The 113,591-nt window shown below is 39.7% G+C and overlaps 16 protein-coding genes across 23 annotated transcripts; 10 read left to right on the top strand and 6 right to left on the bottom strand.

The window, feature by feature from the left end:
- Positions 1-686: 686 nt before the first annotated feature.
- On the top strand, positions 687-4,386 carry LOC116201098 (endoribonuclease Dicer homolog 2-like). 2 transcript variants are annotated; one of them, XM_031532206.1, is made up of 8 exons: positions 687-1,199; positions 1,473-1,933; positions 2,049-2,152; positions 2,231-2,430; positions 2,677-2,886; positions 2,986-3,390; positions 3,484-3,762; positions 3,847-4,386. In XM_031532206.1, exons 1-8 carry the CDS (start codon positions 924-926, stop codon positions 4,189-4,191), a joined length of 2,280 nt encoding a protein of 759 aa, XP_031388066.1. In that variant the 5' UTR covers positions 687-923; the 3' UTR covers positions 4,192-4,386. The 2 variants fall into 2 exon arrangements, with proteins under 2 accessions (XP_031388066.1, XP_031388074.1); XM_031532214.1 differs by having other exon boundaries at positions 2,234-2,430.
- A 10,654-nt stretch (positions 4,387-15,040) lies between these two features.
- On the top strand, positions 15,041-23,077 carry LOC116201081 (endoribonuclease Dicer homolog 2). Of its 4 annotated transcripts, none has more exons than XR_004155802.1 (23): positions 15,041-15,348; positions 15,740-15,812; positions 16,003-16,180; positions 16,281-16,394; positions 16,470-16,604; positions 16,687-16,771; positions 16,857-16,921; positions 17,077-17,217; positions 17,497-17,625; positions 17,714-17,843; positions 17,942-18,044; positions 18,140-18,335; positions 18,415-18,575; positions 18,807-19,025; positions 19,144-19,373; positions 19,504-19,766; positions 20,101-20,561; positions 20,677-20,780; positions 20,858-21,057; positions 21,326-21,535; positions 21,635-22,036; positions 22,271-22,407; positions 22,491-22,844. XR_004155802.1 is itself a non-coding variant. In XM_031532191.1 (23 exons), exons 2-23 carry the CDS (start codon positions 15,742-15,744, stop codon positions 22,833-22,835), a joined length of 4,218 nt encoding a protein of 1,405 aa, XP_031388051.1. In that variant the 5' UTR covers positions 15,047-15,348; positions 15,740-15,741; the 3' UTR covers positions 22,836-23,077. The 4 variants fall into 4 exon arrangements, 3 of the variants coding, with proteins under 3 accessions (XP_031388051.1, XP_031388034.1, XP_031388042.1); XM_031532191.1 differs by having other exon boundaries at positions 15,047-15,348; positions 20,861-21,057; positions 22,129-22,407; positions 22,491-23,077; XM_031532174.1 differs by having other exon boundaries at positions 15,048-15,348; positions 22,129-22,407; positions 22,491-23,077.
- Positions 23,078-23,620: 543 nt separating this feature from the next.
- Positions 23,621-26,155, top strand: LOC116192480 (peptide chain release factor PrfB1, chloroplastic). 2 transcript variants are annotated; one of them, XM_031521040.1, is made up of 7 exons: positions 23,621-23,867; positions 24,065-24,124; positions 24,313-24,533; positions 24,772-24,975; positions 25,106-25,321; positions 25,413-25,599; positions 25,695-26,155. In XM_031521040.1, the coding sequence occupies exons 1-7, from the start codon at positions 23,672-23,674 to the stop codon at positions 25,997-25,999; spliced, it is 1,389 nt and encodes a 462-aa protein (XP_031376900.1). In that variant the 5' UTR covers positions 23,621-23,671; the 3' UTR covers positions 26,000-26,155. The 2 variants fall into 2 exon arrangements, with proteins under 2 accessions (XP_031376900.1, XP_031376899.1); XM_031521039.1 differs by having other exon boundaries at positions 23,622-23,867; positions 24,053-24,124.
- A 91-nt stretch (positions 26,156-26,246) lies between these two features.
- On the bottom strand, positions 26,247-29,824 carry LOC116192481 (dehydrogenase/reductase SDR family member 7). Its single transcript, XM_031521041.1, has 12 exons — positions 29,623-29,824; positions 29,472-29,527; positions 29,280-29,313; positions 28,998-29,096; positions 28,764-28,912; positions 28,184-28,222; positions 27,932-28,024; positions 27,538-27,636; positions 27,350-27,445; positions 27,076-27,159; positions 26,646-26,711; positions 26,247-26,540 (listed from the first exon to the last, which is right to left on the bottom strand). The coding sequence occupies exons 1-12, from the start codon at positions 29,696-29,698 to the stop codon at positions 26,454-26,456; spliced, it is 978 nt and encodes a 325-aa protein (XP_031376901.1). The 5' UTR covers positions 29,699-29,824; the 3' UTR covers positions 26,247-26,453.
- A 141-nt stretch (positions 29,825-29,965) lies between these two features.
- LOC116192482 (ER membrane protein complex subunit 10) lies at positions 29,966-32,729 on the top strand. Its single transcript, XM_031521042.1, has 8 exons — positions 29,966-30,376; positions 30,573-30,635; positions 30,721-30,816; positions 31,123-31,170; positions 31,358-31,429; positions 31,668-31,726; positions 32,018-32,108; positions 32,205-32,729. Exons 1-8 carry the CDS (start codon positions 29,981-29,983, stop codon positions 32,349-32,351), a joined length of 972 nt encoding a protein of 323 aa, XP_031376902.1. The 5' UTR covers positions 29,966-29,980; the 3' UTR covers positions 32,352-32,729.
- Positions 32,730-34,176: 1,447 nt separating this feature from the next.
- On the bottom strand, positions 34,177-36,586 carry LOC116192479 (protein KRI1 homolog). Its single transcript, XM_031521038.1, has one exon. The coding sequence runs from the start codon at positions 36,439-36,441 to the stop codon at positions 34,381-34,383; it is 2,061 nt and encodes a 686-aa protein (XP_031376898.1). The 5' UTR covers positions 36,442-36,586; the 3' UTR covers positions 34,177-34,380.
- Positions 36,587-37,267: 681 nt separating this feature from the next.
- LOC116196956 (glutamine--fructose-6-phosphate aminotransferase [isomerizing] 2-like) lies at positions 37,268-41,510 on the bottom strand. The gene is made up of 11 exons (XM_031526956.1): positions 41,146-41,510; positions 40,743-40,915; positions 40,499-40,610; positions 40,183-40,328; positions 39,895-40,038; positions 39,003-39,363; positions 38,628-38,878; positions 38,416-38,530; positions 38,051-38,306; positions 37,799-37,967; positions 37,268-37,656 (listed from the first exon to the last, which is right to left on the bottom strand). Exons 1-11 carry the CDS (start codon positions 41,372-41,374, stop codon positions 37,573-37,575), a joined length of 2,040 nt encoding a protein of 679 aa, XP_031382816.1. The 5' UTR covers positions 41,375-41,510; the 3' UTR covers positions 37,268-37,572.
- A 2,653-nt stretch (positions 41,511-44,163) lies between these two features.
- On the bottom strand, positions 44,164-46,035 carry LOC116210740 (thioredoxin F-type, chloroplastic-like). 2 transcript variants are annotated; one of them, XM_031544779.1, is made up of 3 exons: positions 45,667-46,034; positions 44,630-44,729; positions 44,164-44,511 (listed from the first exon to the last, which is right to left on the bottom strand). In XM_031544779.1, the coding sequence occupies exons 1-3, from the start codon at positions 45,987-45,989 to the stop codon at positions 44,377-44,379; spliced, it is 558 nt and encodes a 185-aa protein (XP_031400639.1). In that variant the 5' UTR covers positions 45,990-46,034; the 3' UTR covers positions 44,164-44,376. The 2 variants fall into 2 exon arrangements, with proteins under 2 accessions (XP_031400639.1, XP_031400630.1); XM_031544770.1 differs by having other exon boundaries at positions 44,360-44,557; positions 45,667-46,035.
- Positions 46,036-47,815: 1,780 nt separating this feature from the next.
- On the top strand, positions 47,816-51,666 carry LOC116210726 (aspartic proteinase-like protein 2). Of its 2 annotated transcripts, none has more exons than XM_031544759.1 (10): positions 47,816-48,482; positions 49,136-49,265; positions 49,379-49,626; positions 49,758-49,986; positions 50,173-50,310; positions 50,390-50,463; positions 50,663-50,753; positions 50,848-50,923; positions 51,073-51,144; positions 51,244-51,593. In XM_031544759.1, the coding sequence occupies exons 1-10, from the start codon at positions 48,268-48,270 to the stop codon at positions 51,390-51,392; spliced, it is 1,422 nt and encodes a 473-aa protein (XP_031400619.1). In that variant the 5' UTR covers positions 47,816-48,267; the 3' UTR covers positions 51,393-51,593. The 2 variants fall into 2 exon arrangements, with proteins under 2 accessions (XP_031400619.1, XP_031400610.1); XM_031544750.1 differs by having other exon boundaries at positions 47,828-48,482; positions 49,758-49,982; positions 50,148-50,310; positions 51,244-51,666.
- Positions 51,667-52,029: 363 nt separating this feature from the next.
- Positions 52,030-56,899, top strand: LOC116210720 (serine carboxypeptidase 1-like). Its single transcript, XM_031544739.1, has 14 exons — positions 52,030-53,086; positions 53,206-53,342; positions 53,477-53,553; positions 53,712-53,834; positions 53,958-54,060; positions 54,141-54,175; positions 54,294-54,395; positions 54,664-54,744; positions 54,848-55,096; positions 55,194-55,259; positions 55,356-55,477; positions 55,579-55,692; positions 55,871-55,916; positions 56,054-56,899. Exons 1-14 carry the CDS (start codon positions 52,950-52,952, stop codon positions 56,135-56,137), a joined length of 1,476 nt encoding a protein of 491 aa, XP_031400599.1. The 5' UTR covers positions 52,030-52,949; the 3' UTR covers positions 56,138-56,899.
- A 10,174-nt stretch (positions 56,900-67,073) lies between these two features.
- On the top strand, positions 67,074-70,179 carry LOC116197031 (serine carboxypeptidase 1-like). The gene is made up of 14 exons (XM_031527067.1): positions 67,074-67,262; positions 67,351-67,502; positions 67,603-67,679; positions 67,855-67,977; positions 68,051-68,153; positions 68,236-68,273; positions 68,375-68,476; positions 68,595-68,675; positions 68,886-69,104; positions 69,232-69,297; positions 69,391-69,512; positions 69,613-69,726; positions 69,856-69,901; positions 70,019-70,179. The coding sequence occupies exons 1-14, from the start codon at positions 67,123-67,125 to the stop codon at positions 70,100-70,102; spliced, it is 1,467 nt and encodes a 488-aa protein (XP_031382927.1). The 5' UTR covers positions 67,074-67,122; the 3' UTR covers positions 70,103-70,179.
- A 1,016-nt stretch (positions 70,180-71,195) lies between these two features.
- Positions 71,196-74,604, top strand: LOC116215701 (serine carboxypeptidase-like 20). Its single transcript, XM_031551527.1, has 14 exons — positions 71,196-71,404; positions 71,497-71,648; positions 71,753-71,829; positions 71,953-72,075; positions 72,211-72,313; positions 72,395-72,432; positions 72,526-72,627; positions 72,782-72,862; positions 73,051-73,284; positions 73,400-73,465; positions 73,555-73,676; positions 73,814-73,927; positions 74,006-74,051; positions 74,203-74,604. The coding sequence occupies exons 1-14, from the start codon at positions 71,265-71,267 to the stop codon at positions 74,284-74,286; spliced, it is 1,482 nt and encodes a 493-aa protein (XP_031407387.1). The 5' UTR covers positions 71,196-71,264; the 3' UTR covers positions 74,287-74,604.
- Positions 74,605-74,616: 12 nt separating this feature from the next.
- Positions 74,617-77,907, bottom strand: LOC116215709 (probable protein phosphatase 2C 33). Its single transcript, XM_031551538.1, has 5 exons — positions 76,638-77,907; positions 75,987-76,376; positions 75,787-75,904; positions 75,475-75,698; positions 74,617-75,379 (listed from the first exon to the last, which is right to left on the bottom strand). Exons 1-5 carry the CDS (start codon positions 76,887-76,889, stop codon positions 74,957-74,959), a joined length of 1,407 nt encoding a protein of 468 aa, XP_031407398.1. The 5' UTR covers positions 76,890-77,907; the 3' UTR covers positions 74,617-74,956.
- A 14,404-nt stretch (positions 77,908-92,311) lies between these two features.
- Positions 92,312-95,529, bottom strand: LOC116201595 (basic leucine zipper and W2 domain-containing protein 2-like). The gene is made up of 8 exons (XM_031532881.1): positions 95,378-95,529; positions 94,633-94,656; positions 94,424-94,529; positions 94,262-94,330; positions 93,414-93,907; positions 93,061-93,322; positions 92,730-92,938; positions 92,312-92,646 (listed from the first exon to the last, which is right to left on the bottom strand). The coding sequence occupies exons 1-8, from the start codon at positions 95,380-95,382 to the stop codon at positions 92,580-92,582; spliced, it is 1,236 nt and encodes a 411-aa protein (XP_031388741.1). The 5' UTR covers positions 95,383-95,529; the 3' UTR covers positions 92,312-92,579.
- Positions 95,530-98,264: 2,735 nt separating this feature from the next.
- On the top strand, positions 98,265-101,966 carry LOC116201606 (isopentenyl-diphosphate Delta-isomerase I-like). Its single transcript, XM_031532890.1, has 6 exons — positions 98,265-98,550; positions 99,154-99,209; positions 99,518-99,609; positions 100,889-100,991; positions 101,102-101,239; positions 101,386-101,966. Exons 1-6 carry the CDS (start codon positions 98,309-98,311, stop codon positions 101,634-101,636), a joined length of 882 nt encoding a protein of 293 aa, XP_031388750.1. The 5' UTR covers positions 98,265-98,308; the 3' UTR covers positions 101,637-101,966.
- A 4,373-nt stretch (positions 101,967-106,339) lies between these two features.
- Positions 106,340-108,720, top strand: LOC116197530 (auxin efflux carrier component 2-like). Its single transcript, XM_031527702.1, has 5 exons — positions 106,340-107,471; positions 107,588-107,932; positions 108,088-108,245; positions 108,352-108,428; positions 108,546-108,720. The coding sequence occupies exons 1-5, from the start codon at positions 106,385-106,387 to the stop codon at positions 108,610-108,612; spliced, it is 1,734 nt and encodes a 577-aa protein (XP_031383562.1). The 5' UTR covers positions 106,340-106,384; the 3' UTR covers positions 108,613-108,720.
- The last annotated feature ends 4,871 nt before the right edge of the window (positions 108,721-113,591 follow it).

The following is a 113,591-nucleotide window of genomic DNA, read 5'->3' on the forward strand; positions in this document are numbered from 1 at the left end:
TTTTCTAATTATTGAAATTTTGAAAAATGTGATTTAATAATGGAAAAGAAACACGAATTTAGGTAAAAAAAGAAAAGTAAAAATAAATATATTTTTTAAAATAATTATGTTGCACATTCAGAATACCAAACGCGAATGCGTTTCTAACAATAGGATTCAAAATTTGACTAGTTATGGGGCATTATTAGGCTACCATTATCAAAAATGGTTTTTCGATGATTCAATGCACGATATGATCACTTAAATCAAATTGGGTAGTTAACACATTTCGAATTGAGATTATAGAAGTAAAAGTTTTTTGATAATCTCGGTATAAGATGTGATAACTTAATTTAAATTAATTTTCTTTAGTACGTGGATCCGACTTGAATTTGAATTAGTCGGAACTCATTGCCATTTTGAATATCGGGTGATGCATTTTAGAGATTGATCAATGAGATTTAACATGAACGGTGTGTTTGATTTCAGAGTTAAAGTAACTTTGATTTTGATTATGGAAAATGACAAAATGTTGTGTAGTGTGTTGAGTTAAAGTTAAAGTTAAAAAAAATTTTGACTTGGAAAATGTGAATTTTTATCGTGTATTAGGCTGAGTTAAAGTTAAAATTAATTTTTTTTGTGATTTTGATATTGAAAACAGACAGATCATAAATATCTTCTCTCTCTTCTTCCCTCTCTCTGCCTGCCCTTTTCTCAGGATCCCCCACACTCACTCCACAACCCATCACTGCTTCCCCTGCAAGTTCCTTCTCCTCGAAGCTTTCACTGAAGAACTCTTCGTCTCATGCGATGCGACGAAGAAATGAAAGCCAAAGGGAAGGGGAGAGAGAGAGAGAGTAGCATGCGAGTTCTTCAGTGAAAGTCCTTCGAGGAGAAAAGTTTTTTGATCTGTGATAAAAGTTAATACATTCTGACGTGCTTCGATGGATAATGTAGATGCCGAGAAAGAGGCATATGATGATGAGCACCCAGCTTACTTCCCAGTTGAATTGGTTAATACGCTCTCGGAGTCCAACGTATACCATTTCTATGTCATTCAATTATTGCAACACTTTAGTTACGATGTAAGAGTTCAGGGTCTGGTACTTGCTATGAGGAGTGAACTAGAGCCTGGTATTTGTTTCGAGTTACAAGCAGATAGGGGGATGCTGACTGCAAACTTCATATATGCTGGGTCCTGGAGTCTCAAGGAGGAGCAGGTGCGCTGTTTCACTGTAATGTTACTTATATATTGATATGCTTAAAGGTATAACGAAATTATTTTTCCTTGGATTAATGGGTACTTAATTATGAACAGCCTTACTTGCCCACTTAAGCTTTAGCTTAGAAAAGAGAGCAGAGATTTACTAATTAGAACATTGACAAATGTCATCTTCATTTTCTTGTAAATTTAGAGAAACAATTATCAGGTAAATCTATTCATAGACAGTCATTCTTGTGTTTGTCCTTATCTTAAAGTTCTATGTTGACAGGTGAATTGTTGCAGGAAGTTTCAGAGCACTCTTCTAAGCGTGCTCGTGGAACATAATGTCACTAAATTGGTGGAAGTTTTAAATAGTTTCAACTCTGGGAATTCACCTGGTATCGATTATTTAATCCTTCCATTAAAGAGTGGATACCCAAATGAAGGCACCGTAGATTGGGAACCTGTCGCCTCTGTACTGTTTCCATCTGCAGAAGTTTCGAATAGTCCCACTTCAGGCTCGAACGTATCGAATGAACACATCAAAGGCTGTTGCTTCCATGGCCGTTCAAGTCTTGTAACCAAAGATGGACCAGTCTGCTCTTGCTTGCTCCAGAATTCTGTGGTCTACACCCCTCATAATGGCCGTATATACTGCATCTCTGGTTTCTTGAACAGTCTAAATGCAAATTCAAAATTGAATATGAGGGATGGAAGTAGTGTAACATATAAGCAGTACTATAAAGAGCGGTACGAGCTTCTTATCAACTCTCTTCTGTCTTTCGTAACTTTGAAAGTTTTACCATCAATGTGGCAGGCCTTTCCTCGGAGTATAGGATTTCATGGATGTTGAATGAATTTACAGGTATGGCATCAATTGGCGTTGTGAAGAACAGTCATTACTTAAGGGGAGACACATTTTTCAAGCGCAGAATTGTCTCTTCTGGGACCGACATAGAAAACAGAAAGGTTTGATGTGCATCACTCAACCTGTTCGCCCTTTTTCATTACGCAGCTTCAACTTGAGTTTTCTACTTTTGCCTGCAGAAGAGCCAAGCAAAGCGATGGTTGAGCTGCCTCCAGAACTCTGTCACTTGATAATCGCTCCAATATCAATCGACACAGTGTACTCCTATTCATTTGCTCCATCGATTATCCACCGCCTCGAGTCATTGCTTATGGCTGCAAATTTGAAAAGGATGCATTTGGATCATTGTGTACAAAATGCGGTTATCCCAACTATCAAGGTCTGTTTATCTAGTTGTTCCACTAAAAGCTGATAGAGATGCATATGTCGTGCTTGTGGTTCCATGTGATAATTATTATTTTTACTAAATTTACGAACATATTGACATTGCATGCATGGCCCAAAAAAGAAAGTTGTGTGCATCTGTCAGTTAGTTTTGCTTCCTCTGGTGATGCAGTTGCTGGGTTTTCTTCCATTTTATAATTGCTCGTGAAGTTTTTGGTGATTGCATTATTCACCATTTCAGGTGCTGGAAGCTCTTACAACTAAACGGTGCCATCAAGAATTTCATCTGGAATCTCTGGAAACTCTTGGTGACTCTTTCCTTAAATATGCGGTCGGTCAACAGCTATTTAAGTCTTATGAAAATCATCACGAAGGCATGCTGAGTATCGAGAGGGAAAGAATAACTTCTAATGCCACACTCTGCAAATTAGGCTGCGAATGCAATCTTCCGGTACTTTTTTCTTCCCTTAATGTGTTGCAGTTGTTGCACCAACAAAGATTGAGTGCTCCTCTTTTCTAATTTCACGACTGTTTATCTTCTGTCATATAGGGATTTATTCGCGACGAACAATTTAATCCAAAGAATTGGATTATTCCTGGATACAAATCTCAGTCTCTCTTAAACGAGGAGTTTGTTTCCGGAAGGAAGATGTATGTGGTGGGGAAAAGGAAGATTAAAATGAAGAGAGTGGCGGACGTGGTAGAGGCGTTGATTGGAGCATATGTTAGCACTGGGGGAGAAACAGCAGGTGTAATGTTTTTGGATTGGCTCGGTATAAAGGTGGACTTTAGGGTCTCACCATATGAAAGGGGAATCCACTTAAACTCTGAGAAGTTTGTTAACATAAAGCAATTGGAGGCCCTTTTAGGGTACTCATTTAATGATCCTTCTCTGTTGGTAGAAGCACTGACGCATGGTTCTTTCATGCTTCCAGAAATTCCGAGGTGTTATCAGGTACGTTTTGGTTGCCCCTAATATTTCAAATTTTCTTCCATAACCCGTTTTACCTGTTGATATCAATTGGGGTTGGTGATTCATTTTCTGCAGCGCTTGGAATATCTCGGTGACTCAGTTCTGGATTATGTAATCACGGTCCATCTTTACAGTACATACCCAAGGTTGTCGCCGGGGGTAATAACTGATATGAGGTCTGCCTCCGTGAACAATGATTGTTATGCTCTTGCCGCTGTTAAGGTGGGATTGCACAAGCACCTTCTCCATGACTCGAACGCGCTGCAACGTGATATAGCCAACACCCTCAGGAACTCTGACAAGTTCGCACCGGCATTTACGTATGGCTGGGAGTCTGAAACATCTTTCCCGAAGGTTAGCAAATAAACCACGCAAGTTTGCCATGTTGTGACCCATGTTTTCTCGTCTCTTTGACTCTTTGATTGTTAAATGGAATAGGTGCTAGGGGATATTATCGAGTCTCTTGCTGGTGCAGTCCTGGTGGATTCGGGCTACAATAAACAGAAGGTGTTTGACAGTATTAGGCCTCTCCTGGAGCCACTGGTCACTCCCGAGACGCTGCAGCTCCATCCAGTGAGGGAGCTGCACGAGGCGTGCCAGAAGGAGAACTACACACTGAAGAAACCCACGGTGTCTCGGGACAACAACAGGATATCTGTAACGGTTGAGGTCAAGGCAGGTGGAAAAATATACAGGCACACTTCATGCGCTGACAAGAAGGAGACAGCCAAAAGAGTTGCCTCAAGAGCAGTCCTCAAGTCTCTTAAACAAGCATCTAGGTGACGATATGAGGAAGACACGAAATCTGTTCTTGTCAATCGTGAGACTCCTTAAACTGGGAAGCGGTTTTAAGCGGTCCATTTTTGTCATTTCGTATGTAGTCAGATGGGCGATCTTTTTTATATAATGCTACGCATGGTGGTATAAAAATGTCAGTTTTTGGCTAGTATTATCGAATCGGATTTTAAGTTCTTGCAACTCAAATGCTCCCTCTGCCTCCAAAACCGCCGTCTTGTCGCCTACTCTGTTCATAGACAGCACCAAAGGCTTGCCTTCCGACATCTGAAATCCTTACTTCATGTTCCATACAACTTCACCACTCTTCTATCGTCATCTCCTCCTTCCCGTTCTTCTGGTATGTCCACTTCGTTCATATATTCTCTTCTTCCTTATCGATTTTCTTGACTTCCTGTCCTCAGTGAAACTTCTGCGTCCGTACAAAATCTTCCCTTGACAACCTTCCTAGGAGATTGTCGCCTTTAGTAATGAATCTGCTGTCAGCTATTAAGCTTTCTGAATAGCTTTACGGATGGTCGTTTGACGAATATGTGTGATGATCTGTACTACTTTCGGCTTGGTTATGGCGTTAAATTCTTTGTTCGGAGCGAATTGGTGCTCTAATCTTCTTTTGTTTCGTGATGGAACTTTGAATCAGCTACTCATTCTAGTCTTTTCTGCATAGGATGCTATGAATTTGTTAAGAGGCTTAGCTGAATTTCCTTTTGAGCTTGAACCTGTGGAATTTTAGCTTGACCTGTTAGAGTAAGGGCATCTGATGTGGAGACCGTCTCAAGTCGTGCCGAAGAGATAATGGCATCTGCTGGTCTCGAGCAGTTGGAGAGACAACTTGCGGATTTAATGTCCTCCTCGTTATACTCTAATTTCTTTTTTAATTTTGATCGTAAAAAAGGCAAACGGCCGAATAAAAAGAATGAAAATGTGGCAAAATTAGAAAACACATCAATCCTATTAAATTCGAATTTCTTTTTTGATCGTAAAAAAGGCTAACGGCCGAATAAAAGGAATGAAAATGAGGCAAAATTAGAAAACACATCAATCCTGTTAAATTCGAGACCTCTTAGGGTGTGTTTATTTTCGAAATAATGTTTAACTCAACTTCAATTATCTTTAATTCAACATCACAATCATTACTTTTTTATTTTTTAAATATTTTTAACCATTCAATTCAATTTTTTATATTAAATTCTCTCAACTATTCATTACTTTTTCACAATTCAACAACACAATCATTACTTAATCATTATTTTCTCTCAATTATTTATTACTTTTTCACACTTTTTCTCATAATTCAACAATACAATCATTACAAACCAATTAAAACCAAAACTCAACTTTACTCAATTCTCAATCCAAACACACTCTTAATCATTTTGAGTTGACAACTCGACATTTTTTTTATGTCATTACACTAAAACACATCCCTCTCCTTATACTTGACTTTGTTATTTATAATTTATATGTGCAATGAAAGTCAAAGGGGAGGGGTGGAGGGAGCGAGAGAGAGAGAGAGAGGCATGCGGGTGTCGGGTGTCTGGAGAGAGAACTTTCACTGAAGGACTCTTCTCCTCGAAGCTTTCACAGAGGAGCTCTTCGTCTCCCCACTCTCCATCTATATATAGATGTAGGGTCGACTGGGGAGCTTTGCCCACCTCTTCTTCCTCCTGCTTAGTTGAGAGTTGAGACCCTTCAGCTGCATTCACAAGGCGGGACAACCCAGTGATCCTCTCGACTTCTTCCACTCTCTCTTCCAGGTCTGGTTCTCATTCTTAAAATAATAAACTCGCCTTTCGATCACGATGATGGTGGCCTGGCAGTGATCGTATGGTGTCTCTGCCATTGCCCACACCGTTCATTGGTAATGTGGCTTGTACGGTGCTGGCGTTTCTGTCGCTTGTATGTATATGTCCTGGCGTTTGGTTAAGAAATTCGATGGTGACGGGACAATGACGGCTCCCTGCGGGAGGTGGCGTGGCTTATATGAGTCTCTCTCGACAGGGGACAACACGGGGAGGGAGAACCAGGCAAAAGTGATTCGAAAGGAGTGAACTTGCGTGTTGGACGAACTGATGTTGTTGTTGTCGCCCGTTAGCTGAGGCCATTAAACTTAGCGGAAAAAGTTGAACGTCCCACTATAAATAGGAAAATGGGCAAAGTTGATGCTTTTCTGTGCAAAAGAAAATAATCCGTGCTATAAATACGAAAACGAGTAAAGTCTGTGTTTTTTTTTTTTTAAAAAAATTTTATTGGCAATTTCCCCTATATTATATGCATGCATGCCTCTAGCTAGTAGGCTGCTTCCATATGTTCACATCCTTTTTTGGCCTAAAGGAGGATGGTATATATAGGAGCATAATGACTCTTGACCCATATAGATTTGTACAGCAACGAAGGAGTGAGCAGCCATATATATATATATATATTTAGTTAGGAGAGGACTGAAGGAATTTACCAAGAGGATCAATCGTACCTCTTAACTTTTTTTTTTTATACGAAAAAAGTTTACACATATATACAATCTCAAATCAAATAGATTTTACTCATCTAAAAGAAATTAATGCGATTTTTTGATTTCCCTCTCTAACTTCACCAATTCAATGCTTTCTTGGTCGCCAGCCACCACTCCTCAATCGGAATTGAAGGGACCCCATCGAACCCCAATATTCAGGTCCCTTCAAAACTGATTTTTTTTTTTTGGGGGAGGGAGGTGGTGGCCAACATCGAGTTCTCCATTAGTTGGAATCGAAGGGACATGTTGAGCTCTAATAATTGGGTCCCTTCAATTCCGATCAGGGGGCCTAGTTGCCAATCATCACCCCCCAATAGCGGCTGCCGGCGACATCTGAACCAGCCAACCCCCTCCGTCTTTACATACGGAAAAGTTTACACATATATACAATCTCAAATCAAATAGATTTTACTCATAAAAAAAATAAAATAATGCGGGTGTCGGGTGTCTAGAGAGAGAACTTTCTCTGAAGAACTCTTCTCCTCGACGCTTTCACAGAGGAACTCTTCGTCTCCCCACTCTCCATCTATATATAGATGTTGGGTCGACTCGGAAGCTTAGCCCACCTCTTCTTCCTCCTGCTTAGTTGAGAGTTGAGACCCTTCAGCTGCATTCACAAGGCGGGACAACCCAGTGATCCTCTCGCCTTCTTCCACTCTCTTTTCCAGGTCTGGTTCTCATTCTTAAAATAAAAAACTCGCCTTTCGATCACGATGATGGTGGTATGGCAGCGATCGTATGGTGTGTCTCTGCCATTGCCCACACTTGTAATGTGGATAGTATGGTGCCGGTGTTTCTGTCGCTTGTATGTATATGTGCTGGCGTTTGGTTGCGAAATTCGATGGTGACGGGACAATGACGGTTCCCTGCGGGAGGTGAGTATTAAATTTTCAATAGGCTTATACGGGATCGGATTCATATCCACTTAAAAACTCAAACTGATAAGCAGTGATACATAAATCACATATAAATTCATGGATATTCATTAATTTTTTTCCAATGTGGGATTAAACATCCTCAACACTCGCACTAACGTGCAATATGTGGTCTATTTCTGCCTACACGTTGTCACGAGCCCTTAAACGCCCACGATCAACTACTGATATCGAGTCGGGCTCTTCTTCCGTATTCGGACGAGGGGGACTAGCAACAAGACGCTATTTTTGGCTGCTCTCGATATTGGGTCGGCGTAGTGTGAGTCCACATGGGCACGCTGAAGTATTACATGCTCTGATACCATATTAAATTTTCAATGGACTTATACGGGCTCGGACCCATATCCACTTAAAAGTTCAAGCTGATAAGTAGTGGTACACAAATCTCATATAAACCCATGAATATTCATTCATTTTTTTAATGTAGGATTAAATATCCTCAATATCCGTCCTCTCGTGTAACGTGTGGTCTATTCATCGCTACTAGCTATCCACATTAATTTGACGGACGAACAACGATGCACTTCCATATCAACATTTCCTATTCTCTCGGTCATCTACTCTACATACATAAATACATACATTTCTGCCGTGTGTATATATATATATATAATTGACACTTGGTTCTTATATATATCCATCGTGAAAAGTGGGGGTGGGACGGCAAAGAAGCGGGTAACAAGCAAGAGGAAATGGCGGGGCCGTTTACTTAGCCACTGAGGAGGAGGACACGAGGACTACTACATACTACTAGGCGGCCATGCATATTCAAAATTACTCTCCCTCTACTCTCTCTCTCGATATATATATATATATATATATATATATCGTTCGAAAGAAAAATCCGAGCTCGGAGGAAAAAAATTAAGAAAAACGAAGACATAGTAGAGAGACTATGATTTATATCATAAATTTCGATTACTTGTTGTTTTGAGAAACTCTCGATTTGATTAATCAGTTTCTCTTGATTTTTCTTTTCAGGGTCAATATTGTATGAATCATCATATCTTGTTATTTTATTGCATGACACTCTCGTAAATAGATAGCTGAATATATATATATGTATATGTATTATATATATATGTGTGTATTTATGTATAATATATATAAGAAAGAGGTAGAGAGCTCGAAGACCAAGGTGGCCAGGGGGTGAGAGGCGATGGCATGGGAAAAGGGGGACCAAGTAGGGGAGGAGAAGGGAATTGAAGTGAAGTGAAGTGAAGTGGGACGATAATGCATGTATATATTTGCATCGCATTGGAGAAATCGGCGGAACCCCGCGCACATGCACCCGTGCTTCAAGTAAAATGATAGCTAAGATTAACAATATTATCCTATATATATGGTATCCTAGTAACTCAGATGTATCATATATGCCGACATCGAGTTATTACCAATGCTTCCTTGCATGGTAAGGTAAAAAATAATTACAGTATGCTATTCGGCACTTATGCTGCACAAGGAGTATGCAGGAAAGGGTCTCCCGACTTCGTCATTGGCTTGCAGAAATAAAAATATATAGGATAATATAAATGCAGTGGTCAAAAAATGTATGTAATTGATATGAGGTCACCTTTAAATTTTATTTGTAGTTAATAAGAGAGAGACAGGGTCGGCCTTTGGAATAGAAGTGGCAGTAAAATCCTCTGAATCATAAGAATATATTCATCATCATTATTATCATATCATAATATAGTAAAGACGCTAACCTCCTTGAGATTTTGCTAAATGCCAGTCCACTCTATTCTTGACCAAAAATGGATATTTCACTCTATTCTTGATATAAAAAAAAAGACATTCCACCTCATTGACGATCTTAGACTTAATAATATAACTCTTATTAAGTCTCAATCTTTTAAACTTTTCAATTTCATCCTAATTCTTTTTTCTTTTGTTTATTCTTATCCTTAAGATTATGTGTCTCAACTTTGATTTCGCTTGAGTTTTTGATATATCTATTAATATGGAGGCTCCGGACAATCTAGAGTGTCAGGTGGCCCATTCACAAAGCTCTACTACTAGGAGTGGACACGGGATGGTTCGGTATGATTTTTAATATGCACTATAATCGTTTTAAAATTTTTAGATAAGAATTTAGCAAACCATATTTGAAAACTGTATTGGAATGGAAAAAAAATAGCTCAAATAAATTGTATTCCATTTCTTTCAATCGAGGTAAACCGATTGATAAAATTATAAAGCATAATTTAAAATCCTAAACTCCAAATGTCATCACAGTTTAACAATTCACAAATAGTTCACTGAGTGAAAATATAAATATAAAAAAATGAAATCTCACTTTAGAAGAAGAATTGTGAATTTTTCTTTTTTTTCCTTTTTAATTAAAATTTCAAATTTGCAAGTGTTATATATATATATATTTATTTATTTATAAAATGAAATTCACTATAAAAGAAGAATTTATGAGATTGGTGAACTGTTTGATCTGTTTCATTTTTTATATATTTTTGTAATTTGGATATGTTTCATTTTTTATATATTTGTATTTTTTCAATATGTGAACTATTTATAAATTGTTAAACTATGATGACAATTGGAGCTTAGGGTTTTAACTTATGATTCATAATTTTATCAATCGGTTCAGTTCCATCCCACGTGGATATTAATCTCATATGGAAAAGATGAATCAAAATCCACTGGTTTATATGAGACTTGTGTACCAACAATTATCAGTTTGAGTTTTTAAGTGAAATTAAACCTAAACTTGTAGAAGCCCTATGGAAATTTAATACTCAACATGGAAGAGCTGCCCTGATCATAAACAATCAACGAAACTATATTCGGATTGAGATAATCGTCGACTAACACATATATAAAATGTTTTTAATCCAGTCATGTGTCTGTACGTACCGGTTAGCCTCTTTCACAGCGGAAGACAAGGCACTCTAATGTTATATGCACATGCATGTTATACAACAAAACATTTATTCAATCCACTATTTTATTGACGCGATGTACAACTCCATTTTTTTAATAATAATAATAATCTCCTCGTTGTTATACTTGAATTTCTTTTTCGATCTTAAAAATGGCTAATGGCCAAATTAAAGGAATGAAAATGAAGCAAAATTAAAAACGCATCGATCCTATTCAATTCAGGACCTCTTGATCATTTTGAGTAGACATTTTATGTCATTACACTAAAACACATTCCTCTCGTTATACTTGACTTTGTTATTTATAATTGAAAAATTTATCTAAAATGATCCATGGTTTACCCGTTTTGTCAAATCTATTATATATTTTTTTTTGTCAAATCTATCACATGGTTCATTTTTTGCATCAAATCTATCCCGACGTTATCTTTTCCGTCGACATCTAACGGTCGTACTGACATGGCGCCCACGTGGCAAGTGTGGCCCACTATCCCTTCACGTGCGACGTCAGCACAATCGTTAGATGTCGACGGAAAAGATAACGTCGGGATAGATTTGATGCAAAAAGTAAATCATGTGATAGATTTAACAAAAAAAAATATATGATAGATTTGACAAAATGGGTAAATCATGAGTCATTTAGGTAAAAACCTCTTTATAATTTATATGTGTAAAAAGCCAAAGGAGAGAGTAGCTTGTGGATGTCAAGTAGTGAGAATCCATGCATTTTCCTTATAGTTCTTTTTTCTTCATCGGACTTTCACAATCACCAGAAGATAATAACAAACCCAACCTGAATCCCAACCCTTCCCTTATAGGAATGCTCAACCAAAGTTCAAACACATGTCTCTCTCGAGAAATTATTATATAGACTTAAATCACCATGTCAGAAAAATGGGCTAATCCAATAAGAGAACTACATGCGTTATTATGTCATAAGACAACCCACTCATTATTTTAGATAGAGCCCAAATCTTCGCAACTTTGAAAATTTTCCTCCACTCTCTCTCTCCCCTCCATTTCCTTAATGCAGTTGTCTACCGCCGTCACATGCCCCTCTCCCGTCACTCACTCTCCATCCCCCCATCACTCTCTCTCTCTGCTCCATCTCACTCCTTCATCTCCTTTCTGCAGCTGTTGACTGCCATCACATGCCCTTCCCCCATCAGGCTCCTTTCCCTCAGCCACCTATCTCGAATTTATCTAGGACTCGAGGCTCTTCTGACCTCAAGCTTTGCGCTTTCCTTGCCGGAGGGAACCAAGGTCGGAGGAACCTGAGCTTGTAGTAAATTCGAGGAGGAAGCTGAACCCTTTTTCAGTGGCAGAATGGAGAGAAGAGAAGTGTGCTTCCGAGACACATGGAGTTCGAGAGGAGATGGGTGTGATGTTATGGCTATGCAAGCTGATGGTGGATTGCCAAAACAAAAACGATAACAATTCTGATTTTTAAAATTAAATTACAATTAATCGGAATATAAGTAAATAAAATAATACAAAATTTGCAGAACAATTTGGAATCTACAGAAGAATTTTGCGTGAGAATTCAAGCTTTGCAAGGCAATTTCTTCAATTTTTTCCCTTCCCTTATTTGGGTAATTGATTTATAGACAAGTTTCTATTTTGGAGCTTCTTATTTCAGCAAAAGGGGTTCTCTTTCGGAACTTTGACAGCGGCCACAACAATCTACGTCAACCTTCGAGCCCAACTCCCCCAAATTGGCTCAAGAAATCAAGAATAGGTTTAGCCTTCAGACTCAATAAACTGTTCCTGGACAATGCAAAGCTCGAGGTCGGAGAAACCTCAAGTCCATGATACAAATAGATGGCCGAGGGAAGGGATTATGATGGGGGGAGGGGCATCTGACGGCGGTTGGCGACTACAGGAAAGAGATGAAGGAGAGAAGAGATAGAGGAGAGAGAGAGGGGGGGATAAATTTTTGAAGTTGTGAAAATTTGGACTCTTTTTAAAATAATGGGTGGGCCACCTTCTGATATAATAACATATGTAATTCTCTTATTGATTTAGTCCATATTTACCGCGGTAATCTAAGTTTATGTAATGACTTCTCCTCTCTCTATCAATCTCTAATTTCTTGGGGCTCCGAAAAGGGGAGAGGAGAGAGAGCCATTCCCTTCCCCTTTGTCTTATAGGACGGGCAATTAAGCTGCGTTGGAAATTCATACCCTTTCGACTTTGACCCTTCTCCTCTCCTCCTCTTGCTAACCAACCAATCTATTGACATGGACTCAATGTAAATTTTCCAAATTCTAATGAGTTCAACTAAATTCAAGTTAAACGTTAATTCAACGCATATTGATTTCACCGATTCTGTTGATTGTTGTACCAAACTTGAGGGCCGTATCCACATTCATGGACTTGATCGACCCACATTAACAGCTTATGTATTTATGTGTTTGGCGTGGGTCTATCAACGTATTTTATTTAAACATATTCATGACGAGTTGTATTCAAACCTAAGCACGAGAATTTTTCTTGCTAGTAAGTGATCATCACATGCAAAGTCTGCATTCTAGTTCAAATTGTTGCAATCATACAGTATACACATCCGCCTATACAATGCCATGACCATTAGTAAGCTAAGGTCTCGTCCGATATATTATATAACGGAAAATATTGCATTCTACTTAGTTTCATCTCAACCTGGCGTTCTTTCGATTTTTCTCACGTCCACAGATATTATATAAGCATGCACGTACTAACCTACAATGGCCCAAATAGTAGTACGAAGGAAAATTAATAGCTAACTTTAATGGGCTGTTTAGGCTAGTAATGATCATAGGAACATCTATCGGCTTTGTCTTATTGGGCCTCAACTTCGTTGAGAGGAAGCCCAACATCAGGCCCTTTCCCCATGGGACGCAGTTGAATCCAACTTTGGGCGCGATGCCTTTTTCATTTATTATTATTATTTTAAATTTCGGTCCTCAACCTTTAGTACTTTTTCCATTTCATCCCCTACAACATTTCCCGTTCCAATTGAGCCAACAATGCTGGACTAATATGTTTTACTTTTAGTCCTTTCCGTCATAACGGGATGCCCATCTTTGACAACAGGTGCAACCTCAAATTGCCGTGTCAGCATCCGATCATCTCAAATTTTCTGATAAGTCGTTTGATTCCGCTCTTCTAATATTTGACTGGGCATTTTCCTTTTATATTCATTTTTGCGGTAGATTATAATGAATCTACTTTACCTTTTAGCAAAAAAATAAATAAAAAGATTAAACAAATGAATGTACAAAATAACTAACTATGAAGGACTATATATATATATATATATATCAGAATTTTTAAAAAAATGTAACAGCTAATGAAGTCTCTCGCTTAGTCTCGAGATTATTAACTGCTAGATATGGACATGCTAAGTCTCTAGCTTAGTCTCGAGCTTAGTCTGGAGCCGAATAACTCCATAAGTTCTACATAGATATACGACTTAAGGAACCTTCTCGTGTTTATCGAGATCCATTTGTGACGGTAGAGGATTTTGATCGGAATTTCGAATAGCTACTGCTTTGTTTTTTACCTCAATACTTCTGTGTAATATGTCCGGGAGGATTTGATTTTTTCTGATCTTGTAATTTTATTTCTTGAGCATTTTACCTGGTACTCTTATCATGTAATATGAATGAATATTCAAGGTTCACAAGAAAAAAAAAAAAGAAGAAAAAAGAGAAAGAAGATGATGACTTCAATCAGCAGCTATTTTACTAGAAGGGAAGGGCCCATTAATTATTGGGGCCCTATAAAATTACCTCCATTCACTCTCGTCTTGTAGGAAGATTCTACGCAACTCCGTACCAAAAAGCTACTTGTTTACCGAGTGGACACGGTCAACAGGAATATGCTTTTTTTAATAATTACAATTTTGAAAAATGTGATTTAATAATGGAAAAGTAAAAATAAATATATTTTTTAAAAAAATTATGTTGCACATTCAGAATACCAAACGCGAATGCGTTTCTAAAAATAGGATTCAAAATTTGACTAGTTACGGGACATTGAGCTACCGTTTTAAAAGAAATTAAAAGTTTTTCGATGATTCAATGCACGATACGATAGCTTAAATCAAATTGGATAGTTAACACGTGTCGAACTGAGGTTATGAAAAAGTAAAAGTTTTTCGATAATCTCAGTATAAGATGTGATAACTTAATTTAAATTGTTTTTCTTTAGTAGGTAGATTCGACTTGAATTTGGATTAATCGGGGATCATTGTCATTTTGAATACCCAGTGATGCATTTTAGAGATTGATCAATAAGATTTAACACGAAATATCTATCTAATAACGGTATTTACAAGTGCGAGGTATTGCAGTAAATAAAGTATAAGCAGTGTATATATATTTCCAAAATTAGAAGTCGCCGCCCGCCGGTCCGTCAAGCTGACGACTTTAGAGCCCCTCCCCACGACACAAACACATACACGCATACGCGACAAACGAACATACAGAATAGTCGATATTCGATCCAACTGAATTCCCCCTCTTTCGTTCTCTTTTCCTTCCTCTCTCTCTCTCTCTCTGCCTGCCCTTTTCTCCGGATCTCCCACACTCACCCCACCACCCATCACTGCTGCCCCTGCAAGCTCCTTCTCCTCGAAGCTTTCACTGAACGACTCTTCGTCTCCCCACTCTCCATCTATATATAGATGTTGGGTCGACTCGGGAGCTTTGCCCACCTCTTCTTCCTCCTGCTTAGTTGAGAGGTGAGACCCTTCAGCTGCAGTCACAAGGCGGGACAACCCAGTGATCCTCTCGACTTCTTCCACTCTCTCTTCCAGGTCTGGTTCTCATTCTTGAAATAATAAACTCGCCTTTCGATCGCGATGATGGTGGTCTGGCTGTGATCGTCTGGTGTCTCTGCCATTGCCCACACTGTTCATTGGTAATGTGGGTTGTACGGCGCCGGCGTTTCTGTCGCTTGTATGTGTATGTGCTGGCGTTTGGCTGCGAAATTCGACGGGTGACGGGACAATGACGGCTCCGTGCTGGAGGTGGCGTGGCGTGGCTTATGTGAGTTTCTCCCGACAGGGGACCACACGGGGAGGGAGAACCAGGCAAAAGTGATTCGAAAGGAGTGAACTATACGTGGCGTATGGACGAACTGATGTTGTTGTTGTCGCCCGTTAGCTGAGGCGAATTGATTATCTTTCCGGTTTGCTGGTGTTGCAGACATGGACGCGGCTGCAATGGAAGTGGACATTGACCAGCACCCACCATCCGATCCTCTTCCCTTTGCCAGATGGTGATTCCCCTTCCCCTTCCTCTTTCGTTTTAATCCATGATGATTTATGGTGCTCTGTTTCCTTCGTTTGTTTGAAAATGGAACTACGCTGACAAAAATGGCATCTTCATTTTGACACCCGAATGGATGGTTTGCTTATTCTGGTTACTATTTATTGCTCTTTAATGTAGCTTTCTGTTGACATATATAGCTATCAGCTGGAGGCATTAGATATGGCACTCAAGCAGAACACTATAGTGTATTTAGAGACGGGTTCGGGCAAGACCCTTATAGCAACTATGCTCCTCAGAAGCTATGCCTATCAAATTCGGAAGCCTTCGCCCTACATTGCAGTGTTCTTAGTTCCCAAAGTTGTCTTGGTTTCTCAGGTACGCCAGGAATCACATCAAGCAGAAGTTGCTATTGTTTTTACTGGATATTCAATGTCTACTGCTGAAAATTATACATGCTTTTCACTTCCTATTGTAGCAAGCTGAAGTCTTGAAAATGCACACCGACTTGAAAGTCGGTATGTACTGGGGTGAAATGGGAGTCGACTTCTGGAATGCTGCTTTGTGGAGACAGGAAATAGAAAAACACGAGGTTGGGTTCCTCTATGAAAACACGCTGAGTTTATTATTATCGATGGCAAGCTGAATTGCACTTGTACCATGGCAGGTGCTTGTGATGACACCTGCTATATTGCTCCATGTGTTGAGGCATCGCTTCTTCAAGATGGAGATGATAAAGGTTCTGATTTTTGATGAATGCCAACATGCAAGCGGCAAACATCCATATGCTTGTATTATGACCGTAAGTAGTCGAAAAATACAACCTTATTCTTGGTATTGGCTTGAACTTCAAAGATAAGGGGCAGCATTCGCTTTGTTGGCAGGAATTCTATCACCACTATCTGAAATCACCGAATTATGAAGTTCCAAGGATTTTGGGTATGACTGCATCCCCCATTAAAACTAAAGGTATGCAAACTTGGCACTTCATTTTTGGCCGATGATGCACATCTTCACGTTGATAGATATATATACACATTTTTCTTGCATCTAGGTGGCCAATCGGAATCTGAATACTGGCAAAAGCTTCAGTGTCTTGAGACATTAATGAATTCAAAGGTGCGCTTAAGTGAAATTTTCCTTACCTCGCCCATCTTACAATATATTTTCAATTTGCTACATTTTAAATACAGGCGCATCTGGCTCTGTTACTGCAGTACCAAAAAATTCACTTGAGATTTAAAGCCAAGCTAATGTTCCTTTTCTTTTGGAAGATTTACACTTGTGAAAGCGAATCTGTCCTTGCCAATTATGTACCATTCTCAACAATAAAGTACAAATCCTATCAAAAGATGGGAATACCACGTGGCCTCTTAGCACAGCTAGGAGCTCTCTTAATGAGATTGAAGGAGAAGGTATGTATTCTATTTACAATAATACTTGATATTTGAGAATTGAATAATGTGATCTTCATTACTCGATATAGTGTTATTTTGGGTGAACTGGAAATGACATATACTCTTCGAAAGCAAAAAATGAAAGTTTTGCTAATGTACTTTTTATTTGGCGGAGTTCTCAGTAACATTTGAACCCAAGGAGTCTCTTCTCTTCCAGAAATTGTAGCCTTTTTTTTTATTAAGTAATTAATTTTGCTATCGCATAGTCACTTCTTGACAATATCTTGCCTTACACAGCATAAGGGGGAGGTTGCAAGATATGATCTCGAAAAATCTGCAGCTGATTCTACGTGCAAAAGTATTGAACAGATCTACTCTACATTAATGTACTGCTTAGAGGAACTCGGCCTCTGGTTGGCATGGAAGGTGGTTCTTTGTGTTCTTTCCCCCTCCATTGTGTTGTTTTTCAGTGGCCACCTTGGAGATATTATTCACTGTATTATTCCACTAACAGGCTGCGGACTTTCTCACGCGTCAAGAAGTTGAGGACTTGCTTTGGGGAAAATTGGATTTGACAGGCGAGAAGATTCTTAGACATTTTTGCTCGGAAGTCTTCCAGGAATTGACGACTTTTGTAGATTCAGGTACTTTAAAAATCAATTAGTCAGAAGTGTTTTACATCGGTATGGTATAGCTAATGGCAATTTTTGTCCACTCTCTTTCTCTCTATGCATATTTGGAGATGCACAATGGGCAATAGCTGATGACAATAAACTTAAAGTCGCTACAGGATATCTTGCTTCTTCTAGAGTTGTTACTCTTATTGAGTCTCTCCTTGAGTACAGGTTATTACCAAATGAACACACTTTTCTTCTTTCTCTGCTACTTATATTCTTGTTTGCGCCAAATCCATGAAAAGTGTAATTTTCTGATGATGTAGCCATATCAAGGCCATAAGATGCATAATCTTTGTGGAGAGGATTATCACAGCCAGTGTGCTCCACTCTTTGTTGAATGAGCTCCTCCATAAACACAATAGTTGGAGGTCTAAATCCATTGCTGGAAATAGCTCGGGTTTACTCCGTCAGTCAAGGAAGCTACAGCAAGAAATTGTGGAAGAGTTTCGCGAGGGAAAGGTAATTGTAGTTGAATCCCTTTTATCCAGGCTCTTGCTCACATGCAATTTAGTTTAGATGTTTGCTGCTGTCTGTGCAGGTGAATATCATTGTTGCAACGTCCATTCTTGAAGAGGGTTTAGATGTCCAGAGCTGCAACTTGGTCATCAGATTTGACCCTGCCCCAACAGTTTCCAGCTTTATACAGTCTCGAGGTCGTGCTAGGATGCAGAATTCAGATTTTCTGTTGCTGGTGGAGAGGTAATCTTTGTACTTGTTATGAAAACATCCTTGAAAAATTTGAGGAGATTTCTGAGAAATTTGTTATCCTCCTTTTCCCCTTGCAGTTCTTCCTTGTTTTGTTTTGTATATATGCATTTAAGAGATTAGCTACCGTCAAGGGTTCTGGTCTAGGCCATCCATTCCAGTATTGGGTCGACGTTGAGCCTCTATTATATCACATTGTTAACTCCTGTTTTGCCATATCCCCAGTGGTGATGCTTCTACATACTCTCGTCTGGGGAAGTTCCTTGCTAGTGGAGAGATTATGAGAAAGTTGTCTCTGAGCCATGCTTCAGTTCCCTGCCAAGCTCTTGATGATGATTTGTACAGTGAAGAGATTTATCGCGTTGAAAGCACCGGAGCAGTCATAACTCTTTGTTCCAGTGTGGAGATGCTCTACTTCTACTGCTCGCGACTCCCTTCTGATGGGTTAGTTGTATTAGACTATGCCATTTGCTTTGGCTATCGACATAAGATATCTTCTCGAGCTGTGATCAGCTACGTGGTCTGCTCTTTCACTTATTAAGATATACGATATAAAATGCAGGTACTTTAAGCCAATGCCAAGATTTGATATCGATAAGGAGATGGGCATTTGTAGAATTCATATGCCAAAGAGTTGCCCTGTACCACCTCTACGGCCCATCTGTTGGCCCGGTAACATTAATACACTGAGGAAAATAGCCTGTTTTGAAGCATGCAAGCAGCTTCACAGATATGGCGCTTTGACAGATGATCTCATTCCAGATGTTGTTGTTGAGGATAAACAGACAACAAGTACTGTCTTAATCTTACTTCAGTATTTTTTTACTTTTTCATATTTTACTAAATCTTTTAGTTTGTGAGAGGTCTTCGCACATTTTACATTTGTTTTTTACACACTTATGTGCTTCTATGGGTATTTTAGATGCCGAGAAAGAGCCATATGATGATGAGCACCCAGCTTACTTCCCTACTGAATTGGTTAATAGGCTCTCCAAGTCCAACGCATACCATTTCTATGTCATTCAATTATTGCAACAATTCAGTTACGATGTAAGAGTTCAGGGTCTGGTACTTGCTATGAGGAGTGAACTAGAGCCTGGTATTTGTTTCAAGTTACAAGCAGATAGGGGGATGCTGACTGCAAACTTCAAATATGCTGGGTCCTGCAGTCTCACAGAGGAGCAGGTGCGCTCTCACTGTATGTTAGTTATATATTGATATGCTTAAAGGTATAACAAAATTCTTTTTCTTTGGATTAATGGGTACTTAATTATGCAAATTGATAGAGGTATAGTGACTTTCTTGTATGAGCTTCATGATAAATCATAAATTGAAGATGAACAGCCGTACTCGCCCACTTAAGTTTTAGCTTAGAAAAAAGAGCAGAGATTTACTAATTAGAACATTGACAAATGTCATCTTCATATTCTTGTAAATTTAGAGAAACAATTATCAGATAAATCTATTCGTAGACAGTCATTCTTGTATTTATCCTTATCTTAAAGTTCTATGTTGACAGGTGAATTGTTGCAGGAAGTTTCAGAGCACTCTTCTAAGCGTGCTCGTGGAACATAATGTCACTAAATTGGTGGAAGTTTTAAATAGTTTCAACTCTGGGAATTCACCTGGTATCGATTATTTAATCCTTCCATTAAAGAGTGGATACCCAAATGAAGGCACAGTAGATTGGGAACCTGTCGCCTCTGTACTGTTTCCATCTGCAGAAGTTTCGAATAGTCCCAGTTCAGGCTCGAATGTATCGAATGAACACATCAAAGGCTGTTGCTTCCATGGCCGTTCATGTCTTGTAACCAAAGATGGACCAGTCTGCTCTTGCTTGCTCCAGAATTCTGTGGTCTACACCCCTCATAATGGCCGTATATATTGCATCTCTGGTTTCTTGAACAGTCTAAATGCAAATTCAAAATTGAATATGAGGGATGGAAGTAGTGTAACATATAAGCAGTACTATAAAGAGCGGTACGAGCTTCTTATCAACTCTCTTCTGTCTTTCGTAACTTTGAAAGTTTTACCATCAATGTGGCAGGCCTTTCCTCGGAGTATAGGATTTCATGGATGTTGAATGAATTTACAGGTATGGCATCAATTTGCGTTGTGAAGAACAGTCATTACTTAAGGGGAGACACATTTTTCAAGCGCAGAATTGTCTCTTCTGGGGACGGCTAAGAAAAGAGAAAGGTTTGATGTGCATCTCTCAGCCTGTTCGTCTTTTTTCATTACGCAGCTTCAACTTGATTTTTTACATTTTCCTGCAGAAGAGCCAAGCAAAGCGATGGTTGAGCTGCCTCCAGAACTCTGTCAATTGATAATTGCTCCAATATCAATCAACACAGTGTACTCCTATTCATTTGCTCCATCGATTATCCACCGCCTTGAGTCATTGCTTATGGCTGCAAATTTGAAAAGGATGCATTTGGATCATTGTGTACAAAATGCTGTTATCCCGACTACCAAGGTCTGTTTATCTAGTTGTTCCACTAAAAGCTGATAGAGATGCATATGCCGTGCTTGTGGTTCCATGTGAAAATTATTATTTTTACTAAATTTACGAACATATTGACATTATATTCAATTTCCGTCATTTGCATGCATGGCCCAAAAAAGAAAGTTGTGTGCATCTGTCAGTTAGTTTTGCTTCCTCTGGTGACACCGTCACTGGGTTTTCTTTCCATTTTATAATTGCTTGTGAAGGTTTTTGGTGGTTGCTTTTTTCACCTTTTCAGGTGCTGGAAGCTCTTACAACTAAGCAGTGCCAAGAAGAATTTCATCTGGAATCTCTGGAAACTCTTGGTGACTCTTTCCTTAAATATGCGGTCAGTCAACATCTATTTAAGTCCTATGGAAATCATCATGAAGGCATGCTGAGTATCAAGAGGGAAAGAATAACTTCTAATGCTGCACTCTGCAAATTAGGCTGCGAATGCAATCTTCCGGTACTTTTTTCTTCCCTTAATGTGTTGCAGTTGTTGCACCAACAAAGATCGAGTGCTCCTCTTTTCTAATTTCACGACTGTTTATCTTCTGTCATATAGGGATTTATTCGCGACGAACAATTCGATCCAAAGAATTGGATTATTCCCGGATACAAATCTCAGTCTCTCTTAAACGAGGAGTTTGTTTTCGGAAGGAAGATGTATGTGGTGGGGAAAAGGAAGATTAAAATGAAGAGAGTGGCGGACGTGGTAGAGGCGTTGATTGGAGCATATGTTAGCACTGGGGGAGAAACAGCAGGTGTAATGTTTTTGGATTGGCTCGGTATAAAGGTGGACTTTGGGGTCTCACCATATGAAAGGGGAAGCAGCTTAAACGAGAGCCTTGTGAACATAAAGCAATTGGAGGCCCTTTTAGGGTACTCATTTAATGATCCTTCTCTGTTAGTAGAAGCACTGACGCATGGTTCTTTCATGCTTCCAGAAATTCCGAGGTGTTATCAGGTACGTTTTGGTTGCCCCTAATATTTCAAATTTTCATTTATAACCCGTTTTACCTGTTGATATCAATTGGGTTGGTGATTCATTTTCTGCAGCGCTTGGAATATCTTGGTGACTCAGTTCTGGATTATCTAATCACGGTCCATCTTTACAGTACATACCCAAGGTTGTCACCGGGGTTAATAACTGATATGAGGTCTGCTTCCGTGAACAATGATTGTTATGCTCTCGCTGCAGTTAAGGTGGAATTGCACAAGCACCTTCTCCATGCCTCGCAGGCGCTGCATCGTGATATAGCCAACACCCTCGAGAACTCTGACAAGTTCGCATCGACAATTATGTATGGCTGGGAGTCTGAAACATCTTTTCCAAAGGTTAGCAAATAAATCACGCAAGTTTGCCATGCTGTGACCCATGTTTTATCGTCTCCTTGACTCTTTGATTGTTAATGGAATAGGTGCTTGGGGATATTATCGAGTCTCTTGCTGGTGCAATCCTGGTGGATTCGGGCTACAATAAACAGAAGGTGTTTGACAGTATTAGGCCTCTCCTGGAGCCACTGGTCACTCCCGAGACACTGCAGCTCCATCCAGTGAGGGAGCTGAACGAGATTTGCCAGAAGGAGAACTATACACTGAAGAAACCCACGGTGTCTCGGGACGACAACGGGATATCTGTAACAGTTGAGGTCGAGGCCGGTGGAAAAATATACAGGCACACTTCATGCGCTGACAAGAAGGAGACAGCCAAAAGAGTTGCCTCAAGAGCAGTCCTCAAGTCTCTTAAACAAGCTTCTGTGTGACGATATGAAGAAGACACGAAATCTGTTCGTAAGACCGGAAGATCAAGATTATTCTTTTTGTGCAGCATAATGGCCGATTGGCCCGATTCCTTCTCAATTCTCACTTGTCAATCGTGAGACTCATTAAACTGTGAAGCGGTTTTAAGCCTTCCATTTTTGCCCTTTCATATATAGTCAGATGGGCAATCTTTGTATATAAATGGTACGTATGGTGGTATAAAAATGTCAGTTTTTGGCTAGTATTATCGAATCGGATTTTAATTTCTTGCAACTCAAATGCTCCCTCTGCCTCCCCTTATATTCTGCCAAATCCTTCTCCTCTCTCCCCTCATAACTAACACCCTAACTAACTTTTGAATTGCCAGACCAGACTGGCCCTCACAGACTTAAGCAGATCTTGCGGTTTGGCTCAAGTTTTCTGAAAATTATCATATAATCCTTTCTTATTTTCACATTTGGCGCAAGGCACAAATATTTTCTTTTTCACCTGGTAGTCGAATGTTCGATTCTAGACAGTGCCACGCTGCACCAGTCAATGTCCATCGGTGCACATCGTGGTGCTTGCTTAGGATCGGCACGCTCAATTTTGCTTGAAGTTTGAGCTCTTTGGTCTGACTCGGTTGAATTCAAGGTTGCCGTTGGGGTGGTTATGAAATTGGATGAAACTCCATGGTTCATTTTGGTGTAATGTAAACATTCTGGGGCCAAAACTTCTTAATTTAAAAATTCAGGGTCGAAATTGAGACAATTCGCGGGAGTTCTATCCAGAAGGGATCGATTTTTTTCAGCCTCCCCCTCGTTCTGTAGAACTCTTTGCTCTGCTCTGCTGCTGGACGATGGCCATGGAGGTTCTTCTTCGGCCGATCAATGCAGCGGCGGCGGCGGCGGCTCTTTCTCCAAAACCGCCGTCTCTACGCTACTCTGTTCATAGACAGCACCAAAGGCTTGCCTTCCGACATCTGAAATCCTCACTTCATGTTCCATACAACTTCACCACTCCTCTATCGTCATCTCCTCCTTCCCGTTCTTCTGGTATGTCCACTTCGTTCATATATTCTCTTCTTCCTTATCGATTTTCTTGACTTCCTGTCCTTAGTGAAACTTCTGCGTCCGTACAAAATCTTCCTTTGACAACCTTCCTAGGAGATTGTCGCCTTTAGTAATGAATCTGCTATCAGCTAGTAAGCTTTTTGTTTCGTGATGGAACTTTGAATCAGCTATTCATTCAGTATCCGAGAGTCAGGTGAGCGAGGAGGTCGCCTCCGACACCAGAGAATGGGCGCTACAAGGTACAACTTTTAGCTCCTATGCGAGCTTCATTCTAGTCTTTTCTGCATAGGATGCTATGAATTTGTTAAGAGGCTTAGCTGAATGTGCCTTGAGGAATTAAACTTTGATTCATGGAAGTTATTCAAATGTTTCCTTTTGAGCTTGAACCAGTGGAATTTTGACTTGACCTGTTAGAGTAAGTTTGCAGATTTCTATTCCTTAAGAAAGGATGTGGAGACCATCTCAAGTCGTGTCGAAGAGATAAGGGCATCTGCTGGTCTCGAGCAGTTGGAGAGAGAACTTGCAGATTTGGAGTCGAAAGCATCCGACAGCGCCCTCTGGGATGATCGTGCTAAGGCTCAAGAAACTCTTCTGGCTCTCGCAGATGTTAAAGAAAAGATAAAACTGCTTGCTGACTTCAAAACCCAGGTCCTCATATAGCCTTTCTCCCCGCGTAAATGAGTCTTACATTTTGTTAGGAGTTGCCTACACAGTTATTACGGCGAGAAGTATGAAGATGCTGATAAGTTCATGCTTTGAGATTATTGGGCTGGGCTGGGGGTGCATGATCAGTGTTCTGAACTTCTGCAAATCAATGAGAACTATTTCTAGTTTTAGCATTGAATTTTCCCAGTCGCCCTTTTTACACGTAAAGTAACTGATGCAGGTTGAAGATGCAGAAACAATTGTTAAGTTGACAGAGGAGATGGATGCCATAGATGGTGGGCTTCTTGAAGAGGCGACCAACATTATTAAAGAACTGAACAAGGCATTGGATCGGTTCGAGTTAACCGAGCTTCTCTCTGGTCCATATGACAAAGAAGGTGCTGTTATTGCCATCACAGCTGGTGCTGGAGGTACCGATGCACAGGTATATCACTGGTTGTTGCACTGTTTCGTGTTTATCGGCTCAGGAATAGTTTTCTACAGCCGACTTATGAAATGTCCTTGTATTTTCTTTACTGCTAGATGTAAGTATCTTTTGATCAACTCCAGTGCAGGATTGGGCTGACATGCTTCTCAGGATGTATGTGAGATGGGGAGAGAAGCAACGCTATAAAACAAGGGTAGTTGAGAAATCCATGGGAGAAGAAGCTGGGATCAAATCAGCAACTATTGAACTTGAGGGGCGCTATGCTTACGGGTACTTATCAGGTGAAAAGGGGACCCATCGTATAGTCCGGCAGTCCCCTTTCAATGCAAAAGGTCTTCGTCAGGTACCTAAGTCATGGATTTCTTCCTTGACTTCTATAATCTTGATCATTTGTTTAGAAGTGTTCTCTGATGAAGTGGAATCTGAAAATGCAGACAAGCTTTTCTGGAGTTGAAGTAATGCCTCTTCTTCCTGAAGAATCAATGGATGTAGAAATTCCCGAGGAGGACTTAGAGATTAGTTTTTCGAGGGCTGGTGGAAAAGGAGGTCAGAACGTGAACAAGGTCGAAACAGCTGTTCGGATTACCCACACACCAACCGGGGTCACTGTTCGCTGCACAGGTTTTGCTTCAAAATCTTCCTTGTAATTTCGTATATTTGTCTCTCTTTACAGCTCTTTTTTGAAGGTATCTTTTTTCCTTCTGGAAATAATGCAGAGGAGAGATCCCAACTAGCGAATAAGATAAAGGCGTTGAGCCGCCTGAAAGCAAAGCTGCTGGTGATAGCGGAGGAGCAGCGAGCCTCTGAGATAAAGCAGATAAGGGGGGACGCGGTGAAGGCAGAGTGGGGTCAGCAAATAAGGAACTATGTGTTCCATCCATACAAGCTCGTCAAAGATGTGCGGACCGGATACGAAACATCTGATATCACATCCGTGATGGACGGTGATCTGGTGCCCTTTATCAAAGCTTACCTCAGATACAAGTACACAATGTCCTCCACGACCGAAAACTTGAGATGATGTATTTAGTTAAGTTTGTACGAGCTGAGCTTATATGAGCGGAAACAATTGTCCTTGTAGTGTTTATTTGGTTCTTGAGATGCTTACATGTAGCTGTAATTTGATTCAAGAGAAAGTTTTGCTTCTAGTAAAAAATCCATACCGCAGTCACATGAATGAGAACGACCAATCTTGCAGTCACATAGACGAGTGTGCTGCAGTAGACTAAAGTATGCTGCAATTCTAAGAGTTCCGAAAGGCTGAAAACTTCGTCGGTGAATGGAGATTCTTTTTCTTTAAGAATAATCATTCAATATAAGACACCAGTTTAACTATCCTGTTCAGAGTGTTTAACGCTTCTGAAACCGAAGCAAAATATGACATACACGAACTATTCTTGTACTTGTCCTATCAACATGAAGATCTCTTGAAACCGTAGAGTGGACAGGCAAGTTGTTCAGTGCTTACACACAGTTCAAGCTGCCTTCTTATTTCCAAAGAGTAAGCCCAGAGAGTAAGTGTTGCCCTTCTTTGCAGCAGCCTCGACTCGGTTCTTACCGATCTACAAAACCAGTTCCACCAGGATTGTGAATAATTACATATCCTACTCTGTGAAAAAAAAAAAAAACTTGGGAGAAGTGAATCGATCCGTTGAGGATATATGTACCTTGTCCATGAGCCAGAAGCCAATAGATGGCATGTATTGTACCAGATACATCACAGCTAGCACAGGCTGAAAAAGTTACACCATAAGATTGTGCACATTATACAGTAATGGCTCGCCTAATATGCATTTACAAGACTCTTCAGTAGTCTCATGAGTTGATATCACCATGACTTTGAAGGTGAAGAAGTCTGCTCTTATAAGTGTATGAAGTTAAAAATATTAAATTTGAGAGAGTTCTGATCTCAATAGAATCATGTCAAGATGCTTGTTTGTTTATGCAATTACTTCGTGTATGATGCCCCCACAAAAGTCTGCATAATCAAATATTGACATGATGGAAAGCATTTAATGGGGAGATTTCACTAGCTAAATGCAACACAATCAATTTAAAAGCATCGATCGGAATTATGCTATTTCCAATGACACATACCTGGTATGATATCCAAGCTTCCTTTAAGCCATGGGATGCAGCAATTATTGTCAGTTCCGCACACCTTTGAGATGATAAACGCTTCTATACATGAGAAAACAGAAATGTTTCTATTAGAGCAGTATAACCTTCAGCTGAAGAGAGCAGGTGCAGGTCTTGTTTCAGAAATGTAATGCTCTACAAGTGGCTGATATTGGAGGAAAGCTGAATCCCTCAGGAAAAGAGACATATCAATAAGCTCTCTATTTACTTCCTAGGGAGGAATTGAAATCACCTCAAGTGAGCCCTTCTTTCCCGAATCTGTGGCTCCAGTTGACGTCTCTATTGGTCCAGGACAAACAACAGTCACCTTGATCCCTTTTTGGCAGAGCTTTCAGTTGAAATAGTAAGCCCATGAATGTAAGCAGACTGAGGGGGAAAAAGCACAAGACACTTCTGTCAAGCAAGGAATAGAGGAAGCACCTCCGAACGCAAGGTATGAAAGTATCCGTTCAGAGCAAATTTTGATGCTGAATATACAGCTTGACCAGGTGCCGGTGTTTTTCCAGCAGCACTACTCATCTGCAGCAATCAAAAGGCAAATCTATTAGTCAGGAGAAAAAGGATGAAACAAGGGTTTAAATTCTCAACAGGCACATTATAACTTAGAAGCTGCATAACAAGTGAATCATTGGCGACTGGTCTAGTTGACAAGATTCTCTTGAATGTTTATCTCACAAAACTTGACCAGTACAGGCTCAAAGAGTCATCTGAGAAAATAACAGGAGCCAAAACTTACTACATTTGGAAATGAGTGCATCAAAGATACATATTATAGATCTATAACCACAGATAAGGAGGAAACACTGACACATACCACAACAAATTGACCGCTCCCACGCTTAAGCATATAGGGACCCAAAAGTCGAGTCAATGAAATTGTACCCAGAACATTGATGTGGAATGTCGCCTTATCATACAAGTGTAATAGTTAGTTGATATGAAACGGTAAAAAGAAACAAGAAAGATTTTGCATAATAATCAAGAGCAGGGTGACACTTGAGAACATATGCTCATGGTTAGAATATAACCATGAATTGATGAACCGACAAACATATATACTATGTACCTTAAGGCCTTCTTCTGTTACATCCAAGGCTGTTGTTTTCTGCCAAAAGAATAGATACATTGGTTAGAGCAGACCAAATATTTGCTCAAAATAGATAGTTGTTATTGCCCTCTCGCCACTTTAGAAGAGAGACATTTCAAAGGAAGTCAAACAGAACCAGGGGGGAAACAAAAACAGAAAACATAACAAAGTTTGTTCTGGGGCAGATCTATACACTTGCAGACTACTTTTACACTACCAAACTGCTGAGGTCATAATGGTCTTGCTCAGACTTCCCCAATAATAGAATCATCGACAAAATTTTCATGCTATTGCAGAATTTTCCACATGCGCAAAGCAAAGCAAACCAATTACACAAAGGAACTGAAACTATGAACAGAAGGGAGCTATGTCTACCCAAAAAAAGAGCTAGCAGTTGAAACATATTATGGAAAAAGACAAAACACACCTACAAAAGTAAAACAAAAACAGGCAATACGGATAAGACATTGCAAGAAACTCTTGATTCCATAAATCGAAAGAAAGGACAGAGACAGAAAGTTTAGCATCTTCATCCAGGGAAGTTTATTTTTTAACTTACAGGGCGCTCGAAAGCTGCATTATGAATCATGATATCAACACCGGAATCAGGGAAAAGTGACACTGCCTTCTCTACAGCATCCCTAAGAGAGTCTTCTCCAGAAGCCAAGTCCAATGGTAAGATTTTCACCTGGTCAGGTGCATGTTTACCTGCAGTGACGCAGCTGCCATATAATCAATGAATCAAAAAGAAGATAATAAGACTGCTCATCCAACTGCCAGGAGAGACATTTACCAGTAAGTCGGCTCTTGACGCGCTCCAGCTCAGCTTGGTTACGAGCGGAGAGTATGAGTTTTGCACCCAGAGTTGCTAGTTGCTTTGCTAGAATCTCGCCTTTACGCCCGACAATTAAGAAGGGTAATAAGAACAGCGGAGCACAACACGTAAAAGAAACGATTCACAAAATCAACTGACAGGAATGGAATGGAGTAGCTCAAGCAGACAAAAAATCATCCATAAAAAGAAATCAAAGCTGGTTTTGTTGTTCAAAGCTCAGGAAATGCTTGTTCCACTTACCAATTCCACGACTTGCCCCGGTAATCCACACAACCTGTTCCACAAGCAAAAGCTAGTCACACAAACACAGACAAGTATGTACATGTGTATGATGTCAGAGTGGCAAAAGAAACAGTTTCAAAAAAAAAAAAAAGCTGCCTTTGGGATGAATTACAGTTCATGTGAAAGAGTTTTTGCGAGTGGGGGACATGCCTTATCTTCGATCTCTTCACGCTTCACATGCCGCTTCGACATCAGAGTGAAGTCCCCTGCCAACGTTCATCAGGTAAAACAGGTGAGTGACGGAGCGGGTGCATGTGATGTCGTTATTGCCAAATTGGGTGTCATGAAATCGGATTTTCACCTTCAGCAGTAACGAATCTAAGCAACAGAGCGAGGACTGCAAATGACAGCAGGCCGAGGAGGATGAGGGACAGCATCGTGTTCGTCCGAAGTCGCTGCCGTGTCCGTCAAGAAGGCTGATCGAAGTAAAGGAAGCTCGATAGGAACTACAGCATGGGATTTGCAGTGGAGTACAGTTGCAACCAGTTCTTCCAGTCCGCCATGACCTTTGATTCCATGCGAGCTGATGAAAGCTAAGCTTCGACGGATTTACCGAAGAAACTACCGGACAGGCCCAGCCCAACCCTCCATGGACGGTGGGCCTAAACGCAAAGGGAAGAAAAGAATAGGGACTAAAAAGTATATTTACGAAACTTGCTATGTCTACTTTCCACAGTAGAAGGCAGCAAACTGCCGCTAGGGAGGAGAAAGCGAACGCCTTTCTGCGCAGAACGAGGGACGAAGCGATGGAGAAGCTTAATCTGCTGCGGCTGCTGCTGTTGGGTCTCGCGGTGGTGTTGGTGGGGCTACGGCCGTCGACGGCGTTCCAGTCGGACGAGCTCCTAGTAGAGGACGAGGAATTCGGCCTCGAAGGCTCCGCCGCCGATATCCCTTATGCTCGGCCGTCGGCCCCCACCCCTATCCGGAGGAGGTCCTCGGATCCGGATTCCGACTCCAAGATCCAGTTCACCCTCGAGCACGCCTTCGGAGACTCTGATTTCTCTCCCGCCGGCACCTTCTCCGCCCGCCTCAAGACCTGGAACCACGGCGGCCAGGTTTGGATCTTCTCCCTTCCCGATCAGCAAAAATTCTACTTTCCATTGATCGCCGGAATTTGGAGCTCGATTCATACCTTTAAAGGAAAATTCGATTCTTTTATGTCAAATTTACGGATCTCTGTCGTTGTTTATACATATCGAAAAGCCGAACATGCTACTTTGCTAAATTGAGCTGTTGCTCTGATCTCTGTAGACGCTTACGAAGCTGCGGTTCTCGAGGAATGCTCTCACTGAGGCTGAGAAGGAACCTTTTCAGGTGACTTTCGACCCTCCTGAATCATTCTGCTCTTTGTTGATGCAATTGCAGTTTGTAGTGATCGATGTTGTTGTTGTTATTGCAGAAACTGCTGCAAGGCGATGACTTCTATAGGATAAGATTGCCTTCCGATGTTTTAAGCCCTCCCGGGAGAGATTACATTGCGTCCTCTGTCAAAGCGGTAACTTCAATCGGGATCCTATTTCCATTATTGCCTTGATATCTACCGATTACGTTGTTGAAGTAGCAAACAGCTGCTTGTTTCATCTAACGTACTGATCATGCTCTCCATATAGTACTGAATTCCATTCGACTATAATGCGATTGCTCTAGATCTTTAGGATATAGCTCTATCAGTTTTTCATGTATATTCGGAGGAAGCATAACAAGATTCTTTCGATGGATCTGCTTTTCTTTTTTCCCTTCTCCATGGTTCCTGCCTTTTTTGGTAATGAATGCATGAACTAACATTCTCCTGGGATGTCAGAGATGTCTTCCGCGTGATGGATTGGACGAGCATTTTGTTATACACATGGTAATATTAACACAACTATGCCACTAGTTGAAGATTATAGTCCTTTTTTTGCTTCCAGTAGAGGATCATAGTTGCTGTTGATATAATATTTTCATCCATTTTTTTCCATTTCTGTGAGTGCTTTTTGCAAGAACCAGCAAGATTCTATACTCTTTTACCAGCTCGAATCCATCTACTGATGTTGCAGGAAGGTGTTAAATTATTGGCTGTCAATTATGGTGCACCTGGGGCATGTCCATATCCACGTCAATTGAAACTTGTGAGCAGCTGTTTCTTTTCTTCTCTTAGTATTCGGCTTCAGTTGGACCACTTTCTACGAAATCTTTTTGTGTCTACCTCCAACCTTAATGACAGTTGCAGTCTAAAGTGTTATTGTGATGCATTACAATCCCATTGAAATAGGATTGTCAACATTTTGATTTCGGTAGTGTGTAAAAGTTCCATTCCAAACACGTCGAGATCATTTCTAAATCCTGTTATGCGTTTCTCTGTTTCAGCCATCAAAGTGGGCTTTTAATTCACATACGGTCTTGAAGAGCAGCGAGCAAGCACAGAGGTATAAAAATTGTGTCGTTCATTCTTTACTACTGTTTAGTTTGGCTGCATACACTTTCTTTACATTTTGTTCAGTGCTATCAGTTCAACAGATGGTTCAACTTTGGTGTATTTCAATATTTAATTGTTTAAGAATCTCCGTTGATTAGCAAGGCATTTTTTTACTGGAAGAAGTAAGTCTATTGTTCCATGACATTATCATATGTGCAAGTAACTCGAATGCCTCTGTCTGACCTCGGACATACTGCTTCAGTTCATTCATTCCTTTAACTGCGGTATTTGGCACATGTAGAACTCCAATATTTACTGAAGAGATTACAGTTGGCGAGAATGGAGAGGTTGGAGTTGCACCGCCACCAGAGAGGTCCTTCTGGGCTAAATATGTGAGCAATGTTATTATTATTATAATTTTTTTCCCCCTGTCATCTCCATCAAACTTTATTAGTGCTAAATTTTTTGTGCATTTGTTGGTGCTTCAGTGGATGTACTTGATCCCCCTCGGACTCATAGTAATGAATGCCATAACCCAAGCAATGAACATGCCTGAGGAGCAGGCAGGCGCTCAAGGACAACCGGGTGGAGGGGCAGCCCAGCGAGCTCCAAGTTCGGCGGTGAGAAGAAGATGATGATGATGGCGACCGTCTGTTTTTTGAGATCATGTGAAACTTGCTTAAGGTCATGAATGGAGCAATACCATCATTTGCTGTCATTGGAGTCCATACTTTCAGATAGTTCTGATTTTGTTTTATCATTGGATCCGGTATAAGAAGCATATGGCATGGTAATATGGATCCAGTGGAACTTATGACTTCTGGTGGAGCTGAATCTCCCGTGTAGCAAATGGCTTCTAACTAGGATTCCAGGTTCAGGGAGTTGGTCTGTGTTCTTTTAAGCACTTCAGATTGTTAGGTGTATACTTCTAATGATTTATTACGATCCATTGTGCCCGGGCTCTTTGATTATTAAAGATATCCATCAGTACGGCCACAAGGTTGGATATTGAATATTCTCCTTCCCGGATTACACCGCCCATTGCTAACAAATGACTGGTCAAAATAGCCAATTCTCTGCATCACCTTGTTGCACCGTATTCAGATTGTAATAGCAATCGCTGTCAATGAAAGAAACCTCGTGATAAAGGCAGAAGCAAAGACCAGTATACAGGAAAGCCTTGCTCATCAGAAGTGACAGGGGAAGAATGGAAACTGCTTCCTCATTTACATATTTGATCAACCTCTTGGCAAGTGATTCATTTTGTCAGTGTAATATCCAACCACGTTTTACTCCGCATTCAGCAACAAAATGATGCAAAATGCAGCAACAAAACGTACGCACATACGCGAATAAAGCACGTTCGATACAACAAATGCATGTCAATATATGGAAAACCACTTCCATGAATAGACATACGCAGAGGAAAGTTTTTACTATCTTTAGCAAGGGTGGTGTTATGCGCTTGCTGAACACATTACAGTAACCTGGAGTTTGGAGCATTACCGAGTAATCTATGTAGTGGTAATCTCATTGCCACTAGATAGATTACCACCTTTAAAATTACCAGTAATCTGACATCGACGCGTTTTGGCAAGTCCGATATAGACTATCTATATCGATGGTAATCCGATACGAAACTGAACAAAATTACCAACACACCCCTTTCATATCTTCCTCCTGCAAACACCAGCCAACCCAAGAACCTCCTCTGGCAGCCTGCCTCCACCCGCGCCTCTGCCATCATCTTCTTCCTGCTCTTCTTCCCAAGTGCAGACTGGGGGTTCAGATCGAAGCCCTCGAGCTTCTTCCCGCCATCACCATCTTCTTCCTCTTCTGCCTCAAATTGTAGCTCGAAGACTTCGAATCGAAGCTGGAAGGCTTTGGTTGAAACCTCTGTGCTTTGATTTCAAAGCTCAGAGTCTTCAATCGAAGCCTTCGAGCTTCTATTTGAAACCCAAGTTACCAGACAACTCTGTTAGAATCAATCTCCCGAACCTTAGAGCACTCGAACAAGATCCACCCGACAACCAGGAAGAGCTTTGCATTCTCCGATCAGGTTAGCTGAAGCAACTAAGTATACGTTCTCTGAACGAGTGGCTAGGGCTCCTGGGGAGACGCTGGTCACTGTAGAGGCCAGGGTTTCGGGCTGATGGAGGAAGAAGATGAAGGCATTTTCGGGTAGAAATTTCCATCTTGGTGGCAATCCACATCGACGCACCTCCCTAGTCAATGTGGATTTGGTGGTAATGTAGATTACCGGTGTAAGATAGATTGCCAGTTGAACCTTGTCACCAAACAAGGTAATGAGTGGCCGAGTAATTTAAACACGAGATTGCTGGCAATCCTTGTTGGATAACTCATACCAAACGCCCTCTAACTGAAAGGTTTTGAGCTAAGGGCATTTCGTATCAACAGTATGGCAAGCTTGCGACGAACTAAAATGGGACAATCCGGAGAGCAATGAGCTAATTCCATCCTTTCAGCTTAGAATCGTCAAATACGAGAAAAATCATCAAAACCATAAGATAGGCCAATGAAGTTCAATTTGTAATAAAATGCAAAGTAACAATAGAAAACCAAAATTTTCTCCTCAACGTACAACAACTAAGGCAGGGCATGCCAAGGAAATTGATTCAACCTTGATACAGTGAGGACAGGACATTACTTCTTTGATTTGCCTTTGGACTTGGAGCTCACCTTTCCATAGGCCAAGAGCCTCTGGTGTGACAACTTAAGTTCTGCTTGGTGTCTTCTTCTCCTTGCTTTCCTGGACAAATTGCTCATATCTCCATCTGGCATGTTCACTGGTGCTTTCCCATCTTCACCAGCATCGGTCAATGGTGCTGATGGCCCAGCATCGTCTCTGGGTCTCTTCCTCTTATCCGACTTGTGCCTCTTAGACGGTCCTTCTTTGAGAAGCTCCTTTTTCTTCATCTTGAGGTGGTACCTCTGGCTGTTAGGCACCTTCCACTCCTTCTCACGGAAAGGAGCAATCTTCTTCAAGGAAACATACTGATTCAATTCTTTGTCATCCATCATTAAGATCTCTGCAGTGCTCAACCCGTATCTGTTTGGCTTGATCTTTGCATACTTGAACCTCGTCTTCAGATCTCCGATGGTGTCCTCATAATCCAAGTTGTAGTATTCCTCCATCAATGCCTCTTTAGCCCTCTTGATGAGCGACAGTTTTCTTTTCCTCTTCCGCTTGCCTTCCTCAGAAGCTCCGGTTTCTCCATCCCCTCCGTTATTCCCATCGTCTCCTCCTTCATCCTTACCATCTTCACTCGCGCCACTACCACCATCTTCGCTACCATCATCGTCTCTTCCTTCATCTTTATCATCTTCACTCGTGCCACTACCCCCAGCACTACCGCCATCATCACCAGCTTCAGCATTTTGCTTTAACATTCTCTCTCGGGCAGCTAAGAACCCATCACCCGACCCAGGGACATCCCAACCTTTCGGCAGTCTGAGCAACTCGTCCTCTTTCTCAAAGTCGGGTTTTTCAATGTCTCCGTCTTCATCCCTATCACTGCCAAAGTCGGGGTCCAAGTCTTCAGCCTCATAGTACTTTTCATCAAACACTTTTTTCATCATCCTGTCGTACTCCTCCGGATCAAACTCATCATCCAAATCATCTCCAAGCAAGAGGCAGTCATTGTCATCAGCAATCCCAGAAATCTGCTTAAACTTCTGGAGCTTCTCCTTGATCTCTTCTTTCTTCAAATTCTTCAGGTGCTTCAGCTCCTCCTTCCTCTCCATCTCAGCAATCTTCATCCTTTCCTCCTTCCTCTGCCTCTGCCTCTTCCTCGCGGTTTCCTTCAGCCTCACCGACCCCTCCACATTCCTCGAGTGTCCCAAAACACGATCATCCTCGACCTCCTCATGCCGATAGTTTGTCTCATAATCCTCCTGCTTCTCAACCTCTTCCTCATCCTGCAACAACTCGTCCAGCTCCTCCTCATCGGCACGCCCCTTCTCCTTCTTCTTATCCTTATCAATCCACATCTTCTTCAGAAAGTAGTCCCTTAGGAACATCTTATGCTCATCCAAACCCTCATCTTCCCCGAAATACTCATTCAGCTTCTTCTGAAACTCGGCAGTTTCACCATGTCCACCCTCAACTCCCTCGTCTCTCTTCTTCACGGTGAGGAAATCCCCATCTCCGACATCACTCTCCGCTGCCTCAGCCGCTTCCAGGAAAGCCCTCTTCAGCTCCTCCTGCTCCTCATTGTAAGTCTTCTTCCGCACGCAACCCCCTTGCTCATCGTCATCATCGAATTCCGGGCCTCCCTCGATCAACTGCTTCGCTACAACATCCTTCAAGTACATCTTCCGCTTCTGCTTCGATTCACCTCTGCCCTCTTTCCCATCATCCTCACTCTCACTCTCCCCATCGGACTTGAACAGAGTGACGTCCTTCTGCTTAAGACTAGGGTCCTGCTTCTTAACCTTGATTAGGGCATCGAAGAACTCCAAGTCTCCCTTGCTGGGCCCAGTCTCGTCGGCATCGTCGCTCTCCTCATAGGAGGAGGAGCTATCTTCAGAATCCAAGGAAGACGAAGAGTCTCCAATGACGCCCTTCTGCTGAAGCTCCTGGAGGCGATGGAGATCCTCGCGCTTCTTGTTGTGCTCGAACCGGCGAGCATACTCTTGGTTGATCTCAATCTTCGAGATGTCATCGGCGTCAGGGTCGCCACCATCGAAAAGCTTCAACCCCATTGATGCCCACGGTAAAGCCTGCTCGTGAAGAAGTCCGCTTCAGAGGTCGGAGGAATTGCAGAGAGCCGCCGCCGTCGCCACCACTCTCTTTGCTTGATAGCTCTGACGCACGCCCTATGGGGTTTCTAATGGCGGCCGCCGGAAGGAGGAGGACACTCAACGGGTAGTTGGATGGGTTTGGATTCAAGAATCAGGCCCATTGGGTATACATGGTCCCATTGGGCCTAATGGGCTTTTAAATGGTTATGGACTCTTCCTTTTTTATTATATAACAAAAAAGGTATTTAACCGCATCGCAGGTCATTGCACCGGAGCACAGCGCAGTTCCACCATCCATAAAGCCGTCTGTTTCATGCTGCGTTTGGTTTTAAAGTAGGATTTTAAAATTAGATTTTGATTTTAAAAAAGAGTGGTATAAATGGGACATATCATTTAACTTTGTATGAATTATTTTATTAAAAAGTGGTATAAAATGGAGCCCACTTTTTGACTTTATATGAATTATTTTGTTTTGTTGTTGGTAAAAAATTAGATTAAAATTGTAATTTTAAAATCACATTTGCAAACCAAACAAGCTAAATTAGCGGAAGGACTACCGGGCGACAATGGGCTAATTAATTTTCAAGATAAGGGGCGAGAGTCGACATGGATTGTGGTTAAGAGCAAAGTCCATCATCGGATCGGAGCCGTTTGATTTTTGAATCGACGAAAACTTCACCTTACGACTTCAGCCACAACCCTCCACAGTAAATTGTTGACAGTTGATTGAAGGGAAAGATCTCGATTTTGTTGGCTATAGCTAAAAATCTATCTTTTTTATTATTTGTTGAAGGTTTGCCGTTGGCCTTTCAATTCTAAGAATACCATTGTTATTCCAAAAGCACTTAATTTGAACTCATAAATATAGCATATACAAAACGGGGAATGAACAATGCGGGTGAGGAGCGGATAGATAAGCCTGCTCTAATTAATTTACATGTCGAGAACATTGTCTAAGCCTTGGTCAAGAATCTGAGCTCAACGACGACATAAAAGATATCAGATGTCAGCAGAGGCCCTTGAGTTCCCGGATAGTAGTGTCAGAGGATTTTGGTAACATACATAGGGAAGACAGTTCGCCAGTAGCAATCTTCACTCCGTCGTCACACTCTTTGCAAGATTCCGAGGCTGATCAACATTGTATCCTCGGAGGACTGTAAGATGATATGCCAGCAACTGCACTCAAAAGTCGAACAAATGTTAGCTGGCTTTCCTTTTTGTCCATAACAGAAGACACTTTCCTCGGTGAGCCATAACTAATTAGTTTAGTACTATTATGAACTATCCGAAAACAAGAAACTGTCACATCAAGTTTCACCTGCAATGGAACGATATTGATCACAGGCTGAAGACAATCCTCAACTTGAGGAACTTCAATCACGCGGGAGGCTCCCCCAGGGCAGACTGATGCAGCTCCCCCTCTCGAACACATCACAATTAGGCGCCCTTTCCGAGCATGGAGCTGTTGAATAACTGACTGTTGCTTACTGTTCACATTTTGATCAGTTCAGCATGAGTAGGAGGCGACACTTCAATTTCTAAAACTATGGGTGCCACAGGAGAAACTAACCTGAAGCAAGAATCATGGGTAGCAATCACGATTATTGGGAGGTTCTCATCAACTAGAGCCAACGGACCATGCTTCATTTCACCAGCCAGTATTCCTTCTGTGTGCATCAGTGCCACCTCCTTCACTTTAAGAGCTCCCTCGAGAGCCGTGGCATAGTTGTATCCTCTGCCAAACATGAGCAGTGATTGCTCTGCAACCAGCTGTGAAGCAAGATCTCTCATTTCCTGATTGAGCTTCAGCACCTCTCTCACTTTGTCTGCCAAAAACCGAAAGAAGGATATTATCAAATCCACAGTCAAACTCCCTCAGCAAATAGGAGGTAAAAAATGAACATGAATTTACAAGACATGACTGGAAGGACATACTGGGCAGGTCAAATAGGCCATCAATGATGGCCTCTCTTCTCGATTGGTTGGAGATTGTGTTGCCTCCAATTGCCAAGGCTAACATGGCCATAACTACTATCTGACTTGTGTATGCCTGTTGAATACAAAGATATGAGTAAACCAGTCCACTAACGAGATAAGAAAGAAGCGTATTCGTAGATTACAATATGGAAAGAATTTTAATCCATTACCTTTGTACTTGCCACACCGATCTCACAACCAGCATTGATATGAACACCACAGTGTGTTTTTCTGGCAATTGCACTGCCAACAGCATTTGTTATGCCGACACACAATGCCCCGTTGTCGAGAGCATATTCCAATGCATTTAAAGTGTCAGCTGTTTCACCCGATTGACTGACGAAAACTGCTGTGTCTTCTCTGTATATAGGACCCTTCCTATCCAAGAGATCGCTAGCAATTTCCATTGTAACCGGTATACCTGTTGGTTACCATAGCATGTAGCAAAAGAAGAGAGGGTATACAAGAAGTTTTAGAACACGAACTTGTCAATTAGAAATTGTTTCTTTATTTGCCAAAGTGCTAAGAAACATGAAGCCACTTGCCTGAAAGTTCCTCCAAGATTGGCCTTGCTGCCAGAGCAGCATTGTAGCTGGTACCACACCCAATAAAAAGAATCCGCCTGCTCCGTCTGATCGTCCTCAGGTGATCTTTGAGTCCGCCGAGGAGAACATTCTTACCATTGGAGGAGCCTCCACGTATAAGCCTTCCCCTCATTGTGGTGTTAAGGGATTCAGGCTGTTCATGGATTTCTTTCTGCATGTAATGCTTATAAGTTCCTTTGTTTATCTGTTCAACCTCCATCTCAAGAACAGATAGCGCACTTTGCACTGATGTAGATCTACGAAGAACACCACCACTTCTCCCCCTATCACTGCTGAACTTTAAAATAGATACTCTTCCATCCTGGTGCAATTACCATAAACAGTAGAAACTGAATCAATTACTTCTATTGCAGAAAAGATGGTCCCTTGAAGAAAATTATATATATAAGAATAAGATAAAACCTACAGATATATATGTTCATAAATATATATCTATATATATATATATGTATGTATGTATGTATCCCCAAAATCAGACAAAGCAGAGATAACACTTTGTTTTGAAATAGTGAGACCATTTGCCCTTAAACAGATTTGCAAAGACCCATTCCAAGTCTAGAGCAGTTATAAATTGTTGAACATTGCTTTGAGGAGCACAGTGGACTGTGGGGGAGGTTCATAATTTTTAAAGAGCCCCACCAAGGGTACAGATCAACAAGATTAACAGCATACTCTTTTAACTACATTCCAAGCATCCATTGCCGAGAAAGCATATACCACCCAAGACGATTGTCACGGCTCACAAAGGCCAAAGCCCCACTTTAAGTCATCTCAAACGAACAGAAACTATACCCAAAAGAAAGACAGAAAAAAGAAGGCAAAAAAGAATTACCTTGAGATGAACTAACTCATCATCTTGAAGCCGCAAAACTCTTTTTGTGTGTTCCACCAGAGCACTCTCATCACTGGATAAGAAGAGTTCTTTGGGATTCCCGTTGCTAGAAGAAAACCCACCGTCATCATCTTCAGCAAATTCCTGACAATAGCATCAGCAGACGCGTATCTGTGTAAGCAGAACTTGCTTTGACATGCAGAAGCACTAATGAACTGCCATGCATCAAGAGCCAAGCTTTCAGAACAAGCATTATATTTTTCTAGGTTTTGCTCATGCAAAACTTACTTTGACACCAAGAATAAGTGGGCTACCACGTTTACATGCAACCAATTCGTTGGGGTAATGTTTGCTCTTGAATATAAGGGCATATGCTCCTTCAAGGTGCCGTAAGACTTCAATCACAACTTGACTGAATGTGGCAGCCTGTCCACCTGCAATTCAAGTAATACGACCTCCAAAATCAAAGTCATCCCAGACTGTTCTCCAGCACACATCAAACAACCGATGCCCTTTCGAGACGAAGAATTAAGCACCAGATTGAATCGTGTTCATAGACCCTCAGCATCCTTGTAATTTTAGAAAATAATGGAATTGGCTGTACCTTCACCTTCACTGGATTGGTCAAAAATGTATTTGACAAGTTTGGGAATAACTTCAGTATCTGTTTCAGACTCAAAAGTGAACCCATGGCGGAGCAACGTCTCCTTCAAGACCTGAACAAGTGAACATGAAGAAGAGTATCTTGGAATAAATGACTTTGCCGTAACAAGGATCTCATGAAAACTGATGTTGCATGCCGAGACTACTGAATGCGAAGGGAGGCGGCATTTAGACCTCGTCTGTACCTTGTGATTCGTAATGATTCCATTGTGGACCACGAGGAAGTCATTTCCAGGGCCGGAGCCCTGAGGGTGACTGTTCCTTGGAGCTGGCTCTCCATGAGTTGCCCACCGCGTGTGGGCTATCCCAGCATGCACGGACAGAGACTCCTCCATGTTCAAGTCCATGGCTCCAACCTCTGACGGTCACCACAATCACAGTCCGAGTTCAGTTATCTACAGATAACCCGAAAAATGCAACACACACGCACTCTATATTCCGATGAATTTGATCAATCCACCGCGCTGAACCCGATTGCAAGAGGCTAAACCCCAACAAATCTATGCATCCCATTCTTCTCAAAATCCAACCTTTCGCCTCAGAAACCTACATTTGCCGGACGATCGACGAAGAACATAAAAGGGTTACCTTGATAGACGGATTTGACGAGGGACTCGATGTTGCCCTCCTGGCGGAACACGAGGGGATGAAGGGTTGATGAATCAGCGACTGGAGAGGACGAGGAGGCGTCAATGGCGATCCCGGAGGAATCGTAGCCCCTGTACTCGAGACGGCGGAGGCCATTGAAGAGGACCTCCAGGATGTGGCTCCTCTGCCTCTCCACATTGTAATTCAGATAAGCGAATATCCCACACATCCTTCTCCCCTCTCTCTCCCTCTCTCTCTCACTCACTCTCTCTCTCTCTCCCCCCTTCGTCTCCTCTCCTCTCCAATGTGATTTTCTCAGCTCTGTCTCTCTTCTGCGCGACAATTGTGACCCGACGACGGACGAAAGAAATCAGAACTATAAACGAAGACGGAAAGAGGAGGGAAGTTGTCAGATTTGACTTTTGACTTTTTTTTGTCTTCTTTTAATCTTTTTGGTCCTTTCATTATCATGAGGATTTGGGGGCAGTTACCACCTGACTGTTGACACATGGAGGAACACTTTCCTATGCAGACGTGGCAGCTTCTGATTTGTTCAACGGGGTCCACGCGACGTTAAATACTAATAATCTTTATCCATCTAGATGATCAAATAGCATAAAATATGGAAATAATATCACATGTGACGCTCATTAAGAAAAAGAAAATGTCACATGTGACAAACGTTGTTTCTTCTAATCAAATCCCCAGTCTGTCTCAATTATTATATCATTTTCGTTAATAAATATCGATCGTTGAAGCTTGGAAAATGCTTAGGCTTCAACTCAAAGTCTTCTCAGAAGTCTTTTTCTAACCGGAAAAATAGAAATCGAAAGTCTTCTCGAAGCCGAAATTTATGTCACAATTCAACGAAATTTCGCTCGTTCTTAACTAAGCATCCCTAGCCTTCATCAATGCGAATTGACCAGAGATACCACTTCATTAAAATACTTTCATAGCTACCAAAGTGTTCGCTATTGCAATAACTATTCCTATAATCCACACATTGCGCTAGCGTCAGCTTTACTGAAGTATTATCAACTCATTTTATCTAATTTTCATGAACCTTTCCGGAATTGAAAAAAAAATTAATAGAGGAATTCGAGAGAAAGAATAAAGTTAAAAAACGATTTAATACGATATGAAATATATTCAATGGAAAGATCAATACTTACTATCACGCCCCACATGATCTTTTTTCTTTTGAGACGCGACCGGCCACTAACAGCTAGATTAAGTCCAACAAAAAGCGAAGCCTATCATATATCGCCATATTTTCTAGTACAAGTAAAAAATTTAAACTCCACTTTTGTGATAAAATTTCCTTTCTAATGCCCACGAGCAAATAGCTTGATACATCTCAATCCAAACTTTCCGTAATGATCAATAATACAATATCTGAATCACACCGATAAAATCTCCTTAGGAATCTTCGACACTTCAGGTACGTTCATCCACTGCAGTCTAATCTCTCAATTTCATTTTAACTCTGAAACTGTAGGGAGAATAAGAGTGAGCTCATTGCCCAGTAAATAACTCACTCATCACTCAATAAGTAACCATGACTCATCTCTACGTTATCAAACATCATATAAATTTATATTTAAACATTATATTTGTTCACTCTATATAAAGAGAAAAATTCATTCCAATAAACTTATAGTCATAAATATAGAAATCTAGATGTACGAATATTTCAAAAATCAACTAATAAAGTCATATACAATAAAATCATACAATAGACTTTGTACAATGAATATTATTGGGTTTTTTATTCCCATCCCATCCTCCCTATAAAACCTACGCATCAAGTTGCCATTAATGAGCCTCAACCAAGCGTTCTCCAACTAGACTCTAGAAAAGTGAATTTAGCAATGAACGGGATGTAATTCTTAACTTAAGGGATGGAATGACCTCTTCCCGAGATCACTACAGGGGATTGATGATCATAACCTCCTCTATCAGCTCTGTTTCGACCCACAACAGTGCTCTCATTCTCTCTCTCTCGCTCTACCTAGACTGTAGTAGAAGAAATGATATGACCTGCTATCCATTTGCTGTCTCAACCGCACAAGGAAATCATCGAGAAATTGTCCAAATGCACGGTCTTCATTTCATTCTTCCCGTTTCCAAACTTTGCAAAAGCTTTCTAAGAAATGGTAAATTTGGACGACAACGTCTATAGTTTATAAAATAGTCTGTAATACTTCTCCTTTTGAAATTAGCCACGCACTATCCCTCCTTTCGTTGATCTCTACCTTTTTTTAGTCGGTTTGTGCAGTTCCGTAACATAAAATCCGCGTGATGAAGTGAATGCTCTCTTGGTGCTATATTAGTGAAAGGAGGAATGGTGTGTGACTAATTTTTAAAAGGAATGATGTTATTAGTCATTTCACAAACTATAGGAGGTGTCGTTGAAATTTACCTTTTATGAAATGGCGTCTACTCGCCATCTTCAACTTTACGGTCTCTTCCATTTGGCCCCTCTAAAAGCTTTTTGTTTCACTTTGTCCACTAAACTTCTTTTTCTTCTAATTTGGTCCTTCAATTATCCACATCATGGCACTTGCAAGTATGGGGTATTACACTTACGTGATAACTTCTATTCGCACGAACATCTCGTGAGCTCTCACTGAAGGAATCTAAAGTACGTAGTATATAAATATCTCCTATAATTATGACAATATTATAACAAATAAATAAGCTCTCACTGAAGGAATCTAAAGTACATAATATATAAATATCTCCTATAATTATGACAATATTATAACAAATAAATAAAGACGGTTGGAATTCTACGTTTTTTTTTTGCTCGAGCCGCAATAGTTAGAGTTATATCTTATTTATATCTGTCAGTCGTTCTTAGTATATCTTTTATTTTTATTTTTAAATTTTATTTCTATCTCACCACTTAGTTTATAAATGGTTAAGTTGTCTATTATATTGTGAATTTGTTATTAGTCCTGCTAGTTCGGCCTTCGGGCCAGGTAAATTATGTTATTTGTATTCTCCTCCAAATCGTAATAAAATTTGTCATTCGCATTGCCACTTTCTTGCTCTTAATTTTGGATCATTGTGTAAAGGAGAATAATAAACATCCAATCAATAGGTACAAATAGGACATATGTAACAATTCTTGTTCTCGAGGCTGTTAAATTGCCATCGGTGATACGGACACTTAAGAGCACGGATCCAGGAGTGTCATCGGCAGACAGCAGGCAAAGCTAGCCATTTTCAGCTGGATCTGACGGCATCGATGGCAGCAACAAGATCATCGAACTTGGCCCCCGTGACTTCTTTCACAATCTTTCCCTCCTTTAGGATCTTGAAGGTCGGAACCACTCTTATCCCGAGCTCCTTCGCCAATGGCTGAGAACCGTCGCGCAACATAAGAACCCGACAGGGAGTTTATCCCCTGATTTTCCATGTTGTCTAATGAGAATTAACGAACAAACTATATAAAATCAAATCGGCAATGAGTACAGACCTTGTTTTCCTGGTTGCAATCGAGCTTGAGGAAAACAACATCCAGATACTTCTCTGACAGTTCTTGGAACTTCGGCGCCATGATCTTGCAAGGACCGCACCTGTTAATGGAAAGGAACAGCGTAAACAACAGAAGGAAAATTTGATAAGGAATGGATTCGATACGAAAGCTATCCTACTGATGTAGATAGTAATACTTTAGTGCCTGGTCAAGCATACTTGAAGTTGGCAAGACGGGATCTCTAAAGCCGAAGCCTGCAGAGAATGTAGTACTAAAATAGCAGCTTAGGTGATTGCAACGACTATACAACGATACTCAGCTTGAACCAACCTTCCTTTAATCTAACCGTCAGTGTGAAAGGAGAAGAAGTACTGAAGCTGAGGATATTTCGGGACCAGACCAACAAAGAGAAGCTATCGAGATGCCCTGCCACGAGGCCAGTGGAAGTGCAAGAAGATGAATGCAAGCTTCTCTTTGCTGCCAGCTAAACAAACTAACACACAGGGAATAACGTCCCGCCGGAACCAATCCAACAGATTTGGCTCCCTAGCAGTCGAGATCCGGTGCAGCTGGCGATGCTGACCTCCCATAGATTAAATCCTGACAGCACATATTTCTTGTCTTCGACATCGAAAGCTTAGAATGTTGGAGCAAGCTTTTCCCAAACATATTACCAAAACCTTGATCGATGCAGACTGGAGTCGTATAGACAGTATAGACGGATCATACATCGGCATCAAAATCTCCGGGACGGACCAACTGCAGAGGGCAGTCATTGCCAAAGGTCCTACTCGATCTCTATAGTCTCAATTTTTCTTTCTTTTTCCAGTTTAATCTTCTTTTTAAGTATTTTTCCTACTTTATCAGTCCCCGGATCAAATCCTTCTATTCGCCCCGGCACCAGCACAAGCAAATTAGCGTAGCCGAAAACACATCACATTATCCTTTCTTTTGGCCATTTAAGGAGACTGTCTCCGACAAAATTCCCAGCTGACTCGACTAACACAGTAAAACAGGATCAGTTGCAGGACACATACCATTGGGTGTACATATCAAGGACGACAGTCTTTTCACCGGCAGCCTCGACGATGGGCCAGAAAGTATCCTTGCCCACCTCCGTCACCTGACCCACCGCCACCACCGCCGCGCCCACGCTACACCTGGCTACATGAATCTCTTTCCTGGTGATGCCACTCGGCACATTGAGACTCACACTCGCAATATACTTCGGGGACGAGCAGTCAGTCCTCGGACCGGGAGCTGCGACAGAGGGCGGGGATGCGGCCGGCTGTGTCGTGGAGCAGGGCATGAAATTCTGGGTGCGAATGGAAGAAGCCGAGAGGGCCAGTCTCAAAGCCATGGCGGAGGCAGAGGAAGTGGAGAGAAGTCCGGCAGGTGGGGACTCTTAAACTTGGTGAGGTGGATGGAAAGACGAAATTAACCTTGCTCATGTGGATGCACTCTGCTTGAATCATGGCTGTTTTGGGAATTTCATAAAGCAACCGGGAAACGAGAGGCCCGAGTGCACTCGGCTCTTGTGTTCTAGAAAGACGGATGTGGCCTCCGATTCGGGGTTAACAGCCGTAACAAGAGACATCCGGGGGCTATTTCGGTATTTTCGATGTGACCGGTTGATATTTTGTAGCACATGTGCTTGTGACGTTATCCACACAGATCAGAATGACATATTAGTTTGGGCCATTGTCGAAATTGGGTCACGGGCACAAATTGGGCTCAACTTTTAGGCCATGATATGGGACCGGATATTCTCGTAGAACATCGCGAAACATATGGAATCGGTATTTATATCATCCCCATTCGGAATCAATTTATATAAGAAATGATTTGAATCTATTTCGTTTTAGTTGGTCGATTGTTTTTGAATGTTTATAATTTTTTTTTTGGTAAGAAGACGAGGCAAACGCTCATTACAAAAAAGAAACAACTACGAACTACAAAGATGGGGTAAGGAAGCCCTAATAATATCGACAAAAGTCAGCGGCCCAAGATATGTCGGGGAAAACTGATAGAAGTGAACACTTATCGGCAAAGAAATTTGTGATCTAAAATTAAACGTCTAATAAATTCAATTGAATTCTTGCTAAATCCCTTTTGTCTTGGTCCATTTACAAAACGAACGCTCCCTTTGTAATCCAATTTTTTTTTAATAAGTAAAAAGATTGCCTTTGTAATCCAATTGTTGTATCTTCTGTAATGTAAACAACATATTTCTATTTAATTCTTCTCAAATTAATTGAAATTCTGACATGTAAGGTGATTTTTCAAACGCCGTGATATGTGACGAGCTTTGCATGATTTCGACCTCCCCTAGAACTCGTCCTAGGGATGTTGTTTCGGAACATTTGGCCCGAAACTTATATTGCGTTTGGTTTGGGAGTTGGATTTTGATTTTAATTGGTTGATTTTGATTTTAATTGGGTTGTAATGATTGTGGTGTTGAATTATGGGAAAAAGTTTGAAAAAGTAATGAATAATTATGATAATTTAATATTAAAAATTGAATTGAATATAATGGAATTATATGTGGATTTATGTATGGGGCCCATATTTTTGACTTTGAAGATATGATTTTTGTTGTGTAGTGAGTAGAGTTAAAGTTATAGTTAAAATCTTAAAATCAAACCCTGAAAATAAATGGAGCCTTAAGATGCGAAGTCATGAATGTTAACTTTCCATAAAAATGTGCTCACTAGACTTCACTTCATTTCCGTGGATATTACTTGCTCATGGATTAAGACATCACGAGAAGACTCAAAAGAAATGCGACTTCAGCAAAAAAAGAAAAAAAAAACAAACAGCCAATGGACTAGATATTAATCACAATATGTTATATATTACCGAAAAAATAACAAATATTTGGTTGTAGGTAGTTATTCATTCAAATATGATAAGCAACACTCATTAAATATTTTTCAAAAAAAAAAAAAGCTTTAAATAAAGATGAGCATCTTTCAGCTTCTATGTTGAAGAAGGCCAATGATGAGTGATCAATGCAAATTAATCGGTAAAGACGCCATGTGATCCGAGCTCAGGTTAGCTCTGAGCTCAACCAACCAGCCAACCAACCCATGGACCCCACCCAACCGAAGCTTTGCTTCTCGGCTTTAGCTTAAGCTTTACTGCCCATGACAGCTCAAGAGACTGCTATACTTAGCTCACTAACTCGTCTCCAATGGAGGACGGTATCAAGAAAAGGCAATGGGAGGCCGATGTCGCCCTGTAAAAAGAGATAAAAAGAGAGAGAGGGTGACGGGAGGAGGAAAGCGTGAAAGGGAAGAGAGGGAGACAAGCAGGGGAAGTGGGAAGCAACGGAAAAGTTGTCTTGTAGAGAGAGAGAGAGAGAGAGAGACTCTGCAGTACGACACACATGACATTCGACGAGGAAGAGAAAAAAGAAAAAGAAAAGACGAGACCCAGAACCGAGCAGAGCTTGTTTTTCACTGTTCTGTCTCTCTTTCTCTGTCCCCTCACGCCGACTTCCGTGAAAACGCGTCCTTTGTCGGCCCTCCCTTCTCTCTCTCTCTCTCTCTCTCTCTATCTTCCTCTTGGTCAGAATGGACCTGCGCCTTTAGCCGCTTGATTGCAGCTGAGCTCGAGATCTGCTCATTCAGCCGAGGATGGATATCGGGAGGTGGGTAGCGGCGGCGCTGGTGCTGGGAGTTGCGGCGGTGGCGTCGGGGAACGTGGTCTTGGAGGTGCAGAACAAGCTTAAACTACCGGACAGGGACAGCTCGCTTCGGGCGATGAGATCCCACGATGTTCGCCGTCACGGCAGGCTCCTTTCCGGCTACGATCTCCAGCTGGGGGGCAGTGGCAACCCCTCCGAGACCGGGTAAGCTGCCTAACTTCCCTGTTAGTTGACTCTGTACACACGACACTGTGCTATTTAAAATTGTACTCAAGATCGAATTTTATTTTTGCCCCCTTCTTAATTGGGTCTGCAAGAAGAGATTTTGCCTCTCACATGAGGTGCAAGTTGGATTTTAATTGGGTCTGTGGATTGGATCCATCAAGCTGCGTAATCCTTTTCTTGAATTGTACTTCCTTTTGGATCCTGCAATAATTGCCTTTTTCTTCGCGGGACAGATTTTTGAGTTCTGTTTCCGGGACTTTTTGCGATCTTGCAGTTATTCAGTTCATAATTGCTCCGTGTTCTCTTTGATGTTTTCCACATCCATTGCTTGGAAGTGTCCATTTTGGTTACTTTTTCAATTGGAAGTTTGAGCTGCTGGCCAATCCGATAGCTCGTCCTGGCTTTCTTTCTTCGTAGTTGATTTATGTAGATTCTGTTCCATTTGATTTCTCAATGTCAATGAAAAACAGTCTGATATGTTGTCCCATTTCATTTCTCAATGGACGAGGTAGCTCGACTGGATTAGCTCTGTCACTGAACTATATTTGATGTTTCTAGTCTTGGAAAATTTGGAACTTGGAACATACCAAGTCTTGTTGGCTCTGATATCTTGCTAATGTGATTTCGTACAGGCTATACTTTGCTAAGATTTCAATCGGGACACCTCCAAAGGACTATTTTGTTCAGGTCGACACTGGAAGCGATATTCTGTGGGTAAATTGTGCCGATTGTGTGAAGTGTCCTGTCAAAAGTGACCTCGGGGTATGTTCACTTAGCTTCGGCTTTAAGACCCATGCTTCCTCAAATGTAATGTTTGGCGAACTGCTTTGAATTCTGTGTTAATTGTCCATTTCTATCAATCTCTTTGGGTACAGATAGAACTCACCCTGTATAATGTGAAGGAATCCTCGAGTGGGGACATGGTTACTTGTGATCAAGATTTCTGTACTTCGACATACAACGGCCCCCTTCCCAATTGCAGGCCCAATTTGCTCTGCGAGTACAATGTTGTTTATGGAGACGGAAGCTCGACTTCTGGATACTTTGTGAAGGACTCTGTACACCTAGATCAAGTCACTGGAAACCTCCAAACCTCGTCCGCAAATGGGACCGTGGTCTTTGGGTGAGGTTTAGGTTGCAATTGCTATACTTCTGTTTCTTTGGGGTGTTCAGTTTTATTGAGATTGCTTTGTGTAAGAGTCCTCTTTGCATCTTAAATCTATTGTCGAAATGATATATTGTGTTTTGTAATAGGTGTGGAAGTAAGCAGTCAGGGGAGCTCGGTTCATCCTCTGAAGCATTAGATGGGATTCTTGGTTTTGGACAGGCAAACTCATCTATAATTTCTCAGCTCGCTTCATCTGGGAAGGTGAAAAAGAAATTTGCTCACTGCCTGGATGGTAAAAAGGGTGGTGGAATTTTTGCCATTGGAGATGTCGTGCAACCAACTGTAAAGACCACTCCGTTGGTACCAAACCAGTATGTATGATAAATGCTTTTCGTACTTCTTGTCAGTCATTACGTTCTCTGTTGTCTTTGGCCATTTACTTGCTGCTTCACTGAAAAAAAAACTAATCTGGTTATGACTTATATTCGAGGCACTTTTAACTTTCTTTTGTAATTCTACCTCCGTTACTATCATAGGCCACATTACAATGTTATTATGAAGGCTGTTGAAGTGGGTGGTGACGTTCTACAACTTCCCACAGATGTATTTGAGACTGGAGAACAGAAAGGAACAATAATTGACAGCGGCACGACTTTGGCCTACCTCCCAGAAGAAGTTTACAATCCAATGCTGAAGAAGGTATATAATGTTCTGAACTTCACGTTTATCACTCATCACTTTCCTAACTTTCTGATGTGTTTGTGTTTCGTGATATCAGATCCTCGCTCAGCGACCTCATCTGAGTTTACATACTGTAGAAGATCAATTTACATGTTTTCAGTATTCAGGAAGGTGAGGTTCTAAAGCTGCTACTCGTGTGGGGTTTCTCTTTCTGAGGGATTTCTAAGGCTAGATACTTCACGCTATATTTATATTCGTGAAACAACATAGGCTTGACAACAAGTTCGGCTGGTCCATCTTCTGTGTAGTTGTAGTTTTGATCGAAGAAATAAGGATACAATTATAGCTTCTCTCTCTGTCTAATACGCAGTGTTGATGATGGATTTCCTGAAGTCACATTTCACTTTGAAGATTCAGTTACATTGACAGTTTATCCTCATGAGTACTTATTCCAGATTCGTGTAAGTGCAAGAGGTGGTTTTATCAACTTACAAGTGCAGTACTACCTGGGGCCTTTTTAAGAAACTATGTATTGTTCTCTCGACCTCCTTGCAGGAAGATGCTTGGTGCTTCGGTTGGATGAGCAGCGGAGCGCAATCTAAGGATGGAAGGGACATGACCCTTCTCGGAGGTACGAATTACGATTAAACTTCAGCTCTCTTTAGGCGCATTGGGTCTGGCAAAATTCAAGGCATTGAGTGTAACATTTGTTTTAATTAGCTAAATTTATGGCATTGTCTCTGGCTTTTAATCGAGTATTTCTATATTCTCCAATTGCAGATTTGGTACTTTCAAATAAACTAGTTTTGTATGATCTCGAGAAGCAGGCCATTGGATGGACAGAGTATAACTGTGAGTATTTTGTTCCATTCGAATGCAGTTGTTCCCCTCCTAATTTTATTTGCTCGCTTCAGGGAAGATATGGAGGCCTAAATCCCATTTCGGTTTCAGGTTCTTCAAGCATCAAGGTGAAGGATGGGAGTACAGGAGCCACATATTCTGTGGGTGCGTACGACATAGGTTCGACTTCCATCCTCACCATCGGAAGAATACTGACGTTCTTGTTACTGCCTGCAAGTATACTGCACAGTCTCCTATAGCTAAGACAGACGGGTTTAACAGACATTCATACTTATTCACAGCCAATTGGAATTTTTTATGATACATCGTTACTCTGTCGCATAGAGGTTGTCACAATATTGATCTGTCCGGATGTAAAGCACACCTCTTTTCTTTCGTTCTTTCATTTTTCGTTTTTGTCTTTTCGATGTGCATTTGTTTAGTGACTTTGTATTGTTGCATCTCCATCTGGTCAAGTGAAATGGGGAACTCGGCTTCGGTTAGTTTGTTCATCTCCGATAAAGTTTTTCAGGCTCTTCATGGGTTGTCTCCTATGCATGCTTGTATATAGCTTCCCTTATCAACGTTTAACTCGACTTCTAGTTTCATCAAACGAAAATGAAAGAGCATCAAGAAGCCAAATTTTTACATCCACACAAGGTCCACTCCAATTCCAACTAGATAACATCCTTATGACAACCATAGTTGGGTGCGAAGAGCAACAGTCTTCCTGTATGTTCTGTTCCTTCTTGTTCGAAAAACATTTTTTCGAATCTGGGAGATTCACGGGTTACAACTTTTGCCTTTCTGCAACTTCCCACTGATGCAGATATGCGTATGCTCTATCCAGTCAATCTGATGTCGACGGGGCCAACATTTGTCCATTGTTTGATTCATCATGCGAAGGTAAGACGGCGATTGCAATTTTCAGTTTCCCTAATCATGGCGTGACCGGCCTTTGTCCCATGCCAGATGCAGCTGGATCGAAATTTCTCATTTTGGCACGGACGTTTGTCCGACCGTATTATGCTACAACGTTTGGTGAGGGGGTCAAGAGTCACGGGTATGGTAGGAAAAATTGAAGGAATGTGGTGCAGTTTAAAAATCAACTCCAAACCCCCAACGAAGAAGAAGATATAGAAATGTTCATGCGGAGACAGGTGAGTGGACCCGTCAGCACCGCTCGGTTCCTAGGAATTCACGCCCACCCTGCCATCTCCTCCCTGTCCGTGTTCTTCTGCCTGCCTGTGTTTTCTTTGCTACTTCCGGGGATTTTTGGATGATGTGGGTGTGGAAGTAGCAATCCTGGGGGAGAGCGCAGTGGTGGTTGGTCAGTTATCCTCGTCGATATTCAATGAGCATTACAATCAATAAAAATGTTTGTAAATGGTAATATATGAGACTACTCTGTTCGGCGTGTTCGCTTCTAGTGAGTGCTATAACGGCAATTAAAATGCTTGTGAGTGAGAATTTTCGATGTCAGTGCGCCATTCTCTCTTTACACACTCTTCAATTGTGATGATTGGGCAATGCAGAAAGATGCTTCCATTGACTCCTCTCTCATCCTTGAAACTAACTCTCACCCTTCTCCCACCCTTTTCCTCTCTCTCACACTCTTTCTTATGTTACTACTTCTTCCTGTTGTCATTTTCCCCTTGAATTCATGCCAATATATAGCCTTTTCCCCTGCACAATGTCAGTGGCTTCACCAAGTTCCAATCTTCTCTCTTCCTCCCTCATCTGTGAAGAGAACAATCAGTACTTTGCTGTCAGAGAACTGCCAGGAACTATATCAGCAATAGCCTTCCTCTGCAGCCATGGCAAATAATTGTGTCTGGGGCATGCTGTTTTGCGTGCTGCTGCTTTCGGTCTTTACCGAATGCGCTCCCGAAGGGTCTCTGGTCACTCATTTGCCTGGTTTTAACGGCAGTTTTCCTTCTAAACACTATTCGGGGTCCGTTCACTCGATGTCTTATTTTCATCTCTTTCGTTATCGCACAAAATTCAATCCATGTTTTACGTGAGAAAAGGAAAACGTGACCAGTTCTCATGCCGTTTCGCTGTTTGAACAAGATACGTGGAGGTAGATGGGAAGAATCTATTCTACTATCTGGTAGTGTCGGAAAGGAGCCCGCCGCAAGACCCAGTTGTCCTGTGGCTCAACGGTGGACCTGGTTGCTCCAGCTTTGACGGTTTCATTTATGAACATGGTATGTGCATAAGTTTATATGTGTGGTTCTCTAGATGAACATCCTGAAATTATGTGTTTGTCTTGTCTGCAACTGTAGTTGGATAACTGTCTTTTCGGTTGCGGGGTCACATCATTTGATTCGATTTTCTACAGGCCCTTTCAACTTTGAAGTAGGAAAGTCTGAAAAGGCCCTTCCAAAATTGCATCTAAATGGATATAGCTGGTCCAAGGTTATGGATTTGCTTCTCTTTCTCCACACATGCATTCCAATTTGATGTTCACTTCAGATACTGCAGATTCTTTCCGGAAAAAGTTCACTGGTTGCACTTCTTTGGGCTTGTCTCTCTCAAGTTTTATAAGAAATGCCAGCGTTCCTGCACTTTTGCAGGTATCAAATATTATTTACCTCGAGTCGCCTTGTGGAGTTGGCCTATCTTACTCTTCAGACACTGGCAAGTATGTTACAGGAGACCTAGACACTGCCTCTACCACACATGCTTTCCTTCTGAAGGTAAACTCGAGTCTCCTATCAGGAAATCGAGCGTAAAACATTTGATAGAAAATATTTTATATCCTGTAATGAGAGTGAAATCTGATGAAGTTGATTAAACGATCTGTTCTACTGGAAAAAAAGTGGTTCAAGCTGTTCCCGGAGTTCATCAACAATCCTTTCTACATCGCTGGAGAGTCCTATGCTGGGATCTATGTGCCAACTCTTGCAGCTGAATTGGCAAAAGGTACCCACTTTATCACTCCACATGATCTGGAGCTGACGAATACTCCAATCTAATTACCTAAATTCTACTCCAATGAGCAGGAACTAAGAGAGGAGTGAAGCCAATCAATTTCAAGGTCTGTTCTCTGTTTCGGCATCTCTATGCAGCTGCAACTTTTATGATAATATGTGCCAGCTGCATCCGGTGCCCTCCTCAGACAAAAAGGAGCTTACAATCATTTCGATTTTGTGCAGGGTTACATGGTGGGGAACGGGGTCACGGATGAGAAATTTGATGGCACCGCACTGGTACCATTTGCTCATGGAATGGCACTGATATCGGATGATATCTTTAATGTGGGACACTTCTCTTCTTCTTTTGGATGCTCTATTCCATTGGCAAATTAGATTTGATCAAGGGGATCAGATTTTAGTCCTTCTCAGTCCTATAGGAAGTAGACACATGATGAATTCAACTCATTACATAATAAATCACTTCACTGCATTGCAATGTCTCACATTCCGTGCCTCATGTCTGTGATCGGCTAATGTGTTCTTTATGGCCTGCATATATTGGACGGACCCCTACAATAATTTCTGAGCTCTGTGCATTTAATTGATGCAGGAAGTATATAATAGCTGTGGTGTACTCTACTACAATAACAATAGTGAAACCTGTTATGCTAGCCTCGAAAAAGTAAGCCAGGTAAAACTCCGATATAATGAAGATTTTCTTGACGAACTCCGACTGATCACTAGGATCTTTATTTCCTTTGGTCAAGCTCTGACTAGGGTTGGTTGTTACTCAGGCAATTGCAGGTCTAAACATTTATGACATCCTCGAGCCTTGCTACCATTACCCGGGTTCTGCAAAGAAAGAGGATGCAAATGAAAGCACATCCTTGCCCTTAAGCTTCCAGATGTTGGGAGGTACTGAGAGGCCGCTCGCTGTGCGTAAAAGGATGTTTGGCCGTGCTTGGCCTCTTTGGGCGACTGTTAAGGACGGCCCTGTTCCTTTGTGGCCCCAGTTGGCTGAGAAGTACCATGTTGCTTGTATTGTGAGCTCCTTACTAAAATTGCCATCGTCTCTTGGATTTGTTTTGCACTTCTTACGATTTGTTTGGATGATGCTACAATTGAGGAATTTGTGTGCAGAATGACGACGTTGCAACTACATGGCTTAACAATGCAGAAGTCCGAGAAGCAATCCATGCCGCCCCAGTATGTATTATCTTTTTGTTAAAGATGCAAGTTCAAGCATTTTTCTGCTGTCTGATGCTCTTTTGCTGATTCTTGCGTCGAAAAATGGGGAGACAGGTGAATGTTTCTGGTCCTTGGGAGCTATGCACCAGAAAAATCTCGTATAACCATGATGCCGGCAGTATGATTCCTTACCACAAGAACTTGACTTCTCTGAATTACCGAGTCCTCATCTATAGGTAAGACGAGCCCCTTCTTTTAGAGGGAAAGAAGAAATTATTTTTCAGGTATCACGCATTTCTCTGGCTTCCAATGAGGCAAGATTTGATCATATTGACAGCGGGGACCATGACATGTGCGTTCCATACACTGGAAGCGAAGCATGGACTCGATCACTCGGGTATAAGACCTCGAGCGCATGGAGGTCCTGGTGGTCTAATAACCAAGTAGCTGGGTAAATTACTCCATCAATCAGTTTTAGTTACAATTTTCAGATGATATTTGGTCTCGAAATTCTGGCCAGTCTCCTTTAAATACAAAGTAGTTGTTGGTTAAGGAATTGATTCTTTTATCGACTGGAACATCTAACCGTCAAAGGAAGTGCCTAAAACTTGAAGGCTGAATTATGGCAGGTATCTACAAGAATATGACAACAAGCTCACCTTCCTTACGATCAAAGTAAGCGGCAGTCTCTGTTATCCTTCATTAGTATTTCTTCCAAAATCGATTCACAGTTCTTAGGTTTGTGTTGTCCTCTTTTCCTTCCTAATCAATTGGTTTTTACTTCTGATGTCGCTTCCCGGTTCGCAATTCAGGGAGCTGGGCATACTGTGCCAGAATACAAGCCAAGCGAAGCACTGGATTTCTATACACGCTGGTTGGACAGGAAGCCGATATAAGATTGGCTGAAAGCTTCATCCTTTTTCATTTCCATCGACTGAAACATCACTTCAATGACCTAAGTGTACTTTATAACCAAAAAGAATTAGTAATTATATGAAGAGCATTTCCAAAAGTCCATCTCGTAACTTCTGATCTATTCCCTACTTGAACAGAAAAGCAAACGAGAAAAAGGGATGAAAGGAATGGTGGGGTGACGTATGAATGAGTAGGAAGGAAACCATTACCGGAGAAGAAGCTTAACAGTAAAGGCTCGAAACTTAACGGTGCCCAGCCAATGTTGTGCTTCGATGTATGTTCAATACAGCATGTCATGGAGATATACTGAAACGATAACATCATTCTAACTTGATCCAGCAACCCAGTACTAATTCCCGAACATTGCCCGTGATTCCACCGCATATGCAAGAATGTTTTCAGAGACAAGTCGAATATGAATACAGATTTCCAACGTAAAAGCAGAACATACCATTTACAATATGACATTGTCGCAAGAGGAGGGTCCTGCACGTTCCACAGACATGCCAACATAGGCCGGCCTAGGCCCCATTGGGAACAATTTCAACAACTGGAAAGCAAAAGGACAATGAAAGTGGTCAAGAGATATTTTTTTACCCATGATCACATTGAACTCATAATTGTGAAGCTAATAGCTTCCCGCTGAAGCATCGAACACGCTCAAATACATCTCCAAGCAAGTAATCGGTGCGCAGCATTTGAGCATGTTCCCCAGGACTCATAGACTAGTTGGATTGGAAAGCAAAATGCCCTTCCACGCGTAATGTCTCTGTACAATATTTCTTTGTATTACTTATGCTCTTGTTGTGGCATATCGGGAATGAGACCAGGGGCGAAAGAAGCATAGGCCGATTTGACATCGTGTCCGGCTCAGTACCCTTGCATAATAGATGGCACAGTTTGTGCCACTCTGATCATGACTTATGGGGATCGATGATCTTGTATCGAGCAGGAATTTTTAGATCGAGCTACTAGCATGATTTTATATTTATACCTTTTTTAATATTAACATAGGAATTAGTTTTTAAAGACGCGAAAGACCCATTTTCCACTCTAAGAATGTAGCTAATTGCTCGTGAAACTAAAAGTTAGAGAAACACGTACATTTATAAGAGTTGTATAAATATAAATTTCTATTTATTGAATTTTTTACTAATATTGAATCAATTAATATGTTAATTACCACACATATTGTCGTTTCAAGAATTAAACGTGGTTGAGATGGCATCAATACGCTAATTGGTCGCCTATCAAAAAAAGAAAAAGAAAAAAAAGAAGCTATTTCGTCAATTGATTTCCTAGCGTTCAATTAATTGCAAAAAGAATTTGCCGTTCAAAGGCAATTAAAGCGAATTAATTCCTTTATTTACTGTTGAAAGGGTAAGAGATTTTCATTCTTGATAGGATATATATATATATATATATATATATATATATATATATATATATATATATATATAGCTTTCACGATAAAATATAAGCAATTCTCTTTGAAAGGATAAAGAGAAAATAAAGAGGAGATTAAAAGAAGATTCATTGGCATTATGAACCGCTCAAGCCTTTCTTCTGCTCTTCTGTTCATCATCTTCTTCGTTTACTTCTCTGGTAATTTTCTGTCTCCAGTCCTATTCATTTCCTAAATTTTGGTTACGCTATTTTATTTTGATCAATGTACACAATTTACGCTATTTTATTTTCATCAATGTACATAATTTACTAATTTATTTCTGTTAATAATTTAGTCTAAAATTGATATTCAGGATTTTCTGCAAAACACGGTTATTTTTCATTTATTTATTTTCTCATTTGTGGATGTCCTGTTAGGTAGGGCGAATTGCAAACATAAAAAATTTGTAATAATTATATTTCTTGCATATGCATTTTAACTAGCCAGGCTATAGCCAGCTGAAAAGAATTAATTACGTTAATATGATAAATATTGAACGATCAGGGACAACGACCGGAAATGTTTGCCCCTTTTGGGAACATACGCCCATGCCGAGCTGCAACAATTCGAAATGTCAGATTTACTGCAGAAGCATTGGTTGGGATACTGGCTTCTGCAACGGTGACTCAAACTATTGTTGCTGTGGAGGTATATATTCAATTGATGATGATCGACTAGCTAGATTTATTTATATACGCGTGCATATATATATATATATCGATGGCATTGCCTGTTTTATATATATCGATGATATTGCCGGTTTTGCTGCATGTGCATAACAGCTAGCTACCCTGGCCTAGGTGGTCCACACGGACTCCAATCGCCAGAATCAGCCAAATCATAACTAGTCTATTGTGCAATTCATTATCCATTTTTAACTCTTGGTCTGTTTTTTTTTTTTTTTTTGGGGCCCCGACCAGCAGCTGCCCTGAAAGTCCAAGACTTCGAGCCGAAGGTGTCCAAGGATGTCCTTGCAAATCAAAAGGAACACCCCTGAAGAAACTCAGGGAAGTCACCACAGTTACAGATGATAGAACCCTACTAGATATGAATAATAATCATGTTATAGGGTATATATTAGCATGCGATCACATTGACTAATCAAGTTACGATATATGTGTACAGTGTGTGTGTGTATATATATATATATATATATATATATATATGCATGCAATCATGTTTTTCTTGATGATGATGGATAGACCGGTAATTACAATATATTTCTTAGCATCAAACTTGTCATCTCAGTCGTCTAGCGCATGCACCTCGCTTCCGAGTATATACATTTCTGGAATAAATTGAACTAACTAAAAGGAAGACAATGACTAACGGTAATTACTCATCAAATGCCCATACTCTATTCTTTAATCATCGTTCAAGATTTCCATTTCCAAACTTAAATACATGGGATGGGGTTAATTAATTTTTGCTTGAGTTGTAAAGATTAAAAGGTACGTTAGAAAAGCAGACTATGTCCAGTCTGGAAATCCACTTTGTGAATTCCAAGCGAATATATACTAATATATTCATATAAGAAAAAAACCACACTTAAAAAAAAAGAATTCTTATTTAATCAAATTAAAAGTAGAAATAAAATTTCGCTTTTCATTGGTGCAAAACTTCCCATGCTCCTTAATTTCTCATTGATTCCTCTTTAATGAGAAGGCAATGTTGTTGATCTCGCTGATGGTGGGAATGATCAATTTCTCCTTTTTTGGATTCGTAGGTATATATATGTCTTTCGATTAGTTGCTTCGCAGAGAAACCCGTCCAAGGACCCGATACTTCTGCGGCTTAATGGAGACCCCAGATTTTCTAGCTTTGATGGATTTGTCTACAAACACGGTATGGTAGTTAACAAACTAAGATTCTAAACACATATGAGATGTCCTACTTCTTCGCTTTTATGTATAACCGTAAAATTTCCAACAGGACGAGCTGACATGTTAGCATAACTAATTTCTTATAAGTTCTAAATCTTATATTGTATACATGCTTTATATATTCACAGTGATCTTTACCATTCATTTTTTTTCTTGATATGTGGATACGTACTTATGTATATGTATACACATATATTAAGACACAAGTAATAATATCAAGAGCATTTTTCAGCTTGTCTCATAGTTATAGGAACAGCCTCTTGTAACTTCTCTACTCCCTAATCAAATGGAAAAACAAAAGAAAAAGAAAAAAAAACAAAGGATTACTCGTCACCAATCTGCACGGTTCTAATGACACTTTTCCTTCCAAACATTATCCGAGGTTCATTTGCCCGATGTCTTGTCTTCGACTCTTCCATTATCGTGCAAAATTCAGTTTCCATGCTTGCTTCTTTTAATTAGCTCTGACTAGGATTGGTTGTTACTCAAGCAATTGCAAGTCTAAATGTTTATGACATCCTCGAGCCTTGCTACCACTATCTAGGCTCTGCAAAGAAAGAAGATGCAAATGAAAGCACATCTTTGCCCTTAAGCCTCGAAACTGAATCGAACCACATTCCGGCCTATATGGGTGCACTTTGGCTGACATATCATTTGGCATGGTGTGACTCAACACGTGCGTGCGAAAATATAACGCGCTTTGATACCATAGGTCTATAAGTTATTAGGCCCATCTCTAACTCTAACTCCAAAGCTCGAGTTTATAGGTTGTGGAGTTTCATCTCTTATAAACTATTGGATTTCCTCAACAATTGATCACAAACATTCTTTTTCGTGAAATCTCAAGCTGATAAGTGATGGGAATCAAAACCTCATATAAACACAATTACTTGTGCATGTTTGTCCAATATGGGATATTGCTTTTTCACTCAACAATAGGTAGGTGACCATAGATGGGAAGACTGCAGAGGAGAAGAGCCTATTTTACTACTTTGTGGCTCCGTAAAGAGAATCTTCCAAGGATCCCGTGGTGCTGTGGCTCAATGGTGGGCCTGGATGCTCAAGTTTTGATAATTAACAACTAGGATTCCAAATTACTATTCACCTTGTCCATACGACTAATATGTGTACGTTTGTTTGGACTTAAAATTAAGTGTTGAAATTTTAAACATTTAGTGAAATAAGTGCTTAATTGATTAATTAAAAATTATTTGATAAAGTTAAGTGTTGAAAATTTACAGTTTTTGGTGTAATACTCACATGCCAGCCCACTATCTTCTTTCTTTTACTTATGAGCCAACATTTTATATTGTATTATTTTTATCATTTCTGAAAAAATTAAAAAATAAAGAAGAGGGAAGGCTGTGCAGATTGCGATCGAGAAGGGGGTGGTGGTGGCCGGAATCAGGACCACAAAGGAGGTTGCCGGTAACTGCAGACGTTGCTGGAGACCTTCTCAATTAGTGGACCATAAAGAGTTTCCATGAAGCATATGCTGCATTTTTTTTTGACGTTATGTCGCTCCTATATAACGGCCTTTTGATACATAGAGTCTTGCTATGCAGGGAGCAGGACATATGGTACCCCAGTACAAGCTGAGGGAGTCCTTGGACTTCTTGAATCTTGACTCGTTGACTAGACGGAAAACCAATCTAATCGAATGCAGACACTGTATATTGTGCCAATTAGCAAGTGGAACAGAACTCATTGAATAAGGAAGAACCCTTCGTTTCGATTCCTTTTCTTATATTCCTACGACATACAGTCTTGCTATGCAGGGAGCAGGACATAGGTTTGTCTTCCGACGAACTCTCAGCTCATATTTCAATCTGTATACAACTTATCTTCAGTTTACTTTTAATGCTTATGCTACTAGCGTATTGCCTTTGCTGATGCCTTTGCCATATGGTCGGTCCCTCAGCCCAAACCGATGGAGGCATTGGACATCTATGGTCGTTGTTTAGATGGAAAGTCGATCTAACAGAGAAAACAGACATGCCGTTGAGTTGGCTGTTAGAATGGAATCGATTCACTGAATAAGATAGACCTATTTTACCTACATGCGGTTATTCCATGATCTAAACTCAGATGATACGCTAAAGAAAGACGGTCACGATCAAACGCAGAAACTTAGACTTATGACAGAACTAGTGCAAATCTTTTCCGGAATAACCGCATGTAAATATCATCTGGGCGCGAGGGACGGGGGTGAACCCAGGACAGGGGTCCAGCTTTCGGTTAATAAGCAGCTCAAACGGGCAATTCTAATTCAAAATAGCCAATCCCTTTGCGTAGAAACAGAGTAACCAATAATGTACACGCAGATTCTAGTTGGACCAAGAATCTTTTGATGGAGTGCTCCAATGAACAGCCAAAGCGGGGATACAATTCGGGATCGATTCAAAGCGATGCGGGAAAGAATCAAGGAGGGAAGAGATTGAACGCAATGGGATCGATGGAGGAACAAAATTGTCAGATTGAACGCGGGGGAAGAGAGAGAGAGAGATCATTGAAACTCTTTGGCGGGTGCTTAATTTTGCCTTTATGTTATGGGATAATTTTCCAAACGCATCTTGCTTATGAGCTTCAAAATCTGTGTTTGAATCATATACATCGTGTTTGATGGTCTTTTGGATTAATATGGTTGTAATGCATATCATTTTATTCGTATTATAAAGATGAGCACATCCGGTGTGTGCACAACAAATTTCGAATCTGATGTAAGATAGGAAATTTATGCAACAAAATTTTTAATTGATTTAATTTGTGAGTTACAATCTCTAATTGCACTCTTGTAAAGACAAAGAAAAATCCTTTGACAAGAGGGTCTTCGGAACTTGATCTTGAAACTTTGCGATTAGACTTCGATTTAATGTCTTCGCACAAACGGAACTTCGGGCTTTATGCTCGTTTGGATACCTTCTTTTAAACACAATCAATTTAATATCTTGGATTTAATTAGTCTCCGGGTTTGGTGCTTGTTCAAATACTTTCATTTAAACACAAACACCTTTAAAGAAAATTGTCAGGACGTGTATGCTTGATCCGATCGATTATGAAGCTTGCCGGAGTCTTCGTGACTTTTCCGACGCTCTTCGTATTCTTCACGTTCTTCCTTTGAATATGGCGTTATTGAGATCTTAAGGCCTTTTGATCTTTTCGCACTCCGTTTAATTTGCAGAGCGTTTCTTCTTCTCCTCAGAGCTCTCTGAAGCTCCGACTCTCCCAAAAGTCCCCCTTTCTGAAGATTGAGGACTCCTATTTATAGTTATGGAAGAAGGAGCCATGAATCTTAATACTTACACTTGATTGGTTGGTTCAAGATAATAATATGATTTTCTTTTTTTAAAATAGATTATTATCCATTTAAAAGATATTATGTAACCTCTTGATTCTATCGGTTACTAATTATTTAAAATTTATTTATTTAATTAATTTCTAGACAATAATATTTAAATCGGATAACACCATATATATTTTTATGGTGAAATACTGTATTTGTCTTTGAATGCACACCTCGCATAAGATCTCGAATATTAATCCAACTCTTCTTTATTAATACCATACTTAATTAGGTACTAAAATATTCGAAGTAATAGAGGGTAATTCGTAAAAAAATTTGCATTCTATAAATGCCCCCTCGAGACTTGCACACGACTCGATTTAAACGAGTATAAGTGGGCATGTCTCGACCTTGTTCTGACCTTTGAAATGGCTGATCCCATTTTTCTTTGCTTTCCATTTCTTATTTTTCTCCAGAAAATATTCTCTATCAGATCCAATTTGAATGGATCCCCTGTGGGCACGTGATTTCAACCACCTTAATTTGTTGTATCACGAAATCACAATTTAAGAAGAGATTGCACGGGTGAAATCTCATGCTCCTGGGGGAATTGGATTCTTAACCCATGAATTTAACTTCCAAATAATTCCCAAATCCAAGATCAAAATTCTCCAAATCCCGGTCCAGATCTAGATACTTTCTAATCCCTTTAACTTCGATTTTTTTTTCTTTTCGCTTTTAAACCAAATCCCCAAATCCCTTCTTCTCGGACTTGGATTATAATAACCATATTCCAAGGCATTGCTGCACTTTTTTTTTTTTTGTGACTGCATCTTAGCCATTCTTGCTAAGATTGCCAACGTACCTTTGTAAGGGATCAAGTCATTACGTAGTTCATTGGAAATGATTCTTTTTTTTTTTTTTTTTCATTTCCTGGAGTGTAATTCTTCTTTACTTGCAAGACTTTAACTTAGGGCTTTGTAGCTTATTCTCAGTCGAGGGATGTTTGTCGATCACCGAAGCTTTTAGGCTTTACCAAGTGTAGAGTCTCGAGCGAGGGCTTGTGTAGCTTGTTCTCGATCGAGGAGGTTCGTGGATCATTGAGACCTTTTAGGCTTGAATCCGATGTTAGGCCTCAAACAAGGGCTTATGAAGCTTATTCTTGTTGAGGAGTGTTTGTTGATCATCACGGCCTTTGGGCTTGAATCCGATGAGTGTTTGAGCGATGGCTGTGTAGCTTGGTGTTGTCGAGAAAGTTTCCTGGAATCACCAGGGCCTTTGGGCTTGATGTAGTGCTTCATTCTTGAGTTCCTTTGAATCTTTGGTTCGACAAAGTTTCAAGCAAAATCGAGAGTCTCGACTTTGTAGATCTTCTCCAGGTCTTGTACCTTCTTTGATATGGGATCGACATTTACTGCCAGGACTTGCTCGCACTCAGTTTCGGCGGGAGGTTTGCCCTCTTCATTTGATTCTTGATGATCGTTCACTTCCCAATGTCCTTGAACAAACAATCTTTGTGACCCGCAGGTTTTGAAATTCAGCTCCATGTTGTGTGCACGTGTCACTAATTCTTCAAAGGTGCAAGGTGTAAGTCCCCGCAGGATATAACATAAGTCCCAATGCATTGCTTGAATGCACATGTCGATTGCCGAGGTTTCTGACAAATGATCTTTACAATTAAGGCTTCAGTTTCTCCATCGCTGGATGTATTCCATAACAAGATCATTCTTTAATTGGTGTGTGCTAGTGAGTTCAATCATACTCACTGTTTGCCTTGTGTTGTAAAACCTAGTTAGGAATTCGCACTCCAATGGTTCCCAACTGTTAATTGACCGAGGTTGGAGATCAATATACTAATCAAAAGCATTTCCTTTTAATGAACGAACAAACTGTTTTACCAATAAATCTCCTTCAGTCCCAGTGTTATTGCAAGTTTCAACAAAATGGGCCACATGCTGTCGTGGGTTGCCTTTTATGTCGAACGTGAAACTTCAGTGGTTGGTAATTGACGGGCATCCTTAGGACCTCAATCCTTTGTGTGTAGGGCTTCTCATACATCACCAGAGATGAGCCACTTACTTCCACTTGACCTCTTAAGTGTTTCCTTAATGATTTTCAGTGAGTGGTCTGCAGGGACGGACCCGTCAGCAGCGACTTGGATGGTCCTAGTTGGAGTTGCCACTCTTGGAGTGGCAATAACAGTTCCCGACTCCTGTCCTTGGCCACCATGCACTTGTAATGCTGGTGCAACATCCTCCGAAGACTTCACTTGTCTTAGAGTGTTGTTGACTTGGCTTGATTCTTCTAAATTCTCGAGCTTGTTTACCTGTAAGCTATCTTGGCATCCCAGTCTTGTATAGTTTTCATGAGCACTTCGAGAGTTCTGGCCATATTTGACACTTGTTCCTCTACTAATGACGTGTTTGTCACCGCAACAGCCACAACTCTAGGATTAAAGTTATTACTCCCATCAGCATTAGGAGTTGTCTCCTTAATGGGTACCTTGGCATGTTTAACTGTAGCCTTTACATGTCATTGGCCCCTTTGATTGGGTGGTGAGGGTTTTATTTACAGTGTCTTTCTTTATTGCCATGGTAATAAGAGAGATGAGAGGTAGAGATTGTCCCACCGTGAACGCCAGAAATTTGTGCACAACAAATTTCGACTATGATGTAAGACAGGAAATTTATGCAATAATTTTTTTAATTGATTTAATTTGTGAGATACGATCTCTGATTGCACTCTTGTAAACACAAAGAAAAATCCCTTGATTCTCTTCGCTTAACTTAAACGCCGTTAAGAGAGTTTTTGGGACTTGATCTCGAAACTTTGCGATTAGGCTTCGATTTAATATCTTTGCGTAAGCAGAACTCCGGGCTTTATGCTTGTTCAGAGACCTTTTTTTTAACACAATCAATTTAATGGCTTCGATTTAATGGGTCTTCGGGTTTGGCGCTTGTTCAAACACTTTTATTTAAACACGAACACCTTTAAAGAAAATCGTCGGGGCGTGTGTGCTTGATCCGATCGATTATGAAGCTCACCGGAGTCTTCGTGACTTTTCCGTCGTTCTTCATGTTCTTCCTTTGAATACGAAGCGTTGTTGACCGTTTAATTTGCAGAGCGCTTGTTCTTCTCCTTAGAGCTCTCTGAAGCTTGGGCTCTCCCAGAAGTTTCCCTTATTTGAAGATTGAGGACTCCTATTTATAAGTGTGGAGGAAGGAGCCATGAATCTTCGTACTTGGTCGGTTCAAAATAATAATATGATTTTCTCCTTTCAAAATAGATTATTATCCATTTAAAAGATATTATGTAACCTCTTAATTCTATCGATCACCAATTATTTAAAATTAATTTCTAGATAATAATATTTAAACTGGATAAAACCATATATATTTTTATGGTCAGTATTTGCCCTCGAATGCGCACTTAGCATAAGATCTCAATACCTGCCATCATCATATTGAACCCATAATTTGTGAAGATAAGAGCTTCCAGCAGAAGCATCAAACACGCTCAATCACATCTTCAAGCAAGTGCTCAAAGCACCGCATTACCCGGGGCTCATAAACTGGTTTGGATGGAAAAGGAGAAGCACTTCCACGCGCAGCGTCTTCATATGATAATTCTCTTTCTCCACTTGCGATCCCGCCGTGACGAATGGGCTCCAAGTTTTTCTTAAGGTTCGGTTAAGAGCTGGTTGGGAACGAGACCTGGGACGAAACAAGCATATCGTATCTGACGCCGCGCTGTATAGGTTGCTGCCCCCACGTGATGTATACAGATGGAATAAGTCTATATTGGAAAATAAACCCGTCCGATCATTGACTTAGAATACCAACGATCTTGTCGGCCTTCCGTAATTAACAAGGTCCCGTCATGCGTAGTCAAACTTCATCGTAGCAGAGGTTAAACAAGAAAAGAAATCTTACCGATAATATAATATTTTCTTTGCTTTCCATGGGGAGTCCCCCCACTTGACAAACTGGGCTGTTGGGTGGCTCACCAAGGAATCTTGACCAACTCCCACATTTGTCTCTTTCAATATCATCCTCCATTCCCCACTTTAATATCCCAAAAGACTTCATTGTCCTCATCTCATTGTATTCGCCACTACTTCCATTCTGGACGCACACTGCTCTTCCAATGATTGCACAAGGGCATGTCCAGCAACTTATCTGTTTGTCTATCTGATCAATGAACAGACAAACGTGCCCACACAAATAAGAAAAAGCTAAAGCAGAAGGAAAGTGATAGGAAAAAGCAAAAGAGGATAGAACATGCCACTCTTCTATATATATATATATATATATATATACGCTCAAAGGGCCTGAACAAAATATCCATCTAATCATGAAGCTTCTAAGCCTCGCATGCTGCATAGCCTTTTCCCTAGTTTTGTGTGTCACAGCTGTCAGAGCAGCCCCTGCCGGCTCTCTGATCACAAACCTACCGGGATTCGAGGGCAGACTCCCCTCTCAGCATCACGCAGGGTAAGTACAACCGCAGGTGACAAAACAAGGTTGTTGTTGATCTCATTCATCGTGGGAATGATCCGTTTCTCCTTTTTGGGATTTGTAGGTATGTCTCTATCAATGGGAAGCCGACAGGGAAGAAGAACCTGTTCTACTACTTTGTTGCTTCGCAGAGAAACCCGTCCAAGGACCCAGTAGTTCTGTGGCTTAATGGGGGCCCCGGATGTTCTAGCTTCGATGGATTTGTCTACGAACATGGTACGGAAGTTAACAAACTGAGACTCTAAATGAGATGAGATGTTCTGCTTTTCGCTTCGATGTATAACTGAATTATCATGTCCTGCTCTCTGCCTGTCAGGGCCATTTAATTTTCAAGCACGACAATCAAAAGAGAGCTTACCTAAGTTGCAGCTCAATCCTTACAGCTGGTCCAAGGTCGTGATATTTACTTTGATCATCGGAGTTCCTCTCTTTTAAATTGGCATCAGCAGATTGGAAATATTCCTAAATGACCATCTCAGGGAACTCAAGTAGCTTTTATCTGTACTTTTTGAAAATTCTTCCCTCAATTTTTTTATTCCTAATGGTTTCATCTCCGTGCCATTTTCAGGTTTCAAACATGTTATATTTGGATTCGCCTTGTGGAGTTGGTTTATCTTACTCCGACAATCCAAAGAATTATGCGACCGGAGACTTCCAAACTGCTGCCGACACGCATACTTTTCTGTTGGAGGTACTTTAACTTACTGAAACTTACTATGCAAATGATCGACATTTGACCTGAGAGCAGTACCTTTCTGTATCAGTGGTTTGAGTTGTACCCCGAGTTCCTATCCAACCCCTTCTACATTTCTGGAGAGTCTTATGCTGGAGTTTACGTGCCGACTCTTGCTTCTACTGTAGCTAAAGGTATCTCTGCATAAAAAAGTTATTCAACATGCATATGCTTTTGATGTGATTTGGAATAAACAGCTGTTATTTCTTGTTGCAGGTATAAAAGATGGTCAAGAGCCAGTTATTAATTTCAAGGTATTAAGTTATCTCAGACCATCCTTTTTGAAAGGGTTATGCAAAACGTGGAATCAACTTTAATTTAAATATGAATTCAACTCATGATTCACATGATGCAGGGTTACTTAGTGGGAAATGGGGTGGCAGATGATTTTTATGATGGCAACGCTCTCGTCCCGTTTGCTTTTGGTATGGGACTGATCTCAAGCAACATCTTCGAGGTTTGTTTGTGTTCAAGGATGGTTTGCGGGCTAAGAAGGATTACTCAGCTTGACCAGACCTTCACCTTCCCGATCTTTGACTTGCAGTTCGATTTTGGGTATATCTTTCACTCTGCAGGATTGTCAGAAGACATGTAAAGGAAACTACGGTAACCCCACAAGCAAAAGCTGCTCTGAGAACCTCAATAAAGTTTACGAGGTATGTTGCAGCACAGTAAAATGTTAACCATCTACGACAGTTTCTGCAGTACCGATGCTTTGATCAAATGGTAGAGGATTCTAGTATTCAGTCCTGCATTTTGCCAGTAACTAGTGTATATGAAAGGTTGCAAGTTTTTGTTGCCTTTTGTCTTTAATGAACATGGAAAACCCGTGCCAGTAAACTCATGAATCTGTGGCTACTTTCTAGGCTCTGTCTGGTCTCAACCCATATGATATTCTCGAGCCTTGCTATCAATACACCAGCGCAGTAAAAGAAAACAAAAGTGAGAGCATGTCTTCAAGCTTCATGACTCAAAAGCGTTTCACAAGAATCTCTGGCCGCAGATGGTTTGTTCGTGCATTAGGACGGGATGGTAGAGTTCCTTTAACTTCTCAAGCAGAGGCTACAGTTCATGTTCCCTGCATAGTGCGTCACTCTATTTCCTCATGATTTCTGATCCCTTGCTGAATCGAAAATTTAGTTGTCATTATTAGTACAGTGTGAGTGTGCTTGACATATCTATGGTACTTGTTGTGTTGTGGTTGCTGTGCAGAATGATGACGTGGCAACTGCATGGCTGAATGATGAATCTGTTAGAAAGGCAATTCATGCAGCACCGGTAACATAATCAAGCATTTCATCACTGTTTAACTCGTTAAGCGGAACTTTGAGCTAATTATTTTTCTGTTTTCTTATCTTATGTGAAAAAAAGACAAGTGTGGCAGGTCCATGGATGATATGTTCGGACAGAGTCGATTATTCAGGTGATGTTGATAGTTTGATACCATATCACAAGAATCTAACTTCCCAGGGATACCGCGCTCTAATATACAGGTGAGCTTCCAGGATTCTTCTTTACTTTAGTAGCTGGACATCATTTGGAATCATCATTTTGAGCTTGACAGCGAGTTGTCCTGTTCTTGTTATGTGGCAGCGGAGATCATGATCGGGTTATCCCATTCACGGGAACTCAAGCATGGACTAGATCGCTGGGATACAAGATCGTCGAGCAATGGAGGTCTTGGTTATCGAACAAGCAAGTTGCCGGGTAATCTACATTTATACCTGCACCAAGGAGATCTATGTTAAACAGATGAAAAAGAGCATTTCTCTGTTCTCTGTCTACCCTTCTAGGAGAAAAGTATCTTTGACCTAATACAGTTATTTTCCGGTATAGGTACTTGCAAGCATATGACAAGAACCTCACTTTCTTAACCATCAAGGTTTGTCTTCCGACTTTGTCTTGGGACAAACTCTCGGCTCATACTTCGACCAGTAAACCATTAATGTTCACTGTTTATTGCCCTTGCTGATACCTATGCCTTGCTATTGCTGTGCAGGGGGCAGGACATATGGTCCCCCAGTACAAACCGATGGAGGCGCTGGACTTCTATAGTCGTTGGTTAGATGGAAAGCCGATCTAACTGAAACTGCATTGAGTTGTGGCTGTTAGAATGGAATCGATTCATTGAATAAGATAAAGCTAATCTACTTCTATGCATTGTTTCTAACGATCCAAACTCAAATGATACGCTGATGATACACTCCCGATCAAATGTGGAAAATTAAGATATGATAGAAAATGGCGAGAATTTTATACCGGAGGCCGAATCTATCCACATTCCAAGCTATAAGAGAGAGGGCATTTGTGTTTTGATCATATGGCTTCATTTAATTTTGCTCCTTTGGTGTTCCAAGATGGAGCTTGCTTACGAATATGTATCTATTCCTCTTCCCCGTCCATGTTCACTATCGCGCAAGAACAAGTTCAATCAATGCATCATACGTCCACAACTCATTTCCAGTAATTTGAAAACATAATGACTTATACAAATAAAATTTGGTATTATATTTTTTGGGTGTGTACCCTCGTATCCGGAAGCTCAATAGGTTCCGATTAATCTAGTTGAGCCGGATCGACCTACTAAGGGATAAAGCTTTTCCAATGGGGATTTTTTCCATTCAGAAGACTCGAACCCGAGACCTTATTTAAGGAGAACTTACTAGATTGGAGCCTTAAACTATACGATGATGACGATAAATTAAATATGATTAACCTTGTCCATTACGTGTGTATTGGTTGATAAAAGGGTTGCGGTTTTGGATTTTGAATTGATCCGAAGTTAAACTAGTAATATTCTTAACTTTGTATGACTCGGTGAAGAGACATATATGATGATAGACATTATGAAAACGTCCACAACACAATGGACTGAATTTTGATATGAGGAGATAGTCAACTATCCAGTTGACATATAAAGGTGATTGGACAAAGAATCTTGGGCAGGCTCGTGTGCTTGGACTTTCATCCTTTCTTGTTCTATCCGTATATCCGCAAGCCAGCCAGCTTCTTTGGCTTCTCTCATGGTACTTGCTCGTCTTCTGCGTCTGCAACTGCCTGTCTCTCTATATTCACGAACAAACATGCCGGCACAAACCAAAAATACTAGGGGATGAAAACAAGAATGATTAAACAAGAAAGACAACGGAAAAGAAAAGATGAGAAACAACCACAATTCTGTTGCATATATTGCTCGAAGACCGGCTATGTACTCAGAAAGGGGACTTTGAGAGTCCAATTGAATCATGAAGCTTGTAAGGTTCATGTGGAGCGTAGGACTGACCTTGCTCTTGAGTGTCACAACTGTCACAGCAGCTCCTAAGGATTCTCTTATCACAAGCGTACCGGGCTTTACTGGCAGTCTCCCCTCTCAGCATTATGCAGGGTAATAGCACCTGACCAGCTCAGAACTGATTAATCGGTAACCAACTTTCGAATATATCACGAGAATTATTGACTTCTTTTGCTTGCTTGTAGGTACGTGACCATAGATGGGAATCCTGCAGGGGAGAAGAACCTATTTTACTACTTTGTGGCTTCGGAAAGAGATTCTTCCAAGGATCCCGTGGTGCTGTGGCTCAATGGTGGGCCTGGATGCTCCAGTTTTGATGGGTTCGTCTATGAACATGGTATAGAATTAACAACTAGGATTCCAAATTATGGTTAAGATAGCTTTCTTAATATTCCCCCTGTGTATGCGACTAACTAAATGTCCTGATCATCTACCTCTCAGGACCATTCAATTTTCAACCAGGAAATTCAGGAGGGAGCTTTCCCATATTGCAGCTCAATCCTTACAGCTGGTCCAAGGTAAACATAGTTACACTGACAACCAAAGATGGAATCCACCTTTATGACTTCGACATGAAGCAACTGTAACAAGCCTTCACCTGGCGCTGATATCGTAGACTGTTGTTCTTCTGTTCCTTCCAGGTTTCAAACATCATTTACTTGGATTCACCCTGTGGGGTTGGATTATCTTACTCCGACAATCCTAGCAATTATGTGACTGGGGACATTCAAACTACCTCTGATACACACGCCTTCCTGCTCAAGGTAGCTAGATCGAAAACCGACCTAGGAGTGTGAAGCTAGGGAACAGATTTGTTTTTTATATGAGTACAAAAGGTGGAGTATTCTCCAAGTATCCAAGTTTCTAATTAGAGCAATCCCCTTAATTGTTGGCATCAGTGGTTCGAGTTGTATCCCGAGTTCCAGGCCAATCCATTCTACATTTCAGGAGAGTCCTATGCTGGAGTTTATGTACCGATGCTTGCCTCAGAAGTGATAAAAGGTATGAAAAACAGAAGGCTACATATGTCCTGTAAGCTTTATATTTGACATATATTATCGAGGCTGAGAACTCCTCCTGCAGCTATAGAAGGCAACCAACAGCCCTCCATCAATTTTAAGGTATCACCCTGACGATTCTCGGGTTAAGAAACTGTTAAACTTCCTCGACTTAAAGCTTGAGCTCATCCAAATGAATTTGCATAACTCATGCAGGGCTACCTTGTGGGGAATGGGATAGCAGACGACGTCTTTGATGGCAATGGTCTTGTCCCATTTGCTTTTGGTATGGGATTAATCTCAATTGACATTTTTGCGGTGAGTCTGAATGTTGAGTTTAAGCTATAAGCTTCTTTCGGGCACTCATTGTTTTACTGTTAACTGATGAAAAATGCAGCAGCTTTCTAAGTAACTAAGCAAATTAAGAGCATAACAGCATTGCAGTCAACTTGACTCAATGTTTACTGTGCAGGATTGTCAAGCAACATGCCAAGGGAAGTACTATGACCCGCCAAATCCAACTTGTGAAAAAAACCTCAGGAGAGTTAGTCAGGTACGTTGTACGAATGGAAAAACTTTTACCCACTGTCATGAATTTGTTCTTGCTTTCCCCGTCCATAACCTGATTTGATCAAATGAAGAATGTCTATTTCACCAAGTGTCTCGAATTGTAGTTTGTTGTATACACAAAGTTCTTGCTATGGCCCTCTCTGTAATCCTTGAATTTCTGCTTGGTTTTAGGTTCTGCTAGGTCTGAACTTCTACAATATCCTCGAGCCTTGCTACCGATATCCAAGTGTAGCTGAAGGAAATCAAAGCTCTGGTGGCCCTTCAAGCTTCAGGCAAGGTAGGCTGACCAATACAAAGCATCTCACCAGAATGTCTAGTGGTAGACACTTTGTCCGTTCTTCGGGACGGGATGGAAGAGTTCCCTTAGACTCTCAGTTGGAACCTGAATTTCATGTTCCCTGCATTGTGAGCGTCCTAAAACCTTTCTATGTATTAGATTCCGATTTCACTCCAAAAGGATGAATTCTAATCAGTATGCTCTGGCATAATCATTAAGCATGCTGTGATGATGATTGTGCAGAACGATGACCTTGCCACTGCATGGCTGAATGATGAAACTGTTAGGAAAGCAATTCATGCAGCTCCGGTAATGTACAGTTATTCATCTGATGGCCGGTATGTAGAGCCGCTGATATTTCATTGCTCGCTCACGGTTTAATATGCACAAATTTGCAGGCAAGTGTGGCAGGTTCATGGACGATATGTGCTGATCGGGTGGATTACACAACCGAGGTTGATAGTATGCTACCCTACCACAAGAATCTGACAGCCAGGGGATATCGTGCTCTAATCTACAGGTGATCATTCCCAATATATTACTACATTTCATGTATCAGATGAGGTCTGATGCATGAAATTTTCTTAAGATACTTTTGCATCAAAGTTGCTTAAATACTTGCAATTAAATACTTGCAATTAACAATCATTGCTGCAGCGGAGATCACGATAGTGTTGTACCATTCACTGGAACCCAAGCATGGACTAGATCATTGGGATATAAGATCGTTGAGCAATGGAGATCGTGGTTGTCCAATGAGCAAGTTGCTGGGTGATTGTCGATAAAATCTCGCTGTTTTCTTTCTTGTAAGCATCTTTAACCCGACATTATTAGTGTTCTCTGTTACAGGTACTTGCAAGCATACGACAAGAACCTCACATTCTTAACCATCAAGGTTTGTTATACAGGGAACTTTGGCCTCCTATCTTTATTCATAATAGATGGTTCAAGACAGAATCGATTTCCATGAAAGCATACACTGCCTTTTCTCTTGTTATGTCGCTCCTATATAATGGCCTTTTGATACATAGAGTCTTGCTTTGCAGGGAGCAGGACATATGGTCCCCCAGTACAAGCCAAGGGAGTCCTTAGACTTCTTCACTCGTTGGCTAGACGGAAAACCAATCTAAACATACGCAGAAACTGTAATTTGTGCCGATTAGCAAGTGGAATGGAACTCGTTGAATAAGGAAGAACCCATCGTTTCAAGTCCTTTTTTCTTTTCCTAATGATAGAAACTGTAATGGGTTTCAATGATACATACACGAAAAATGTGATCTGCAATCAAATGCATGAGAGAGAGCGGTGCCACTATGCTGAAAACTCAAACCACTTTCTTTATACAAATAGACTGTATCTTACACACTTCGAATCAAGAAGGAACATAAATTGAACGGGCTAAAAGTTACAATATGATATACTGGTGTGTAATCAAATGCATGAGAGAGAGCGGTGCCATCATGCTGAAAACGCAAACGACTTTCTTTATACAAAAAGACTATCTTACACACTTCGAATCAAGAAGGAACATAAATCGAACAGGCTCGAAGTTACAATATGATATACTGGTGAGTAGTACAAAAATTCTATCCCCACGATGCAAGGGAAAGGACATTTCCCCGGACATGCTAATCTAGTCGGGCCTAGCTCTCCGTCTCCAGAACATATACAGACAGTGCCCCACTATGTATTTTTCTTGGCTTACACTTATTTGGACAAATAAACAGGAAAAGAAGCCAGAAAATGAACAAAAGAAAGAGGTTAACAGCAAACAAAAAAGATCAAGAAGAAACATTTTTGTTATGGTCTTTGCTGGCTCCTCGCTTCCTCAGGAGCCCTCTTCTCCCCTCTCCCCGGGACAAACCTCGGGAGTTTCAAGAGCGTATCCACACGGGACACTCCTTCAACAGCGGACCAATCCTTTTCTGAGTCCATCTGTGATGTGTCCACCTGATCGGTTGGAACACAGGTATCTACTCCACCGCCTGTGTCAACTTGATCTGCTGAAGGAACATGCTCTCTAGACTCAGTAGTTGAAGCAGCAGATACATTGTGGGAATCCAAGAACAAGCAGATGACAGCGCAGTCATCAATTTTTGAGGTTGGGTACTTGTACTTCCAAGCTCGAACTGCTGACTGTACAAGGGCTCTAGCTGCAGAGGAACGTGCTGAGGTAGAAGCTACAATGTCCACTACTTCCTTGTTTGATAGCACATCCCATATCTGTAGAACGAAAATAATCATAAATATTGACAATCTATCACATTAGATCTCTTCAAAGCAACACAAGTTGCAATGGCTTCAGTTGGACCACCTACCCCATCAGTAGCCAAAACAACAAATTCATCCTTTTCAGTGAGACGTCGGCACGATATCTCAGGCACTGAAATAAGACCAAAATCCTTGAGGCAGAAGTCACCAAAAGCCCGCGCCATTGCTAGTCCAGGTGAGTCATTGTTTGGTAGCCAAACACGCGCAACTTCCGGCTCATCTTGAAGAGCAAAAACACGTCCCTTGCATTTCCTTATTCTCTCCGCTTCCCCTGTCATCAGTTAAATTACCAGAGCCTTGAGAAAGACATCCTTTCTTTCTCAGAGAGAGAGAGAGAGAGAGAGAGAGAGAGATTAAACCTGGAAGGTTAGGCTTGAGATCTACAGTTAACTGAACTGCATTAAGATAATTGTCTTTGTCTCGTGTTCCCAGGACTGCTCTGGAGTCCCCAACATTTCCAGTGACAAGAAAATCGCCCTGACATAAACAGTCGATCCATTTATCAGGAAGAGCTGTAGATTATAAGATTCTATAAAGAATGAGGTTCCGCGGTATTAACCTGCTTGACCAAGGTTACTGCTGTGGTTCCACTGCAGAAGCAATCGATATTTGTAAACATTCTCAGTTCCCTGTCCATGCCTCTAAAAGCCTTTAAAAAAGACTGCTTCAGCGTCTGAAAGGTCTCTTGCTGCTTCTCAGTCTCCTCAAGCTCACAGCACACTCTTGACTGTTCAGTGGAGGGTCCAGAAGTTGTCCCTTCAGAGTTGATGCCAGTCGCAGCGTTGAGGCTGATCTCTTTCAGAACGTTCTCCTTGCTTTTCTTCGCTTCCCAATGAGAAAACAATTTAAGGGGAAGTGAATCCCTAACTCTCTTTGCTACCATATGCCCATATGGACCATGTCCATCGAAGACACCACAAAAGACTGTGTCCTTCCTTGAGCAAAAGTTCTGAAATGCAGCAATTTTTGTCAAAATGAGCCAACAGATGGAACGAGCAAACCATCTAATACACACTAAAGAAATGCCAACTCTAATAGATTATATAAATTCAGAACATACAAAAGAAACCACGGAATGTCGAGGCCACATTTCTTCAAGCAGACACCACATTCGATAAACGATACATGCTCAAGGATAGTTGTTCAATATGAAAATACCGATGTAAAAGAAACAAAATTCAGTACATGATATATATGGGAAAGAGCACACCTCCCAAACAATCATTGCGTCCTGGTTGGTTCCTTTCTTGCCCTGTTGGGTGAACAAGGACGCCACTTCAGTCGACCCATTTAGGAACAACCTCCCTGGAATCCTATGCAAAGGTTCATCCTTTGGATAGTCAAGGGGGGAACTCATCGACCCGGACCTCTTCATGTTTCTCTTCTTCCGGACTCCCCGGGCTGGAGACAGGGGTGAACCCGGGACTGGGCTCCCGCCTTCACTTGATAGGCAGGACCCCATTCGGAGGGCCCTGATTATGTTTATTAAGCACTCCAGACCAGCCAGACAGTCACAACCCCTATTTTCAGATGACGGATCCGTCAGGAACCTCGTTGGAAACCCGCCACAGCAACTCTGAATCGTGCCCTCAGCCGGGTCTTGATCTACTTAATAAGACCTCAGCCCTCCAGTACCACAATGCAGTAATCAATGCCCCGACCCAACCTTGTGCATTCACAGATTAGAAACAATCAGACATCACCACCCCACCCTCATTTCCCTCTGATTTCCATAAATCATGAAGCAGCTGAATTTGCAATTCTGTAGCAAATTACGGCGAACCCTTTTGAGCTTGCAGCCCAACTATGCAATTGCACCTGACAATGGCACCCAGAGCAGGCGGCCTTTTGCAGCCAAACCGAAAGTAGATTCGAGCTTTCTATACAAGGAAGCACCTTTTTCTCCGTAGGAACCTTTGCCAATGGCAGCAACGTTGATGAGAATCTCTACCGCTCTCTTTTGATCAGAAATGGAGAAAAACAACAGATCTTTGCGGGGACGATCTGTACCCTGTACAGAGCTCGTAGCTCGAACGTGCAATTCCAATGCATACAAACAGAGTCACCAATAACAATACATGCAGCTTCCACAGTACCCGCCAAATAATCAACAATTGGGCCAAGAATCTTTCGACGGAGCACTCCAATGAGCAGGCAATCCAGGGATCAAATCCGGGGTCGATTCAAAGCAACGCGGGACGGGATCAAGGAGGGCAGAGATGACGGAGCCCACGGGAGGAGGCTGAATCAATCCAATGGGATTAAGGGAGGGACGAAATTGTCAGATTGAGAACAGTTAGAGAGAGAGAGAGAGAGACGAAGAGACAGAAAGCAGGTTTCAAGTGAGATGAGGAGAAATTCAACGTCCCCGGCAACAAAAATCGGAAGAAAACCCGCTCTCTTCCTCTTCTGCTTCCCGGTGACTCTGCGTCAGAGAGAGAGAGAGAGAGAGAGACGGAGACGATCTTTCTCTTCTTAGTAATAAATTAATCTTTATTTGTTTGTCCCGTTCTCTAACCCAACCCAACAGACATAAAGAGAAAAAAGTCCTAATTTATCAATAATTAAAATAATAATATTAATTTGGATAAGAAAATATTACATTGCCAAATTTGAAAAATGAAAGAGCAAAGGAAGAAAGGAAAAGAAATGTGAACGAAGAAATACTTGTCGGCTGCCAATTGGATATCGAAAAAATATTTACGTTTATACAGTTCCAAGAGGCGACTCCCGTCAGCGGCCCCCAAGGCCTCCATGGACCGCCTCGGGCTCCCCCGAGAACTATATGAACATTATTATTAGGCCATTTTCGCCAACTATATATTTTGTATTTCACAATTGTGTCGTCAGTCATAAAGGAAGAATTGTTAAGGAGCTGATCGAGCAAATGAATGGGAGGGGACTTTTTTTTGTTGTTGTTAAATCTACATTATTTATTTTTGGGATTTTAATAAATTTGATTGATTCAGATTTTTTTTATGCAATCTTTATTATGTTTAATTAATTAATTAATATGAACTATATATATATATATATATATATATATATTAGAATTAGAAAAGAAATAAAAGAATAGCCTTTTTCGTGGTGGACGGTTTGATCATGCTGATATTCCATATTATTTTTCATCACCTTTGGTATAGATCCCCTTTCCACCTTTTCAACTTGCTTTTGATCTTCTCGTTAAACATTAATATTTTTCTTGGATAGGTTTTGTCCCGTGTTAACTAGTAGATAGGCTTACCCTATACCCGGGTCGGCATGGAAAATTATTATTGCAAGTTAAAAACGGTAGTTAATCTTTACTTATCCAATTAAACAAACGTTAGTTAATCTTTAATACATATTTTTTTAATTTTTCTACTTCTTTGTGGATGAATTTTCTTCTTCTCATAGATAGATGAATCGAACAAGAAAGAGTATATCGGTTCGATAAATCTTACTTTCTTTGCAAATTTCCTTTCGAAATTTTATATAATTGATATTTATAATAATAATTTAAAATTCAAAATGTTGTCTCAAATCGTACTCCTACTTGGCGTGATTTGAATTTCCGTCTCTTACATATAAAATGTTAAATCCTTCTAAACGATGCCTAAAAGTCCTAATTTAAAATTTTCACTCACACTTATTCAATTGTCCTGGAATATTGGCGCAATTTATTACTCATATAATTGTGAGTAAGATTTCGAATTGAGAGAATATCTAGATTGATATTTTTAGGATATAACAACACTCATTAATTTGTGACTATTTCCACTTGAATACGAATAGGTAATAATCAAGAAGATGTGAGGACCTTTTGATTTTAAAAGAAGCAAGAAAAAGAACGAAGAAATGCCATAAAGGAAAGAGAAATACATGCCAGCTGCTTGTCGATTTGATTACTTCTATTAACGGCTTCTTACTTCTTCTTTTTTTTAATTACAAGAGAGGTCATGAATTTAGTATAATCAAAATGAAATCCTAATAACTAATAAAAATACACGGATAATTTTACAACGAGTGTTGAATTTGAAATTTTTTAATTATTAAATGAAGACGCACAGCATTGCGCTACACATTTTTTAATGCATATTTAGTTTTCGGTTTGCTAGTCTTCCAGAGCTTGTATGATATTTTGAATCATAATGTCCTACAGCTAAATAATCATATTTAATTAGCAAAATGACATTTTTATCAAAGATCCACCTAATTTAGCTTGTATATGTTGGGTACGTTTCACGTGGTTGACGTCCCAAATCAATTTCAATTTTTCTTTGTCTTGACCAAAAAGATTTTGGGACTCCTAGCTTTCTACTAATATGATAAACAAAAGCCCTGAGATTTTATTTTAATACAAAAATAGTACGATAGCATTCATTCATATATTAAGTTTTTTTAGTGTGTACGACATGATAATTGAAAACTCATTAAGTCTGACTAATTCAGATTTGAGTTGGGTTGACCTATTAAAATGTAAAACTCTCTCGATTATAAATTTTTCTATTCATAAGATTCGAAAACTTTGTCACGAATCACTTAAACCGACTAATATTAGTAACCATTCATCGGGCTTCGACCCCATGATTCACCCAAAAATATATATATATATATATATATATATGGGTAACCGTTCCTATATTATCATACGTGCATATATGTATGTATATACACACATATATTAACTGGATGGGGAGTAAGTTACTGTAGGGAGATCCGCCAATATAAGCTTGCGTTTGGTTTTGAATTTGAATAATGATTTAACTCAATTTGATTTTGTGCAATGATCGTAAGTGTTGACTTATATATTGATGTGTGAGAATATATATATGTATGTATATATATATGTGTGAAAGTGGATGAAAAAATTATTATTAAAAAATTAATATATTGATATAGATGTGAAAGTATATGAGAAACTTATTATTAAAAATTGATTATAAAAATGGTTAAAAAAGTATATGAGATTAGAAAAAAAGATAAAAAAATTAACAATTATGTTGTTAATTGGGAAAAAAATAAAATTGAGTTGAGTTACGTAAGATTATAATTCGGAAAATAAAGGAAAGAATGCAAATCTATAGAAGATGAATTTGTTTGTGTATGTATAATCAAAAAATAAAAAATGGCGTTAGTAATTATGAAATATGAAAAAAAGAAATAAAAAGGAATATAATCATATGTCCACCGCAGACCCACGTTGGAAGCCAAACATGGCAAACCCATATGCATGGCTAGTGTGCATGGTCGGTTTTCCTTTTCCATCTCTAATTTCAGACCCAAAAACAAAAAAAAAACATTGTTTGTTTGAGATCATCGATCCAACCATCTTTTTTAAATTATACTTCTACGTGGATGATCACACTGCCATGCATCCATTCGACTAGTTTAATTAGTACATAATATTTAATTTTGTATCGAAGAGAGGATATTATTAGCTGAGGATGAGATCACGTGCAGCAACACGACAAACTTATGCACAGCGCACCAATGCATTCTAAGCAATGTTTGTTCATATGATTCATCATCGTTTCCAAATGGAAATGACTAATCATCGGCGAGTCTATTAATTTCTTTTTGTTACGTGGGCATATGATGAGGCTACGGACATAGCAATAATCATACAACATTCTTTGCTCGATATAAACATCTTCTTGTCTCGCTTTTTTTTTTTTGATGAACTAATGTGAAACGAGAACATTATCCATCTGTATGTGTATATGCATGTTTCTATAGCCAAATATATCCTCACACATGGGGCTTTGACCATATCACTATTCAATGGATAAGGAAAAGAAAGAACAATCAAATGTTCATCGCTTGCGGCGGTTTATAATATTAGTTAGTGGAGTTCATTAAATTGCGATAACTGCTTCTTAATAAATTTTAAGTTATGAAAAAAAAAGGAAGAAGACTGCAATATTACAGTGAATTCAATGTGCTATCACCTGAAATTAAAATGTTTCGAATTGAATTTTTTATGTGTATTTTAATATCAGAAAGTTTAATGAGGGTTTACTCAGTAAATGAGTAAATTTCTCTCAATCATGCTTATTTTTCTATTTATAAGACTGGTATATGATTTTGAATTGAATTTTTATAATAGTAAAAATTTTCATATTTTTTAATATTTGTCTCATTCATTTACTAAGTTCATACGCCTCTATTTTAATCGAAAAATAAGAAAAGTAACGTATGAGAAATTCGTGCGTGAACATTCAGCAAATTTCAAATGTTGAAGTACACTGAAACTCGAACAAAGCCTTGTTTGATGTGCACACAAGACAAATAATACGACTCCACTACATAGGACGACAGCCAATTATATTCCAGACTGACTTTAATTAATTAGTCTGACTAATGCTGTGAGAGGCTTGTTAATTATTTCTTGAAAGCTATACATTAGATTATTTAATATTAATTACGTACAAAGGATGAATTATTATCATTCTAACTAACTATACATTTGCTTGCTACATCAACATAGTTTTTCCAATTAGTTGGCATTGTGTGTCCGACTAGCTATACTAATCTACCGTGCATATTCCAATAGCCGCAATATAATGTACCGGTAATAACGTTATCAAATATCGTGCATTCTTCACTGATCACTCTTTTTTTAAAATAATAATGAAGATATTTTTAATATCTTTTTAAAGTGTATATTAATTTATTTAATCAGTCTTTTTTTATTATGTATAGTTTTCATGTGTGATGCGAGTACGCCATCTTTAATTTATTGAAAACAAGAATTTGATATAATCATTTCTAAAATTTTAAGGCGAAATTAGTTATAAGAATCCGACGCTTATGTCAAATGTAAGTGGTGGACCATTAATTAGTGGTTTAGCATCAATCAATCATAACATATTGCAATAAAAAACATTATATGCTAGTCTTAGGAAGCTTGGCTTGGCCATATATTGTAGTATATGGACCACTAATTATCCAATATTTCTATGAAGAATTAATTTACAGGTTCATAATAAAGTCATACATCGTAATCGATTGAGGAATCTTTCACATGTCCATCTTTCGAATTCAAGAGAGGGTCCCAACATATTCTCCGTCTTGTTAATCTTTGACTAAAAATTAAAAAGAAAAAGAAAACTATATGGCGTTCGTTCGATCTAAATATAGTTTTAACTTGCCCATTCTCATTGCATCATACATATAGGATGCCCCATCTATATATATTGCAAAGCTAGGAGATGAATATGGTGCTATACTTTGGTATGCACCCTAGAGCCTAGTGATCATCTACAAATCCATGCATTCGGGCAAACTTCGTGTGATATAAATACATGATTCATGGAACCATGATATTACGATGTCATAGATTACCCAGCATAATCATATTGGATGTCTGAACTTTCATTTCAAACTCGAGATCGATATCTAGCCGACTCATTGTGTGGTCGAGAGGTTTGAGTATCCGCAAAAATGCACAACACAAAGCTAGCGTACATCTTACATAAGGTTTCAGCATCCGTTCAGGTGGGATTCAGATCATTGTTAGTTCAATTTGACTTAATTATGACAAGGATTTACCAAAATGAAATAATTTTTAAAAAAAAAAGAGGAATGAGCTAAACATAACATTACATAATTAAACGACATATATTTTTAAAAAAATTTCCCCTACCTACGAGTACTATGGAATTTCTGTGCACATTACACAATGCATAACAACTGGATATAAGTACATATCTTATGGATTTTAATAAATGTGTTTGGAACATGACCATGTGGTTATCTAGTATCATATAATTCAGAAAAATACAAATTTTAATTCCACTATTAATGTACATTTTTTCATTTTATATTTATGAGACTATCGAATCTAAATACGTCAGACGCACAATTTTAAAAAACCCAGTTCTTGAACTCAATCGACTTGACGAAAGCAAGTTGAATCGTAACAATAAAATGTTTTTTTCCCTTAAGTCTAGAAAGATTTATTATTTTTGTGAAATACAACAAATCACCTTTAATTCTATTAATTATGAAAAAAAATATTAAAAATGCAAGACAATGCGCGGATTTTTACACAATATCCCAAATGCCAAATGATAACTCGAAGAGCGCTGTCAGATCCCTTCCTCGCCCGAATGGCCGGGTTATATTTGCCACATCGGCATAAATTTCCAATTTTTGTGACCGAAAGAAAAGGATCCCGCTGTCTTCACTCAACTTTTCTGCATAATTCCAGGGGCTTTGATGTGGCCCATGTAAGTAATCGAATCACAACTTATTCATAAAAAAAAAAAGAGGACAAAATTTGAAATATCAACGCAGGCCTATAAATACATATAACCTTTTTTTTTTTTGGTAAACGTATGAATTCACTACAAAAACGGATACAATGAAAAATACCCAAACAAACATTACAAGAACGGATATAACAGTTTATCCGCGGGCAAACTACAAAGCATAATAAGTGAAAAATCACCTACAAAGAGTACAGATACAATTGCAATTTGCTATCTTGAAACTAATAAATCCGAACAATATCTGCTAGCTAATTTTCATCATGGACCCCATGGAATTCGAGAAGGGGGAGCGCATCCTTAGTCCTAAATCCACAATGAAAAAGTACTCTATAATGAAAAAGCCACCACAGAGTATAGTAGTAGGATGTCCCAGGCTGATATCCATGCATAAAGTCCCCTACAAACCGCAATCAACAAACATAATCCAACCGACCTATTCCTTAATAACCCAATCTCAGGCAGTCAAACCAAAGAAACAAACCGAAGGGGAAGAGGAAGGAAAAGAGACAATGAAAGAGGCGTCAATTACGTGCAGGCACCATCAAGAGAGAGAGGAAGAGCCCAACAACCCGATGACGCCGGTGGTGGTGCCGGACACGTCGGTGGGAAGTCTAAATCTAGGGTTTCTGCTTTAAGGTGGCGTGCATGCAGAGTAACTTACTGTGGCACTTACTTCCGACTCGGTTATTACATAATAACCTTTTCACATTAATTAATTGCTTTCACATGAATTTCCAGTCAATTCCTGTTGGTTAGGTCCTTCCATTCGTCGTTTTCCATTCACTTGATTCTCGTACGTTTATGGTCTTTTTTCATTCACTTGTTTTCCCATCATGGACACCAGACGGATGCCTCGGCCCCATCGGGTTCAACGGTTCGCCTTCTCTGTCAAATCAATTAAGGCCTTATATATATATATATAGAAAGATATTCAAACAGTATATCAGTTCCTTACCTTTCAGTACACTAACTATTCCTAGACGAAGTTTCTAGAGATCTATAGTGCCAATAGCTAAGTGGTTTGAAGATGATAATCTGAATCTATTTCCTAATCCCAGCTGCTCTCAAGATCAAGATCTAGTACATACCTGGATGGACAGAAGAAGCCACACACATGTGTTTCCTGCAAGATCTAGTACATACCTTACCCAACTGCTGTACCTGGATTTAACAATACTAGTAGACGGACAAACTCAGTATGACTCTCTTCGGATCTAAATCCTACCCCAACTGCTGTACCTAGACAAACGATAATGCACGAGGATAACTCTACTCCAGCCGATAACCTCCATCTACTTAGACGATGTTCATAACACTACCGGGCCATTGTCCAATTTTCTCCCTGAAAACTGCCCTAACCATCGGGACTTACAAAACGGGAATACCTTAGGGCTCCCCCCGAGTTCCTATGAACGATGAATGTGTAGGGACCATTAGAGCAACGAGATGGACATTAGAGCCTCCTGCATTACTTCTTTACCTAGCATCAGTTCATTGTGATACTGGATCTAGACGCTTAGAGAGACCTACGATATGACCGTATACTAATGTGTTTACCAGCTTCAGTTCATTGTATAGATATGCACCTAGACACTTAAGGAAGAACATAGATATGAGGATCTATCAGCCATGAAGGCGGTCCTAGATGATATGACCTACGAGATCTACTGGATCTGAAAATCAAAACGGACTATACATCCTATCCCCACTTGGCTCTGATACTATTTACACCCAAGATCTAGTCGTGAGGGATAACCATAGAGTACTGAAAGATAAGGAACTGATATGCTGTTTGAATATCTTGATAAATATTTGAGAGACTGGAAGGTTTATTGTTTTTTAATATGGATTGGTTTAAAGCAAGCTCTTCGAGTACATGCTCTTCTGAAAATAATTTCGATAATGATTCTATTCTCAACAGAGAAGAGGTCAACTTGGAATGTTTTGATAAATCTATCGATGATTGGGAAATCCCAAAAATCGCTTCAAAACAGATTTATAAAAACTCAAAATTCTAACAAATATTTTCAAAAACCGATTACACCATAACCACTGAAGAGCGGGATATTCCCCTAAAAAACTCTTCACAAACCATAAAACTCTTGAACCAAGAGTCATAGAAAAACATAATGATAAATACAACTTCATCCATATAGGGCTCGTCCAAGTGGGCATAAAACCTAACCAGAGAAGGCTTAGATACCTCAGTACTCTTTAGTGCTTAGGGATGCTAGGCTTTTGAACTACCATGAATCCATCCTTGGGACAGTCGAGACTAGTCTGTGCGGAGGACCAGTCCATTTCAACTGTTTCCCAAATTTCACCATGTCCCTCAAAGACCAAAACATAACTCATGGCTTGACTTTGCAAATTAAAACGCATAACTACAAGATTGCTTTAGGCTTCATCCATTTAGCCCTTGTGTACAGAGTCCATTACAAAACAATGGTCTCGGCGTTCGCAACCAAAGCCTTCAACCATAGTCCAAAAGGAGAAACCTTCCTTTTTCAGACAGATATTGCCGGGTCAAACACTGTAGTCCCTAGACCAATTAGGTGGAATGAGGTAACTCTTCCTAATGAATGGGTCTTAGAAGACGCAGTTGCCCCTGAAAAAAATTCAAAATGAGGAGCCTAGTCGAGTGAGCCAGTTCCAAGATGGGAGAGTTTCCATAAGCTTTCACCACAGGAGATCAGTCGACTTACAGTCAACCTCAAACCCTTCAATAAGTTCTTCCTTTAGAAGCCCTGAGCTAAGAAGGAGATCATTCAGTGTTTCCCCATCAGCAAACACTTTCCAAACAGCTACTGAAACCCCTCCTAAGTTTGCCAACCTTAGAGGACTGAGTAATGTCGCCACCGATATCCCTAGGCCAGTATACTCCGTCCCAAACACAGATGAAACTGAGTCTTCACCCCCATCACCCACCTTTTCATCCATAATTGATGGTACCATGATCAATCCTAACCCTGAGATCTATGTGATTGTGAAGCCTTTCACATTAGCATCCAACAACCTTAGGAATGATTTTTGCTCCAAAGAAAATGAAATAGGAGGAAATGGTTGCATGAAGTCTTTACAAAAAAATACGTAGAGACCAGAATGCAAAAACAGTGGATAAAATTCATGCAAGATAACAAGAAAAACATCCTTTTCTGGGACTGGTTTAACCAAGTCTACATGGAAGAAAAGGCAATCAAATCCACTGAGAAGACCATAACCTGGAAACTGCCCTTCAAAACCATAGTTTCCTCGAAGCCTCCTCCAAAATATGTTGAGACAAATGAACCTAAGCAAACCAAAAATCTTAGGTTACTCAACATGATGATTCGAAATTCCCACGCCTTAGAGCATGAAAATCGGGAAAGAGAGAGAAAACAAACAGAGTCAGAACTTCGCCAGAAACTCCACGAGTTGCAAAAAGAAGTCAAAACTCTAAAAAACGATGAAAAGCTGGTTCAGACTTTGGACGATGCTGAACCCAAACCTGAGAGTAAAACCCAGGAATTCATACATCAAAACCTCCTAAAACCTACAATAAGTGTGCATGACTTCCAAATGGAAGCAACTGCCTTGTTGGATACAGGTGCAGACGCAAATTGTGTGAGGGAGGGATTAATCCCATTAAAATACTGTGAAAAAAACACATGAATCTTTACGATCTGCAAGCAATAACAAATTAAAAGTCACACACAAAATTGCATAAGCAGAAGTAAAAAATGAAGATTTAACATACAAAACTGGATTCCTAGTTGTCCAAGACTTAAAAATTGAAGTCATACTAGGAACCCCATTCATTCAGCTCATCAAACCCTTCCTTTTCACCAACTCTGGTATAAAGACGATGTATTTAAGAAGCAAAACCATTTTCCCCTTCATCACAAAACATGTAACTAGGAATCTGGACATAATATAGGCAACTGAAAGGCAAATTAGTTGGGTAAAAGATGAGATCTCACACCATAATGTTGAAAATCTGCTCCAAAAATCAGATTTGAAACAAAAAATCGATAATCTCAGCAATCTGATTCAAAAGTCAGTTTGTGGAGAAACCCCAAATGCTTTCTGGGATAGGAAGCAACATGTCATTGAATTACCTTATGAAAAGGATTTCGATGAGAAAAATATCCCAACAAAAAATGCCTCATCAGAATTTCAGAAAATTATGAATGATGTCTTTGGTGCATACTCCGAATTCATAATTGTATACATCGATGATGTCCTTATATTTTCCAAAACCATTGATTCTCATTTTAAACATATGAACCATTTTATGAGAATCACATCAAAAAATGGCTTGACTGTGTCTCCGACTAAAGTCTGCATTTTCCAAACAAAAATTCGATTTCTAGGGCATAACATCAGCAGGGGCACCATAATCCCCATCAACAGGTCCATCCAGTTTGCTGATAAGTTCCTTGACCAGATCTATGATAAAAAGCAGTTACAAAGGTTCCTAGGAAGTCTCAACTACGTTGTAGATTTTTTCCCTGGCCTAAGTAGACTCTGCAAACCCCTCCATAACAGGTTAAAGAATTCTCCTTCACCATGGCTGGATGAACAAACCAAAATTGTGAAGCAAATCAAGCTTCAAATCAAAACTCTGCCTTGTTTATACCTGGCAGACCCATCTGCAAAAAAGATTATTAAAACAGACGCCTCTGAAGAAGGATACGGAGGAATCTTGAAACAATCCAAAAATGATTGTGAACAGGTTGTCCAGTTCACATCAAAACATTGGAACCCAACCCAGAAGAATTACTCAACCATTAAAAAAGAAATTCTTTCTGTGGTCCTTTGCATTTCGAAATTTCAATCTGATCTTTTAAACCAAAGGTTTTTACTTCGGATTGATTGCAAATCTGCAAAAGGGGTTCTTCAAAAAGATGTTCAAAATATTGCATCAAAATAGATTTTTGCCAGATGGCAAGCAATCTTGAGTGTATTTAATTTTGACATCGAATTCATAAAATGATAGGCTAACAGTCTCCCTGACAAGAGAATTCATGCAGGTACCACCATGAGCATGAGGACTCGTTCCTCCAAAACAGAGGTCTCGGCCTCAAAACAGCTGGCTCCCAGCCAGTCGATAAAAAAAGAGGAGAAATCCTCAAAACAGGTGGCCTCCAGCCAACCCTCCTTTGGACAGATCACTATTGATAGCCAGATAAAAACCTATCGACAGACTCTCCAACAGGAGATCGATAAGCAGGGCTGCATGCAAACCCTACCAGGTAAAATTTCTAAACCCAAAAAGGAAAAACAAAAAACTCTTGAAAAACAGAGTGCATCTTCTCAAAATCTCGATAATGATACAGTAGTCCAGCAATGGATTACAGTATTAAAAGATAAACCAGAATTAGCACAAGTGCTATCTGGGATATCTCCTCATATGCTGGAGACTAGCAAGGGAGAGAGCTCTAGGCAAATCGCCAAAAGAGCAGAAAAAAGTCTCACAACATTTTCCGATAAGCAAACCAGCTCTTCAAAAACAGCACCATGGTTTCCAAAATCATTATTTCAAATGTTTTGATTATGGAAGAAGGTTTTTACCATGAAAACCCCTTCTTCGCAGCATCAAAATTGTTTCCTGAAAACTGGTATTTCCGGCCAATAGACATTTCAAAAACCCGGGAATACTATGAGAAAATTTTGAGTGATACAGGTTCAGTTGAGTTCAAACACCACCTTGTCCCTGGATTCTCAAACACCATATCCCACTCTACAGCCAAAATACTGAGAGTGATCCACCCGAGAAAATGGAATGAGGAAAAACCATACCAAATCCATAAATTCCAAGCCAGATTCTCGTCCGATCTCCCCCATAATGCCATGTATTCCTATTGGGATTACCAACAGGCCTGGTACAATGCATTTTTGTACCAAAACCATGAGTTTCAGACACACCTGGCTGATCTTCTTCCATTCTAAAACATCAGCCACATTCCCTTACTAGTTTGCCCACTGGTGGTCGATCTGAGGTCCAATTCCAGACATACTACCTCCCATAATTCATGAAGCATACATCATGTTTGCTTCTCGATTCAAACCTCAGGGGAATCAAACCATATTTCCCGTGCTTCTCCAATTCTACCAAATTTTTGGATTATCATGGGTTCATAATTGGTCATTTGGATACAAGCCCGATCAACAGACAGGCTTGCAGACACTGGCCAGAATCTTCAAATGCAAATGGTGGGTTAAGTTGAAGGTAGATCATCTTGACTCCCATTTTGTTCTCGATTGGTTCCGAAAAAATGCTCTTGTCTCAGACAAAGCACAAGCGGACCACCAAAGCTTTCTCCAGGTCAAAGCCCGTGCTTCGTCCTTCCTTTCAACAGCAAAAACTGATGAGGATTACATAGGACGGCTAGGTCAGGTTCTCCTGGAGCTCAAAGATCTGAATACTACTGCCTCGTCTGCATCAGAATCCCACAGGGAAGACGATGGTAGTGAACTGTCTTCAGATTAATTGCTAGCCTCAACACTCGAAAGCGTCCGCCCACTGTTTCAACATGTGGATCATTACCAGACAAAAAACCTTTCGGCTCAACAGGCTATGCCCCACATCCAGCGCAATCTCCGGAAGCATCCCACTACTACTGCAGTGGTACCATAACGGACAAAAAACCTTTCGGCGAGCGTGCCCTACAAAAAGCAGCAATCTGTCACTATTTGCGACAAAAAAGGCACTGTAGCTACAGTATTTCCCACTGGGCTCGACAGTACCCCGCATGTGAGTGCACAGTCCAAAGCTGCACAGCTACAAGGCATCTCTCATCGCCTATAAGAGTGGTCTTCCTCCAGCATCAAGGACAGAACACTTCCACCGATAATACTCTCTTTCTTTCTTCTTCTTCTCATATGTAAACATTCGGCTCCCATAACCCGGATCCTCTACCTCCCATTCTGTGTGTAAGTTCCAGTGTAAGCATGGGTTGAGTTCTTTCAGACTCTTCCCATTTTCTTTTCTTTTATCATGTTTTCTTTTGTTTTCTTGAACATCATGTACTCCTTTCAGCCCATGATGGGCTAAGTTTCTGAATAAATCTTTCATGTTGATCATCCATTTATGTTGATATTCCCTTATATCAGATTCTTGTTCTTTCAGTACAAGGCAAATCAAAACTCTGCCTTGTTTACACCTTGCAGACCCATCTGCAAAAAAGATTGTTGAAACAGACGCCTCTGAAGAAGGATACGGAGGAATCTTGAAACAATCCAAAAATGATTGTGAACAGGTTGTTCAGTTCACATCAAAACATTGGAACCTAACCCAAAAGAATTACTCAACCATTAAAAAAGAAATTCTTTCTGTGGTCCTTTGCATTTCGAAATTTCAATCTGATCTTCTAAACCAAAGGTTTTTACTTCGGATTGATTGTAAATCTGCAAAAGAGGTTCTTCAAAAAGATGTTCAAAATATTGCATCAAAACAGATTTTTGCCAGATGGCAAGCAATCTTGAGTGTATTTAATTTTGACATCGAATTCATAAAAGGAGAGGCTAACAGTCCCCCTGACAAGAGAATTCCTGCAGGTACCACCATGAGCATGAGGACTCGTTCCTCCAAAAAAGAGGTCTCGACCTCAAAACAGCTGGCTCCCAGCCAATCGATAAAAAAAGAGGAGAAATCCTCAAAACAGGTGGCCTCCAGCCAACCCTATATATATATATATATATATATAAAATGCCCACTGCTAATCACTGACGGTTTAGCGAGCAATTGCATCCTACCAAAGTTGCCACACCGAATTGCCCCGCCGAATTGCGACTGCCAGAGTTCGGAAGGGTGTGATTGCCCAATAATTCATACCCCCCCAGTAAAAAAATACAAAAAGGGGTCTTTTCAATCAGACTAATCTGCAATAAAGTCTACTTTTTCTTTTTTTTTTTTCCCTCGATTATTAAAAGCCACAAGATTTCCTTTATTACGGATGAAACTAATTGCTAATAATTTTTCAATTCGTCACGCAAAATCCCTTTATTGAGAGGTTAGATATCGACATGACTTTACTGAGATGATAGATATCGACATTAACGGTGGCCGTAGCCTATTACCCGAGTGGTCTAGTGTGCCACGCGTATAGCAACCGGACATTTCATTCTCGGGATTAATATTAGTAGCTGAGGATGATCAAAATGCTGCTTGTGAGCTATGTCTAGACGGTATTGAAAACATATGATCTCAAAATAAACTGTACCCGACTTTGTTTGGTTTTCAAGTATAAAATTTTACTCTACCCAACTCAATTCTTTTATTTTTCAAATTCAACACTACTGCACTAATTACTGTTTTATCATTTTCCCTACTTAATAATAATTTTCTACACCTACTTTTTTCTAATCATTTTTATAATCAATTTTTTAACAATAAAATTTTTATCTACTCTTACATCATCCTTGAAAAAAACCAAGTCAAGTCAGCCATAGTGGACAGGAGAAGCTGCTCACTTATAGATATATATTTTTTCACTCATCCATATAATTGTCGACACCTGCAATCATTACACAAAGTCAAAGTTAAGTTGGATCATGACCCAACTCGAAAACCAAATGCAAGCAACTGTTTTCTGACTAATCCAAAAACCATCCCATCCCACCTTGCACAATCACCATCAGGTGCGACTGGGATCGACTTTCTAGTGCTGGTCATTCCCGATTCAAACGAGCCAAACTTTTCCAGTGGAATCAATCACCAAAGTCAAGAACTAGAAATTTAAACACCGCAGAGTGAAATTATTTGTTCCAAGAGGCGAAATCATTATCATCATTATCACAAGCCAAGCCAGCACGCATACTCTCTAGATGGTAAAGTAAGCAAAACACATGCAACTTCAACGACACAAACCAAGCGAAAAGGCAGAGAGGATCGGTTAGAGCATCATCAGCTACACCTAATCTTCCTCTTCTGCTTCTTCAAGCCAATTCACAAATGGCTCCAGGGCCTTCACAAAAATTTGCCTGCACAAAGAAATTCAACATACACCATTAAAAGATTACGAGTAAGATCATACAACCGAAAGGGTGTCGACAAAGATCCTTACCTGCCCTTAGGGTTGGTTCCTTTGCGAAACCAGTGAAGGATGGTGTCCTCTACGAGCACATCCAGGTCATATAGAGATCTCACGATCTCAGGGAACAGCTTCATCAGCTTGGTATCCTCATAGCATTGAATCTGTATCTTGTACATCAGCTCCAGCTCGAGCTTCCCATTAGTACAGAAAGTATTGAGAAGTTTTGCCCACGTCTTTACCTGTTTTATAACAGTCTCCATGAGTACCAAAACTTTCCTTGATACAGGCAGGCCCTGGGGAAACTTTGAGGCATGTCCTTGTAAAGAAGTCAGAAACAAAATCATAATCACTTCAAGCATACCTGACGAAGAGCCGAATTAGCATTCTGCTGTTGATTCTTCCCTGACCACTGAACAGCATCCATGATAACATCCCAAAGCATCCGCACGACCTCAATCTCAGGAAACTTGGCATCCCTCACTCGCTGCTTCACAGTCTCAATGACTTCAGAAACATCTGCTTCCTCTGCTATCAGAGAGGTCAATGCAGATTTGGTTTCCTTCAGCTTCACCTCAAACATTTTCTTTTCATTGTATTCAACCAGAGGTAGAAGCCCTTCCTTGCTGAGATTTACAACAATTTAGTATGTATGAGTTGACAATATAAGTAGCATACAAAGGAAAATTCTTAAATTTGTCAACGAGAGAATCTCACGTGAAATGCTCAGAGAAACCTTCAGCAGATCGCTTCGCAGTTGGGAAAAAGTCCAGAAGATTGTCTTCCACTTTTCCACGCTTGAGAATAGAAATCAGATCATCAAGGCTGTTATCAATCAGATATTCCTTGAAGAAATCTGTGATGAAGGAGAGGACTAGCCCTTTTGCCACAAGATTGTCTTTGAGCAGCGGCTGGAGCACAGTCTCTGGAGGGAGCCCAGAGAGTTTTTGGGAGAATGCAAGCGCCGTAAAGATTGCCAGCTTCTTCCTCTCATTTTCCTCGAAAAGTTCCAGCGACTGAAGGAACTTTCGCATGACATTTTCGAGATTCTTGATGAGAAATGGCCTCCTCCTTAGGATCTTCTGTATATAGATTACATATGGTAGAATTACTTCACGCTTTGGCTCACCCTCTAATATAGAGTAAGGGTGGCGCTCCCCCTCATCAGGCTTGGTAGTGCCAGGTTGTGTACGCCCTCCTGTGAAGATAACCTGTGACAACCAACCAATGTGCATACCATTCTTCAACCACAGTAACCCCTGGATCCTTAAGAGCAACCACTCTAGTTTTGCAACTCATTCATTCTAAGTATTGCTTCTCAAAGAACTTTCAGGTCATCTACTTATCTAAACTGTTTTCCTGGTGATCTAAGTACCATCAAATATCAATTCATGGCAAGAATACATCAAGGAGAAGGCATGCTACTTTAATTACTACTGTATACTTTGCTCCAACAGTTACAAAAATCCGCATTTTAGACATGCTCAAAATTGCTGCTTTCAAGTGTGTATTTTATTGGAACAAATTCAAGATGACAAGTATGTACAAACTGCTAACAGGCTCACCTCAAAGAAAGTGTCACCGTATCTTGAGAAGTTGAGATCTGAGGATTCAATGGACTTAGCAACAAGTTCCTGCACAATGCAAAGGTATGCCAGGAATATTGTGAGGCTGAACAGAAGACAATAACTTTGGAGTCAAATCGAGTATGCATCTACTTAGCTTACCAGATCACCAGCATTATCCAGATATATCTGGACCACTGCATCAGCAAATGCTGCAGGGTCCAGAGGAGCAGCAATATTCCGTTTGCGGGTCTTAATCCGCGTGCCACTGAGAGTAAGAAGCAATAGAGAATTCAAACACTGATGCATGAAAAAGAAATGATGAAAAGATGTAAGATAGGAATCCCAAAGGTGAAAGAAGTAAGAATTACCCGAGAGTGGGTTTCTCCTTCGAGCTGCAATGGAACCAAAATTCAGAAAAAGTGTTAGTAATCCACAAGCTTGCGAATTTAATCGAAAAATTTGGGAAATGTTATTACGATTTCAAAGAAAGAGACAACCAGAATAAACCCCTCTTTCAGTCAACCAGAATAAAACTCAAGCTTTATTCATCGTGATCTGCAGCTCATCTTTATTATACAAATCATACACACCATAACCAAATTAACCCGAAAGACCATGAAATATGATGTATATGACCCAAGCTCAGACTTTGAAGCGAATACACGAGAAGGGTACAGAAAAAAAATCCCAAATCATACAGACAAAATTAAGCACCCGCCAAAGAGTTTCAACGATCTGTAATAAAGACAAGCATCATGAGCTGGAAAGAGAATTCTTGGAGCAAGAAGGAGCAGGGATCTCATGAAGTTGGGATCTTTAAAGCCAAATCGAGATGCCCAAAAAAACCCAATACGACTTTCGGAAAAGTTATTCGGTTTTCAGCAATACGCGAACAGTAAACATGCGGGAACAGACAGGAAGATCCAAGGAACACATCAAGAACAGCAACAAACGGTAGCAAGTTTCGATTTTTTCAGTCCAGATAGATGACATCAAGCTGCAAGAACAAGATCAACAGGAACAGATCTTTGGGTCTGCGCTGAAGAAAGGGTCAGGACGCCGACGACAGCATCACCGTCGGAAGGAGAGGAGGAGAGATGGAGAGAGAGTTACCTCATAAACCAAGATGCTTAGGGATCAAAGGTGGGGCAAGTCCCGATAGACTCTCTGCGCCTTCTCGCTTATGGGTTGGAGAGAGAAAGAGAGAGAGAGAGGAGAGAAAGAGAGATGGAGGATTAGGTCGAGAGCACTGACTATATGGGAAGAAGCACGCAGACGATGCAGCACCGATTCGATGCGGTTTCATGGGCCGAGCAGTGTCGGCCCATATGCTAAATGGGCCGAAAAAGTGGCCCATATGAAGGATTTCCCATCTGATCTCATACCAAAGCCCACTTGGGGCCCACATCTAGGCCGCGCATGGCAAGCTAAGATGGACTCGTGCTGATGCTAGATGGACCCACAGGGGCAAGACAAGAGGCTCCAATGGTTTAAAAGATTTGACCACTCGCCATGTCCTCGAGATCTAAAACTATGCGATTCTTGAATCAACTCTGAATTGGGGCTCGTTTTAGGTTCTTGGGTCTCGTCTACAAAGCAAGACAAAAGATAGCGTCGGGTATACGGATCTCGATCCATTGAGTAGTTTCATCGATTTAAGCAAACAAAATAATTTAAACGATTACTAATAATAAATAATACTCAATCGAGAATACCAATAAAGTGTAACTCAATTGGTAACGTGCTAATATTTCAAGTACTAAGTCGGGGGTTCAAGTCTTCTAATTAGGATCACAGGGAAGAGTCCGGGCCTTAGGGTCCTCATGTAGTTATGACTCAAATCGGACATTTCGCGATGAGACTCGAGCCCATATAGTTACACGTTGTGGAAATTGCTACCTCGGTCACTCCCGACCCCTTTTACCTATATGGAAAAAAAAAAACAATCGAGAATAAAAAATTTAACTTATGTCGAACACAGATACGGACGGAACTCATGTGATGAATGATTATTTCTACTCGTCAAGCAATGACAATTTTCAGGGTCCCCCTAATACGGCTCTCACACATCGGGTAAGCGGAGTCATCACAGAATTTCCCCCGTGTCATTATATTATAGCAGCAATATCTTGACTTATGAGCCGGGATGACAATATTGACTTTAAAAAGTCCAAGTAAGCTGGGGGTAGCTTGCAAGTTTCAGTGGCATTTGACATTGACAAAGGTGGGAAGATTGTCGTTATCCCTTAAAAGGACTTGAGTATAAACTGTCCCAGTTGCCTAAGATCATACTATTTTGATTAAATAGAGTACATATATGTAAATTTGAACCGAACGCCAATTTACGAGAAAAGTATCAATACAAAAACTTAAAAGAACAGTAACGACCTGGATTCGGATCTTCTCAGCACGAGTCATTACTGTTACCTTCGCGAATGAATTGAATTAAAGAAATAGAAATATGGGTGTTTTAAGAGCTAATAATGCCATTATTTTCTGGCAAGGTATCTCTAAGCAAATTCATAATATGCCCATAAAAAAATTACATTGGCGTATATAAGAACGGTTCTTGAAATTGGTACTTTGTGGAGCTCAAACATGTAGTTTTGAATGTGCCACATCAAAACTATATATAATCTTTTTACGTTATCGGCATCTTAGGATTCTGATGCATCCGGTCATTTGTCCCGTTGGATTATATAAGATTTACGCATCTCCTGTGATCTTGTTAATGGTAGAAGAATAATCCAAATGCACTTGTTAAGGCTTAAGCCAAGCCAGCACAGAGAATCGACCCCTCAGTGCTGTGACCATGTGAAGGCCAACTCAAAAGTCCTGCGGGTAGGGTCACGTGCTTTAAAAAAATTCGGATATATATATATATATATATATTATAGGCTAATTGGGGAAAATAATAAATGAAAATTGCCAACATACCTACCACTGGATATTTCATATGGTCTGACTTTCAGAATAAATATTTATTTTTTTCATTTTAGTAAATAAAAAAAAGGATTGCACCATCTTGATATTCAAAAATCCGTGAAAGTTTTCTTTTGGCTAAGTTAAAATTAATTAATTTGAAGGATATGGAAAAAAAAAGTTAATTAGCAGCACAACTTACTATTTACACGAGTTTAAGATTTTTAAAAACTCTGGAAATCATTCAGCAAAAAAAAAAAAACTCTTTAACTTAGAGATATAAGAAGTCACACTGTGGTCCTAGTTTGGATCCACACCCATCCTACGACTCTTTAACTGTTTCATATGGAAGACAGGTTCCATCAGAATGGATTTCCGTGACTAATGTGGCTCATTTAGAACGGCATTATCGTACACTTGTTTATGTGAATCTCGAGCAAGCACCCCACCCTTGAATTGGGGATAAAGACCGCGCTAGCCACAGTCTTCGTAAAGTAGTTTCGCATCTCTTATTCGGAGTCCCTATCCCTCGATGTTGACCGATGAACCAACATTTACAAATGTTGTGGCTGCTTGAAGTTAACTCTCTGGTCTAACATTATAACCAAGGCGCATCACATGCAAGATCATTAGATTAATTACCCCAAGAAATGAGGTAGATAACTGAAGAATTCTTCCATAAGAAGCTCAGATACCACAACATCTGCTGCTATCTCACACTTTTACGGCAATATAATATCGTTAAAGAATTTCAATCCCTAGTCCAACTAACTTGCCAAAAAAAAGGGGGGGAAAAAAAGAAATTTCAGTCTCTACGAACAATTTATCTATATTTTATTTTGCTCAACAAATCAATGAATGTGCTTGATGGCAAAAACGGATAAGAACAATTTATGGACATATACTTGTGATTTCTGATATAATAAGGTATGAGTCACGTTGGAGAGATTTATTATTGTGTGTAAATTTAAAATGGTGAAAATGACATCTAATTAATAATTTCGGTCCACCTACCGAAAAAAGAAAATTAATTTCGGCCCACGTCCACTTATAAAATACTGCCATTAAACAAAAGGTGTTAATGTTTTTACTCCCCAATTCAACAATGGCGGATTCCCCTCCATGTCTCTGACCTCTGTCCATTTTAAAATCCCCTCGCTCTCCGCCCTCCGCTCCGCATCGCCATCCCCATCCCCATCCCGCCCTCTCCTCGCAGCACCCCCGATCTCCTTCCCCCTCTCTCCCAAGAGGAGGCCATTCCTGTTTGCTCGCGCGATCGCCTCCTCCAAATCAGCAGCCTCCATGGGGGACGCACCCGATGCTGGAATGGACGATGTCCAGAGGCGCCTCATGTTCGAGGACGAGTACGTCCTTCTCTCCTTATACCGCCATTCTGCTCCGTTCACCTGATCTCTGATCTCTGCGCTGCCGGGTCATTCCCGAAGATACTGAAAATTCTGGTTTTGTGGAAAAAGATTCGTTCTTTGCTTTTCCTGGGGCGAATGGTTGAAACTGGATGGTTTTGTTAGCTGAGATTCATGGAGAACTGCAACTGTTCCTCTGTGATAATAACAGATCCAGCTCCTGAACAACTAGCGTGAGAGAAACAGGTCGCGAAGAGCTGTAATGAATTGCTTGATTGCTTTTCTTCGTGTCTAGAAGATCATTCGTTTGTTAAAAAGAAAAGACAGAGTTGTCGGGGACCCGAAACCGAGTAACATATTCGGATTTCATTTTTAGTTATCTCTGATACTTCTGGTTTGATATGTCAGCGCTCACGTCGTCGGGCATGTATATGCTTATTTCAGCTTATTTTGAACGCGAATTCGTGCCTACTGTTGATCTCGCGTTAATTTTTTTTTCCTGAATTTTGATTGCGAGGTTGTAAAATATAAGCTTGAAAGACCAACATTTTTCTATGTTAAGTTGCAGTACGTATTATATTCATTTGTTCTGAATTCTTGCAGGTGCATCTTGGTTGATGAAAGCGATCGAGTCGTCGGTCACGAGTCAAAGTACAATTGTAAGAAATCTCATGCTTCTCTCCTAGTTTTTTTCCTTTGTATCCGATATACTCATTTACTATTATTAAACAGTGGATTTGAAATGCCTAATATGGTCTCTGGCATGATTTAGCTTGATCAACATAGTGAATCTCTTCTATTTCATTACTAAAATACATGTACCCTTTCTTCCCCTGCTGTACGCTCTCTCTTCTATTTCATTACTAAAATACATGTACCCTTTCTTCCCCTGCTGTACGCTCTTGATCAATAGTTTGTTACTCTGGGCATTCTCATTTCTGATTTTATTTCATGATTATTTTTGCAGGTCACCTGTGGGAAAAGATTCTATCGGGGAATATGCTGCACCGAGCTTTCAGTGTTTTTCTGTTTAACTCGAAGTATGAATTGCTCCTTCAGGTGTGTAATTCAGATGCATCCAGAATTTTGCTTGAACTGTGGACATTAATTTAGTAATGCTCATGATATATGGCTGGTTAATTATCTCTGACCTGCTGCATCATAATATCTTCATGCACAAGTCATCACGATTTGTTTCAGCTAAGTATGCAAGAAAATTTTTAGCCAAAAAAAAGTCAAATAGACCAGTAAATTTGGAAGCTGTTCAAATAAAGTGATCCTCTGTGAGGGATTGCTTCTGTTCCTATCTTCTAATGAAAGAAAATGAGTTACTTTTACATATTTTGACTTTCTAGCGGCATAGAGGGATGATCCACTATTTTGAAAGTTCTATAGGATGCTGACTAGTTAAGGGGTAATTACATTGGTGGTTCAAAAAGTTTCATTAATGTATCAAGTTGGTTCAAAAAATTTTTTTTGCTACTTGATGGTACAAAATGTTTCAAAGTTGTAACATGATAGTACAAACTGTTATCTCGTCATTGACGTCGTCATCTCGCCATTGACATGGGTGGACCTTTAAGTTAATTAAAGAAATATTTTGTACCATTATGTTATATCTGTAAAACATTTTGGACCATTAAGTGACAATTCCAAAAGAGTTTGAACCATCATGTAACGTTCCATCAACTCCTAAAAACATATAAGAGTCACGTGTCGGCCACGTTTCGGCCACGTCAGCTTCATTTGACGGTGTCAATGGTGAGATAACGGTCTGTACTATCATGTTACACTTTTGAAACATTTTGTACCATCAAGTAGCAAAAAAAATATCTTGAACCAACTTAATACATTAGTGAAACTTTTTGGACCACCAATGTAATTAAAGACTCCGGGGGCAGACATGTGTAATAAAGTGCACAGAACGGAAGACATGAGATTTACTTTTTTCTTACTAGTAATAAGTTGGAAGAGGATGGTAGTTCGTTCCTGTGTTTGGTGGTATGTGAGAGGCATAGAGGGATGCTCCACTATTATTTGAAAGTTAGGATGCTGAATAATTTAAGACTCCGGGAACGGATATACGTGATGAAATGCACGGAAAGGGATTGCATGAGACTACTTTTTGTACTGCAGTAAATTACTTTTTCCTTATAAGTAATAAATTGGAAGAGGATGGTTGATTATTCATGTGGTTGGTGGTATGTGGCAAAGAATTTTCAGAATCAATAGCTGACCATCAAGTTCAGTTGTAGCCTCTTATTTTCAGCCTTATTGTTCCTGCTAGTTGTTGAGCTCCGATCTTATGTTGGCATGACTTGTGTTCTCTTGTGGACAGCAACGCTCTGCTACAAAGGTAACATTCCCTCTCGTTTGGACAAATACCTGCTGCAGCCACCCATTATACAGGGAATCTGAGCTGATTGAGGAGGATTGCCTTGGTAATTATTCTGATTTTTGAAAGTATATTGTTGCTTTTTCTTATTTATCTTACCATAACAACAAAGCTCTGCTCTGAACTGCTTCACAAAACTCTCCGCGTGCTTGCCAGGTGTAAGGAATGCTGCTCAAAGGAAGCTTTTAGACGAGTTGGGTATTCCAGCTGAGGATTTGCCTGTAGATCAATTTACGCCGCTGGGCCGTATGCTCTACAAGGCGCCTTCTGATGGCAAATGGGGAGAGCATGAACGTAATAATTCTTACTTCGCGTAACTATTTTATTTTTCACCAGTAAAATCCACATAGTTTGATTATCTGAATTTCAATAAAAAATGTGAACCTTGTTTGTTCCGAATTATGCCTGGAGACTAACTTTTACTTTCCTTCATTCACTAGTCGACTACCTACTCTTCATTGTCCGAAATGTCAGTGTTCACCCGAACCCTGATGAAGTCGCTGATGTGAAGTACGTGAACCGGGAGGAAATGAAAGAGCTGTTGAGGAAAGCCGATGCAGGTGAGGAAGGTCTGAAGCTGTCGCCCTGGTTCAGGCTGGTTGTCGACAACTTCTTGTTCAAATGGTGGGATCACTTCGAGAAAGGCACTCTCAAGGAGGCTGCCGACATGAAAACCATTCACAAGCTTTAAGAGAACATCAATTATACAAATGACCTGTCATCTGCCTAGTGCTGCGTCGATCCTAATAATCTTTGGACAGAAAGATGTTCAAGAAACAATATCATAGTGTCGTTCTTTAAAAAGCTTTGTAATTGTATTGGCTGCAATATCTCGGCTAAGATCACAGTTTCACCTTCTTAATAATGACTATCTGCAACTCTCAGAGCTTCACCTTCTTTCATTGTATTGTTACTGGTTGTACCTGTCCTGTAATTTACCCGGTATGGATGGCGAAAGGATAAGGTTCAGTAAGTGGGACAAGCAATGAAAGAATCATGATTTAGTGGTATGTTCTTCATATGAATATTGACTGTTCCAATCATTATCATTTATGAATGCTTTATCTGTTTCTGGACTTTTAGTTGAAAGGACAATTTGGGTGAAACAACTATGAAGTAGAAGGTTTGGAGCTGAGCAAAGCTTATATTTTCTATCTTATTGGTTGTTAAATGAAACTAGCTATTACACCAATGCGTTGCACGGAATTATTATTTATCAAGAAAAAAGTATATTTTTATTTAACTCGATCATAAAAAACAATTAATTAATTTATGAGTGTAGAGTTTACTCTTTTATCTCATGCAGTGTGTGATTTATTATTATTTTTTTCCCCCTCGTCAATTATCCTTGTGAAAATTTTTTATATATATAATAACAATGATTATTATTTTTCTTCTTAGCAATTTTTCCATTTGGTGAAAGTTGTGAAATTTTTTTTGTTCATAATAATAATAATAATTATTATTATTTTTCTCCCTAACAATTATTTATTTGGTGAAAAATGTGACCAACATAAGTTGGTTCAAGTGGTTCGACATATGTTCCCCTTAAGTGAGATTTTGAATTTGAATATTGTAAATAGAAAAAATTCATGATTTGGTGAACAAATAATTTTGTTATTATTGTTCTTGTCCCGACAATGATCCCATTTGGTGAATTGGAAAAATTAGTGAATTTGGTGAAAGTTATTATTATTATTTTTTGTCGCTATTATTATTATCCCATTAATATTAGTACAATTATAACAACAAGGTTAATGATGATGATGATGATGATGATGATTTTATTAATAATAATAATAATAACAATAATAATTTAAAAAGAAATAATATAATTTTTATTGGAGTAATAATAAAGATGATGATGATTATAATTTTATAAGAAATAACATTCTTTATGGGGGGAGTTATGGAAGCTATTATTATTATCCCATTAATATTAGTACAATTATAACAACAAGGTTAATGATGATGATGATGATTTTGATGATGATAATAATAATAATGATGATGATGATGATGATAATTTTAATTTTAAAAGAAATAATTTAATTTTTATTGGAGTAATAATAAAGATGATGATGATAATAATTTTATAAGAAATAACATTCTTTATGGTGGGAGTTATGGAAGCTATTATTATTATCCCATTAATATTAGTACAATTATAACAGCAAGGTTAATGATGATGATGATGATTTTGATAATAATAATAATAATAATAATAATGATGATGATGACGACGACGACAACGACGATCATGATGATTTTAATTTTAAAAGAAATAATGTATTTTTTATTGGAGCAATAATAAAGATGATGATGATAATAATTTTATAAGAAATAATAATTGGTGGGAGTTATGGAAGCTTTTATGCATACAAAGAGACGGTGAATGAAAATTTTTTGGACAAATAGCATGCAATCATAATCTCCCTAGCAATTATATATTATATATAGATAGATTTGGGGAATTGGTAAAATTAGTGAATTTAATGAAAGTTATTATTATTTACCTGTCGTTGCTATTTTTATCTCATTAATATTATTGCTATTTTGTCCTCAACAACAACTACAACAACAAAATTTTTTATGATAATAATAATAATGACAACAATAATTTTAAAAGAAATGATATAATTTTTTGTGGGAGTAATAATATAGATGATGATGATAATAATTTTAAAAGAAATAATATTTTTTATGATGGGAGTTATGTAAACTTTTGTGCCACACAAAGAATCGGTCAAATGAGAACATCCCATTAGGAGTTTTTAAACAAATGACATATCTATATAGATATTTTTTGATAATTGAAGGGACCGAACCGAAACCTTAAGTAAAAATAAATAAATAAATGCAAAAACGAGGAATGGAGGCCATAAACATCAGCAAACAGCAAAGCACCTAGCCCTTACTGACAAATAGACAGCCAAAGAACCCCGACTGGAAAAGAGAACGCATAATTTGTTAATGTGAGTCCGGGTAACGCATGTCCTCTTGCCTAGTTTGTCATTGTAACAAGTTGTCTACTAGACGTAGATATTATCAAATTCTCCTCTTAGTGGGATAAGTTCTTATTATAACAAGTTATCTAGGAGGCTCCAAATCATCAAAATAAATAGTAAAGATGTGCAAGAATATTGGGTATACCCGAAACTAATTGGAACCTACATGTTAGGATATGACTCGAGTAACTCGTTTTAAAAATATGATAGAATCTGGTTATTAAAATAAGGAATTGGTGAATTTATAGCGAGACCGGAAATTTGATTCATTTTCATTGTCTTTTTGTTGATCGGGCTTTCGCAGATCCGGAAAGACGGAATCTTTCAGCCTTCCTACTTCACCCCTTTTCAGCCTACCTGTGGTATATCTTATTTTCCTTGTTTGCGTGATTATGAATGTAACATTTTCGATTTTATTTAGTAAGATAAAAAAAAATTACAAGTCTAACATGCTATTCGGAATCTGTGGTATAATATAGATTATGGGTAGGTTCCGGTTTCAAGACTCAATAAGGTAATGTCCGATTCTAAAATCTTAAAAATTGTCTCTTTACAGGGTATGATCTAAGTATCGTGAAAAAAATAGGATTCTCGGACTTGCACGTCCATAATAAATAGTATGCACATTGACAACAAAGATTCCAATGTTGACCAAATACCAAAATTTTACATTTTTCATATTCGATTAGTTCTCATTCGTAGAACTTCTCGTATCTTTTGAATCCATATAGGACATGGACCTTCCTTATTAATTTGTCCTAGTTAGATTTTTCTCTTCTTCTCTCTTTTCGGTAAATTGTAATTTTTCTCTTCTTCTTCTCTCTTTTGAATCCATATAGGACATGGACCTTCCTTATTAATTTGTCCTAGTTAGATTTTTCTCTTTTTCTCTCTTTTCGGTAAGTTGTAATTTCAGATTCTTTAATGTAATTTGCAAAATCATGATTCATAATTAGATTTGGTCATTAATGCCAACAATTAATAGATACCATGCAACGCGACATCTGGTCGGAGAGAAGAGAGGTTTTTTTCTCTTTCCCTAAAATCTATGTTAGATTATTTACCCTACCAAAAAAAAAATCGATGTCAGATTTCCTTTAATTGCCTTTCTTTCCATTTTCTAAAATTAACAAATCTTCCTTTTGTTCATATTGCCAATTGCCGTAATAGTATGATCGTGCTGATCCTATGAAAAAACATAAGCGCTGATGAAAGGTGGGAAGAGAGAGAGAGTTGACACTCAAATGGAATGTGATTATGTGACTCAACATATTATTTCCTTTTCTGATCAGACCACGAGGTCGCTTCATTCAAATTAACAATGGAGACTTCTAATTTTCGATCAAATGTCGACCTACCTTGACCGCAATCCAAGGCGTCATTTCGTTTCTGCATGGAAGTGAAGTTCCATCTGTCTTACTATTTCATGACATTCATTCAAGAATTAACCCCACAAATGACTCAGCTTCGTGTTCGTGAAAGAAGGGGGACAAGGGACCATTTTGATTCTCGAAAATTGCAGATTTGGCAACCCCATGAGGAGACAACGTACTCTGAGCTATTCATTACGTTCTTGCCTCCTCGAATTTAGCTGCTAGCTATGTTAATTATCGAGTATTTTCTCCTCTAAAAAACTTGATATATATATATATATATATATTGTCTTTGAATATATCGGAAATTTATTTAGAAAATATGGATTCACAATTCATCATTTAAACTTTTGAGTTATATATAATACATCGTTTACTTGTACGCACGTGGTTCAACTCTAGAAGGTTTCTCATCATGTACATGCAAATATATATTCGTAAGCGCTCTAATGGATCATGCATAACTGAGCACATAAAACAATCAAATGCACTCAGCAGAATATTATTCAATACATTGTAAGCGATATTCGATCCTTGATGAACAGTTCAAATAAATCGTGATGGAAGGCTTTGTATAACACTGAAGATAGACATTAGTTCATTTTTATTTCAAATTTTTACAGATTATTGCTGCCATTAATTTCAAAAATATCAACTTGCTCACCTCTCAAAAATTCAATATGTTTATGGAGAAAATGGAAGGCGACAAAGAGTATATGGGATGCATGGAAGGAAATCACTTCACGTATTACAGATGGTAAGTCCATTTTTTAAAGAAAAATTTAGATGATACTTTGAATTTGAATTTACAAAAAAAAAAAGAAGATAAATAGAAGGTATAATTAGTAGATAAATAGGACATATGTCTCTATTATATAAGCCGCCTGCAAATATCAGATTCCACGGAATCGCGTAATAGATATATATATATATATAAAATAAAGTGACGTATATATTTAGACCACATGCACCTTAACAAGAAATACAACTTTGACAGTCCCCTATGAATTGACAGAACATTAGGAAGATCAGTGCGTGTGCATGAGACGAAGATCGATATGATCTCAGGCAAGAATGTGTACGAGGTGCTCTCGGCGCTGGTCCCGCTGTACATGGCCATGTTCCTTGCCTACGGGTCGGTTCAGTGGTGGGGAGTGTTCACGCCAATGCAGTGTGCTGGGATCAACCGCTATGTGGCCACGTTCGCTGTCCCAGTCCTCGGCTTTAATTTCATCGCTAGCTCAAACCTCTATGAGATCAACTACAAATTCATCGCTGCCGACACCCTCCAGAAGGTAGTCATCCTCCTTGCCCTTGGAGTATGGTCCATGATTGTCTCGGCCAAGCCCATCGGAGGAGGACGCTTCGGCCCCGAGTGGTCCATCACCCTCTTCTCCCTGTCCTCCCTCCCAAACACACTCATCATCGGCATCCCCCTCCTCGAAGCAATGTATGGCAAGCCTGCCGGCATTCTCATGGTCCAGGTGATCGTCTTTCAGAGCGTCATCTGGTATAACCTCCTTCTGCTCCTGTTCGAGTACCGGGCAGCCAAAATTCTCATCAACGAGCGTTTCCCTGGCTCTGTCGGTGAGATTACCTCGATCAGAGTTGACTCGGACGTCATCTCCCTTAGTGGCATTGAACCCCTGGAGACGGATGCTGAGAGGGACGTTGATGGCAGGTTTCATGTCCGGGTGAGGCGGTCTCCATTTGCTTCCTCAAACAACAACTCGTTTCGGTTATCTTCAATCAGGAGCGACACCACGCGAGCGTCAAATCTCAGTGGGGTCGAGATCTACTCAGTACAATCTTCTCCAGTGGGATCAATCTCGAGCTTCCACTATGCAGGCAGAGAGCCGGTGAGCGGGGTGCCTATAAATCCAATGTTTTTATGGAGCGGCACTCAAGGACTAGCTGGAGGATCGGTTAGGAAGCATGAGACGGAGGTGCCGCCTTATATCAGTGGGGCCGGTGGGGCAATCGGACATCCGGGGACCTCCTCCAATGCCTTGGCTGCTCACGAGCCTAGGCCGTTACTGGTGCATCCTACGGTTAATGGTTCATTTGGCGGCTGTGACAACTTCGTCAGGAGCCATTCTTCCTCTGATTTCGATCTTCAACGTCTGGAAGAATTTGGGTCGAAAGGTAACACTAATTAAATTTGGTCGTTGAATGTTGATCACCGATTAAACTAGCATGAATTTCTATCCAACAACAATTCAATTACTCGAATAACTAGGTCGAGATATATATTTTGGTAGGACGAAACTACTTGATCGAGAAGTGGGAGGAAAGATCAAATTATGAGGGGAGTGTGAGAGGATCTCGGAAAGTAATCGATGGAGGAGAAGACGGGGAAGGCGGAGGAGAGGCTAGGTTACAACCACCGATCAAGCAAGAAATGCCACCGATGATTGTCATGATGAAGCTTATCCTCCTTATGGTATGGAGGAAGCTCATCCGGAACCCTAACACCTACGCCAGTATCCTTGGTGTAATCTGGTCCCTCGTCTCCAACAAATTCCATGTGAAAATGCCTAAAATCGTCAAGGGATGCATAACCATAATCTCGGACACGGGCCTCGGCATGGCTGTGTTCAGTCTTGGTACGTAATCTGAACCTCCCAAAAAATATATAATTAATTACCACACATTTTTCGCAGCACCAGTGGCATATGATCGCGTGATCGGTCTCGTGCCAGACCGATGTTTCTATACATTTTTGAATCCTGATCAACAACTTTATCATTTACATGTGTAGGTTTATTCACGGCATTGCAGCCAAAGATCATTGCATCTGGGAAATTAACGGCGGTGCTGTCAATGGCGGTGAAGTTCTTGCTCGGACCGGCAGTGATGGCCATTACCTCCGCCGCCATCGGCATTCGTGGGAAACTTCTCCGCGTCTCTATTATCCAGGTTAATATTAAAGAAGCTAATTAATCAGATCCTTATTAGATTTATTTCTCGATTAGGTTAATAAAAAAAATTAATTCAATGATGATGAAATATCAATCTAGTGCAGGCTGCTCTTCCATTAGGTTTGGTCCCCTTCGTATTCGCCAAGGAATACGACCTCCATCCCGACATAATGAGTACCTCGTAAGCGCATAAAGACACATTTTTCTTTATGTTCCTCTTATTGCCAACTATATATCAGAATTTATCGTCGATTAATCGCATCTTCTAATCTAATCGTAATTTCTTTCTTTGTTTCAGGGTGATCTTTGGAATGATCGCTGCGTTGCCCGTTACAATAATCTATCATGTCCTCCTTGAGCTCTAGCATAGTATATAGAAGATGGAAATGACATTTAGCAGAGTGAATCAAATAAAAGTTGATCTTTAATTGTAGCTAGAAATGTTGCCTGCGGCAAGTTAAATAGAAAAGAGATTGTAGTCAGTTGTCCATAAATAGATGGAGACCCTTCTACAAATTTGAGCGGGTTTCGCCTTAAAAAAATGTATATTACATGATCCACATCGAAAATTTGACTTATGTCAGCATCGATAACACTCAAAAAATCATATAAAGAATTATATGGCCATATCACATGGAGAGAAAGACCAATTGACTCTAGTACTGGAATTACATGAAACACATTTATAATATGTTGTCGTGTAATTATTGATAACTTTTGATTTTTATTTTTTGATGATAATAGGCCGGATCCCAAAAGTTAAATTAAATTACACAAAATCGGGCAATGGAAGAAGATAATGAATGCCTTCCAGAGATGAATTGAAGTAATGAATGCCACCAAGAAAGGTCCAAAGATTTGCGTGCCAATCAGTAGGCTCACAAATTGCCTTCCTTGAAAATATATGAAAGCTGGACTTGCCACTCCTTTGCGACAAGATGTCTTACCGAATTGACCAGGCTTTGAATACTAGGATTGCATGAGCCAAGAACCAGCAACAAATATTGAACAATCAATTAGTCGACCTCTGCAATGATAGTTCCATAGCCATGTGCCTACGCTAACTCTAACCCGGTTTTGATCCCCCACAGTTCAGGCACTACTGCTGTCGCAATGCCAATGTTTTGCACATAACCAACTAACCAGTGGCCATACAAATCTCGAATAAGTCCACCAGCACCAGATGTCCCTGGATTACCAATGGAAGAGCCATTGAATCTAAAATGGATATTTACCTAAAATGGCCCATGGTTTATCCATTTTGTCAAATCTATCATATGCTTTTTTTTTGTCAAATCTATCACATGGTTTACTTTTTGCATCAAATCTATTCCGGCATTATCTTTTCCGTCAACATCTAATAGTCTTGCTGACGTGGCGCCCACGTGGCAAGTGTGGTCCACTATCTCTCCACGTGCCACATCAGCACGGCCGTTAGATGTTGACGGAAAAGATAACGCTATGATAGATTTAATGCAAAAAGTAAACCATGTGATATATTTGGCAAAAAAAACATAGGATAGATTTAACAAAACGGGTAAACCATGGGCCATTTTAGGTAAAAACCCATAATAATAATAATAATAATAATAATTTTAAAAGAAATAATATAATTTTTATTGGAGTAATAATAAAGATTATGATGATAATAATTTTATAAGAAATAACATTCTTTATGGTGGGAGTTATGGAAGCTATTATTATTATCCCATTAATATTAGTGCAATTATAACAACAAGGTTAATGATGATGATGATAATAATTTTATAAGAAATAACATTTTTTATGGTGGGAGTTATGGAAGCTTTTATGCATACAAAGAGACGGTGAATGAAAATTTTTTGGACAAATGGCATGCAATCATAGTCTCCCCAGCAATTATATATTATATATAGATAGATTTGGTGAATTGGTAAAATTAGTGAATTTAATGAAAGTTATTATTATTATTATTATTTACCAGTCGTTGTTATTTTTATCTCATTAATATTATTGCTATTTTGTCCTCAACAACAACTACAACAACAAAATTTTTTTACGATAATAATAATAATAATAACAATAATAATTTTAAAAGAAATGATATAATTTTTTGTGGGAGTAATAATATAGATGATGATGATAATAAATTTAAAAGAAATAATATTCTTTATGATGAGAGTTATGTAAACTTTTGACCACACAAAGAGTCGGTCAATGAGAACATCCCATTAGGAGTTTTTAAACAAATGACATATCTATATAGATATTTTTTGATAATTGAAGGGACCGAACCGAAGACCTAAGTAAAAATAAATAAATAAATGCAAAAACGAGGAATGGAGGCCATAAACATCAGCAAACAGCAAAGCACCTAGCCCTTACTGACAAATAGACAGCCAAAGAACCCCGACTGGAAAAGAGAACGCATAATTTGTTAATGTGAGTCCGGGTAACGCATGTCCTCTTGCCTAGTTTGTCATTGTAACAAGTTGTCTACTAGACGTAGATATTATCAAATTCTCCTCTTAGTGGAATAAGTTCTTATTATAACAAGTTATTAGGAGGCTCCACATCATCAAAATAAATAGTAAAGATGTGCATGAATATTGGGTATATCCGAAACTGATTGGAACCTACATATTAGGATATGACCCGAGTAGCTCGTTTTAAAAATATAATAGAATATGGTTATTAAAATAAGGAATTAGTGAATTTGCAGCGAGATCGGAGATTTGATTCATTTTCATTGTCTTTTTGTTGATCGGGCTTTCGATTCCCCGGAAAGACAGAATCTTTCCGCCTTCCTAGTTCACCCCTTTTCAGCCTACCTGTGGTATATCTTATTTTCCTTCTTTGCGTAATTATGAATGTAACATTTTCGATTTTATTTAGCGAGATAAAAAAAAATACAAGTCCAACATAATATCCGGAATTTGTGGTATAATATAGGTTATGGGTAGGCTTCGGTTTCAAGACTCAACAGGGTAATGTCCGATTCTAAAATCTTAAAAATTATCTCTTTACAGGGTAGGATCTAAGTATCGTGAAAAAAATAGAATTCTCGGACCTGTGCGTCCTTAATAAATAAAATGCACAATGATAAGAAAGATTCCAATGTTGACCAGATACCAAAATTTTACATTTTTTAGATTAGTTAGAGCTTCCCGTATGTTTTGAATCCATATAGGACATGGACCTTCCTTATTAATTTGTCCTAGTTAGATTTTTCTCTTCTTCTCTCATTTCGGTAAATTGTAATTTAAGTTTCTCTTCTTCTTCTCTCTTTTGAATCCAGATAGGACATGGACCTTCCTTATTAATTTGTCCTAGTTAGATTTTTCTCTTCTTCTCTCTTTTCGGTAAGTTGTAATTTAAGATTCTTTAATGTAATTTGCAAAATCATGATTCATAATTAGATTTGGTCATTAATGCCAACAATTAATAGATACCATGCAACGCAACATCTGGTCGGAGAGAAGAGAGGACATATTTTTTTCTCTTTCCCTAAAATCTATGTTAGATTATTTACCCTCCCAAAAAAAAAATCGATGTCAGATTTCCTTTAATTGCCTTTCTTTCCATTTTCTAACTTTAACAAATCTTCCTTTTGTTCATATTGCCAATTGCCGTAATAGGTTATAGGTAGGTTCCGATTTCAAGATTCAACACGGTAATGTCCGATTATCTTGAAAATTGTCTCTTTACAGGGTAGGATCTAAGTATCGTGAAAAAAATAAAATTCTCGAACCTGCACGCCCTTAATAAATAGTATGCACATTGATAACAAAGATTTCAATGTTGACCAGATACCAAAATTTTACATTTTCATATTCGATTAGTTCTCATTAGTAGAACTTTTAGTATCTTTTGAATCCATATAGGACATGGACCTTCTTTATTAATTTGTCCTAGTTAGATTTTTCTCTTCTTCTCTCTTTTCGGTAAATTGTAATTTAAGTTTCTCTTCTTCTTGTCTCTTTTGAATCCAGATAGGACATGGACCTTCCTTATTAATTTGTCCTAGTTAGATTTTTCTCTTCTTCTCTCTTTTCGGTAAGTTGTAATTTAAGATTCTTTAATGTAATTTGCAAAATCATTATTCATAATTAGATTTGGTCATTAATGCCAACAATTAATAGATACCATGCAACGCGACATCTGGTCGGAGAGAAGAGAGGACATATTTTTTTCTCTTCCCCTAAAATCTATGTTAGATTATTTATTACCCTCCCAAAAAAAATCGATGTCAGATTTCCTTTAATTGCCTTTCTTTCCATTTTTAAAATTAACAATTTGTTCATATTGCTAATTGCCGTAATAGTATGATCGTGCTGATCCTATGAAAGAACATAAGCGCTGATGAAAGGTGGGAAGAGAGAGAGAGTTGACACTCAAATGGAATGTGATTATGTGACTCAACATATTATTTCCTTTTCCGATCAGACCACGAGGTCGCTTCATTCAAATTAACAATCGAGACTTCTAATTTTCGATCAAATGTCGACTTACCTTGACCGCAACCCAAGGCGTCATTTCGTTTCTGCATGGAAGTGAAGTTCCATCTGTCTTACTATTTCATGACATTCATTCAAGAATTAACCCCACAAATGACTCAGCTTCGTGTTCGTGAAAGAAGAGGGACAAGGGACCATTTTGATTCTCGAAAATTGCAGATTTGGCAACCCCATGAGGAGACAACGTACTCTGAGCTATTCATTACGTTCTTGCCTCCTCGAATTTAGCTGCTAGCTATGTTAATTATCGAGTATTTTCTCCTCGAAAAAACTTGATATATATATATATATATATATATATATATATATATTGTCTTTGAATATATCGGAAATTTATTTAGAAATTATGGATTCACAATTCATCATTTAAACTTTTGAGTTATATATAATACACCGTTTACTTGTACGCACGTGGTTCAACTCTAGAAGGTTTCTCATCATGTACATGCAAATATATATTCATAAGCGCTCTAATGGATCATGCATAACTGAGCACATAAAACAATCAAATGCACTCAGCAGAATATTATTCAATACATTGTAAGCGATATTCGATCCTTGATGAACAGTTCAAATATATCGTGATGTAAGGCTTTGTATAACACTGAAGATAGACATTAGTTCATTTTTATTTCAAATTGTTACAGATTATTGCTGCCATTAATTTCAAAAATATCAACTTGCTCACCTCTCAAAAATTCAATATGTTTATGGAGAAAATGGAAGGCGACAAAGAGTAGGTGGGATGCATGAAAGGAAATCACTTCACATATTACAGATGGTAAGTCCATTTTTTAAAGAAAAATTTAGATGATATTTTGAATTTGAATTTACAAAAAAAAAAAAGA

The sequence above is a fragment of the Punica granatum genome, chromosome 1 (assembly GCF_007655135.1).
Source record: "Punica granatum isolate Tunisia-2019 chromosome 1, ASM765513v2, whole genome shotgun sequence".
In the NCBI taxonomy this organism is placed as follows: Eukaryota; Viridiplantae; Streptophyta; class Magnoliopsida; order Myrtales; family Lythraceae; genus Punica; species Punica granatum.

Bases quoted from the DNA above. Each gene is read 5' to 3' on its own strand.
- LOC116201081 (XM_031532182.1), top strand. From the start codon at position 15,742: ATGGACGCGGCTGCAATGGAAGTGGACATTGACCAGCACCCACCATCC. The intron at 16,181-16,280 runs GTACGCCAGGAA...TTCCTATTGTAG, and splicing joins AAGTTGTCTTGGTTTCTCAG to CAAGCTGAAGTCTTGAAAAT. The intron at 18,576-18,806 runs GTAATCTTTGTA...CCATATCCCCAG, and splicing joins TTTCTGTTGCTGGTGGAGAG to TGGTGATGCTTCTACATACT.
- LOC116201098 (XM_031532206.1), top strand. From the start codon at position 924: ATGGATAATGTAGATGCCGAGAAAGAGGCATATGATGATGAGCACCCA. The intron at 3,391-3,483 runs GTACGTTTTGGT...CATTTTCTGCAG, and splicing joins AAATTCCGAGGTGTTATCAG to CGCTTGGAATATCTCGGTGA. The intron at 3,763-3,846 runs GTTAGCAAATAA...TAAATGGAATAG, and splicing joins CTGAAACATCTTTCCCGAAG to GTGCTAGGGGATATTATCGA.
- LOC116196956 (XM_031526956.1), bottom strand. From the start codon at position 41,374: ATGTGTGGGATATTCGCTTATCTGAATTACAATGTGGAGAGGCAGAGG. The intron at 40,329-40,498 runs GTACAGCCAATT...CTTGAATTGCAG, and splicing joins CCAATCCAGTGAAGGTGAAG to GTGGACAGGCTGCCACATTC. The intron at 38,879-39,002 runs GCAAGTGGCTTC...GGTAACCAACAG, and splicing joins AATCTTGGAGGAACTTTCAG to GTATACCGGTTACAATGGAA.
- LOC116201606 (XM_031532890.1), top strand. From the start codon at position 98,309: ATGTCTCTGACCTCTGTCCATTTTAAAATCCCCTCGCTCTCCGCCCTC. The intron at 98,551-99,153 runs GTACGTCCTTCT...GAATTCTTGCAG, and splicing joins CGCCTCATGTTCGAGGACGA to GTGCATCTTGGTTGATGAAA. The intron at 99,610-100,888 runs GTGTGTAATTCA...TCTTGTGGACAG, and splicing joins AGTATGAATTGCTCCTTCAG to CAACGCTCTGCTACAAAGGT.
- LOC116197530 (XM_031527702.1), top strand. From the start codon at position 106,385: ATGATCTCAGGCAAGAATGTGTACGAGGTGCTCTCGGCGCTGGTCCCG. The intron at 108,246-108,351 runs GTTAATATTAAA...AATCTAGTGCAG, and splicing joins TCCGCGTCTCTATTATCCAG to GCTGCTCTTCCATTAGGTTT. The intron at 108,429-108,545 runs GTAAGCGCATAA...TCTTTGTTTCAG, and splicing joins CCCGACATAATGAGTACCTC to GGTGATCTTTGGAATGATCG.
- LOC116210726 (XM_031544750.1), top strand. From the start codon at position 48,268: ATGGATATCGGGAGGTGGGTAGCGGCGGCGCTGGTGCTGGGAGTTGCG. The intron at 50,754-50,847 runs GTAAGTGCAAGA...ACCTCCTTGCAG, and splicing joins AGTACTTATTCCAGATTCGT to GAAGATGCTTGGTGCTTCGG. The intron at 50,924-51,072 runs GTACGAATTACG...CTCCAATTGCAG, and splicing joins GGACATGACCCTTCTCGGAG to ATTTGGTACTTTCAAATAAA.
- LOC116201595 (XM_031532881.1), bottom strand. The intron at 94,331-94,423 runs GTAAGCTAAGTA...TGCATTGTGCAG, and splicing joins TGGATAATGCTGGTGATCTG to GAACTTGTTGCTAAGTCCAT. The intron at 92,647-92,729 runs GTAAGGATCTTT...TTCTTTGTGCAG, and splicing joins GGAACCAACCCTAAGGGCAG to GCAAATTTTTGTGAAGGCCC.
- LOC116192482 (XM_031521042.1), top strand. From the start codon at position 29,981: ATGTCTACTTTCCACAGTAGAAGGCAGCAAACTGCCGCTAGGGAGGAG. The intron at 31,430-31,667 runs GTGAGCAGCTGT...TCTCTGTTTCAG, and splicing joins ATCCACGTCAATTGAAACTT to CCATCAAAGTGGGCTTTTAA. The intron at 32,109-32,204 runs GTGAGCAATGTT...TTGGTGCTTCAG, and splicing joins GGTCCTTCTGGGCTAAATAT to TGGATGTACTTGATCCCCCT.
- LOC116192480 (XM_031521039.1), top strand. From the start codon at position 23,672: ATGGCCATGGAGGTTCTTCTTCGGCCGATCAATGCAGCGGCGGCGGCG. The intron at 23,868-24,052 runs GTATGTCCACTT...ACTTTGAATCAG, and splicing joins TCCTCCTTCCCGTTCTTCTG to CTATTCATTCAGTATCCGAG. The intron at 25,600-25,694 runs GTTTTGCTTCAA...GAAATAATGCAG, and splicing joins GGTCACTGTTCGCTGCACAG to AGGAGAGATCCCAACTAGCG.
- LOC116192481 (XM_031521041.1), bottom strand. From the start codon at position 29,698: ATGCTGTCCCTCATCCTCCTCGGCCTGCTGTCATTTGCAGTCCTCGCT. The intron at 29,528-29,622 runs GTGAAAATCCGA...GAACGTTGGCAG, and splicing joins TAGATTCGTTACTGCTGAAG to GGGACTTCACTCTGATGTCG. The intron at 29,097-29,279 runs GTAAGTGGAACA...TCGGGCGTAAAG, and splicing joins CGGGGCAAGTCGTGGAATTG to GCGAGATTCTAGCAAAGCAA.
- LOC116197031 (XM_031527067.1), top strand. From the start codon at position 67,123: ATGAAGCTTCTAAGCCTCGCATGCTGCATAGCCTTTTCCCTAGTTTTG. The intron at 67,978-68,050 runs GTACTTTAACTT...TTTCTGTATCAG, and splicing joins CGCATACTTTTCTGTTGGAG to TGGTTTGAGTTGTACCCCGA. The intron at 69,298-69,390 runs GTAACATAATCA...TGTGAAAAAAAG, and splicing joins AGGCAATTCATGCAGCACCG to ACAAGTGTGGCAGGTCCATG.
- LOC116210720 (XM_031544739.1), top strand. From the start codon at position 52,950: ATGGCAAATAATTGTGTCTGGGGCATGCTGTTTTGCGTGCTGCTGCTT. The intron at 53,554-53,711 runs GTTATGGATTTG...GCACTTTTGCAG, and splicing joins ATGGATATAGCTGGTCCAAG to GTATCAAATATTATTTACCT. The intron at 55,478-55,578 runs GTAAGACGAGCC...TCATATTGACAG, and splicing joins TACCGAGTCCTCATCTATAG to CGGGGACCATGACATGTGCG.
- LOC116210740 (XM_031544770.1), bottom strand. From the start codon at position 45,989: ATGGCTTTGAGACTGGCCCTCTCGGCTTCTTCCATTCGCACCCAGAAT. The intron at 44,730-45,666 runs GTATGTGTCCTG...TTCCATTAACAG, and splicing joins CTTGATATGTACACCCAATG to GTGCGGTCCTTGCAAGATCA. The intron at 44,558-44,629 runs GTCTGTACTCAT...ATGGAAAATCAG, and splicing joins ATTGCAACCAGGAAAACAAG to GGGATAAACTCCCTGTCGGG.
- LOC116192479 (XM_031521038.1), bottom strand. From the start codon at position 36,441: ATGGGGTTGAAGCTTTTCGATGGTGGCGACCCTGACGCCGATGACATC.
- LOC116215701 (XM_031551527.1), top strand. From the start codon at position 71,265: ATGAAGCTTGTAAGGTTCATGTGGAGCGTAGGACTGACCTTGCTCTTG. The intron at 71,649-71,752 runs GTATAGAATTAA...TCTACCTCTCAG, and splicing joins TGGGTTCGTCTATGAACATG to GACCATTCAATTTTCAACCA. The intron at 72,628-72,781 runs GTGAGTCTGAAT...TTTACTGTGCAG, and splicing joins TCTCAATTGACATTTTTGCG to GATTGTCAAGCAACATGCCA.
- LOC116215709 (XM_031551538.1), bottom strand. From the start codon at position 76,889: ATGGGGTCCTGCCTATCAAGTGAAGGCGGGAGCCCAGTCCCGGGTTCA. The intron at 75,905-75,986 runs GTTAATACCGCG...TGTTTATGTCAG, and splicing joins CAGTAACCTTGGTCAAGCAG to GGCGATTTTCTTGTCACTGG. The intron at 75,380-75,474 runs GTAGGTGGTCCA...TTCGTTCTACAG, and splicing joins TTGTTTTGGCTACTGATGGG to ATATGGGATGTGCTATCAAA.